A 144,179-nucleotide genomic window follows, 5' to 3' on the forward strand; every position below is an offset into this window, starting at 1 on the left:
GAATTTGCACACCACCAAGGTGAATGTGTCCTGAGAGAAACCAGAGAAGTGTAGAAGTGATGTCTCCAAACATGCAACTTATTTGGGTAGCTCTGAGCACAGAAAAAAAGCTTGCCCTGGCTGTGGGATGCGTATGATTCTGCTTGGTTGCCCTCCGAGTATGCTTCAGTGGGCTTGTGGCTCACCAGCAGTTCCAGAACCTGAAGAAAAAGCCAGTGTTTGCAGCTGGGCCAAGGGGCATCTGGGTAGAGACATTACTTTGTGAAATCCCAGAGGCACCACTGGCATAAGGTGACATTATCGGCTTACTTCAAATTAGATGCTGTTGCGAGTATTTTCAGTCTTCAGGTCTTTACAGGGCTCTTTCAGTCTGAGGAAGTGAAACTTCCAAGCTGCTGTAAGCATCGTGTGGACAGTTTCAGGCTCTCACAGACCAGTGAGTATGCAGAAGGTTTCTGGCAGGAGTGCCAGCTGCTGCCTCTCTGTGCACTCTCATTCACTGTTTGCAGTTAAGGCTATCGTGCAGTGCAGAACGCATCTGCAGCACAGACCTAAATCCTAGCAATCTAGTGATTTTTAAAGCTAGACCAACAGGAATCTATTTTTAAAACTGGAATAAATATGTAAGGGTGCTACTTACACTCACCCAAGCCAGTGTCTTTTTGTGTATAATGCCTATTTCTTCAGACCGAGCTTAGGAAACCGGCTTATACAAGTTTTCAGCCCTATGCGAACGGAAGCATTAACTCTGAATCGCCTGGATTTTGCAAGCTTACAGCAGATCCAAAATTATTTCATGCTGATTTTTAATACGTAATTCCTCCAACCTGCTTGTCTGCTGGGCAGCTGTTAGTGTCTCCTGGGGATTGCTCCAGCTGGAGCTGAATTCAGATATCACTCTGGGGGTTTTCCTCTCTGACATCAACTATTATTCCTTCAAAAGTGCAAATAAATAAAACCATAAATTAAAAGAATCAAGAGGAAACATGTGCAGAGTTTTTTAATCTTTTTTCTTTTTTTCCTAATTCATCAAAGGCAGCTGAGTCCCTCTAGTGCTTCCATGTTGTGCTCTGCACTTGTTCCAGCAGGAGAGTAATGAGGAATGGGCAATATCCACCTTAATTATCTTAGCATATCTCCAAATGTGACTTTTGGTTTGCTGGAAGAGAAGAAGGAGATGGTCACTGCCTTGTATTTAATTCACTTCTAAATCTGCCCCCGGGTCTGGCTGTGAGATCTAATTTTGGAGACATGTTCCAATAGTTTTCACGATTGACAACTCTATGCAATTAGCAAGTCCTTCACTTGTGGACTTCATCTGCTACTAACAGTTCTAGCCGTATGAAAATCTTCTAATCACAGTTTGCCCTCAGGAATTTGGGAAGGTCAACCTCGTCTTCGTGTCCTAGCTCCAACATTCAAATATCCTTATATCTTTTTAGGGTAGTACTTAAATTCACTGTTCTATAAACAAATAAAGAATTCAAGAATACCAAATGTGGTTGCTGGAAATGCTTTTTATTATTATTATTATTATTTCTTTCTTCCTTTTTTTTTTTTCCTTTTTTTTTTTTTTCTTTAAATAAAGAACAGATTTGCTTAAAACATACTTAACAGTACAATTAAGAAATCAAATATTTAAGCTATTGCCAGCTAATGAAGCATTATTTGTCATCCCAAACTATCTAGGTACCAAGCATGCCTAAACAGGAGCCCCTGAGAAATCCCAAACATGAATGCTGTTAAACCAACATGCAATTAAGATCCACATTCAACAAAAGGTTAGCTTTTATTCTGTGTCTCTGAAGTTTACTCAGTGCCATCTTAAATCACAATAGGTGTAAGCATGTGCTTAAACATCCTGCTGAATGACAGCTGCACCCCCAAGGCCATTTTTCTTTTATTAAAGCAGCTACAGACAAGGCCCAGCAGTTTTGTGTCTTGCTCTAAAGAGTACTTCATGTTTTTGCTGCTTAAGTGAATTATTCAAACCTCTTACTCTGCAAAAGTGGACCATATGTGTGAGAAGCATAACAAGTATGGTTTTTAGTAAGCTGTGGTAGGGATCAATGCAACTTTGAAGCCATTTCTAATATAAATAAATGATGTCCTGGTGATCTCAGGTTTAGCCACCCCCCTCTGACAGGAACTGCAGAATGACCCACTTTTATTTCTTGCTATCTGTGCCTTCAGAGCAACTGCAGCAACCAGATTTTTTTTGCCAGAGCATGACTGACAGAAAATTTCAGAAGAGAGAATGAGAAAAGTAGACGTGGATTGTTCTGAAACTTCATAACTGCTGATAACATTTGCTAAGAATTATAGCAGAAAACCTGAAGAGTTTCTCCCTTGTCATATTTTGCTCAACAAATAATTTTTTTATCCAAGCAAAAGAGGTTCAGATCAGTTCTTATCCCTAATGCTATTTGTATTTTTGTAAGTGAAAACCTTATAAGATGGCAGCATATATTTAATTTGTTTGCAAGGAGACAGGCATATTGTCCTAGTTATACTGAAAAATATATTGGTTCACAATTAAAATGGCCACTGCTTTCAGCTTGCCTGATTATAATCTCTACCATATGGCTTCCCTCTCCCCCCTACATTGGAACAGCTAGCTCCTTTTTGTGCTTATAGGAAAATATGTTACATTTGAGTGCAACTAATATTGGATAAAATATTCATTTTCAAATGGAATATCTGGGAAGAATCACGAGCTGATAGAAAGTCAAATTAGTTTTGTAGCTTTCTTACGCAAAAGCCAGGATATAAAGGATGACGGGTTTTGTACCGGTTCAACTCAGATCTGGGATGCGTAATTTAAAGTATTGTCCAGACATCTGGGATCTCATTAACTTATGGTCCTGGGCTGAAATAAGACAAAGGACGATCCTTTAACACACTGAAGCTATCAAGCAGACGTAGCTAGCTTATGGGCAAAGACTCTGTGTGAAACAGTGTTTCTGCTGCCCATGACCAAACCTCTTGCACAAGACCTTCCTGCACTGTCTGGTGCCGTAAAATAGACCTGAGAGGCACAACAGTGCTATTTTCATCTCTTGTAATAATCAGTCTGCCCCAGGCTTTGAGCTCGCAAATGTTTATTGGAATATAATGTTGATATCACTGCTTGTTGTGAACCTGATAGCTATGTTTTGACTTCACTTCTGTGGGCGTAAGTTGTTTTGCGATTTGAGGGTGAGTACCAAGACTGAATGCATAGCTATAACTGTTGTTTAACTTGGAAAATAAAAGGGTTTGGAACTGCTATGGAACAGATATAAGAAAGGGCACTGCTAGGAGAGGTGGCAATACTCAGCTCTGTCCTTTCCCTGGCCCCACACGTTATAACAATGCATGCGGTTTATGCAAAATAAGGCAAAATACTGGATAGGTATTGCTGAACTCTTGTAGTAGCCCAGGCATGTCTGAGGGATTCACCTCTGTTCTGGGGGATTGGGGAAGGGCAATTAATTCACTGTCGCTGTGTGGTCTTGACAAGTGAAAACTGTTCACCTAGTTATGCCCACTTTGCCTTGAGGACTGAGAAGCCCTGACCATATCACATAGGATCTTTGCTCCAGTGGTGGTTTGTTGCAGTTGCACAGGATGAAAAGCTTTCCCAGGTGTGTGTGAGGCCCACAGCAACATCAGCAAAGCTGTGCAAGCAATTTCATAGCCAGCTGATGAGCAGAAAACAGACGTGAATTAGCAGGAGTAAGTAGTAGAAAGCTAAGGAGTCTGGGCTGTTCTTCTGAGGCTGCCATTCTAAATTTCTTTAGGGGCTTTTTCTTCTCCATTCCTTGCCCTCACCAGTGGGTTAGGGCATTACCAAATCACTGATCTGGACATTTACTCTGTGAGCCAATGTCCTATTGCTAAAAGCATAGCTCAAGATACACACAGGCAACAGACAGCTCTAAATCGGAGGTATCAGCTGCTAAAATATATAGCAGCTCCAAACAATTTCAAGATTTTTCCATACTAGAAGCATAGTTATTTCTTTACTATGAGAACTCACATGGAAACATCTTCTATAATAACTTTCTCTGCTCCGAAGCCACATGTATTACCATCAGTGGCAAAATAATTACTTAGGCAACACCAACATCTAACATCTTTACAACAGACTAGAAAGAAGGGAACAGAGAAGCTTAAGAATCCCTTCACATACTGTTTTTGGTGGTTTTTTTCCTATTTAGTGCTAATTTTGTTTTTAGCAGTAAATTGAATAATTTCTCAATTTTAAAGCAGCTACTCCAAATTTTATAGAACCTACTCTTACAGCACTTATTCAGAATGGATGCCAAAATTTCACACACGAATCAGCCTAAAAAGTAGCTTTGAAGCAAAAATGCATTTCTGCTTGAATTCCCAATTATTTTTTAATTTGGATGCCAAAGTCTGAAAATTGCATCCTGGAGATCTAGTACTCAGCTGGACTTTACTTCAAGTTCCAAGCTCTTTAAGGCCATTGCTGGGGGGCAGTGAGGAGTTTTCCTTATGATCATAATGCCTGAAAAGGCAAAGAGCTACCAACAGTGATGTTGCTTTATTTGCCTCTCTCTGCCAACAGAATGTCTTGTGGCCCCACCAAGAACTGAAACTTAGCTCAGCTTTGAAAGCAATAAAACCAAGGGCTATTAAAGAAGACACATTTCATTTATTTATACACCTGCCTCTCCCCGTATCTCTGAAAACATCTGAAAACAGCCATTTTATCTACCAAGCCCACATTACTCAGCTACAACTGTTTACCACTTGTGATCCCAAGAGCATTCCTGATGAAACAGCAGAAGTGTGTTGCAATTCCTTCTGACAAGCCTGTGCACAAAAAACACTTAACTCTCCAGCCCTTTGTAATAGAAGCTATGGGTATCCAGATGCTTGGAGCAAGGAACATGCTTAGTTCATCTGAAGTCTTGAATGCCACACAGCAGCACCAACTTGTACTACTTTAGCTGGATTTCCCTTGCTGGGTCACCACAAGCAGACTGTCTCATAACAAGAAGGCAGTTTAGGAGTGAAGTGGCTGTGATTGTACTGTATGAGAACATAATTTGGAGCATGTCATAGAATCATTAAGGTTTGAAAAGACCTCTAAGTCTAACAGCAGTCTAACCGTTAGCCCACCCCCACCATGCCCACTGCCCAAGTCCCTCAGTGCCACATCCACACGGCTCTTGAACACCTCCAGGGATGGTGACTGCACCACATCCCTGGGCAGTATGTGCCACTGCATCACCGTTCTTGCTGAGAAGAAATTGTTTCTAATAGCCAACCTGAACCTCCCATCTTCTGTAACTCACCTCTGTTAAAAACAGGATATATAAGAACCATATTACTGTCCAACATATGCAACTGTAAAGGATTCATGGACTGATCAAAGAAAAATATGTAGTCAGTAAATTGAGTTGGAAATGCAGTCTTGGTTTCCTGTGCTACAGCTATGGGTCATGAGCCAGCCAGCTGCTGCTGTGTTCATGCTCTCAAGAAATGAGTGCTACTATAGAAATTAGGCTGTCATTATATCATAGTCTTTTATTAGTTCATCGCTGATATTATTATGTAACCTTTTGCAAGAGCATAAAAGGTGCTGCTGTTGCCATTTCTTACTGTAAAGCATCAAGTGTGTTTAATTTCCTCCACAACTTCCAACTCCTCACTTAGATCACTCAGCCCTGTAATTAACTAGAGCTAACTCAGGTAATATGGGCACTTCAGAAAGGCTGAACACTTCAGCACTTTTTTGTTAAAAAAAAAAAAAAAAGGTAAATTGCTGCATTTAATTGGATCCAAATTCCCTTCTGTGTGAAAGGCGTTGCCTGTGAAATACCATTGTTTCCTCCCAAACAGCCCCAAGTGCTACTGCAAGAGAAGAGTATGTCAGCACCCGGGGCTTGCTTTAATTGATATGGGCAGGTCAAGGGGAAGCTGTTTTGTCTGCAGGGCTTTCTTAGCCCTGCCTTGAGTCTAGGTTGATGAGAGCAAAATCGAGCAATGACCCTCAACCAGAAGTCGAGGGACTTGCCAATTTGGTAGATATGGAATATTTTGTAGTTATGGGACACTAGCTCCTAAGGCTCTTAAATGAAGAGTGTTTGAGGTAATGCCAACAGACAGCTTTGTGTTAGGGCACAGAGTCTTGAAGGATTAAGAACAACAGCTGAAAATTAGTTATTTCTCTTGCAAATGTATATATCTATATATTCCTAACTTAAACTTGCTGAAGTATACGCATGCATATATATACAAACAAAGAATCATTTAGGTTGGAAAAGACCCTTAAGATCTCAAAAGTCCACCACTAAACCATGTCCCCAAGCATCACATCCACACATACCTTAAATACCTCCAGGGATGATGATTCTACCGCTTCCAATGCGCAACCACCCTTTCTATATGCAAACATATGCAAAAATATACTATTAAGCATTCATGAAAAAAGAAAGCGGATGCATCCTAAATAACACTACAAGTAAAATGTTCCCTAGTAGTTTTGCATGTCAAAGACAAAGTAATAGTCAATGATTAAGTGTGACATGATGAGAATTTTTCTATGTGCTTTAGAAGGGCCAAGATTTTATCCGTGGAATAAAGTGGGAACAATTTCTGCAAGACAGAGTCCAAACATTGGCAAAGGAAGTTTTAATAGATTTTTACATGACACAAAGCCAAAAGTATTCATAGATGACTGATGTCTCAAATTCCATGGCAAGAGTCCCGCTGAGCTCAACAGACGATTTTCCCTCAACTGGAGTAGTCATGAGATCAGAAATGAGGGAGCGAAAATCAGTTTCTTAACACTTAGTATGTATTTCAACATTATGAAACGTGTTACCAACAGTTAGAACAGTTCATTCATACAGTACTTTTACAAGTAATTAGAAGAGCGCGATCATGAGGCCCTCCAGAATTTTGTGAGGGAAACCTCTGACTGCTAGTTAATGGTTTTAAATTCCAAAAGCATCTTTCCCAGTAGGGTAAGGTTAAGTGGAGCAGGTAAAACTGCTACTTTTTGTACATCCTTTTTTTTTGGCTGTATACACCACTGACAGCAATATTCCCTCTGTAAGCACTTATTAAAATCAGTGGTGTCAGTCTAGCAGCAGTCCATATTTTTGAAGATGGAACAACAGTACTGAGCACCGAGATAGTGGTTAAGCAATAAAATAGATAATTACCCCTTTCAGTGTACGGGTAGAATTTTCCAAACCCCTTAACTAACACAGCTGTGTAGTAGCCTAAGCTACTGATGTGGTTTAACTTTCTTCGTAACATTGCCGAGCAAAATAAGCTTGGATTCTAAGGCAGACTTGTATTACTCCAGTGAAATAAAGACGCTCCACTTTCAAAATTTATAGGGTTCATTTATTACTTCTAGTAACATATTATACTGTATAAATACTCTATCCTTGTTATATGTCCTTTTAAAAAAGCGATAACTTAGAAGATCACATTAGACAAGAAGTATAAAAATAAATATGCTCATTATATGCATTTATTACAAATTATAACCCTTCCCAGAAGGGAAAGAAATATAAAATACTTATAAAGTATATAACATCTATAGTAATATATTTTACTATATACATATGGAAAGCCATATTCTCTCATTGTCTATGGACTGGCACAAACTTTTAATTATGCAAATGCTGGCGTACTGCTGCGGATGGACCTGCTATCCTTCAGCTTTGTCTTCCCGCCTTATCAGTGATTTGAGCACTACAAACCCACCAGAGGCCATTTAGGGGAGGTTCCCATTCATAGCGGGATTTCTTGGATGTCTTTATATCCAAATGCAAATAATTGCTATCAGCTGGGGTAAGGGAAAAAAATAACATGAGAGCAACGACTGAAACGCCCACTGCCACTAGTCTAGTTGACAGGATGGTAGAACCAAGCTCAAATCAAACAAAGCCAGTGGAAGGTATGCAGAAGGCACAAAGAGCAACTACTCATAGACGCTACCTGCTCCATGAAGTAGAGATTTTCTAGCCTCTGGATTAGATGTCACTACAGAGGCATTAGAGTGGGTAAGAGAAATGGACAGGAACATTGGAATGATATAAAGATGCTTTAAAGGAAATAATGAAAGAATGGCATTCTAGTTATCTATGGAATAGTTTTTGCTATTTCTTACTCTTTACAGGTAGAGAATATGGCTTCGTTTTTATATAAAACTGTTCTCTGAAACAATAGCAGCCATGAATGACTTAGTTAAAGCTCCTTTTCTAATCCTGTGTTTTGCCCTTCGTGAGGTAGGTAAGCCCTGACCAATTATTTTAAGCTATCTTTTCCACTCCCCTTTGTCTTCTCTTCTTACATGTGGGGACTTGATGAGTACCACAATATAAATCCAAAAGAAGGGAGAATTAACCAACCCCAAAATGTTTGCTTAAACATGCTTTGGCCACTGCTCATGTTTTAATTTGTAACAGACTTAAGAAAAGAAAGTTATATTACCCTAGGGCCTTCTCTGCTGAAGATGAGTGAGTGACACTGGTCTGCTATCCTATCAAATCTGCAGTTGGCAGGGTAGTTTAGGATGCAATGCCAACTAAGGTTATTTGCACTGTCCCACCTCAATGGATCCTCACCATAAATTTTGTACGCAAGACGTACGCGCTACCTCTAACCCTCTTATTTTCAGTGCATTTTTCTGAAGGAAAAAAAAAAATAATAAAAAATTAGCTTTCCCAACTTATACTATTTAACTGCAGTCCGTAACATTGCAGAAGTCTATCAGGTGCTTCGGTTTCTTGGAAGGCTCACAGCTTTCTTGTGGCAGCACGCCGCCGTCGTAAGAAATACATTTCAACAACCTCTTTTTGAAACCTTTCCCGCATGTCTTAGAGCAAGCCGACCAGTCCCCCAGCTGCCACTGTGGGCAGGGAATATCAGCACAGGGACGGATATCACTGGGCTTCAGCTCCCGGGCACAGTCAGTGGCTGGCCACCCCCGGGGGTCCCGACACTCCACTGCCCGTCGCTGCCAACCCGAGCCACACGACTTGGAGCACTCGCCCCACTCCTCAATGACCCACTCAGAGGAGATGATCTCCTTGATGGCATTGAAGGACTCTTTCTTTTTACTGGGCACCTTCTCTGACGCAGGCTGAGCAGGCTTCTTCACAAAATAGGTGAACTTGATCTTGGGCTGTGGCAGGTCCCCCACTGTGAGGACTTGGATGGTCAGAGGCTCTTTTAGAGGGCTGAAACTGCGGATCCTCTCCAGAGCGGCAGAGGAGCCGCTATATCTCAGCACGCTGCCCTTGTAGGTGATGTCCTGCTCCAAGGTTGACAGGGTGTAATCGCCATTGAGGACATAGGTGCCATCTGCAGCTTTGATGGCCAGGAAGCTGCCGTCATGCCTGGCACCTCTGTGGTTCCTCTGCTTCACCTCGATATTGGTTGCCCCAGCTGGAATGGTGACCACATCATGATAGCCCGGTCTGCCCAAGAGAAAAAAGAAAGGCTGAGTTCTCCACTCATCCCTGGGACAAGGGAGGAGCTGCCTTACACGAGGCTGAATTTCATTTGGAGCCAAAGCATGAAGCTCACAAGTTGCTTATCTAATAGAACTAATGTATTAAGAGATTTGCAAAGTCACATCCCACATTATTGCTATGGCAAAAGCACGTCCCATGTAATGGGTTTCCTTTAACACTAAGATCTGACTGTGAGTCATCATCAATCAACTGTCTTTGACAGAACAAATCTCAGTTCCAAAGATAAACTGAGACAGTATCTCACAGACTTGGAAACCAAAAGCCTACACCCACAAAACATTCCCCAGAAAAAAACAGCAGCTGCGGTCATGCACTCACTTTGCTCTAACAAGTGTGCCTGACACTTTTTTGCAAGTGGATCCATTGCCACCGCAGATCCCGCATTTGTCAAACTTCTTATTGGAGCCTATCATCCGGTCACAGCCAGCCTTCACGCACTGTCCCTGGACGCACACAGAGGTGGAGTCAGGGCTACACGGGGTGCCATCCACAACCTTCAAAGGAAACCAGCAGGAGAGCAATTCCATTAGAAAATGTGCATTTCTTGGAAACAGAATGGAGAATATGAACAGAGAAAAGGCCCACAGCACCCAGATTTTTAAGGCTTTTCAAAATGGAAACCAAAGCAGTCTGTAGGTAGTTGGAGCTACATAATGATTCTTCAACTCACTTGTATAATAAAAATAATGCCATGATGACAAAAGAGAACAACCAGTTCCAGCTTTTATTAACACCCACCCCACTCCAAAAAAAGTCCACAGAACTGTTAGTAATTGTGTATAAAGGACATTTCTCTTCTCATGGTCCTAGAAGTGAGTGTATAAGAAAGTACAGAATTAAAATTGCTTTTAATGGTGTCCAATCAATCCTTTCTTTCTAGGAGTACTCCTCTACGATAAATATCTGTGTCATCACCCTGGCAGTTACTGGCTCTCAACATCTAATGACAGTGAGTTCAAGTAGCTACGCAAGATAAGTTATTTCCCTTTTGTTTATTTTAAGCTGTCAGCGTATTAGTAACTGCTATGACAAAGCACTGATATTTTGGCAAGGAACCATCAGAATTCTCCAAACATATCTCAGTGTAATCAAATTGGTGGAAGGAGAGGGAAGGAAACTAGGGTGGAGTGGGTAGAAGAGGTGGTTCTTGTGAAGTAACTGCAAGCACTGTGCCAGAGTATTTAAAGCATGCTGGCACCAATCAGGCTGTACATGTATGGAGCAGAAGAGGAAGAATACTGCTTAAATACAAGAAAGAAAGACTCAAAGACTCTCAGATTTCTACAGTTCTTGACTCTTAACTTCACAAAGAGTAGGAGAAAATAGAAATGTGCTACTTTAGGAGGATGAGAGAGAACTTTCAAATACCTTTGGCTGTAAAACGAAGAAATATCCTGTTCCTTTTGCTCTGCAGACCAGTTTGCATCTATCCTTTGGAGAGACACCAGCATACTTGGGTGTCCACTCCACTGCAGGTCCGCTTCCAAAGGCAGACTTGGAAAACTCGTTGTGCTTCTCACATTGTTCCTCTCTAAAGGTTTTGCCTGCAGGCAGAGGAAAGACAGGTGCGCATTAGTTCAACTTCTGTCCATTGTCTTCCTCCAGAAGATCCCCTTCCTTCACCTCAAAAATGGGGAAAAGATTACCATTGTTATCTGGACAGTCCTCGATGTTACACGACCTGTACTGCACCCGCTTCCCCTCACAGTACTTCCCCCCATTCCTCGGCACAGGGTTATCACACTCCCTGAAAGAGTACTGCACACCGCCACCGCAGCTCCGGGAGCACTCTCCCCATGCTCCCCAGGACCCCCAGCTGCCATGCACCGGGGTCTGAAAGAACAAACAGATGAAGACCAAAACAGTTAGATAAAACCACAAAGACTTTAAAACCAGCTGCTTGTAGAAGAAAAAAAGACGAAACCAAAAAGACTTCTAAGCCTGTAGAATACTTACATCATAATGCTTCTTCTCAGTTTTATTCACACACTTGCCATTCATGCACCATTTCCCTTCCCCACAACTGGTACCATCCGCCCAAGGGAAGTGTTTGGTTTGGCAGACGAGCAGTCCTCCTGAAGTGCCGGTACACCACAGAGTTGTGCACGTACTGGCTGCATCAGGGCAGTGCTTGGATTCATCTCCAAAAGTGAACTGGCACTGTCTGTTGGCATCATACAGCGTGCCGGGAAGGTCAGAAGGAAGCTGGATCGGTCTGTGGGGCTTGTCCAACAAACACTCACCTGAAAAGGAATAGAAAAGGAAAACAGAGCAGATGGTGCTGTCAGTGAGTTCAGTTTTAGAAGGGAAAAATGTATTTGCTTCACTGAAGCTTCATTTGCATTGCAGCATGAGTTTTCCAGCCAATCTGTGCCACCATTTTTGTACAGCTAAGGGCCTTCCAATGCCATTGACAGCATGCAAAAGGTTAATGCTGTCTTTAACAGAATTAAAAGGAATAGAATCAAAGCAGTAAAATACAAGAGCACGAATGCCACACGAATGGAAAGTTTAATCATCTTACCATGACTGTTATCCAAAAATGTTGTAATCATGTAGGCACTACATGGAGACCAGGGCTGGCTGCGATCCAGGTTGGAAAGCATGGATGCCATCATGTGGAAATCCCGGCTTATTCCATTAATGCCAGCACACTGCTTTGCATCATCATGAGGCATGTTAAACACGTGGCCTTAGGAAAAAAAACCAACACAATAAAAAAGTTTGTGATTTCAGCAAGTCTGTCCTTTGCATTACCAATGCAATTGTAACTCTAGAGCTACTCATAGTCAGGTCTTTAAACACTGAAAGAATAGTGGGATCTGAACAGTGCCAAGTTTTAAGCAGATTACAGAGCATCTTCTCTCTCCTCACTGGCTATTTTCCTGCCATCTCAGTCCAGCACAGCTTTCACAGACAATGCAGAGTGGTCTGGAACCGTTTTCAGCAGTGGAACCCTGCTGCACTGCCAGGCTGTGCTGCTTCCAGCCTTGCCAAGGCAGCACAGGGTGCCCAGTGCCTGCTGGGAGCTTCCAGCCTCACTGCATTGAACTGCCTGCAATTATTCAGCTGAAACTGCATTTTAGAGCTTCAAGTACCTAGCTCGTGGGCTGTTGTGAAGGCAGCCTGCAAGCCGTCGTCCTCTATGATAGAGCAACTGCGGTTTAGATCACAAACGGTTCCCACATCGGCCATCCCAAGAGTATCACATGTCTTGGCACCACAGAGGTCCTGCAAAAAAAGGCAGTTCATTATTAATCAGATCAGAGCCTTCACCTTGGCAAGAACCATCCCACCCTGGCAGCTTGCCTTTACTTATGGAAAGTGCATAAATATTCAGCACTTCAATGGGTACGATGGCAAAAATCTGCCTTTGGAACATACACAGGGCTTACACGTAGAAGCAGGATGCATAATTTCCATACTGACTCTGCTAAAAATATACAGCAGAAACACACTGCATATCACACAATATCCCAAGTTGGAAGGGACCCATAAGAATCACTGCATCCAATTCCTGCACTCTAAGCTTCACCTGAGACAGCACAAAGGATACTGAACCCTAAACAACAGAAATTCATTTCAATTGCAGACCGCTTACTGGAGCCCACAGTGACCCCAAATGCTTTTGGGGGGTTCTCGGGAGGTGGGGAGCTGCGGGCAGCGGAGTAAACTCAGCCTCCTCGTCCCTCACCTGCCTGGTGAAGAGGATGGCAGTGTCATAGTGCTCGGCGTGCCGGTCGCTGGGCGGGTTGTGCTGCTTCTGCCAGCTGCAGAAGTTGCGTAGAGTCAGGGCGGCGTTAGAGGAGATGTCGGGTCCTTTGCGCTCCTCGTAAATGACCATGATCTTCACCACCACCAGGCTGATAGAGTTACGGATGCTGGGGTGCTTGTAGAGCTTGGCCGCCACCGAGAGCAGCGTCAGGAGGTAGTGCTTCAGTCCGCTGCCGTGGAACTCGGCCATCGACTGGTCGGCCACCAGCATGGTCTCCACGTAGCGGGGGCTGGAGACGAATCTTTTTTTCCTTTTGCTTCTCGTTTCTGCATTGAAAAAAAAAAAGAGAGGGAGACCCCGCGCACGTGAGCAACGCACGAGAACTCCGTGGACAACCACAAGGACAAACACAGCCCCCCGCTCCCACCCGCCTTCGGTACCTGCGTGTCCCGAGGGATCCGGCTCCGGCCCCGCCGCCTCGGCCCCCGCCCCCGGCTCGGTCACGGCGCAGCGGGATGCGGCGGGAGCGCGGGGCCCGCGGAGGCGGAGGACGTGGGGGCCGAGGCGGTGCCCCGCGGCTCCGGGAGCGGGTTGAATGAGGTACTCGCGGCCCCGCAACGAGAATGCACCGCGCATCCCCGAGCACAGGCTGAGGGCGGCGGCCGAACCGGGGTCCCGGTTGACGGTGCCGGAGTAGAAGCAACGGGCGAGGTCGTCTCCCGGCGGCGGAGAGGAGGAGGAGGGCGGCGGCGGCCCGCCCAGGTACTGCAGGGTGAAGTCCGGGGCCAGGAAGCTGCTGTCGGGCTCCAGCTCCAGAGTCAGTCGTTCCCCGAAGGCCTCCAGGCGGAAGCGTTCCCGGCCGCCGGCAGCGCCCAGGCGGCGCGGCAGTACCATGGCCTGGCGGGCGGCGGGGCGCTGAGCGCTGCACAGCCCCAACAGCCCCAGCAGCGCGGCCAGCACGGGCGGCGGCGGGCGGGCGCCGGTCCTCATCGCGGCGCGGCGGCTGCGGGCGGTCGCTGAAGCTGAGCGAGCGGTGCGCGGCGGTTCGCTCAGCGTGGGGCTCTCTCCCGGCGGAGGGGTGGCCGCGGGTCCGCGATCACTGCGGGGGCGGCGGAGACTTTCCCATGGCCGGCTTTTCGGGAGGGGTCTGCTGCCGGAGGGTCCCGCTGTGCGGCTCTCCGCTCGCTGCCGTTCCTTTCCCTTCGGCTCTCCGAGCTCCGGTCGTTCGCTCCTGCGAAAGCTCCGGAACGGTCTCGCGTGCACTTCCACGGAGCGGGGCCGAGCAGCCTCCCCTCCTGCGAGCGGCGGCGGGGACGGAACGAAGGCGGCCCGCGAGCCTCCGACCCTCCGCCGCGATCCGGACGCCTCCGCCGAGCGGGGTGAATGCAGCAGCCCGACCGCCGCCGCCGCCCTTTATGGGGTTTGTCCGGGCCGCCCCCATCCCCGGCGCGGCCTCGCCGCCCCCCACCGCGCCGCCCCTCGGCCCGGGCCGTGAGCTCACTGCGTGCGTAAGGCGGCTGCGGGCGGCCCCCGCCCCCGGCTCCCCCACCGCCCTCGACGGGGCGGGACGGAGCGCAGTGCGGTGCGGCGGGAAGGGCAGGGGTACGAGCCCAAACCGCGATGTCGGGAGGGGGGATGCGGCCGGCCTCCGTCCTCCGATCTTCACCCCTCGGGCTGGGCTCGGGGTTCCGTTGCCTCTTGGTTGTGCTTTTCGTTTCAACCTCCTTCCCGCTCCGTTTTTATTTCTTTTTTGCTCTTGAAGGAGTCCTTGTCCGTGCGCAGCCTTAATGGCTACAGTCAGCTGTGCACCTGTAGTTCTGGGAAATGGTTCCTTATAAATCACTTAAATAGAGGCATCTACGGTAGGTGCAGGCAGCGTTTTTCCCCGAGGCAGCCCAGCGGTACAGCCAATTCACATAGTAGTGTGCAGCTCCATCAGCAATGTGACTTCGTGCTTGCTGAGGCCTTATTGAGGATCAGGGCGAAGGAGTGGTGTGCAATTGTGGTAAAAGAAACCGAAGTGCTGTACCTATCGGTGACAGATGCTTCACTGCCAAGCAATGCTGTGCTTTATGCCAAGGCAAAACTCACAGGCTGGAGGCAGAGCAGCATGCATCATCCTGAGGGTAACATCTTTGTAGCGCAGCAAGTGTTTCTGAACCGAAACTGGAGGCTTTTCATCCTCATTTAGACAACTTTGAGACATGTTCCAATGACAGTGGGACAGGCTGATTACCTAACAATACATTTGTCTCTTACAGTACTGTGAACAGATGAACCGGAGTTTCCAGTTTCTTATTCCACAAAAAGTGCTGTTATCCTGCACTGGTGAGCAAAATCAAAGAGAGAACTTCACTTAGTATGAAGCAGCCCAAGTCCTTCTTTAAGAGAGCCTTGCAGCCCAATAGTTGGAGCTGTGTGTCCATCTCTGCCCTTATTTTGGAGATATGGCAATGTGTTCTCTGGTCTGCTTTTCTAGGATAGGAACAACATCAAAGGCGCGGTCCATTTATGCTGTTAGTTTTCTTTTGCATCTGATACATATCTAGCAGTGTTTGTAATTCATTTTGGAACTTAAATGTTCAAAATAGTTAAGCTTGCAAAAAATATTAATTAAAAACACAGAAATATCCTGGCCAGTGCTGATAGAACGTATTGTTCAGGTGGGATGGAGCCTCAGTAACTACCAAGGATGTCCTTGAAGCCACGAGCAGCTTTGTCACCATGTCTGACAATTCCTTTTTGATTTTAAATCGGAGAACGAAATTCTCCTGACCACCTTAAAAACGCTTTTTGCATGATTGAGGTCTTCCCTGTGTTCCACCAGGTGGCAGTCGCCTATCACGGATTATTTTTGGACAATGTTTTGTGATTCCTCTCTCTGTTTCCAGCTCTGCTCTGATGGAATTGCTTTTACATTTTAGTGCTGTTCTCAATGCTTTGGTGACTATGAGAGTTGGTTAAGAGATTTTTCTTTATGTAGTGTCCAACAGCATAGCTTAGTTCAGGGGCACCCACTCTGCAATTTCCTTGTTTTCCAGTTATTGCTTCTTACACTGACGAGAACGTCAGTGATATATTTGCACTGAGCACAAATCAAAGGAATAATTACAATTAGAAGCAAAAAGTTTGGCTCCTGACGAGCATGTAATGATGCTGCATGCTATGCTTCTAGTGTTGTGAGGGTTTATTTCTGCAAATGATTCTAATGCCTCGCTGTATATTCAAAGCTGGAGAGAGTGTATGTGTCTATTTGCAATCCATATCCAATGCATATCTACTGCACATTTTGTATAAATGAAAATCCATGTCATGCACATATCAGAGTGTTTTAAAAAGCTAAACATACTGAACTCTTGCTTAATTTCACTCCGTGGGATGTAAAGTTGTCTTTAAGTTCATTTTTAGTGTTTCTTGGGTAAAGGCAATAACTTTTACTGCAAAGGGAGCCGCCAGATGGAGCTCATTGATCACTGTATTTTAGTTGGTAATGGAAAAGTGGTGCTTTTAATTATGGGTTAGCTCCAGTTATTTTCAGTATCTGAGCAGTGTTAACAATGGCAAAGCTTTAGTTGCTTTCCCAGTCTTTGTGTGAGCAGCGGCTTTAAAGCACAACAGCAAACGCAACAAGATTTCAGCCCGTTTGTTTAAATGCTGCAGGAGAGCATGTTTCAAGGACTATTAAAACAGCAGGTGGCGCATTAGGCCCACTGACAGGATGATGCTGTTAAAAAAATACTCGAAAGAACACTTCCAACCTTCCAGCAACTTTAAAGCCATTTCTCTCTCCCCCCCCCCCCCCCAATTTATCTAATTTTGCATAACTTTTCTCCCTACTGAAAGGTTCAAACATAATCAACAATTCTATTTGCTTACTAGTATTTGAACAGCCTGAGAGGTTTGACTTCATGCAGAAGAAGGGAATCCATTGTCATTCAGGATGACTGATGGTACTGAACAAGGTTACTTATGGATCCTGGTCCACTGTGATATCTTTTGTGATATACACGATTGTGTAGCTTATTGCTCTTGTCCATTTATTCTTGGTTTTGATGTCATTAACACTTGACGATGACAGGATGTTAAACTGGGATACGAGAGTAAAACTCTAGCTTTACTTTTGCGTTTTGATAACTAGCAGTAATGGGATAAGACAAAAACACATCCAGCATCACTTTGACAGTTACCTGGAACTCTTTTTCTTTTGGGAGGAGAATGAATCGTGATTCAGTGTGGTTAAAAGTTTCTCCATAGCTTCTCCTTTTACATAAGCTAATCAAAGTTGCTGGAAAAAAACCCAACAAGCCCCAACCCCCCCAAAAAACAACAACAACAACAACAACAAAAGCACAATGCAGAAACTTTGGCCCAGCCAAATTTTATTACTAAATAGCTTATATAGGCCTGCGTACAGTTAAAATGAAGCACTACCAGTTCTTTCTGCTTTCCATTGGTAAACTTTCATCAGTGGGATCATTGTACCTCTGGCTGCATGAGTCAAACATTTTGTTATTCAGCAAATGTAATGCACCAGACATTTGTGTTCAATACAAAGACTGCAGTTGTGGGTAGTAATGTTCCCTTAGTGATGAGCAACTGTAATACCCATAGCTCTCAATGTCCTCCTTGTGTTACAGCCGTGAATCATAGCTTTCTCCTGACACTACTAGTAGGTCAGGTCTGATGAAGGTATTGAAAGACGTGGAGCTGTTGAGACCTGGTCTTAAAAAGTGGGCCCACATGAACTTAATGATATTCAACAGGACCAAGTGAAAGGTGCTGCACTTGGGTCTGGGCGATCTTGCCTGTGTACAGACTTGGAGAAGAACTCACTGAGAGTGGCCATGGGGAGAAGGACTAAGGGGTCCTGGTGGATTAAAAGCTGAATATGAGACAACAGGAAAGCCAGCTGTATCCTGGGTTGCATCAGAAGAGAGTTGGCCAAAAGGGTGAGGGATGGAACACCTCTGCTGTGAGGACAAACTGAGAGAGTTGGAGCTGTTCAGCCAGGAGAATGGGAGGTTCTGGGGAGATCTGAGAGTGGCCTTTCAGGATCTAAAGGGGGCCTGTAAGAAAGAAGGGGACACTTTAGAAGCGTCTATTGTGGTAGGACTGGGGGAAGTGATTTCAAACAAAAACAGGGGAGATTTAGGTTGGATATAAGGAAGAAACTTTTACTATAAACGTAGTGAAGAACTGGAACAGGTTGCCCAGAGTGGTGGTGGATGCCCTATCCCTGCAGACTTTCAAGGTGAGGTTGGATGTGGCTTTGAGCAACCTGATCTAGCTGTAGGTGTCCCTTTTTGCTGCATGGGGATTAGACCAGATTATCTATAAAGGTCTTTTCAAATTTAAATGATTCTGTGATTCTATAATGTGAGTCATGCTGGGTCTGACACAGAGAATCATTCCTTCTGTAGCTGAATGTGACCAATGGAGGATGGCAGTGTATCACCAGCGGTGTATGCTGGTTGACACACTTCGGCTGAATTGTCTTGGTAGGGAAAAGTGAGCCTGTGTCTTGACCAGCAGCTGCCTGTATTCATAACTACATGTAAAGCTGTCTATTGTTGAATCCCTATCTGATCCAAGACATCAAAGGCTGTTAGCAGCTCCTGGCTGTTTGTTGATTGATGTGCTTGTTTGGACCTGTGAGTTAGAACACTTAAAGAAGTACATTCTAAGGCTAGTGGAGGCAAAGCTGTGCATACATTTAATACCAGTTTTCTGGATAGATCAACACCTAGGGGATGGCCCAGCATCTACTTTTATATTACCCTCCTGGCCTAGCTGTTATCAGCCACATATGTTAGCAAAAATCTCTTACCAAAGCACAAATCTGAAAGACTTGAGACTGTAAATCTGAAGAGGGAGGTTTGTGTAAGAAACTATGATGTGACCATATCATGGAAAATTTGTTCTAAGGACTGTTGAGGTCTGACACTGTATCTCAGTTTCTGATAGTAGAAGTATTCCTACAGAGGAATTAATGTCGCCATCTAAATGGCTTATGAACAGCTGACCTAAATCCAAATTTTCATGGTCAAAACAACTGCCAGTGTCAAGTATGCAAAAATCTCTCTGAAAAGAAGGGATCAAATAAAAAGGATTTAGGTGAAACAAAACGTTGAATTATACTATGTCTGCAAAAGTGTTTCAGAAGTTAAATATAACCATAACGTTGGCTGCTAAGTCCCTCAGCAACTGGCAAAGAAAATGGAGCACATTCGTGCATACCCTGAGTTCCACTGACATTTTGATATTTTTATCACACTGCTATTTCAACAGATACCATGCTTTCTCAGTGTGCTTTGGACAGAGAGTTTCACAAGTGCTGCAAGAAGTGTTAGAGTTTCCATGAACATTCTCATAACGAAAAGTCATCACTATGCCCACTCATATATTTATCTATTTTTTTCCTTCCAGACATTTATGTAGTGTAGGAGACAGTTGTTGTCACTTAGCAGATGTGACATCGATTAGCATGTGACAGCGATTCCAGCGAGTTTCTGTCTTGCTAAACAGTGCCCTCCGTATCGTTGTCCTAGACATGTGCTGGTATTTCTTTGTGACCAAAGAAGCCTATATAATGTTGATAATCCTTATAAAAAGTATCAGGAAATTTGGACCCATTCAAGAAACATTTTCTTTGGAGTCAGATTTCAAGCTGGGCAGCTTCCTCACCCTAATGCTCACACAGCCACACAAACAGTTGTATCGGCTTAGTAGAGGGTGTGATAATGCATTGCAGAGAGTGGTAGGAATGGGCAGCTCAGCCTGTCTGGCAGGAAGATAAGAGCTAAACTGTCAAAAACATAATAATATTGTATGTAGCTTGACTTACATGAGGACTTATGAGGGTTCATTTTACTAACTTTCCTTCCTCACATTCTCCCTCTATGATTTTAGTAGCCTCATTTGCATACTTTATCTTACCCATGCTTTTTTCAACCCTTCTTATCATACTTTTCCTCCCTGTTATGCTGGATAATCAAGAGTTGGCAGTAAGGGTATTTAACAAAGGGCGAAAAATAAAAAAAAAATAAAGGAAAATGCTTTACTACTCTCTACTCCCCAAATAATTTATATACATATTTAGATCTATTTGATCCGTGTCTTGCTGTGTGAAAGGTATGATGTTTCCTTCTTTGGAGACATTCAAATGCTCTTTGGATGCAACCTGTTGTCTATATCCCTGATTGAGCAGACGGTTGAACCATTGACCTCCAGAGGACCCTTCCAATCTCACCCATTCTGAGATTTTGTGAAATCTAAGGCTTCAAATGAACCTGCCGCTGTAGCTATTTGAGAAATAAATGGAGGAGTGACTTCATTACTCAAAGTCCAGAGTGAAACTTTGGTCAAAAAGCAGCAGTGCATTTCTGCTTGTAGCAGTTGAATAAGAGTTCGTAATTCTGAGCTTTTCTCTTTTGAAGTGAGGGATTTTGACATATGTGTCAGTGCTACTTTTATAATGCCAAAGAGTTGTTAGCCCCTAGGTTCTCCAGTGTTTTTAATCTCAGCACTAACTGTAAGCAATTGTAATGGAGATCAGCTGTTAGCTTCCATCTTGCTGCCAAACCAGGCTTGTATCACAAGTGGAAAGGTGCTAGACAGTCAAGCGTGAAATTCTCTTGCCTGCATCTCTTTTATTCAGACCTGATGGAAATAACATGTAAGCGAGTAAAAAATCTCAGCAATACAAACCTCAAGAGAGACAACTTTAAAAGGCAGATTTACATAATGGCAAATTTAGGGATTTGCATCAGCATCTTTAGATACTTTATTCCAGTCATTTATCAATTTATACCATGACTTAAGCAAATATTTCAGAAGTACTGCGAAAGATTGTAATGCAAAGTCGTGGTTTTAAGTACAATTCTATGTGTCTTTCTTTAATATTAATTGTATACAAAAATAGCATGCCTTTTCTTTAACATTCATCGTATACCAACATAGGGTACCTTTGTAACTTCTGGGGGGCCTATTTCTGCTGCAGACTCTTAAGATGAGAAGCAAATCCATAACAAAGCCATAAATATGTAAAAATCAGTTATTAAATCTGGTAGATGGTTCAAATCTGTTTTTTAGAAGTTTGATGGCTTTCAGAAGCCATCAGTAATTGCCTCCTAAACACTATATTTTTGACTCGTTCATTGTGCATGGGCTTCAGAATGAGCAACTTGCAGTCCTTAAGAATTACCTCCACAGCATCTCTCCTCCCCAGGTTGTCCCCAGGCACCCCAGAGTGGCTGCTGGGCCCAGCCCACCTGACTAGAACCAGCTGTATCTTACCTCATGGGGCAGTCCCGGCCTTGCCTTATGCTGCAGCCTTGCAGCCCACCACTGCCAATGCACATACACATTACAAATGGTACAGAAAGGCAATGTGTAAGGATATCCTATACAGCTTTTCTCACTTGCCTCTTTACAGTGTAAAATTTCCCAAGTCCTGCAAAAATGTAATACCTGACACTTTCTCTGATCCTCCATAAAGAGGCTTCTGATCGCCCTCTGCTTTCCTCTATGTATATGCACTTTCTGCTTTCTCTTCCATCTAATAAGTACCACAATTGGTATTTTCACTTGTGAAAAAGTAAATGCCTACCTAAACCAGCACTTGGAGGAGCAAATATTTCAAAGAAAGCCCCCAAACCAAGCAAACAAGTGAGTGAGCAACTAACCTCCCAGTGAAAATAAAAACAGCCAAAGAAAGAGGGGATTCATTTGTCTTAAGAGCTTCCAAAGAATTTTTGGAAACAGCCATCATAACAATAAATTGTAAGACTATAGAAATGGTTAAACCAGTAAAATAATGAGCAGAGTGACCCCCAGAAGATCAGGCTGGAACAGACAAGCAGTCATTAGCAGAAAGAATTTGAGCTCTGGGACAGTGTGAGCTACTCCCTTCAGGTTTTGGAAGATTTAAAATTACTCTCATAGTTCACTGTGCAGTTACACTTGCTATCTCCCCAGCCAATCTGGAGCAGCCCATGTGTGCGTCTCCTCTGGCACATAACATTGTTTGCACAACTCCATATTAAGTCTATTAATACTCTTTGCCCACATGAGGAACCCTTGTTGCAGTGATGCAACACGCAGCTCAATCATATAATGTTAACAAAGAGAACTTGAGCAGACACGTAGACCCCAATCCTGGAAATATTTATAGTTAGGCTTGAGTTCTGGCATCTTATTAACCCCTCGAGTATTTGGAGGATTGAAAACTTAATAAAATGTTCGCCAGAGTATTCTGTTTACAAATGATATCAAGAGGAAGCATGTGCAATGACTTAGATGAGAAACGAAGTTTTTAAAACAAAGTATCCCTCCATCTCTGCTCTGTGTATGTCAGTTTATACCACAGAGATTATAAGAGCACAGCCAGAAATAAACAAATCCTAGTAGACCAGTACTCGGATTTGTGTTTTCACTCATGTTACTAGTAGGTCTTCTGGAAAAACGTCATCTCTTTTTAGCTTCCACTTAGCATTATTAACATCTCATCTTGGTTTTAATATGGACTTTTGTAAGCCTTCACTGTACCCTTATAAACAGGCCATTTAATTTCCCATGGGCATAAATAGAGGCATATGAGCAAATGTTAGCAAGAGATTATTGGGACCTCTGTCTTTGCTTTGCCAACTCCTTTTTTTCACAGTTTGTCACTGGATATGTTATAGTTCAGGGTGATAAAGAACTGAAGGCAGGGAGCATGGGGTATATGTTCATGATGCCTTCCCATTCATTCTATTTCCATGAGTGACATGGTGAAGTCACAGCTTCTCTGACTGAATGGCTTAGATTGCCAGATATGTGCTTTAAAGTTAAAATCTATACTTTCGGCCAAAAATGAAGGTTTGGATACATGACTTAAATTCATTTAGAAAAAAATTCACAAGTTTGAAATGTTTCAAGTCTTCTAGGAATACATGGGCCTGTATCTACCAATTGTTCTCAGTGTTTTGACTCATACTGTTGAGTTCCATCTTTTGTTTATTTAGGGAATTATGACTTTTGTGCATGATTAAAATATCATGGTCATAAAAACACATCATAGTTTCACATGGGATATGTATTTTTAATGTAATAATTAATTTTATGCCTTCATAAATTCAGCTATCATTTCTAATCATAAGCTGGTCCTAGCTGGAAGACAAGCATCACATACCCTCACATGCTGTCAGTCCTCTATTCTGTTGTGAAAGAGGGCTGGGTCTCTTGTCTGGTTTGGCATCTGGCTCCCTAGGATATGGAGGGAGTACAGCTGAGGTAACCCTGCATTCTTTGGATCAGCCACACTGCCAAGATGTGAAAGAAACCTTGGATTACAGCTGCCTCTGCATGGGTCAGCTGTGTGCTGAGGAACATTTGCATGCCCCTTACAAAATGCTAGTGGGTGAAGAGGCAAGAGGGTGACCTCCAGCTGTTTTTGCTTACACCAGACTGTTTCAGTCTTGGAAGAGCTGCTGGCCCATGTCCAAGAGCAGTCTGGGGAAGTCCCGTAGGAATTAATGAGGGACATTGATTGGAAAGACTTTCTGAGCTTCTGAGGCTGACATCCCATGGCCTGAGAGCTGGTTATGTGTCGTGTGTCTTCAAAGGCATTACGAAAGCAGTTAGGGAAGTCCCTTCTCAAAGATCTAAGTCCCACAGGAGGGTTCCCATCTGAGCCTGGACTTTCTTACATATAACAAATAGAACAAAGCAGTTCATGACTATCCAGAAGACAGAAAATCTGTGCCGCTTTTCTTTCTTAAACATACAGAATCTCCATTCTGTTGCTCAATAACATTTATGAAAAGGGAGTAATACAAAAATAATATCTACTGCACAAAAATGCACAGCTGTCATGTGACACACCTTTTAAAACCAAAGCATCATCAGGTATTGTAGCAAAAAGTAGAAAAAATTCCACTTCATAAAAACATATCTTTATATATGTATATATTTATATAATTCTGTTGATGCCAACTGAGCTGTCATTGCTTTATATGGTAAATACATGAGCTAACATAGGTTGTCTAAATAAATAGCTAACGAGACAAAAAGTGAAACCAAAGTTAACTGTGAGGGCCCTGCCTGCATTATTAATGTGCATTTCAAAGCTTAAAAAAAAAAAACCCAGTCTCTTTTTACCTTTTCAAAAGAACTGAAACTCAAACATAGAATGGGAAACAAGCTGAAAAACTGTAAACACTAAAGATATGACGTAAGTCACTGAAAGCTGAGAAATTGTAAGTGGCAGCATTAACTCCCATTGTTTATTTCAGGGAAGGCAGAAAAGAAAAGGTCAATTAAGGCAAGAACACCCACCACTAAAACTGCCAGCATTTACTGCTTTATGTTAATCGCTGTGGCTCTAACACCAAAGTATTTTTTACATATCAGCGGACAGCTGCACTTGAACAGAGGCTCATTGACTTGTCATCTGAGCATCTCTTTTGCATTCAAGGACTTTGATGTGTGTGGCTGGAAGGAGGAAGTCCCAGCTTTAGCCCACAGCAGCATCCCGGTACATACGTGCTGCTTTCTTTGCACACTGCAGTTGTTCTCGACTACTGCAGCTCTGCAAAGAACTGCAAAGAAAAACACACATGCACGTTTGAGCTCCCATGTGGATTGTTTAATTGTATAATTGTGATGTGACTAATACCAAACATTATAGCAGTGAGTAATACAAATGATGGTTGTCCATAAGCCAGGCATTTGATTATTAGTGCCAGTGAAAAGACATCAGGTTGCTGATGTTGGAGACTGCTGTTTCTGTAGCCTGCCAGGACTGTGACAGGTGCAGTTTCATGATAAGATTCTCTAAAGGTGTACATGAGTAGATATGTTTTCCAGGAGGAGGGATGGAGGAAAAGAGCACCATGTTTGAAAAGTGAGCATGATGAATTTCTGGACTGAATTACATGCGTCTACTTCCTATCACAGCAGAGGAAGGAATACACTGTGAAGGAAATTTCTTCCAGACTCATATCCCTAATATGCTATGAAATATACGTGCATAAACTCCCTGCTTGGGCTTATTTCAACATCCAAAAAAGCTTGTGAGCAGTGTTTGATTATTCAAGAGCAGGGGAATGCAAACCTTCTGACACCTCCAAGAAGCTTCCAACAAGCACTTGGACTTGGAATTGGTGCCTAGGGAGCTTTTCCACACAGAGATAAGTTTAATTGCAGACATCAGCATTTTGTTTTGGAGGCTGCTTTGTCCAAAATTTTGCAGTGTGTGCATATGTCATCTCAAGCATAACAGCTAGCAAAAAAGGATCAGCTGGTGCTCTGTACTTCAAGGCCAAGTGCTGTGAATATCTACAATAAATGTTACACACTTGAATAATGCCTTTGGCTCAGTCTGTGCTGTCTCTGGGATAGTGAACCAGAGAGCACGATATGAACCCTGACCTGCTTATTGTGTGCATGCATTGCTGCCAAGGGGATACCCTAAGCCCAGCTATCTCAAGGTCCTGTACTTTCTCTATCATCCACGAAATGGGGCTTTTCTATGGGGTCTAGCCAGCTAGCACATTTATTCTGGGGTACTCTGGAATAAATAGTATAAGGGCATATCTCTTGTCATTAAGGGAAAAAGAAACCCTTTGGAAAGAATTGCATACCTCACCCCGCTGAATTTGTTCTTACTGTGAAATAAGTTGACCACATTGTTGTCTAATCCTATTTTAGACCATGTGGACAAGCCCCCAGAGTTTTATGGCTAGAGTTTGTCATTAGTTATCACATACAAGGGATTCTGAATGTAGTATTTTGTATAGGTATTTAATTTTATGGCATCAGTGTAGGTGTTGAGTTGGGTTTTTGGGTGTTTGTATATGTTTGACACCTATTTTTAGAACTAGTAAGAAATATATAATAGAGTATAAACAATTCAATGAGCTTACAGTTAGTCTGATGCTATGAGTCAGATGGAAGATAGTTGATAATAAAGGGTGTGACTGGGATAAATAGATAATTGTAACGTAAAATAGCACAAACATCAGCCAAAGTTGGAAAAAGGCAGTGTTTCCAAACTGGAAAATATTTTTCAGCTGGGGATTTGTGGGCTAAGAAAGGGTTAGGGGATTTCTCTGTGCAGCTTGCAAACACTCCTATCAATTCATCCTTAAATTGAGGTTGTCGTTTGAGTACTGCCATTTAGCCATGTATGGTATTCACTTAACTGTGGTTATGGAGAGGGCTAGAAGCCTTATGATGCTGGAAGAAGACTCAAATCTCATAATTAAAGGCACATACTTAAGAAACCTCCCTTGAAAAATAAAAAAAAATAAAAATTAGAGCAGAAGACTTCAACTGTTACGTAAGTATCTGCTGTCTATCAAGATAATTTGTGGTTATCATGAACCAAACATTCTAAGCAGATGGTGAAATTTAATTGATTTTGCAAGGATAAGTGAATACTCCTACACCATAGGAGTGGCTTTAAGGGAGCTTGTAGAAACTGTAATAGAAGTCCTGTTTCAAAGAGGTGCTGTGATGGTGGCTTCCCTAGCCCACTTTTCCCTCAATTCGGAAAGTTGGTACAAGACTGATAGAGGTCCTTCCCATCCTCAGCAGCTCCACAACACCCTCATGCCAAGAAAGGCAGGTCTAAATGCCTATTTTCTCATGCAGCAAGTGGGCATCAGTTGACCTCTGTGGGACCTGTAATGACTGGTCATAACTATCGCATTCATTTCATTGATTCTGGTAGGTTGGCCCAATGGTGGCAAATAAGGAACCAGTCTTGTACCCTCAACCAGCACAGAATGAAACTGGTGCAGCTCCCCTCCGTCTCTGCCCTGTATCCATTTGTTCTTTGAACTCTTTATACTCTTTACTCCTTGTACTTTTATACTCTTTATATACTTTAAATACTCATATACATAAGGAAGCAGAATTTTATGGAGACCTGTAATCTAGATAAAAAAAAAAAAAACAACAAAAAACCAAAAAACCAAAAAAAACCCCAACAAAAACCAAGAATAGAAACACGTTGATGAAACTTGTAAAATATGGCTAGGAACTGACAGAAAATGTGTAATTAATTGGAGTAAGCTGTTCTGTAGTATTAGGACCACCCAAAAGATGGCACTAAACAACCTTTGGTCATTCCACCTGATACATGGATATACATCTGCACATGCACACACAGATTTCTAAGAATACTCACTAAGAATATTTTGCTAACTTAATTTTGTAATTTTGGGTGCAAAAGTAGAAATCCTCCCAGGCAATTCTGCATTAGACCAACAGGTAAATTGAGGAGGATAAATTTATATAAGCAGATAAACTTTGCACTGTAAATATTACTTTTCTATACCCACATGAAAGCATTCATATTTTTGCAAACATGACAATGAGACATTTGGTGAACAGCATAATTGCACTAAAATTTACTCAGGAGTGAATGCTTTGCAGTTAAAATATTTGATTATTTCAGTGCTACTGATGCCACCGCTATATACTGACTTTGGTAAATATGTGTTTTTTGGGACAGAAGTGCTCATATTTATGTGAGTGCAATGTGAAGTCATTTCACTAGTGCATACAGAGCCACATGGAATAGCAAGTGTTAGCCAGGGCAAACTCTGGCCTATTATCACTAACTTTTTCAACATATAAGGCCAATGATTTTGATTTTTAAGTCAGTGTAGTAGGTCTGTGGTGAGAAGAACAAGACATGTTTCTACTAGCAACCTAGTTTATGATGGAATAGTTGAAGGAGGAAAAAATCCCTTTCATATTTATCAACCTATGAAAACTCTTATTGTTATCTCATTTACAATAAGCCCTAAAGCTAAGAGTGTTCAGAAGAAGTGCTGGAGGAGGAAACCTGACATCCTGGAGTTGGCTTTTTCTATGATTACAGTTTCATGATCGTAATCAAATACCACATTGTTAATAGTAAACAACAGAACTTCAAGAACACCACCTTTGCTTAAGGCAGAAATAATTTGGGCACCAAAAGGATTAGAGTAACTCGTTGCCTTCCACGTATTTTTGATTCCTGTGTGTTATGAGGCTTCTCTTTTAAATGTGGTTGCCTGTTAACCCACAACTAAAGAAGACGGATAAAAAGAAACATCCCAGGAGCTGGGACAGATGTGGGAATTGAAGGAAGTCTGCCTGGGTACAAAAACCTTCTTTCACCTCATTTTCCAAAGCTTGTCCTTCTGTGAGTCTTTAGTATCTTGTTCACTACTGCATTTCTTACTGCCACAGCCAGAATGGATGCCTCGGAAACACTGAGTTCTCTATACACTCATGAAATTAAAGGCATTTAAATTGACTATATCAGCTCAGAAGTGGAAGTCAAGGTTTTATGTTTGGGGATATATTATTTTTATTCTTCTTTTGACAGCTCGAGAAAGGCATTTGACTCACATAATCATTTGATTATAATAAAAAAAAAACAACAAGTGTGGATGTTGAGGTTTTCATAAGGAAATGAGCTGGAATTTATTCAACAGAACTTAGTAGCACCTGTGGAGAAGCTGTGCACAGACGTGGAAACACTAACTGGCTTGGTTGTGTTTATTCACCATGAGTAAAAACGTAAAAAAAATAATGAAAAAAAAGAAGAGAGAGATAGGAGAAGTACGCAGAATGAATAGGTGAGGAGCTGGATTCTCTTTGCTTTGGTAGCAAAGTGAGGTTTACTCACTGAAAGAATGAGATTTTGCACAACACACTGTTAAAAGCCACCATGGAGATTTCAGGTAGTGTGTGGTTGCGTTTTACCATAGCTTGTTGACATTAAGGGCTTACCAGTATAAAATGTGTAGTAGGAGTACTGTGATAGCATTGGGCTGCAATAGTCAGTGCTAAAATCTATGCATGTATATTAGTAATTAACTTTAAACGGTTTGTAGTAACAGTATTTAAATATAATATACCTAGACTAAATGAAACAGATACATTTGTGTGCCTCAAAATCCTTTATAATTTGATTTTCAACAACGTCGTCTTACTGAAAATTCTGCAAGTAACAGGAAACACATGAGATCACTCCTCAGGAATATATTTTAAAGGAGGCAGGGAGCAAAGCATTTTTCTGACAGCCATTACAATTTGTATAACATGTAAATTCTGAGGAGTTTTGAACTCACTGCAGATATTTTCTGCACCAGAGGATGTATAGTTTCTTACATAAGCTTAGAGATAACTTCGTAGTGAAGTAAGAACTGGAGGAGGTAAGGGGGTGGGATGACAGGGAGGCAGAGAGCCTGAACTGGAACATTATGAATTCTCACAACGGTAGCTCACTGAAAAAAGTGCTTCAGAACAAACCTTCCTTCATCCAGTCAAGTTTTGGAAAGAATTACTGCGTTTGAAACTGAGATTTTATTTGAAAACTCTTTGGAAACAGGATACTGCTTCCAAGCTCTTTCAGTTCTTTTGAGACCTGGAATGAGATTCATCTCAGTCAACTTTGGACATTTCATAGAATCATAGTATCATAGAATGGCCTGGTTTGAAAAGCACCACAATGATCATCTAGTTTCAACCGCCCTTTCATGACCAGGGTCACCAGCCACCAGACGATGCTGCCCACAGCCACATCCAGCCTACATTTGCATTGCAGGTGTCTGCATATGAACCCTACATGCCTTTGTCACTGGAAAGAAGTACACATTTTTAATGTACGAATCATTTCATTTATCATGGACATGTACTGTTGGGTAAAGTGAATAGCAGTTGTGAAGTGCCTGCTTTCTCTCTGTTGAAAAGCCCTTATAAAGACTGTTTCAGATGCAGATAGCAAAGTCCATGAGAGGAACTCTGTCTCTAATGTCAAACGTATTTTTACTTTTGATTTTTGAAAGACTGAGAAAGTTGCTACAGTTGTGTATATTTAAACTCAAAAACTTAAGAAGTGGAACAGTCTGATACACCCTTGGCAGAGAAGTGCCACTGGAATAATTTATGACAGCAGTGTTTGTCTTCATAGAGCAACTTACATAAAAGTCAACCATTGAACCATGAAACAGTCTGTGGAGGAGTTGGAAGCTAGGGATGGATTCACCTGATCAAAGTTGAAAGCCTCCTCCACATCCAATAACCTAGAGACAACTTTCTACTCCCTTTATAGTCAACAGAGAGAAACATGAGTGCAGTTAGTCTCATCCTTATGTCAGTGGCAAAAGCCACAAGTTCTGCACCTTCCAAGCATCTGCTTTACTCCATTAGCTTGTAAAGGTGCCAGGGTTGTCTATTTAAAGACACTTTAAGAGTTGCTTTAGGCAGAACTAGTGCTCCCATCTGCAACAGGAAACTGCTTTTGTGGATGCAGTTGCAAGAGGAGACTTGAATAAAACTATCTGGGAGGGTCAATCTGACACTGAAAGCAGCTGTAAAGAATCCTGATAGGGGAAGAACAGTTGTTTTGTATTGCTGTTTGGGAGTCTAGCAATCCATGGTACATTTCTAGCTGTGCAAGTAGAACTCGCTGCATGGCTTAAAATGGGATAGCTATGAATTTTATGTCTTCCAGTTGCTTCCTCTGGGAAACAATGGTAGTGATATCTTCTTGTGCCTCTTTGTCACTCAACATTTGACCTGTGTAAGCATAGGAGAATTCTGAAATCTCACAGCTCGACTTCACAGTTATGGGAAACTTGGGGATATTTGGTTAAGTTTTGAATGGCATACCTTTCTTTCAGCTAGCTTAGTTCTGGATCAAACCAGCATAACTTCTTTGGGAGAAAATCCAAGCAATGAACTTCACAGTGAAACCTTGGGGATAGGAATGTTATTTTGTTTTGCAGTATGAAGAACTTATATAAGAAAGTAAACTGTAGCATCATACATACATGTTTTACCTTTAATGTTTTCTTTTCTTTCTGCTGCTGTATATTGTTGCCGTGCATTCGTTCTCAAATTTGGGGACTGGAGACAAAAGCAATCAGCAGACATCACTGTTCATGTAAGCCTTCCTCTTGGTGGACTTGCTCAGCACAGCAAACTCATGTAACTCCACCTGTAGCCATCCATCTTCCTGGGAGTCGTAACACCTGTGTATGCTAAGAACCTGTAAGGAAGTCTCTTGTTGACTACTGCTATGAAACTAACCAACAGGAAGAAATTTTTCAATACCCAGAACTGCTGCTGCAACAACAGAATACGGTTATTGTATAAAGGAAGCTAAGATTCCTAACAGAGCTATTTAATGCCTCCCTTTCATGGAGGCAGTGAAAATCTTTTTGAAGACAAAATTCTTAGTAAAGTATGTGGAGAGAAAGTGTCCTAATCAGTCAAAAGAGCATTGACACAGAATAGAAGGTGCCACAGTTCTATTGTTGGTCTTGGAAGGAAAACTGTAGCAATACTGACATCACTAGTTTGGGTTGGACCCCTGTCTCTGAAGTTACTTTATTTTCCCATCTATTTTTTTGTAATTTCAGCTTTGTGTACTGTATGAACTTTTGAGTGACTATGCTGCCTACACTGCGCTTCTGCAATTTGTCTGCAAAATATCTTGAAGGCTGAAACTACTGTGGTGGAACTTATTAATGTCAACGAGTGCAAAGCCTAATTATTACTGAAACTCAAGCCTTATCTTCTCACTCCAAGTTAAAAATCTTGAAGTGGCTTATATCATGCTGATGGCACTATGTTAAACAAACAAAAATAATAACAACCTAAAACTTGCAGATGTAGTGTATAAGAGAACTGTTTATTTGTAATTGCTAATTTCACCATTATCATGATTCTTGATTCATTTCATATTTTGATATTCCTGAATATTTATATTCATTCGCTGTACATGGGCTTGAAAGACTCTCTGCTGGTCTGTTACAATATTTTCTCATAGCAAGAGATGATGCTATCATCCAACTCTTAGCTGGAAAGTGCACTAATTATTTTCTGAGTGGGCAGAAGGTCACAGCCAATGGACAATGGAAAGACAAGTGAGCTACATACAACTGTGCACTGGAATTAAGCTGAGGGAGGAAAAATAATATTTTTAAATATAGTGCATAAGATAATTTCAAAGCTTTTTAAAAGTCTTTGCCATGCTCTCAAATGGGAAAATTAGGTATTATTCAGTGTCAAGACCAGAAAGGCCAGCTCACAGTAGCAGAGATACAGTAGTAGTAAATAATAGAAATACTTTATTTTCAAAGTCACAAAGTAAACTTTGATCATCATACGGAAATTACAGCAGACCTAAAAAATCTTGCCACTGACCTCTAAGGTAGAATAAAACTGAGAGAGAAGGGGAGTTAACTCACCAACTTTTTAATTACTGTTATGCCAAGACTTTGAGAGAGTTTAAATCCCAAACATGTACTCTAGGAAAGGAAAACATTTCCCTTCACTGTACAGCCCTTAGGAGGTGGCGGGCTTTTTTTGCCTTCTCCTACCCCTCCTTGATTTTTTTCTTCCTTATATGTACGTGTAAAAACACAAAGTCATATGTAAGAAGTTCACTTAATTCCTCACTCTCTGCTCACATTTGTTACAGATTTTGTTTGGCTTTCAGTTTGCCAGAAGGGAAAGGAAAAGTGTGTTTCAGCCAGGGAATGCTGCTGTCCACTGAAAAATGTGTTTGGATGGAGGAGCTCTTTTTCATGGCCAGATTGTGGCTTTTGGCAGCAGAGGTGGCAGGAAGCAGTTGCCATAACAACTATACCATTAAAAAAAAACAACAACTTTAGGTAAAGAAATATCTTTGAAATCATGCTATTATTAATGAACCTGGTAGAATCAATCAGTTCGATATTATGGGTGACAGGATATTGAATGTGGTCTCCTGAGTGCACACTAACCATATGCTTTTGGGGCTATATTCAGGCATTGGCTTGTAAGGTACATAGAGGAGAAAAATATGTCAACAGGCAGAGCACTGAACATAATCTGCCTTGTGTGGGATTTCAAGGCTTGGCTAGAATCACAGTATGGTGTTAAATAGCATACTGAAATGTATATATATATGTACATGTTTTGCAAAAAATGTTAAGGATGGGATTTACAAATTCATTGAAGTGATTTAAAGACGTGACTTATGCTTGAAGTCAAGGCTAAGGACTCTGCCTTAAGCGTAGACATAATTTAATATTTATTGGGATTCGTGTAGCAGGTACTACTTAGATAAAAAGCACAGACACAGCCAGTTAATGCCGAATATTACTGCAGTAGACTCAGGGATTTTCTACAGAGGAGGTTTATACTGGGTCAAACCCAGCGGAAGGTTTTTCATCCGCAACATTACACCACACATTATTGTCACTGGCACATTGCTTTGGCACTTCTTCTTCTTTTTCTTTTTTTTTTTTTTTTGCTCTTGGAATCAGAAAATATTTAACACTGCTAAAATAACTTCTGTCTGTTGCCATATGAGTACCAACATAATTTTTGTGGTTCTCTTAACTACTTTCCTGCAGAGCTTTGTGATGCATCACTGATGACTAGGCTACTTATTTACTCATGGCACCTTTCTGAAATAGTCAGGTGAACTGGAATCATCCCCCTGCATTGGTTCCAGGAAGGATTTATCCTTTCATTCTCCTGTGTGTTAGGGATCAGCACCCATGAGACTGTCCATCAGTGAGCCTTTTCTAGTTGTGGTTATATTGTATGTACTGAGGTCTGGCAGAGAGGATGAATGCTCCTACATGCCCTTTCTGTTCAGCCAACACCTTTGTCTTGAGGCACAAAGACCCTTGAGGCATTAGTTAATTAAGATTCAGTCTAAAACCCTTGTCTGTGAGGTATGTTACCTCTATTACATCCTACTGGCACGTGTATCAAAGGAATTTTCTTGCCTGTCTACTAACAGCTTGCTTTTAAGTAAAGTGCTATATTAGAAAGTGCTTCAAGAATGAGTGATTCACTCTCAGCCATTTGTGATCTGTAATGCATATTACTGTTACAATTGCTACAATCCAAGGGTAGGAACTTCCTCACAAGCTAATTAAATTATTTAACTAGGATTTTATTAAAATCTTTAAGGAAATGCTTAAGCTTGTAAATCCATGCTGGCTGCAATATTCATTTTCTTTAATAACAATATCCAGAGTGTCATAAATATTGGATTTATGAATGCATCTACTATTTCTAACTGAAATCTATATGTATTATAGAATTTTTTTTTCTTCTTTTTTTTCCTTACCTTTATCTGGTACATTTAATTTTGTATAACATTATCCAATTCTGAACTATTTTCTTATATGTAAGTTCAAGGTAGAGGAGATTCTGTTTGTAGATACCATTCCTTCTTGGATCTTTTTTCATTCTTTTATTCTCTTTAGCTTTGTAGTTGGAAATAAGAAATAACCGTCTCTTTTACATATTCTTACATATTTCTAGAAATCTGGCTAGCTCTGAAGACAAACCAGGTGATGATTTACATAAACATTATGAGCACAGCCAAAGGAAATGGCTCTTGTGGTAGAACATGCAGGCTCTGGAGCCTCAGACTGGAGTCCCTCTGGGAAGGCCTTCTGCAGGGTAAGCTGGGTAGAATCCTTTTGGAGGAAAAGTTGTTCCATAATAACCTCACAGTTTGCCTTGGGTTCTGGCTGTCTCTGCCTTGCCTTAAGAAATTATTTTAGAGGAAAATATAGCAAAAAATACATAGTGGACTCATCCTAAAATAATAATTACTTTGATGGATAAAGAAGTAAAACATCCTTTGGTTCTTTCTCCTCTTCTCCAAAGTTGAAGTTCTTAGTATAATAATTCAGTTCACTGCCTCTTTTTAACCTGATTAGGGGCTAGTGTTTCACTGATGATTTCCTGTGTACATTAAGAGGCTGAGCTTTACACAGAGAAGTCCTGCCATTTCCCTTCTCCCTTTGAAGAGCTTGTATGGCCAAGACTCTGACTGTGTATTTTGGCATTTGAATGCCAGACTAGTTGGTAATTTCCCCTTAAATCTTTTCATAGCTCAGATTCCTATCAAAAAAGCCTATCTCTTCACAGCCGGTGGTTCACCATACAGAGGTTGTCTCCACTATCGGCATCCTCTCCGTGGCTTGGCTTGCCCCCGCAGAGCCTGCCATTTCACATGCTTTTAGCTGGGAGTTCTCTGCAGCATATATTTAAATGAAATATTGCTTGAAAGCCCTCTGGATGGCTGTTAGATCTTTGCATGCCACATAAATATTAGTGTGAAAACATTCCTCCCAGCCCACACAGAATGCATGTAACACTGTTTTTTCTGGACAAACCATTGGTAAGTACAGTGAAGCCTTCAGAAAGGACCACTTCCACTGGGCAGGGTCCTGTTTTAAATCGACCACTTTAAAGTGCTCAGAAAGTTTCCAGTATAATTTTCGTTACCCTGTAGTTACAGACCACCTTTACTAGGTAGAGCAGCTTGTTTGCCAACCCGTTGGGCAGCTGCCATGTCAGCAATTGCCTCGGTGGATGTTAGCCAGAACTCAACTGTTTCAAGATGTGAGTTACCTGATGCTGCTCTGGACGGTGCTGGGGCGATGTTCACTTCTCGGATACCTTCCCAGTCTATAAGCAGATGCTTCTCTGTGGTGCCTTCACTGCTCTGTGACTGCGTGGGGCACGTTTCCAGCAGGCCTCTGCTGGATTGCCTGAGGAGGGCAATTTTCACATTCTTTGCACAAACTTTCATGGGTCTAACCCATGCGCGTGCCCTTCAGTCATTATCCACACAGCTAGAGCGAGATTTACATCTGCAAATCTCATCAGGGCATAATGACCCTCGATTATTAAATAAGCAAAATTATCAGTCACCATAAATACACCTGGCTCCATCAGCAGAGGGTCCGGGCAGAGCACCTGCTGCCAGGGCACTCGCTTCATGCTGTGCTACATTTCTGTGGAAAACGGAAGTTTCAGCCCTGAGTGTTCTATAAGCAAGCATGAGTGCCTGAGCGATTTTAATCGCAGCTCTGCAAGTGAGCAGCTCTGGGCAAGCAAGCTTCAAAGAAGCAAGAAACTCAGTGCCTCCAGAGCAAGAAGTGTAAAATCCATCTTGACTGCTCTCTGAAAATAACAGAAGGGTGAAAGGGGGAGGGAAAAGGTGGCTAGCAGAGCTGCAGCTACAAAGAGAGTATATTTATGATGCACACCTGCGTGAAGCACTTGGCTATGCTGGAGATAGGCATGTCAGTGCACATATGCAGGATCTTGTGAGTTCAGTTTCACCTGCTGGGACATGGGCCCTCTGGCACCCACCTGCTGCACTCAAGGCTTACTTGAATGTGTTGCTGCTAACAAGGGTCTGGGTAGCAGAACTTGGGCTGCAATCAAAGGTTATGTTTTTAGTTCTGTAGGTGCAGGTCCTCTAGGTAATGTCTTACTGGGAAAGAGGATCAGAAAGGATAAATACCATAAAGAAATATCAATGAACCAAACCACAACACTTGAAGTAGTGAGGCTGTTGCATTAATAGACGCAATGACCATTATAACATTATAACAAACACATTATTTGGTTATATTGCTAAAACAGACCTTTGTCAAGCATCTGCTTAAGGAAATGTATGTGAATTTCCCTTTAAGTGTTTTTTTTTTTTTTTTTTTTTCCCAGAATAATCAAGGAAAAGAAAAGAGATTAGTGCCCTGTTCCTGGAAGCATGGAAAATAATCATTTTCTTTGGATTTTATTAAAATATATTTTCCCACATTTTCTCTTCAGTCCTTTTGTTGAGTCAGCGTAGAATGCTGAGTGGTGTAAGTATGACTGATATATTACTACCAAATTAGCAGAGTATAGCATAAGAAGAGCAAGGTAACAGTTCAAGCAATGTGGAAAAACTCAAACACAGCCTTGTTCTTGTTTAATTATTCCACATATTTTGATGTATCCAAAACTCCTTTTTTTAAAAAAAAAAAAAAGTTTCAGTTTGGCTGGAAGTCTAAAATTGACCAAATGGATCCTGTATTCTAACCTAAAAATGAGATTTTGGTCTACAAATTCAGTCTTGGGAATAGAAATCTCCCTCATTGTACGTCATTCTGTAAAGTTTCTGAAGAGGTGAAATGTCACATTATGAAGAGATGGAAAATGCATTAAGAGAGAATGAGTTCATCTTCCTGATACTGAACAGTCTCTGCACAGTAATGGAATTATGACAGCCTTGGATGTTTGAGGAAATCTATACTGCTGTCTGTGCTGCATTTGATTTGTGGAGGAGTGGATTTCCATTCTCATTAATGGCTTTCTCTGAGCTACTGCAAACTCTAAAATGAGAAATAAAACCATGGTTTTGGGAAGATAAGACCTGTCATAACCACATGGTGACATTGCAGATTGCTTTGCAGAAAGAAAAAAAAAATGCAGAGGAGGTACTGGAGTATTTCTGAGATATGGAGTTCTGTCAATGACAAATAATGCATAAAAGTAGAGGACAAAGATGTGCAGTTTGCATGACTGCTATGTTTACCTGCTTAAGAGCAGAGGGAGTTGAGGAGTGTGTACAGTTTTTGCTTTGCCCCAGGACCCTGGCTGAGGAGAAATGCTGGGAAGGAAGAAAACATGTTAGTCTGTTATTGCTGCGAAGAGTGTGGAGCAGATAAATCATTTCCTGAAGCCCTTTAAGCAGGATAAATGGTAGAACTGCATGCTTGTACAGTGTTTTCACTGCATCCTTCAATGATGTTGAACATTGTATGAACAGTCTTATAAACATGTAGTGTAAATGTATAAATGAGATTTTTGGAAATATTTTTATATACATGCATAATATATGCAAATATCTAACATTTTGGGTGTGCATATGTGTGTATATATATATATATATATATATGTACACACACACATATATATGTACACATATATACTGTGTATCTTTCACCAAGCACTAGCAGGACAGCTGTCTTGTAAGGTGGTTCAAGGACTGGTATGTAGTATCATGGATTATTAAACACATATTTCCAAAGGCCTCGGACCTATTACTATAGGTACTGGCCACTATGCAAAACTTCACTGCCATTGTAAGAACAACCCAAGAAGAAAAGCTATTCCTAGGCATGAAAAAAAAAAACGGTTTCTATAAATAAGAATCAACATCACTTAGTATTTGTAAGGCAAAATAAAAAATAAAAAAAATAAAAAGGGAAAGTCCAAAATTCATCAAAATGTCAACTATCAATAGATCAGGCATACACTTGTAATAAGACTTAGTTTTTGAGTTGAATTTGCATTCTCTTTTGGAAGGAGCACATCATTTTAGGGAACAAGAAAAACTCTGTATTATTGAATTAGAAAGGATATACAAGAAATCAGCATGAAAATTATAATTTAAAATAATCCGGTTCTATTAGAAAGTCATGGTATAATCATAGAAACATTAAGGTTGGAGAAGACCTCCAAGATCATCTAGTCCATCAACTACTTCATCTTAAGAGCCACAATTCAATAGCAGTGTGTATGCAATTATGTGGCACCAGCCATATCCCCTTAGCTATTGCCTTAATCTTCTCTTGGGTACATGTGCTACGATACCATACAGGCATGCATCATACACTTTCGCCACCTGTCCTGGCAGATTTTTACTACTCTTAGATGAGTTTGTATTGCTAATTATTAATCGAATTTGGGCCACCTTAATCCACTGTCTAATTCTGCTGAATGAAGCTTTTGGACATGGATGAAATAAAAATTTCCAGGTTTATAAATACCTGAGGTGTGGGAGCCATAGTGGTGAGTCTGGTCTCTTTTCAGTAGTGCATGGGGATAGGACTAGGGGTAATGGGATGAAAGTACAGCATAGGAAGTTCCGCATGAATGTGCGGAAGAACTTCTTTACAGTGAGGGTGACGGAGCACTGGAACAGGCTGCCCAGGGAGGTGGTGGAGTCTCCTTCTCTGGAGATATTCAAGACCCACCTGGACGCCTACCTGTGTGACATGGTGTAGGGAGCCTGCTTTGGCAGGGGGGTTGGACTCGATGATCTCTAGAGGTCCCTTCCAACCCCTACAATTCTGTGATTCTGTGAAATCACATGGATTTCACTGGGGCTTTGTACAGACTCAGGAGATCATTGGTGTATGCTACTTCTGTTGGATGGCAGCAAACAAATTTTTTCTAGGTCTCTGGAATGGCACTGAATACTGTTTTCTGCACTTTTCTGAAATATTTAATGACTCATACGAACACATCCACAGAACTTCACCCCACCACATACTGCACAAAGTGCAATGTTTAAAAGTAGAAATAATATTTATGCCTTAATTTAGGTGTCAGCTCAGTCTCTTTTAGGTTCTCTCTTTTTAGTGGGAGACAAATGGCAAACAGCAGCCCACAGATATAACATATGAAACCAGTGTTTGGACCTATGATACAGTTTATTACTTCTTTTAACTGAAATCACAGAATCAAATGTTTTAAGATTACAACTGGTAAATTATACATATGTAACAGTTTACAAAACAAAATATTGGCCTTCAATGTGTCATAGTACAGTGTAGACCTTGTACAATTCAGTTCAAAAAAATTAATGTTTCGCATAACATTATTTATGGTGTAAACTGGCTGACATAGTAGTGCTCTAAATCTGTTAATTCTCTTTGATCAGACATATGGAAAAATTAAGAAAAAAAGTCATGTGACACATCCTGGTTTTCACTGGGTATTGGTATTTCAGTCAAGTTATCTGTAATGCACAAAGTGACACCAATGGAGTGTACAAAGAGGCACATGCAATAAATTAAGAAAAAATGAAAGCTGCGCTATCCTGTTCATCCTCCCTAGAACACCTCTCTTGTTTTATCTTATCTGATATTACACAATGACCTGACAATAGAAGTGAAATTTAATCATTGCTACACAGGGCAACACATTGTCACCAACTTATCTGGAGTATACTATCTCCCTTATCTCATGAGTTTTTATCAATGCATATATGCTTGACTGTCAAGGATTACGTTTCATATGATAAAACTACCTGAAAATTTCACAGTTCATACAATAAGTTGTAAACCAGTTCCTATACATTAAAAAGAGAAGTTATGCTGTTACTTAAAAGTGGTATGACTCTGAAGCAGCTCCTGCAAAGGCAAGCGATGTAATAAAGTTACTCTGAATTTATGTAGGTATAGCTGAAACCAGTGTAACTATTCTGCCCTGTGAAAGTGATTACTGGAGACCCAAATACTCATTTGTCTGCATACAAATGTGGATATGGTTATACATACACATGTATACACAAACACAAACAAACTAAATACACATTTCCATGTAGGCATGGTTAAGTTCTGTGTGTACACCTATATGTTTCAGCACAGACTATGTTAGATTTTAGCTGATACATTGGAAAATACTTGAAATATTCTTACAGCTACTGTGAGACTCTACAGACAAATCTCAGGGCAAACAATGCTGAGAGTTTTGGTTTCAATCTATAACTTCAGTGTGCAGAAGAGCTAGACACTATTGAATGTTTGGTACAGGGTATCTGGAAGGAAGTTCTCCAGCCACTCACCAACATTAACAATGTGTTTGGGTCTTTTCAAGTATCACACGCTATCACTGAAAACTGTCACTTGTAATATAATCTTGTAAACCCCAGAGCTACAGCATGAGGTGCCAGTAGAGGACCTGAAAATTTGTCTCAGCTTAAGTCATTAACAGCAAGTGCAATAAGCCAGAAATATTTGCACTGGCAATGCCATTTCAGACAAGAATGTTGAATTAGCTTTATCTTACAAACTAGCATTCCATGTACCCACAGTAAAAAAAAAAAAAAAGACTATTGAAAATGTTACTACTGACAAGTATGGGTGCAACTCTATAAAAACAAATCATTTAATTAAGATAAGGAACAAAGGCCTCAAAATCAGTAATGTTATTATTATTTTTTCCTGAAAATTGCAGCCCAGGCTTGAAGAATCTAACTTTGCTTCTCGCCATGGGCTCCGTCTTCCTCACTGACAAAGAACAGCGCAGCATTAGTGAACACAAGGAGAAACAGTCACCTACCTAAACATTTTTATGAAAACCTACAATTTTCAATGTTTCAGCTGTACAAAGCTTCTTTAAAGCCCTCCCCAAAGACCATCAAAAGCAAAGGCTTATTGTCTTTTCCTGGTGTTTTCGAGTGGGCTTTAATGGAGGCAGCATTGCCCACTGGCCTTCATAACTTCATCTGAAGCCGCATGGTTGGCTCTGGGTGTTCCATAGGGCCATGGCAAACATTGGGTACAGAGGATGAGATGGAATGTACCTTGTGTGAGTATGGTCACATCTTTCCATAGTTTAAAATAGACTTTTTGCTGTCTGTAGTGCTACCCTTACAGTGAAGTGGTTAGAAAAATAATTTGTATTATTAAGTTAATTGATAGTATGGGTTTATCTATACTGTATTTTTATTTTTATTTTTTATTATTCTTATTATTTTTTACCTTGCAGTCCAGTACAGTTTCCCTAAAGCTAAGCAGAATTTGGACTAGACAAAAACTGAAAGTAATCAGATACTGTTATTTTCAAGGAAATACTGGGAATGCATGCTTGGCTGGCTTTTTATTTGCATCTCATTGTCTGACATGGTGCAAAGAGCTAGAGTAAAACAAAGAAAAACACTGCAAAGCCTTACAAATTGTGCTTTTGACATTTTATAGCTATAATAAATAGATCTATAAGTATATAAACAGTGAAAAGATTGAAAAGGTAGCTTTTATAATGGTTCACTTTTCATAAACCAAATTGTACATCATTTAATCTGTAATTGCAGAGAGGCACACAAAACAATTTCTCTGTAGTGATTTCACTTAAATATAAGAAGCTGCATAAGAGAATAGTCACTTGCCACCCTGAAACTTAGAGAAACTTCATTCACATGGAGAGGACTGCCATTTACTGCAAGCCTGAGCTTGCTCCCATTGGTGCAAATGCTAAGACTCTCAATCAACCTGAGTGGTGAACTACAAAGGAGCAGAGCAGAAACTGCACATGCCTTTATGAAGCAAGTCTAATCTTTAGAACCTGGGTGCTTTTCTTTGTTTGTCCACAGACCTCTTTGACTGAGATATTTTAGAGCCGAAGTGTAACAAGGAGCTTTGAGCATAGGGTGTCATGAACTTCTCTAAGAAAGATGGCAGCAGAAAAGGAATATACATCTATACAGTGTGCACACGTATACACATATACTCCTGTTCCATGCAGAAAGCTTTCTAAATGAAAACAAACAAAAAGTAACCAGTGCCATACATTATGTAAACTCACTTTCAACACAAATTTGAAGCATAAATTAAGAGAGCAAGAAAGAGAGAGAGATGATAGCAAACATTTTAAATATAGAATTTGCACAATTGATATTTTTGTTAAATAAGAATAAATAAATTCATTACATCCATTCACATACTAGTTGTAAAAACAAATAAATTACTTTATTTTTTTTTCAGTGCTGTGCTTTTTTTCCTTTTTTTTTTCCTTTTCTTTTTTTTTTTTTTGTAAATACAATTGTAATTATTCCACAAGATTATTCCCTCTCCCCTTGTGATAAAACTGTTTCCACAGGAAGGCAGATAAGCTGAACTTCATGCAATCAAACTGCAGATTATAGGCTTTTTCCTAATTACACCGTCTCATTTGAAACGCAGATAAAAACCCACAGATTCCAAGGGGGTCCAATCTAAGGCACTGGAGATGTGTCCCAAACAGTCCACAGTGAATTTAATGCTGAAGCTTGTTTATTTCTATATTCTGAGCTCCTGAGACAGTACCTCTATCCATTGGAAGTGTTTTATGAATCTTGTTTGGCAAGACTCAGTAGTAATGTAAACAATGATGTAACTGTATGACCAACGAGGAATTTAGTTTGGAGCACAAACTGTAATGACAAATTCACATACCTTGCACCAATTTTTCATTCATCAGCTACATGAAATAGCTATAAGTGAAATAAGCAAAGTTGGGAATTGCAGTTTGGTTACAAAGATCAGCTAAGAAGCAAATGTTGGGTATAGCAGGCTGCTCGACCTCACCTTACACTTTTAGGATGGTTTCCTTGGTCTGTTCCCTTTCCATTAGGCTGGAGGGGGCTTTGAGAAATCTGATCAAGCTGGAGATGTCCCTTTTCATTGCAGGGAAGTTGGACCAGATGAGTCTTAAAGGTCCCTTCCAACTCAAACAATTCTACGATTTTACATAAAAGCAAGTTCTTGCACATTTCCTTCACTACTACACCGGCAAAAATAGAAAAGAATCAGCATAGTGGTTTGCTTTCACATTTGTTTACTTTTTAAAAATAGACTCTTTCTATGAAAAAGATAGTCTTGATCTAAAGAAGATTTAAATTTATACCCGTTTATGGTATTACTCTCCTGGAGTCTGAATAACATCCAAAAGCCTTACTCATTTTGTTGACTACATAATAAATTATTTCTATAATGCAAACACAAATACTTGCACATTCTGTCTCTATTCTGATACAACACAGGAAAAATAAATGCCAATTAATTCAGCAGCTGTAGGCCTAGACAAACATTAAATCTGTTCCTTATCTTTCCACTCATGATGGTTTCTACTTGTTATGATCTTCCTTAAGAGCCCTACAACACGTGTTTATACAAATACAAGTATAAAAATTGGTTTACTTGAAAGGAAAATAAGACACTTCAAACATGATCTTATGTTGTAATGTAGAGAAGACATAAGCAGTTCCAGAAATCTGCAAATATTCAGAGCCTTGATTTAAGTTCTTAGGTTGGCATCAGTTATTAAGCAGCTAATTTTCCTCAAGATCCATGTTTTGCACTTTTATTGGAAGGTCGCACCATTCTCGAAAGCTGAAGATGACTAATAACATTCCTTTGTAGTTCCTTTTTAAAGAGGATGCCCTGTCCCTACTAGTGTTTACTTAGAATAGAGTACAAAAACAGATATTTCTCCAGGTTTCAACTCCTTGATGTAGCAACTCTGTGCTGTTTTAAAATCATCACATGCTTTCTAGAATTCAAACAAACATGCCAGAGTTGCAAAAACATGTTTGTGTCAGCCTGGAGTGAGACCTGCCCTTCTTGCAACACAAACAAGATTTCTTTACTGATTTCATGACTGGGATTTTCTGAATAGCCTGGGGAAGTGTAGTTTTAAGTACCAATGACTCATAGCTGTGTCTGAAAATCTTCCTGCACTCACACTCTCCTGTGTGGACAAACTGAGAAATAAAAGATGGATGGAGTTCTACCACCTTGTACCTGTCATTCTAGGGTTTAATTCAGAGCCTGCTGATAAGAAAGGAAGCAATTCTAACACACGTTGGTGTCAGGACTCCCCACCTGTTACCTGCATTTGGTGAAACGTCCTTCCTCAGTCACTAACTTCCGCCAGATAATAATGGGATTCAGAAGCTGCTGACAAGGGAAATATTACTAGCTTCTGCCTATACTGTGGAAACAGTCTTATTGATGTTGGGTAAGTCCTCCACATCCTGATGTGGTTTGACTTCCTACTGACATCTCTTCCTTCCAAATGTGGTAGATGTACAAAACGTGGAAATCAAACAACCAAAAAAATCAAACAAAAAAGACAAACAGTTACAAACTTTTGCTGGTAAGATGAATACCAGAGTTAGACATGATGGACAAAATGGTGATAAAATATTAACTGCTTGCTGTGTTTTTTTGACCTTTATAGCCTCTTCAAAAGATGAAGGTACATTACACATTGTTATATTCAAGTTGGAAGCTGTAGAGAAAATAACAAAGAAAGCAGTTGAACATAGCCTCAGAATATCTGAGTTAGAAGACACTTGTTTATCATACCTGTAATTTTTGGTTTTCTAACTAGTTTCTACAAAATACAGTATGCCTTTGTTTTTTGGAAAGAAGGAGCTAGCAGCTATTGTTCATCAGCAACAGGGATTCCACACTGTGACAAAGCTGGAACTAGTGGAGTGTTTACCAAGCAAAAGGTACACATATTCTTTCTGGTAGATAAATATTCCTCCTATACGTGTCTGACATACTTATGGTAGGGAGCTGCTGACGGTGTTGGTACATGAGCAGTGTACCTATGGGGATCCCTGGTCTGCAAACTCTTGCAGTGCTCCTCTGAGAATTCCTTGGTGGAAACACAGTATTTGTCATAGAATTATGATCTGCTATCAGGAAATCCCTAGAACAAACATTCATTTCCCTTTGTCTAAATCAAATTACTTTTTAAAACCAGCAGCAAGCCCTTCATTTTCCAGTAAAACATCTGCAGCCATTTCTGAAGACTGGACTAAGTCCAGAAGGGCTGCAGATATACTTTGGTCAATCATTTCGCTTATATAGCTTGTCTTTTGATTTTTTTTTAGTAGAACCAAGTGATATAAAGTGACATACCAAATCAAATATATTTACAAAATAGTATAAAATAAGCTTCCATGGTATCGTGGGTACATGTGATATTTTCTAAGGACATACTGTATTAGAGGTAGGTGAAAAAGGGGAGATGATTCTGTAACCTTCAAAAATCCCAGGATCCTCCATTTCCTAGTTTTTCTTCTTTTTCATTATTTTATATTTTTGCAGACATAGAGGGCTTATAACAACTTTAATGCTTTTTTTTGCTTTTTTTTTTTTTTTTCTTTTTTCTTTTTTTTAAACAGATCAAGATCACCCTACTATTTTTCAAAGCAGTGCACATCTTCATTTGGTCCAAATAGGCAGATTCTGCCCATAATTTGAGACTTTATGCAAATACACCGAAGCCTTTGCTTCTCTCTGTCTGGGCAGACCTAATACCAGTATGTCAACAATGGCTTCATCAAACCTCTTTTAAAGAAGATCACAACCACAGGTTAACACTTTTTCAACAAGCACTGTTTAAATGCTGATGGTCTCTGAGAGAGAAGACATCCTTTTGCTAGTTTTCCATGTCCATCTTTGCACTGGACAGTTCTGGTGTGCCATCCTGTGTCACATGTTCGAGAACAAGAAAGCCATGGCCCTGTCACCCACCGGGGTTGTGTGAGCTGTGGAGTTACTTTGCTGCTGCTGCCACTGCCAGAGACAGAGTTAGTCATTTGCCCTTGCTTCTTTGGCACAAAGAAACTGTAACGGACGTCCACTGGTTGAGTTGGGTCAGTTGCAAGTATCTGCACTATAAGAACCTCCTTTGTGGCAGAGTGTCCCATTGCATGCAAGAAATCATCTTTGTGACTCCAGCCACTATAGTTCATGACAGTCCCATTGATATCGATGATTGTTTCTGAAGTGGAGATCATATATTTTCCATTGACAAGGTACTCACCGTTCTTCTTTTTCAAGGCCAGGTAGGCAGTAAACCTGCTCTGGTCCTTAGTCTTGAATTGCCGAACTTTGATGTGAGTTGCTCCTTCCGGGATTTTCACTATATCTGTGTAGCCCTTACTGCAGAGGGGAACAAAAAGAAGTATTCAGTAGCTGCTGTGAAATAAACCTCAAATCTTAGTGCAAAGCCTAATGAAGTCACTGGTAAGATGCAACTTGCTTCATTTTCATTCAGGCCCCAAATCCATCTGGCTTGAGGCACATTTGAGATTAATTTAATCAGGTTCAATTATTTGTCATTTGTAACGCTATGTTCTTGAAGAAATTTCTACTGTGCTTAATTCAAACTGCTTAATCTTCAGCTTTAGGAATGATTTTTCATGAGTGAAATCCAAGAGGAATGAAAAATAACAGATAGTTTATATACTTCAGCAAAGGGTGGGAGATATGAAATATGATGCAAGTTTTCCGTGCCAAGGAAAGATAATGAGATATGCATTGGTTACAGCTGTTTCTTGCTGTCTTTGCCATAATGATTAAGGAAAGCATGAGCAGAGTAACAGCTGGATAGAGGTACCTTGGGAACATTTAAAAATGATCTTGATCACAGAGAAAAAAATTGTTTACTTTGAAATTCATAAAGCTAAAGATGAATTGTTCAGCGTCTAATAGAAGGTGCACTCAAATGCTTAATTTGAAGCACAAAGTTCTCTTAGTAAGTACTTATGAAAAGCTTTAATGCAAACTTAGGAAGAGATATTTCACTTTTCTACTGAAAGTGACAAGCATTCAAAACCTGCAAGTGTACCAGAGCTTTTACTATCTCAAGTATATAATTTGTTCTAACCATAGTGATACACTCAGAAGGCTGAACACTATATGTAGCTGCAGGCTACCAGCTGGATTTTGGTAACACTTATTTTCATTTCTAAACCAGTGATGAAACCATTCTGCAAGTACCTTGTATCTTAAGTGCCCAGTGCTGAGACGGGTATAGGAAAGGAAATGAGAAAATACACATACAATGCAGGAGAGTGACAGTCCCCTGGAATTGGCCTACCACTTTCACAAACAGTGGTTTCACAAGTAGAGACTACAGAGATTACAGATTAAATGCTTGTTCCATTCCCATGCTATTTCAAGCACTTACAGGACAACTACTAAAACTTCTTTAATTTATCACCGCTATAAACCTGAAGGAATGAATATTGTGCAAATAACAAGTTGGGTGTCTCTGCTCCACAGCACTGAAGAAATGCTTTTACTTAACAGTTGCCAAAACGACTCTGTCAAAACACATTATTAAAGTTACAAAATCATCTGTTCAAAAAAAAAAAAAAAAAAGAAATGCTAGAGAATGCAACATTCCATGCGCAAAAAGAAGCATGTGCAGCCCCTCTTTCCCAATTTCTGACTATTTAACTTTATGGCCCTTTTAAAAAGTTATTAGGAAAGTGTTTTCCAGAACATTGGGCTTTTTTTAAAGAGAAAAAAAGAACAAGCAAATGTTGTGGTGGCAATTGTTTTTGACAGAAAATACTAGTTTTGCTCTTGTGCATTTAATAGTTTCCCTGCACACTTAATGTTCAGGTTGCCATAGTGGGCAGCAAAGTGGGAGCTGCTATGCTGATATTTTTCAGAGGAGGAAGATAATTTTACTGCTTTTTTTTTTTTTTTTTTTTTTTAATTTTTTTATTTTTTTTTTTTTTTTTTTTTTTTAATATGCAAAAGTTATTTATAGACAATTATGATTTTACTATTTTAACGTAGGGTTTCTTTTTAAAATCAATTACTTGCATAAAGGAATTATATCAATCAATTTCCCAATAAAAAAATAAACTCAATCAAAATCAAGTTAGAACACACACATTACTTACAGCTTGATTATTACTAAGTGTGACAACACCCTGAATGCAGCAAGGTCAAATTAGTATTTTACACTCCAACTGGTCTCATTTCAGTTAAAGCCATGATTTGAGGAGTAAGATGGCACCTTCACTGGAATGATTAAAGTAGAATCTCACTGTTACCAATTATATCTACACTACAGTCTTCTTTGTTCAGGCATTTCAGAATTTTCATTCAATATTTACAAATTATAAAAGATTTGGTTTATATAAGTACTAAGTTGGATGGAAAGTCATTCTTTTTAGAAGAGGTATTTCAGGATTCTTGGGTGAATTATCATTGGTTTATCAGGAAGAAGATTGGTTATGGTTATTTTATAGAACAAACTCCCTTTTGAAGTTTTTGACTACTATTACTCAGTGTGTCAAAATGTATAGAAGTAAAAGGTCCTTTCAGGAGTCAGATTTCAAATTCTAGTGGTGTTTTGCGTGTATGCAAGAATTTGTTAGACATAAATTCGATGTACATTTTAAAAGATGTTGTGTGCTGCGTATAAATGTTCGGCTGAAAGTAAGTTTCTAAGAGTGGGTCACTACAGCTGTCCAGTGAGAACTTGCTATCTATACAAACAGTGGTTAAGAAATCCTAACTCTTATATAAACTCTAAGGGGAACAAGAATACAGACAGAAGGCAGACTTACTCGACATTGGTAGTCTTGGTACAAAGTTTGCTTCTGCTTTGCAGAGTCAGGAAAAACCATGGGGGAGTTGCTTTTGTTTTACTTATATTAAGTTGTATCATACTTAAAAGCTGAACTCTGACAGAAAAATGGGTTATGGATGACTGCTATAAATGTTTTAACTTAAAAAAAATATTTGTCCACCTGGAGACCAATATTATCACAGTGAACAGTAAGGGATATAGAAAATGTCACATATAAGCCTGCGTGTACTTCTGACATATTGCCTAGTCAGTTACCTAAGCTCCCTGTATACTCAGCAGTGTGAAAAGGTATTTTAGCGTATAATCACTTTCAGCTACCAAGGATTACTTTTACAGCTGTGCACTAATGCTGCCTGCTTCTCTTTACTAACTATGCAAGGAATCTGTTGCTAAATGATGATAACTACTAGATGATATTAAATACATTCCTAACGTGTGCCCTGTCAACACAGCATCACCTGGGAAACCTTGAGTTTCAGATATATCTAGATATACCGCTGACACCAAAAGCTTTCTGATTAATCACTGTCTTCCCTTCACTCTCTCCTCTAAAAACCACACGCCACCTGGCACAGCAAGACTGGAAAACAGCAGAAGATTTTGTACTTTACTGTAGGCAGACTTCCTGTGACTGGGTGCTCACCTGTATCCTTGGTACTTTATGTCAGAAATGAACTGGGTGCAGTGTTTTCTTAGGTGATTATTTGCCACTTCCAGGGTATTTTAAGAGGCCAGCTGTAAACATCTGAACAGTGCAATAAAGCACTGACAATGTATGCGTTTACTTAATTTTCATATGAAAGTAAATTGCATTTAGAGGAGGGAAGCACACAAATATAGCTACTATTTGCACAAGATACATTTACTAATACTCATGATCAATACCTCTTTTTGGTGAAGGTTCCCATGACTTTTGTGCAGCTTGAATTATCTCCACCACACACTCCGCATTTGTCGTACTGGAGCTTCGAACCAATGATGCCATCACAGCCAGTTCGGATGCATTTTCCCCGGACACAGACTGAATTACTGTACGGCCGACATTCAGTACCATCAGTTACCTAGGTAATCAAATGCCTGTTAGTTAAAACAACCACAGGAAAAAAAAAAACCAAAAACTGCTTTTGTGAATCCGACTGGCAAAAAACCTTATTTATGTCACCCATACAGAACAATTTCCACCCTGACAACCCAGACTGAGTTTCTCTAACATTCCCAGTGCTACAGCAGATGAAATTTAGCAAAGGGCTGAAAGCGGTGTGAAGTAAAGCACTAAAGTGACCCAGACATTTATGACAAGGTCATTAGCAATGTTTTGCTAATAGTAATAGTACTTGTATGCTTTTCACTTGTTAATTTCAGTTCACTTCATTAATGCATATGCAACAGTTAAAGGCAGAAAACTGCCAGCATAAGTGTGGGAGATATTTCAGTTCAAATTGTATCTGTTATGACAAACTGACCACAAGTCACATCTATACTAATTGGCAAATTAGTTTTTATTAATTGGTTTTGTATGAGTTAATCCAGACATCCTTAAAATCATTCAGGAGAAAATTTATACATCAGCTGTGGTTCTCTCTCTCGTCCAGAAGCCCCCAGACTCACAGATGAGTCTCCAGGTAAAAGTCCTTTAAGCACAACTGAAAAGAAACCACTGCAGAGTGCTCTTGCAGGACTGTATTTTTATGGACTCATATACTGAGGTGTGGAAAAACTTGTCTAATTTTAGAGGTCAGTTCTGGTACTAATGTGTAACAACTGGATGTGACCATTGCATCTAATCACACAGTTAAATCTTTAAATCATATGATTAATGCATTCTCCCTTGTTGTAGGGAACTGTTTTTTAAGATACAGGACACTATTTATCTGGAACATGAAATCATGATTGGAGATGCCATTACCTTTTGGGAAAATACCACATAATAGCCCGTTCCTTTGGCTCGGCAGGTGAGCTTGCAAACATCTCCAGGAAGCACTCCAGCATACTTGGGGACCCATTCAACAAACGTTTTGACACCCTTTGCATCAGACTGATAACCATTCCTTGCTTCACACTGCTCTTGTCGAAAAGATTTAGCTGTAGAATGATTAACATTATTAGTGACCATTTCAGACCATGCTGCAGATATCATTATGTACACACAGAAATTTCTTTTTTACACAACTTTTTAAGTTATGATATTTCACCTCTTTATTTAGAATAGCCTTTCAAATCCTTCATTCTTTTAGAGTTTGGAAACCTTCTAATGACACAATAAGCTATGAAAGACTGGATTTAGCTTTATGATTCATCTTCTAGGACTGAAATTTCTTTACTTTTGATGTCCTTTACTGATGAGGTCAGAGTAGGGATAAGAGAATAATTATCACATTGTATTAGTGATGAAAGTCTTCCTTGGTAAGCACAGATCTTGGATGTTTCCTTTCTCAGTAGAAGTTCAACATTTACTATCTATGAACACAGATGCTGCATCAGCTAACATACCATTTGCTGGGCAAGGTGTGACATTGCAAGATCGATAGATGGCCCTCTTGCCAGTGCAGTACCGGCCGTTGTTTCTAGGAGCTGGGTTATTGCAGTGACGATAAGCAAACTGAACACCTCCACCACATGTACGGGAGCACTGTCCCCAGGGTCCCCATGACCCCCAGTTACCATGGCTTGATGCCTGAAATATATGAGAAGTGGAAGGTAAGGACATCATCCAAATGTGATTAGGTGCAAAATCTCAAAGACATTGCTAATGTTTTCCCCAACTGAAGGTGCTTCCTTGGTCGTTTTAGCAGGGATAAAAAGGTGTTAGGAGCCTTCTTTCTACCGGCAAAATTAATTTATATTATCTGCAGAATTATGGCATCTGGTTTGGCACTAATTTGCCACCAACAGGCTTGATAAACCATCTCCTGAGGATCTGGCTCCAGAGCATATTCATAAGACTATCTATGAATAATAAATGCAATTATTATTCTAAGTAGATACTGCTCTGTATTACGAGATCTAATTAACATAAGCAAGCATTCTTAAGGATACCTGAATTCTGACTTTACGTTGATGAGTTTTGTTTTCAGTTACCTACTTCACACATATACTACAAATATGACAAAATATTCATAGTTTCACCATACACCCAAATTACATTAACAGTATTCTAAGTCTAAGATTAGGCAATTGCTTCTGCTTTTCACTTTTTAAATAATTCAGACTGTATTTCAGATTGTTTTTAAGGCAGTAAACGAACACAAAAATCAAAAATTTGGGCAGTGAAAGTAAAGACGAAGCTCCTTCTGAAGCAGCAGCTTAACATTTCAAGAGTACTGGCAAGAGATTGAGCCTTCAGATATATATTGCAGCTCCGCCAGTTTGACTCTATAGCATATTCCAACAATTAACAGATATTGTGCCAAGAAATATACCAGTCCGTAAAAAGAAAAAAAAAAGAGCGTTATAAAGTCTGCTGCTTGATTTGAATGGCTCTTGTATTTTGTAATTATCTTCACAGAGCTCTACATTTCTGTATTCCTCCTATAGGTACAACAGAAGGAGCAGTGCTATTGTCTTCCCAGTTAATTTCAAAGCATCTGAACTGTGCGGCTGACAATTCCAACCTGGTGGACTTTCACAAGCCTCTTTGGGGGTATTTAACTGACAGAGGGAACTCCTTCACTGTAGGTACAAGCTTGGCTGCTCTAGAATTTATATCCAGGATGAACTTCTTCTTCAATTTTTCTCTTCATGAGAGTTAGCTCCCTGGAGACTTTCACGTGCGGGCTGTAAACTAAGTTTTCATATCTAATTTGCCTGAGAGTCCATTGCCAAGAAGTCAGGAAGCTGTGAATCATTCCTTGACAATCTTTCCGTGCATCCTGAGACCTGTCTTATTGAATGGGTGTCCTCTATTCTGAAGTGATGGTCTCAGTTTTCCAGGACTGTAGGCTTCCAAACTTCAAGAAGAAAACATGCTTCCTGAAACTCAGTAGCATTTTTCCTGTATCCTTCACCAGTAACACTCCAATTACGTGCTAAAAATACAGCAGCTTTCAATCTGACTTTCATAATAAAGTGCCTTTCACTCTTACTTTCAGGATTACGCCTTCTAAATTTCCCTAGAATCACAGCTGGTAACTTACCGAGTAGTATTTCTTCTTGGTTTTGTCAACACATTTTCCCTGGAGACAGATCCTCCCTTTTCCACATGGTGTTCCTTCCACAGCAGGCAGCTTCTTAGTCAGACACACCATCTGACCTTGACGAACAACTGCACACCACAAGCGAGAGCACACATCCATCCCAGGACACACTGTATATTCAGGTCCAAATGCCAATTTGCACTGACGAATGGCATCATAGGTTTGTCCCGGAAGCTCCTCAGGGCCCAGGATCTGCTTTCTTGGTTGGTCCAGCAAACAGTTACCTAAAAGAACAATCCAACCTATTATTACTCATTAACTATTTTTTTCTGCAGTGCTGCAAATCTGTCATTCAAATTAGGGAGACCAGTTGTGATAGTGGACCTCATTTGAAGGACACTGATGTCATTGAAAATGGTCTCTAGGGTGTCAACAGGTTTTGTATGAGCTCATCTTAAAGCAACTGTGGTCTCTCCCTGAAGCAAAGCAGGTGTCAAGGTATTTCCAATCCAAGAAAATAAGTGTAAATAAGTTTTATTCAGGTCACTTTGGTCTTCCATTCTACTTTCTTTTATTTCACTTGACTCAGAACACATTCTACTCTATCAATTTGTGTTTTACAAAATGATCAAGAGGAGTCCTGGTAAAGTAAGCAAAGCAGTCGTTTGAATTTTGAGCCAGAACATCACAAATGGTAATGTTTCTAAAGAGAAGTCTGATATTCAAATTACAAAATGCAGACTGTGAGGCACTTAAAGAGAAATAAAAAAATAAATGCCTTCCCCTCCAAAACCACACACACACAAGCAAACAGATCAAAGGAAAAATACAAAATAAATATCAAATCTATTGTTGGCGGTAAATCTAGACTGGGCTTCCCTTGTAAAGAGTGGTAGTTGGGTGTTTCTGGAATCAGTTTGTAGAGGGCTATAAATTTTATATAAAAATGCACAAGAAAGCCACCCCAGAAAGACAAGAAAAAAAAAAAACAGAATAAATATAAATTACAGAACTGAATACGTGTGCTGATATATATTGCAGAAGTTAGAATTTGTCTGGCATGCTCTAAAAATGAGAATTCCCATTTTGCTTCTATAGGATCTACTAACAGATTTTGTTTACTACTGAAAAATTTGGTTGTTGACATACAGAACTATTATATAACCTATTTTACAATAATATTTTATTATACCTTGAAAGGGGTTTGTGGTCTTGTCAAACTTCACTTTTCTTTGGACAAAATAACTTACCACAATTTACATACTTTGCAACCTATACTGGTATTCTTCAGATGAATCATGGGTGAAAAAATGGTCTCTAAGAATTTCACTATTTAAACTAAATGGATTAAAGTCACACCAAATACTCTATGACTCTATGGCTTGTGTCTTCCCTCCAGCTTTGAAGTTTCTCCTTCTTTACTCTTAAGACCAAGACCAATTATTCAAATCAGCTGTATCATCACTGACTACCAAATAACTATCACATTGTTAAACTTGTTGTTGTATTTGTTCTTTGCTGACCACGATTTACCTTAGCCTTACTTTTGATTTGGATTATACTAACATTTTTTACTAAGACAAGATGTGCAAATGCTAACTGATGATCTGGGTACCACTAAATAGAAAATTAACTGTATCCTAGCATTGAAATTATTTTACAGTATAAAACATTCAAGACATGGTGAAGAGTGAGGATGCACAGATGTGTTTTTTCTTTCCCTGGAGTTTCTGAAAACAAAACCACCAGCAGTAGTTGCTCTCAAAAAATATATTAGGTAGAGGCAAAGAACAGCAATTCACTACATTACAGCATACAGAGCACACATGCACTACTACTCCCATTTTTTGTCCTGAGTACCAAAGAACATCTGGGTGTCCTGGACTAATGCAACATTCTTGACTGATGACAAAGTTAATCAAGCCAACTCATTCTCATTCTCTCTCCTTGGTGATATGTGCAATACAGACTTGGAAGGCAGAATAAAATCTGTTCAGGAAGCAGATAACCAGGATATAAATTAATTAAAATAGAAATATTCCTTTTTTCAGGCTACAAAGAACACTAAATTGTCAGACTAAACACAATAAACTATAGGCAGTCATACCACGGTCTAGTGGTTGGCATGACAATAAAGGCAATTAGTACCTTACAAATGGTTGGCTAAAAGCAGATGGTAATAAATGTCACTGTCTTCTGGACACTAATTGAGCATTTTCTTCCTAAATGTCAAATTGCTGTCTGGGGTCATCCTATAAGCATAAAATAAATAGTGATATGATGACAAGGATGATTACAGTTCTCAGAGTGGGTCTCAGGAGACTGGGAATCTGCACCTTGATCATTCCCAGACCTCCTGGTTGACCTTGGATGAGGCATTTCTACTGAAATTTATCTAGCTGATCATAACTGGATGTAATGCTGATGTCTGCAATTCAGTCAGCAGTCAGATGTTTCACTGCTTAGTACAAATACATGTTTGTGGTGTAATTCAAAACCACTAGTACAACTGATGGCATCAGTCAAATCACTGATGTCGTTAATTAGATACCTCCATGCTATGATGAGAATTAAGCACCCACTTTAAGTACAGTTACCTACATAGCAAACTACATATAGTGCACCTTTTATGTGATGAGCCCACATCCCAACATCACTTACCAAATGTACAAAATAGGAACCTCAGCACCTAACAAAAGGCTGCTACAAAATTTGAGTTAAGATTAGGGAGGCTTTCAAGGTCATGTTGAATTAGGCACTGAGCAACTCAAGCCAGCTGGCAGCAGCCCTGCCTACAGCAGGGGAGTTGGAAATAGATGATCTTTAAGGTCTCTTCCTATCTAAGCCACTCTGCAACCCTTTGATTCTTTCTGTTGAAGCAGTACACGTGAATATCTATATCTATGTGGGAAACAGAAAGGTTTGAAAAAATACTGGCTGTTTTATAACAGAATAGTGCTCACAGATCCAGGTTTCTGGACATTCACATTTCATTATGCTTAGCCATAAGGAGCAGCATATGAAGCACTTCATTCATCTGCTTCTCCACACCAATACTGCCATGCCTGGTTTCTCACAAAGCACAGTTCATAAACTCATGCCCATTCAAACCAAAGGCACTGTGCAGACTGCTTATGCTTTGTATGAAAGAAGCAGCCTCCTGTGACTGCACAAAATTCAGTGAAAACATCTTAAAATAAAGGCTAGTATATGAAGGTCTGTATTCTTTCACTCTTCTGTTGTATTTGCTATTTTGTGTGTTTGCCTACATTTTGTCTATGGCACCACTCAGAATTACACCTGAATGGTTAAACTTATTTTTCTCTGGTAGCAGCACTTGAAAGATATATGACTTTCCTCTTTCAATGGGAAGATGGCAACAGAGCACCTTCTCAAAATGAAAAAGAGAGGGAAGGCACTGTAACTACATGGTAATACATCATTCACAGCTAAGGGAAAAAAAAAATGAACAACTCAAAAAGCAGACACATGCTCATTCTGAAAGAAACATGGAAATATGGCACGTTTGCACTGTCTTATTATCAGTCCAAAGCAGCCTGAAAAGTGTCGTCATGCTCTACCAGGGTTCTTTGGGCTTTGGTACACTTGGTGTACATTACAAATGGAAATTACAGCTATGGATTCATTCCCTGGCTTGAAAATAATACCAGAAGGAGTTCCATTCCTAAAATAAAACACGTAGTTTCAGCAGAATAATTCAAACAAACTGCAGTTTAAATCATTGGCCTGAGTCCTTATTTCATAGATAGTGTTTGTATTCTGTCGGGACAAATCTTTGACTTAAAATTAACACCTAAATATTGATAAACTTCAACAGAAGAGGAACACTGTGATTTAGACAAGGTCTACGAGGGCCTAATCTATCAAGAAAAAACACTTCCTAAACACCGTATTTGTGAAAGCATATCAATAGCATAACTAATAAAACAGATAAGAGCAGAGGCTCACATTTTCTGTGAATTATTTCATCCCATTAATAAATCTTTGGGACTACATGCTTGAGTGGTAACTACTCATGAGTATCAGAAATGGCAATATACCCTAACCCATTTGTTAGTAAGCTGACAGATCCTAAGCACCTCTTGTGCAGCAAAGAATACATGACTTTTTGAAAAGCATCAGAAATGGAGGACTGCTAAAGTTCTTGTATAAGATGTCAGCACAGGCTGAACAAGGAGACCACAATGCAGCTCTGAAGGATTTGAAGCTGCTACACTATTCTACTGGGAAAAAAAAAAAAAAAAAAAAAAAAAAAAAGTACAGAATGACATTCTTACACTTGCAGGACAGATTCTACTCTATATAGGGTCAGTGAATACACACTGTGAAACTCCCAGGTGAGATAAAAGGGAGTTAATGCAACTGAACTCAAAAAGGAAAGGGCTCTTCAGATGTGGAAACTCTCTCAGTAATATTAAGACAATTCCAGAGCATTATGGGCATTAAAATAGGACAGTATAGATTAATGAATCTAATAAAATTGAGAGAAAAAAAAAATGAAGTCATTCTCCAGATAGGAGAAAACAGGACAAAATATTTAAGAGAGCACTGAAATTAGCCAACAAAATACTTAAAAGCAAAAAACTTTACATTCAGCAGGCATATCATACTTTTTATCCATAAGTATTTCAGTTACCATAACAACTTGATCCATTCACTTAATTATGTCATTTTTATCTCAGCATTTTGGAATTTGAAAGGCTTAAGAACTGCAGTTGCTTTGGAAGCACAACGAAAACTTTAAAATTCATTTAAGAGTTCAGACTATAATTTATATTACTACTTGTTGGAAAAAATGAAAATTCTGTACTTATTCTCCAAAGGGTAAACGACATATTTAATACATATTAGTTACATGGCTTGGAGGGTAAGCTCCTGGAGCAGAAGCAGTCTTCTGTCATAGACCACACAGAGGGGTCTTAATACTTGTTTACAGCCCCTCTACACAAACAAAATGAATATAATGTCTTTATAAACAGAACAAATGCTGTTAATGGTAAGAGCACATACCCTCTGCTCATATCTGCAGCGCAATGCTAAGTAGACCATATTAACCATTTTAGTTTCTGTGAGGAAATCTCCTTTTGTCCCCTATTAAAAGTATTATCTGTAGCATTTGGGAAGACAAGACTAATTTTTTACTTAAAAAAACCCCAAACTCTCTGTCTGAAACCAACATACTACCAACATGCACTCCATCAACTTTTTATTTGCACTTGAACCAAACAATGTGGGCATGAAACTGTGCCAGACTATTAGATCTTCACCTTGTTTTGCAAGCACTTTCAAGATAGTCTCAAGACAAGAAAGCAATGAAAAAGCTTGTATAAATTATTTGAAAAACATATCACAGAAAAAAGTAACGTAATTGATGAGAGGTGTCATAATACATACCGTGACCATCATCAAAAAATTCTGTTATAGTTGCTGATGTGCATTTGGACCAAGGCTTGGAAGCATCAATGCTAGTCAAGATGGAGGACATGAGACGTTTATCTTCCATGGAGCCAAAGTTCTCCTCACAAAATTTGGAGTCATCATGGGAAAGCCCAAGCAAGTGCCCTATTGAAACCAAACGAATACATTAAATGAAACAATGACTCATAATCGAGTTTAATAGCAGGAGCCCACAGTCAAAGTAAAAAGAAATGCATTATTTGCTCTCAAATTTCCAACAGCATCCCACAGCATGCCACTTGAAATGTGGTATCTCTGCTTGAGGATAAAAGAGTTTACGTCACTGCATACAGCAAGGATGTAGTGCCATCAGATGATGTGTCACCAAACTGAGCTGATTTATACCTGATGAAGACAAAAGTGAACTGTACTTACTTTTGTGTCATGAATTTAGTTCTCAATGTTTTCCAAACAATCTGCAGTAATAAAAATTAATACTTAACAAAGATTTTCTGCTATTGTTTAGAAAGACTTTACAGTATCTCTCTAAATGAATGCAAAAGTCCTTGTTGATGTGCAAGTACCCTCTACAGTACATCAAACAATCTGAATAATGTTTTCCAGTAGACTGTACAATGTACAATGTCTTATTTTGTGGGATTTTTTTTTTTTTTTTGGTTAGGGTTTTTCTGCTTTTTATTTTTAAATGTATGTGTTATTGGATATTTATACTACAGAACACAAAACAATGTGAACACAAAGCAGGACACAATGTAACTCGCAAAAATCCTGGATATTCAGGGGAGCTCATTCCACTGCTAGATTAGGCCCTATATAACAGAAATCTTTACTGTAATTCATTGATTCCTGCTGTCTCTAGCCTCTGGGCAGGCAACATACTCCTCTCTCTGTAAACATCAGGTTTAACGTCAATTTCCACATGTGTACCGGTTTACCTCACAACCAATTTACTGTCCAAGAGATGTAAGACTAAATGGGTACCAAAGCTGCAGGGAGCTCAAGCCTGAACTTAATTTTCACAACCTTCAAGGTCACCCTTGAGGTGGTTAGTCAGACATCCAGAATTAGAGAGCTCTAATAAGGGCAAAGACCACCCTTCAGAGCCACTGCAGAGAAATAAATCTGATGCACTCAAATAGCTTGTGGGGTTGAAGAGACACATTTTATTATTCTGCAATAACTAAAAGTCTTCTACATACTATAGGTTTTATGTTTTGGTATAACTGCTGAATACTATTTGAAAGATGACAAAAGAAGGAATACGGATGGCAGAATACCATGTTCTGATATCCATAGTAATAGCCATGACAACAGTAAAAACAATAACAATGACTACAATACAGGCTGGAAAAAAAGTAGAAAATAAGTTAAAATCTATTTGCCATATATAAAATTTATGATATGTTGTTTTCATCTGTTTTGGAACAGAGGTCAAGGGGAAGAAGATAAAGGCAGCACTCACTGTCTAGCTGCATCTGAAACTGTGAAAGTAGCTATCTGACTAGAAGTATGCAATAAGGCTGGAGAAAACCAGCTCCCAGTGACGCTGTGTTCCTGATTTAAGAACGGACCTCCAGGACATGTGAAAAGAGAACCCTGATCTGTCAACTCATTTGAACCAATGATGACTAAGAGCAGCCAGTCGTACTGCTCTGAAAGCAATGCCTGCAATTTACTTCCACAGAAACTCGAACAGATACAAAGAGCACAACAACACTATTTGATGGAGCAAATGCTCAGCTACAAAAATCTATTTCTTAACACAGTAATCACCATTAGCTATGCATTTCTGTCAGAGACAAATAAGATTTTAAGTGTCATGCTTGTAAAAATCTGTGCTAATGGAGGTGACCCACTATGTCAACACTGCTCTGATGGCATTGTTGGGAGGAAAATGATGCCCACACAGACTGTCTTTCATTGGCCCAAACAAATGAAAGTCAGAAGGCACCAAATGTAGACTATTCGGTGAGTATAATAAGATGGCACAGTCAAGATCAGCAAAGTACTCTGAGGTTTACAAACTGGCATCAAGCCTGGAGTTATGATGTTGCACAAGAAAGGTTGTCTTCTTCTCTGACCTGACTCTTGTAATTTGAGCCTTCAGCTTAGTGACACAGTGTCATGATCAGAATTGATGGTTTGTCTGGTTACCAGGAAATCCAGAAGGTCCAACCTATTTCCTATACCAAAAGACAGTGCATATCACTTTACCCACACAGAGCTGCATCTTGAGCTTTGTCTTTGATGAGTAATTCACATGTTGTAACTCCATGGACTGCCGTTTTGACTTTGGCTCATACTGGTGACACTTCATCTTGTCACTTGTAATGTTGTGATCCAGGAAACCGTCATCACCTTTAGCCTTGTATTGGTTCAACAGGTCCTGGAAAATTTCTATGCAGAGGTCTTTCTGCTCCTGTGTGAGCATCAGTAGGATGTGGCACAAACTCTGCAATATTCTAACATTGCCACCATCTTTTTCAATGCACTGAAGCTCATACTCCACTCCATATGCAGTTCTGTGGTTGTAATCCACCAATTCACGTGAATGAGCTTATCAAGATGCTCTTCATTCTGTGGTGGGACATCTATGCATAGCTGTCTGGAACACAGCTTGTCTTTCATACCACTGCTGTCACTGTTGAAATGCCCCACACACTGCCTCCCTGTACTCACATCCACTTTTCTGTCTCCAAAAATGTTCAGGAAGTGTCAAGGAATGCCAATTGGTGTAATTTTTTCTGCATGGAGGAATTCAGTTCCACACCTTTGCTTCATTTGCATTTCCATTCCGTCAGACTGCCCCTCTGCTATCTTATGTCACATGGCAGCAAAATGTAATGGAATACTGGTGGGAAGGTTCAGTTCCTCCTGCCATACCATCAACATCCACCTCTGACATTGTGGGTCAACATAATAAAATAGGAGGCACTACTTCCAGAGAAGCCTTTTCCTTGTTGGTATTTACTACTGCTGTGTGGCACCGTTAAACTCTTGCAAGAACAGAATTCAGATTTTCATACAGAAGGCAAGTCTTATTACTGATGTATTTTATGTGCACAATTTGAGCCTATTTTTTTTCTTGTAGGTAATAACATTTTCCTTTGGTGATACACTATGAACCAGATAATGCTGCTTTTATTCTGTACTGACATGCAGTAGCTACATGTCAAGTTTCAATCTGACATAGTGTTAGATGAATACATGCTCTGAAGAGATGGCATGCTTTTTTTTAAGCCAAATGCTGATGCAGAGAAAAATAATTATTATTTCAGACACATGTGTTTCTCTGGCAGAGTAACCAAAACAAACAGAGCATCACTTCTAACCTACTGAACAACTTATGTGGAAGTGTCATAAGCTAAATGTTTAATGAATGTTCAGCTACTGTGCCAGTGACGAATACTGCCTCTGACTTTGCCAAAATCTAAATACACTGATGATGAGAGTTTTCAGGAAATATGAAGATGATGTTGGTTTTGGCTGCCTTTATACAGAATGTTAGCATTATGCTTGCACTGTAATGCAGTGAATGGCACCAGGTCATATCTGAGAAGCATAGCCAACGTGTTAATGAACCTCAACACGCGGCTAGTAGTAAAATAACTAGAACTGTTCTCTGATGACATTAAATAATTATTTGTAGCAAATTTTATGCTAACTTAAGCAAAAAGAAGTATCACTTTAAGCCACTGGGATTGGTGCTAAACAGTTGTGTGAGAATAACAAAAGCTAGAAGACTTCTAATAGGCAGAATCATAGACTCATAAAGGTTGGAAGAGACATTTCAGATTATCCAATCCAATCATCAACACATCACCACCATGCTCACTAAACCAGGTACATCTGAGTAACTTTATGGCATGGAATCTGTGTTTGGTGTAGAATATGAGTAGTATCTGGGCATGAATCAGCAGTCTGAGAGCTTACACTTCAGAGTGCTCAACATTTTGTAGCACCACCCAAAACAATCCAAAACTCAGTGATACAAAGTATTTAGTATCACAATGCAATAATATTCCTATTGAAAGTACTTCACTCTCTATATACATTCTTCTCCTGCATAATCATTCTGACAGAAATCCCACATCAACTTAAAATCAATGACATAATAACAGGCAATGTCAATAAATAAGTATGCTTCTGTTTGCTCAGCTTCATCATCTATGAGACTCTCTGCTACTTATAATGTTCACTTTACCCACTTTCTGTGTGTGTGGCATCTTCCTTGCAACAACATCAGTCCCTGAGTCAGAAAGAACTCTTTTTCTTTCCTACACGTGTTTTTCAGCTCCTGCAGCAGTCCATGCAGTGAGCTTCAACTGCCTAATGTCAGGGCAATGTGGTCACAGTACATTAAACTACAGAAATCCTACATCTGCCAAAGTGAATGCCCTGGAGTGGGCCAGGGATTTTGTTGTGCTTCAGGCGGTGCCTGGCTTCCATGCCTCAACATGATATAGTCTCTGTCCTTCTCTTTCGTCTCCTGCCCACCATCCTTTCTCATGTCCCATGAATTGAGCACAAGGCAGGAATCGGCACAGCTGGAGGTGAAGCATTGTGGATCTGTCTATTAATGAGCAGCCTGCTGAGGCAACAACACTCCAAAAAGACCTGAGTAGCATCACCTCTGAGATGTACTGACTGTGCAGAATTTAAGTCCTGCACTGCATACTGAAATTGGTCTTCCTTTTTTCCTCCTTCACATAGACAAAAGAGTATCATTCATAAACTATGAATCTTGCAGCTGAATTTCAAGCCCATCACTTTGAACAGAGAAGCTCTGAGTTTCTGTATAAAATGTTTGCAAATTGATCTCCCCCCTCAGAAACAGTTGGACAGTCTCTGTAGTTCAGAATCAATCAATAAAATGAAACACTTCTCAGGCAACTATTCTACACAGAACATTTCAACCCAAATACTTTGGCAAGAATACAAGAAACTGAAACAGGGTCATCTTTTGGAAAGTGTCCAGCTACTGGCTTCACCTTTAATTAGAGTTCACTGTAACTCTTATCTTCACAGTGATAAATGGGGTGAACCGAGGACATACCTCATTAACAGTTGCCTACTTTGGGTTATTAAACTGGGCCTTTGTTCTACAGTATGATGAGAATTAATCACTTACCTGGCATACTTATGCTTTTTGAGAGGTTCCCAAGGTAGTGAATAACCAAAAACTAGAACTCTGACAGTATTTGAGCTTTTAAATAAGCCACCACTTATATTAGTGAGGGTAACAACTGTTCAAAGCATTTAATGTAGGAATTCTATCATCTGTACATATTGATTTGCTAGTTAACTTTGAGTGCATGTTTACAACTTTCAAATAAGTCTGTAGAACTAAAATTCTTAATTAATTCTTATCACAACCTAAATCTCTCTCTATCCTAACTTCTGGTTTTAAAACATTATGCTCAGACTTAGATTAAGACCTACAAGAAGCTTCTGATGACTCTCAAAACTGTTTTGGCTTTTTATTAGAAATAATCAAAATTCAAAATACCGCAACAATCTGTAATCTCCAGGGTATGCTCTTTTTAGAACAGAGGTAGGAGAAACAAAGTGTTTCTACACCTGTGCCTTTCATCCTTTTGCATCTAAGAACAAGACAATGAGCATTTCTCTTTCTATTTGAAAAGTCCCCTCCCCACCATCACTCATGAACACACTGGTATTATGAAATATTGACTAGGACAGTAATGTGTTATTGGTAGGGTGCTTCCCGTTATAAGAACCAAAGTGAGAAGGTTATGGGTGATCCTTCATGTGATCCTACATGTAAGCAAAATTCCAGTGAAAGCTTTGGGCAAAGGCTATGAGATATAAGAAATACAAATCTTAAAATGAAAGCTTTTAAGAAGGATGCCAAATTTAGTACCTCACATTGCCGTACTACTATGAACTTCATACCAGGCTACTGAAAAAAAGGAAGAAAAAGGGCTCCTGGCAGCTGTGTAAAATGATGACTGATTGAGAAAGGGCTAGTAGATCATCTGATGTTTTCTACTTAATGAAGCATCTTACTGGTGTTGACAGTTCCCACTGAGTGAAAATGACATAATATATATTTATCAGCAGGATGGTGTTTAGTTAAGTTATCCTGTAGGAATGCACAAAACGGTAAAAGAAACAGATGGAGAGGAGGCAGGGGTTTGCCCTCATGCAAGTGAAGAAGAGCTAGCCTTGTAGTTTCCTTCTCATAACGCAAAAAGACCAACCAGCTAAAAGGACTGTCAGTCTTCCTGAACAGCCTTTCTTCCTCTTATTTGAGAGCAAGTGTGGCTGCATGAGTGAATTAAGTAAAACAGTATGAAAGCAACTTGAAGGATCCGGGCCCTAATATAATCTGGAGTGCAGTCCTCAAGGGAATCTCAGTGCACTCTGTTCAGATGCTCAAGTAAGAAATAAAGAGTCAACAGCAGTCATCAACCCCTGGACCTTTACTTTCTGCGTTCCTGACAGTGGACCTCGCACTGTACAAGGTCCCAATACCAACTACTGAAGGCCAGTACCTACTGCAGACCAACAGGAAATAAGTCCAGTGGGATTAGAAAGAATTTCTGCACTTTGAGGAGTAGGGTATGTATTTCTGAAATTAAGTGGGAATACTCCAAAACATTTCTAACAAGTCATCTAAAACTTCTATCTTTGCTAAATATCAGAATACAAAACACTCTGCAGGTACATCATGAGCACATCAGAGCTATGTTGGATGTGTTGTAAGGCACATTATATTGCAGCTATTTTCTTCCCAGGAGTACTGGGAAGCAAAACAACAATGTGAATATTTCCGAATTTTCTTAAAATGTGTTGTGAGACTGTCTGTAAAGGATCACTGAGTCAGTAGTGTGCAGAAGTCATATAACCTCATTTTCCATGGATATCTCAAGTATAGGAATACAAAAAGCAAAAGGAGTATCAATGTACAGCAAGTAAAGCTCAGATTTTGCTAGATTATAAATCATAGTTGTTCAGTCTTCTGGAAAAAAATCACCCTTGTTTACGATAATATGGAGACCTCCAGTACTTAGACTCAAGAGCATATCAAAGTATAGCTCTTGCACCACATGCAAAGCAACACACTATGCTAAAAAATCCTGCAGGCACTGTAATTTGTTTTCTTTGAAAAGCTCAGTGCCAATTAAGCATGTATTTTTCAGTCAGATCAAGCCTTTCACCTAATTTTCAGTGAAGATGACTGAGGTACAAAAGAAGGTCAAGTGATTTACCCAAGGTTACCCAGTGAGTCACAGCATCTCCTGGAATCACGATTCAGGAACCTTCTGGCTCAACATTCTTTGGTTTAATCACCCAGCCATGAATTCTGCACAATTCTTTTGCTCTCTCCTTTTCTAACAACAGATTACCATTTCTTTGTGCATAGACTGTTTTTCCAACTTGTGCAAGTACTTGGCTTGTAATTAAGAACCACATACTGATGTCAGTCATAGATGGAAATCCTTATGAAGCAATGAGAATTTTGCGTAACAAATGATGAACCTAAGCAATAATGATTGATGAAATTGTGCTTTTTTTTTTACAAAACAGCAGTGTTTTGAATTACATAAGCTTACAAAAAGCATGCACAGAATGTAAAACTGGCTCTTCCCCTTTCTTCATACTTGAACTTTCTTTCCAATGTTCTTTTCCTTGACTGTTATCCATTATTTACAAAAGAAAAAAAAAATCACTCTCTCTTTTAAATCTACAGCACAAAAGCAGTTTTTAATATTTCTGGCTTAAAAGAATTCCTCAGGCTGAAAGAAACAATAGTCTGAAGTGCAGTTCCTCTTCAGGAGCATACATAAAAAAAGCCACAATCAGACATTCATACACCAGTCCTGCAGACTTTACACAAAACAAACGTCTACTGAAATGGCTTGTTATAACAGACTTCTGTGGGAGATCACAGATGCACAAGCCCAGAAAGACAATTTGCAGACAAAATTCTGTCCAGGCAAAGCAGATTAGGCAATTTGAAACTACTGTGTCCACATCTACTCAAATGATCATTAAAAGATGTCATCTTGTAGGTCCATTCTGCATCTGCTATTCTGTGTGCCATGTACAAGAGAAGTGAAAATTCTAATGAAGAAGTGGGATATAGTGATTCTAATTTCACGCCTGTCCAACTCAGGGTAACTCACAAGGAGTATAATTTGCTGTAGCTCATAGGAAATGAATGAACCCTAGGATAGTGCAAGACTGAATACATTACATTGCCTACTGTCTATTTCTGGCATAATTCTGCTTGAAGTATTGTCTGCTCAAAAACTACATGATCATATCAGTAGTGTTTATCTGACAAGGAGGAAAGCAATCCCTACTTTAATCTGCTATATGGAAGACAGGGGGATTCAGGCACTACACACAGCCAAAGTGAACTTTTATTGATAAGTGTTCTGAAACAGTAGGCAAAACCCAATTATGCTATATGGAGGACTGGGGGGTTCAGGCACTGTGCACAGCCAAACTGAACTTTTGTTGATACCAAGTGTTCTGAAACACTAGGCAAAACCCAGTTTCGTTCTCAATTCCCTTATGGATGCAGAGACAATAATATATAATTATACCTACTTCTCCTCACGTCATGATGTTTCATGACCCACAGCAACTTTTCAAAACACAGTGTTGTTTAATCCGATTCTTCATGAGGTCACACCTACACAAAGATCAGTGCAGCTCCTGAGAACCTCTGAAAACTGCTGCTGCTGTGTTTAAGTTGCTTCCTGAAGTCCTTGATTGAGAGTTCTGTTGTCAACCCTCTCTCTTCTCTGTCTGGACTGCTTCACATTTGCTAAGTAGGCAAAGATCCCTAATCTAGTCAGAAGTACAGGATACATAAAGAAAAGCTCAAGCATATTTAGAAAACAAGGATTTAATTTTTCTACATCACATAACTTTCCCCCTTCTATGTCTCCATTTTTCCACACAAAGGCCAATATAAAATGGCTCAGCTTCACTAAAAAATGTTAGTTTTAAGCATCATGTGTGTTGCAATTGGAAAATATATGTATTGCATGCACCTTTATAAACTTATCACAATACTGTTGGGTAAGCCAAGAGATTTTAGTCAAAATTTTAAGCAGTAAACTTTTGTACAGCTGATTTTTGCATTTTGAAACATCATGTAAAGCTTCTGCCCTGCTCTTCAGATCGTTCATCTTTTTTCTTAACTGAAGGGAAGGGCTTAAATCAAGTTCATAAGGGCTTAATACAAGTGCTCTTGATAGCAGATGTTTAAATAAAAACTTGAAAAAGGTTCAAAGAGAAGGAATCAAATAATATTCTTGATGTATGTCATCAGAATAGATTTGGATTACTCTCTCTAACTCCTTTTTTTTTTTTTTTTTTTTTTGTTTTAAGAATGTAACTCTGCCTAATTATGATTACCTGGATGTTTGCCTAAACTTTGTCTGTCATGAAAAAACTTAATATTAAAGTCAAATATCCTTCACCATTTTTTCATGTTCCTATGATATTCCATGCCTTTGGCAATCTATCCCCCTTGAAATGAAAGTCTAAAAAAGATTTGCATTTGACAAATCTGAAGCTTGCTGTTATCTGCTTTATCTTGACAGCCTTGAAATCAAAGGGCTACATATTCAGCAATGGCAAAGAAAAGATGACTGTGTATTTAATTACTTTGAGAGTACACAAAATGAACACGTGGTAAAACATGAGATTTTTTTTTTTTTTTTTTGTTCTCCTACATACATCAAAGGCAAAACTACTACTTAAATATCATACACACTGTTCTTGGTTTCAGTTTATCCTGGAGATAGGTCAGAGTCATGACGATCTTTATAAGGGTTACACAGGTTAGGTATGGTAGGCATGCCTCTCCTTCTATGGAGGCCTACAACCCTAATGCAAGCTACGGTTCTGAAAAAATATCTGAACCCATACAGAATTCAGTCTGATTGTATTCTGATGTCTTTCAGTGAACTGCTTTAATAGGACTCCAGGAGTCACATCTCACTTTTGAAATGTTCTCTTTGCATAAAATAACGCTCTTCAATAAAGCACTACACTTTGTTGACAGCATCCATGTTATTTTCATTCTCTAGTGATCGTAGATGCCACAGGATGATGGCAAGCTTAAAAAGATTTTCCTTTAAACATATTCTCCGGTTTTAGTTTCTGTACTGTTCCTTGATTTTAGGTGTTCAGCTGTGTAATGCAGATGGAGAAGTAGTTGGAAAAACATAACACAGCCATAAGAAATGAGGCTGAGAAGAGGGCTTGAAAAGTCATCTTGTCCATCCCTCTGCCATAAGGTAGGATCAGCATCCCCTAAGCCATGGCTGTTTGGCCAGCTGACTCCTGCGAGCCTCCAGTGATGGAAACTTCATAGCCTCCCCAGGCAATTCATTCCTGAGCTGAACTGTCTTTATGGTTAAATGACTTTGGCTAATGCTTAAAGGAAAGCTCCCTTGCTGCAGTGCAAAGGCTGTTACCCCTTGTGCTGTCCCAAGTAGACAAGGAGAATGATTTATTACATACATTTTCACAACAATTATTGAATATATTTGGAGACTGCTTTTATGACTCCCCTTCAGTCTTTCTGGTTCTAAAGTCACATGTAAAAGATAAAGAAAATTAATGACCAGAGGTTTAATTAGTTCCATATAGCAATTTTAAGCTACAATCTAAAAATAAAATACTTGGAAAGAACATCAGTAAACCATATTACTCAGGAGGATACAAGGAGTAATAGCATGCCAGAGTGATTACAAAACAGAGAAATAGGAACTTCGCAAAAAGGTCAAATGAACGTTACCACTGAACAAAAAGGCAGGGTATTCTCTATATCTGCTCCTAAAAAAGATCTTCAAGATTGATGGAAAGAATAAAGATACATATAAATTATTATATTCGTGTAATGTTCACTGAGCTAAATTGGAGCCTTGGCTGCTTATAGACTACAGGAAGGATGCTTTTGTATTTAAGGACTAGACTGAAACCCAAGAGGCAAGTTTAATCCTTGTCATTCCTTAAGACTTCCTTTTGATTCTGGGAAAGTCACCAAATCTCTGCATCGCAATTGCCTACTGATAAAATGATCAGTAGCTCTACTTCTTTTCTCCTGAAATCTTATTTCCTTTTATATATGATCCTTTAGGCTGGTGGTTTTTTTTTGCACTGAAACTTGCAGAACTCCAGTACGAGAGGGACTGAAGTCAAGAGAAACTTTTGGAGGGTACTGCACAACAAAATACAAAACTGGGATACTAAATGAAGCATTTCAACATATTGCATATATGGGATCACCACAAGAGATGTTAAACATGACTTGAAATTGATTGACTGTGTATTTCCATTATGTTATACCAGACATCTTCAGGGAATGCACAGGCTGGCTTACAATTTAACATTGTAAAAGTAACAAAATCTCTAACCAGACATGATATAGTATTAGAGTGAGAAATAAATCTAGTCATTTTTGTTTCCTGATAGTTATTTTAATAAGAAATCATAGAATAGTTTGGGTTGGAAGGGACCTTCAGCATCACTTAATTTCTACCCCATTGCTAAAGGCAGAGATGTCTCCCATCAGACCAGGAGTAGCAGTACACCAGCCCTGACCTATGAAAACTATTAAGTTAATGTTGAGATTATGAGCAATTGTGAGTTATCTAACACTTTTCTCCAGGTGATGCAGAGAAATCCATGAAATAACAAAGCATCCTTTTGTTATAGTCCATAGGCTGATGATAACAAATACTTGGAGAATATCTGTATGCTTTGCCTAACCTATTTCTGGTACATCTGCAGTGCTATGGAGGTGTACCATGAAGCAGTTGCCTAATATCACAAAAGACACCTCTATGCCACAACATGGAGCTGAACTCATGATCTGAGGCAACGGTACAGAGGCTACTTTTTGGCAGCAAAGCTACTTCTGTCTAAATTGACAATAACACATCCCCTCTGAAAAAAAAACAAACAGTATTTGGATTTACCATTTGTGGTTGAATGCTTTGACAAGATCCGTTTTTAAAATTACACTTGTACTGTTAATATTATCTCCCTTTATTCTGAGGGCGTATTAATGCTTTCAAAGCTAAAAGATATCCACACCAGTATTGTTTTTTGCTGTATTATTTTCTGCACTTGACACTAGACAAACAGTTCCTGATTTTACTACACAAAACTAGGACCTGATTCCAGTTCTATCCCATTGCTCTTCATATACAGGTCCCCACAACTTGTCATCCAACTAGTGTGCTATGAATTTGGCTGTATCTATATCTTTCTCTGCTTTTGTTTTCTCTTCTTTAGAGATCTTGCTTGTTGTTGCTGCTCATTCATATTCTCCCCCTCAAAAACTACTGGTCAAAATCCATCTACTTTATTTAAAAGGAATAAAATAAACATCTAATACATGATGCGGTAGAAACCAATTGAAGCAGCAGCCTTTATTCAGCAGCAGAGTGCTTTTTGGCTTCCTGTTAATGTATTCAATATGAGCCCTTGGGTTGTGCATTGTCCTGCTTGGTTGAGCTGCAGCTCCACTTACTTTGGTTACCTTCCAGAGAACGAACATGATCCTCAAGAAAGCTCTTGGCACACTCAAAGTGGAAACAGGAGCATTCAGATCACCTTGAAATCAAAGCAGGGACACAGTCTTCCTTCAGATCAAGTCCATACTAATGATGCTGCATCAACTACAGATGCACACATGGTAGAGTATATTCCGCAGACAGACAGTAACTATGTATGCTTAGTGACTCACCTCATTCTTCCCATTGTCAGAAAGGAGCAGCTTAGGCTGAGCTGCAAGAATTCTTTCTGTCTTTCAGGACATCCCCTACCCTGCAAAATGAACTCCACTGAATAACTAAGCTGCCGTAAAATTAAAGCTACACCCTGCCCACAGGACAGGGGGAACTTTAAGATTCCTGGATTGAAGTAAGAAATCTGGTCTCCAAATAAAATAAAGCCAAGTTTTCCCCAAAGTGCTTAACTAAAGGGTATCCATGCCACACTTTTATTTTTCATCCTTTTTTGACCTTTAATTTAACCTAAGTACACACTCAATTTTAGCTGTGTTTTCTTCCCAACTTCTCCCACTTTAGGCCACACACACCAAGGTCATTCTGTGATTTGACACCCTTCCTTTCTCAAAATCTTATGGCGAGAAGGAAAAGAGATGTTATTTGAAACAACCTCAAACTAAAGTTATTTGGTCCATTAGGGTACTTATTTAACCAACTGCTTCAAACCATGCCTTTTTTACATTGAAAATTATAGCTTTTATGGATTCCTGTAAACTTCTAGGTATGAAAATGGCTCTTTTTCAAAAAAAGTGCTTCTAGATCACTAAAAATAGTTCACTTGTGTTTACATTTCCTTTGAGTGGAATTCAAGGTAATAATATGTACTCCTCACCCCTATCTTAACTGATCTATGTTCTTTCATTTGTAATCTGTTGGCAAATGTATCTACTGTTGATAGAACTGCAGTCAAGACACCTTGCCCACTGCTTCGCACAACAGATATATACCAAGACTGGCATCCCAAGGAGGTCCGTCACTCAAGATTCCAACCTCACCAATGCCCACAAACTATCAGCAGCAGGCATCTCTTTGGTCTATCAGATGATAGAAGAGTATCTCCAGCAGACTGGCCTTTGAGTGGTAGATTAACTTTGTCCATCTTTTTGTTCCACTTGTGATGGGTTATTAGCTTTATAGCATCCAGGGATGATACCACTACACACATCTGTTTTTAAACTGTATTTGATATGTTGCCATATGTTCCTCCAAATGCTCTAACACAGTAATTCAGATCACTTTTTCTCTTATTAACATACCACCCTGTTTATTAAAATAAAATTTCTGGTTTGGGAACTCATTCTACCATAACATCATATGCTTTCATTCAACACATGAACCCCATCCATCCACAGCTGATCTCATTCCTTTGTGGCACTGTAAAAGCTGTAGGCTTAAGCTCACTAATGGTTGAATGATCTGGACATTAACATGCCAGCTGATTTTTCATACTTGGTGACCTCCGGTTGCTGAGCCAGGTATATATCCGGCACAGAACTCTTCGGCTCTACCTGCTAGTTACTTGAAAATTGAACTACTGCAATGATACTCCCAAAGCAAACTTTACTTTGGTTTGGCAAGAGGTACAAGGCAATTCAGAAATTGGCTCCCTCTGAAAGTTCTCCTTTCCTTGTTATTTCCTTCCAAGAGTGTTGAAAAAAAAAAAAAAGAAAAAAGAAAAAAGAAAAGAAAAAAAAAAGAAAAAAAAAAAGAATGTTCTTCCCTTTTAAATTGCTGTTCACTCACCAAAGCGAATAGCCTTCATTCTGAATATATTTCTAGTGAACACAGGTCATGAAATATTAGAAAGTTAAAAATAGCCAAGATGGCAGCAGTCTCCTTCAAGGAATATATCATGCCAGATGTAATGTCCCAGAATACAAACTTTCTACTGTCACAAATTCTATCATTTTAGATCGTTCTTAAGTGTGTGAGTAGAACTCCTACATGAAACTGCTGTCCACTAACACAGAGATTGAAACTGAGTTAAACTGAAACTGAACAAATTGTTAACACCTAAATATTATTTCACTTATCTTACGATTCACATTAATACTACATTTTACCATAAAAGTAGCATTTCAGTATTCTTAGAAAAAGATTTTGCTCTTTTCCACAAAAGCCTTCTCTGCAGGCAATACATTGTCCCATGTAAAGTTTCATAACAATACAACATGCAAGTAGTTCAAAACAGTGAGTTATTTTCCACTGCATATACACTAAATGCATGCAAAATATAATAGATAAGCCAACCACCTTCTCAGGAGGGACATGTATTGACATTTTTGGACAGTAGCAGCAGCCTTTGAATTTTCACTTCAACTGCTGCTTAAAAACGACACTGTCAGAAAGGAAACACCTACTGTGCGCCTTCACTTGCCTTCTGATCCCTTATTAGTTAACCCTGAAGTGCATATGTATACAGCCTTAATCCCCAAGTGAGTAACTGGACCAAGGGAAATCTGGAATTAATTGCAAAGTATTTTGGTTACTAATGCAGCTGTTACAAGTGTTTGATTTGGCAAGCGAACAGAAAAGGCACTGCATACCAATTTCGTGAGCCACTGTAAAAGCTGCATGGAGGCCGTCATCTTCAATCACTGCACAGCTGCGCTCAGGAGAGCATATGGTCCCAACGTCTGCCATTCCCAGAGTATCACATGAATGATGCCCACATAAATCCTGTCCAGGAAGAAAAAAAAAATCATTAAAATAAATTTTTACACCCATAAGTAACAACAGGCTAAAGCCACCAGCCCTCTGCAAACAGCGGCACCTGGATAAAACAGTCATATAAGCTCACATCTAAAGGTCTCAATGCAGTTTAAAAGTATGATTATCCAATCCAATCCCTGCTACAGTCACTGGGATAAATTTCACTGAATTTAATGGATTAATTAATCTATAATTCATTGTTATTTAAATTTGTATTTCTGCAATGCATGCAGATACTCAAAGTTGCATTGAACTAGTGTATAAAACACATGCCATAGAAACATTTCTGAAGAAATAAAAGCAGAAGAGACAATATATTTATTTACTAAAGGTGAAAAAAAGTGCATAGATTAAGCATCACATTCCTAATCAATTATTGAACTACAGATTGCCGTTCTTTTCAAAAGGCAAATCTCCTACTTGTACCTAATGAAATGAGATTGTTATATGTTAAACCTCATGTCACACCCATCAAGTAGTATGATGATTAATAACGCATATTACCCAATATGCCAAGTATGTAAGCAATTCTCAGAGGTTGCTTAAGGAGTTAAGGACAGAAGAGTGTAAAAACCCCTTGATACTTAGTTCAAATAGTGCAACTAGGTCACATGCTTTCTACTTGTAGATATGGAGTGTCTCCAGAAACCATGCAGCTAGCACAAGGTTTTTTTTTTTTTTTCCGTTCCAGGATGCTACTACTACCACCACCACTACTACCACTATTAGAAAATGAAGCTTTGGTCAGACATATTATTTTTTTAGGTTGAGAAGTAAAGTTGGGACCATGCCAGTTGGAGCACTCTTAAGATTATTGATAGTTGTTGAGTGAAAACATCAATTTCAAGGCAGTACTATCAATTCTTATTATCAAAATGATCAGAGTTCCATTTTTTTCCCTTCACTTTTTTAAGACTCTCTTCTTCCTTCCAGGTCTACTTTGTAAGAACTTAAACGTTTCATAATTAATCCATACTGTAGTGCTCCTGATCTAGGGCACATTCAGAAAGAAAGATGCAATACTTAAATTCCTATTACTTTTCTTGGCTTCATTTCTATTTATCCCTTTATGCACCGCTTCTGAGCATGGCCCTTTCAATCTATGAGTACATTTTACATAGGGTAGTTTAAAGTGGTTTACCCACAACAGCATAATTCAGGAAACAAAACTCAGAAAAATGCATGGGATTGTACCAGTATAAATACCTTTCAGTGGTGACATAATTGGTCTAAATAAATGACTGTAAGCTGTACAGGAAGTAAGGTACCTTTATACTAGCTCAATTTTAACTGGATCCACACAGGGAGCTGAACTGAAATTCTTATACAGGTACAGAAAAGCACATAAATGAGACAGAAAGTTGCTTAGTAAAGGAGGTCTGAACTGCTTCCATGTTGATAGTGCCAAGAATAGTATAAAAGACACTAATTGAGACCTCGTCTCCACATGCAGATTTTGTGCCATTTGGTCCTCTCTTATGCCTGTGGTGTTTTCATCACTTAGATGCTTACATAAGTACTCCTCTCAGTATGGTACAATTATATCAGCACCCATATGCCTCATGCATAAATTGCAAGACTTGTTTTCATTTGCATATAAGAAGAAGCTAAGTCAGTGATATGGCCATGGAGCTGTAACAACATACACAATCAGAGCTCAAAATGATAATTCAGATTTGACAACAGAAGTGTAATTAAAATAATACAGTCTTTCCAGACAGGCAATCTCATAAGTTTCCTTAGAGCTGCTTCTGATGGGATCTCTGGATTTTGAAAAATTATAACCAGGATGTTGACAATAAGTATCCGTTCTGACTTTTGGCTGGTTAGTAATACCATCCTAAAAATTTCCTAAGCTATGCATTATGCCACCTTCATTAAACATCAGAAAATAGCTATGCACATACGCAGGCACGAAAGGAAATAGCAGTGTTTGGTTACTTTTCATATATTATGTGTAACTGACATTACACCATATTACATGTCCAAGTTTTCCTGCGAATTCCAGTCACTTCATCAGGTTGTTGTTCCTCCATTACCATAATTTCCCAGAGTATGACACATATCCAAACATTTCAACATCTTACTAGTAGCCTTCAAGCTTATTTGCATAACAGCTATCTAGGCATAACAAAGCAGGCTCTATGCTTTCTTTAGGAATAATTGAACTTCGGGTCAGATAAATTTCTCAATGGACTTTACTACTTAATGGTCACCCCTAGAATACCCTGCTTACTAGCTAGCTCCATCAAAACCGCACAGGAAGTTGGTAAACAGTTGCCCCCAGATTGAAGTAAGGTGGTAGTGTGGGATCAGAGATCCCCATAAGGGAAAAGAGAGGAGAAGAGAGCATACACACTGTGGACAGAAAGCAGTGGGTTGATACAGCACAACTGCATTTCCAGCAGTCGACTAAGTCACCACATCTGGAGGGCCTCCCCAGCAGACTGAGCATGATGCTTTGAGGAGTCCTGCTGCCAGTTACTGAATTCCAGCTGGGCAGTAGCAGAGCAGGGTTGTAAATGGTCTTAGGACAGGAAATATTTTCTGGTATTAGCTTGTTTGTGTGAAGTTGTTATTCATAGAATCACAGAGGGATGTTAACAGTCATTGGAGAGATGTCTACAGATTGCCCATCTGCTACTAGAGCAGTGTGTGCATTGACCAAGCTCTGAACAAAGAACACGCACAGAGCCTTCTGCAGAGCTGAGTCCTCAGTGACTGCGTGAGGATGACTTTTTAAGCTAATTTGTCCATAACCAAGCAGATTACCCAGGATGTGGCTCCACTATGTCCTCAACAATCTCTTAATTTCTTTGTCCATGCATGATTTACAATATTTCTACTCACAGCATCCCATATTAGTTAACACAGATGCAACTGAAGTGGCATCTCTGAGATGAATAGTCTGAAAATTTTGCCATTGGATGTTTTCCTACTTAACTCATCATTTCCAAGTTAATGGTCTTTCCCCACAGCACAACTTTCATTGATGTAACAAAGAATACACCTGTTTGCACTTTCAATCGTTTACATCTTTATGGCAAATTTTCCTTCGACTTAGAGTTTCTCTAGCCATGTTGGCCACAAATGATCTGTTAATAGCATTGATATCTATATTTTTAGTTTTCTCAAGCAGTTTTGGAAGGCAGTCACAGACTTTTCCAAACTGATAATCTGGGAGTACATTAAAAGTTCTTATTTCTCTAGAAAGCAGCATTTTCTTAAATAAATAAATAAAATAAAAGAAAGAAAAAGAAAAAAAAAAGGCCTTGATATAATGATGCAACTTTAAAAAAATCTGCTTGGGACCCCTCAATTCTTCAAACTCCTAGTTTGAAAAACTTTACGAAGTGTCATGATACTTAAGATCAGCTTCTAAGAACTATTTTGCTGTGGTGTATAACTTTCATTTAAAAAGTCAGACTCTTATTCAGATCTGTACACTTGTTTAATTGCCTCCAAGCTGCAGCAGAAACTTCTAAGAATATGTGTTTCTTGATATTTCTGAAGAAAGAATGCATCATCTAGCCTTTCATCTACATTACAGTAGTTTCAAAATGGAAGAATGAATAGAAAATGCGTTTGCTACACAGGAGACAATAGATGTTAAGCCTTAAGCTTTGGCAAAGGAACAACAGGAAAAATGAGCTGTACATCATAAGACCAGTAGTTAATTAGACAGCTTATTAAAGGCCAAGATTTCCTGGCATTCATAAGTATATCAAGAGCAGTTGGATGTTTGCCAGATATACATAGCACATAGTAGTAAATGAAGATAACTGTAGTGGCTTCCTGCTGAAGTAGTTAATTTATTTTACCTGAAAATCTTTGATTTGTGCGGTAAGGTTAAAAATGAGAATAAACTGTTAAGTGAAACCTGATAGCAGACCAGAGCCTATGGACTAGATCCAAGACAGTATTTAAACACCAATGTGCACTGTTTGGTGGAATGTAAATGCAGAAGAACAAAACTGACCTGTGTTCCCCCGTCTTTGAGTTATCTATCCTGCACAGGACTTGTAGTTTGTGACCTTATGGACCCCCTAATGGACAAGTACAACAGTTTTACAGCCTTGAGCAGCTTAGTATTTAGCTTACACTAAAGCAGAGACATTTAGTGTTTCTCAGTCTTTTCCCCTGTAGGAACCCAAGCCTACACATGTTCTCAGATCAGATCTAAGAGACACCAACAGGACTGGACATTCTATTGGACATAGTTGCACATCACCATATTTTAAATCACAGCTAACAGCTTTTACATCACCACGTCCGTTTGCTTGCTTTTCTGGTTTTAATTACAATGGTCCAGCAAAGCCTCTGCCCAGAAGTTTCAACTTCAAATTCCTTTGAAGAAAGTCCCATAAGCATCAGACTATAGCCTACAATGAAGGTACGCATGTGGCTATGTGTGCGGGGAGCTGGGGCTCCTCCTGTTGCAGCCCATGTGCCAAAGGTTTCCATAGCCCAGAGTGCAGTTAGTGCTTACAGCACCTGGTGAAGGGACTTCATTTTTGGTTGCTGTTCCTCAGTCTGCTTCTGTTATTTTACATTTAACAGCCTTTCAGTAAATTACGGAAACACTCTTCTGTATGCTTTGGGAGCACAGGCTCTCTTGCTCTAAGCAGCACACACCAGTCAGCAGCTTCAGGTCATGATTTCTCTCCTTCTCACCACATGTATCTTGAATTACTTGCTAAATAGTGACATAGCTTTGGTCAGAGAGGTGGAAAGTTTCCTTAACACCTGGAACAGCTTACAACCTACTGGTTAAGGGCCTCTCCTGGGAGGTGGGTGATGTAGGCCTAAAATCCCTCAAGCAGAGGAAGGAATTAAACACAGCTTTCCAACTTCCCGCACAAGTGTTCTCACTCTAGGTCTGTAAAAGGAGGGTGGGGTTGCAACATACTCAGGACCCACAAATCCATCCTTTCGCACTCAACCTTGGAAAGTGGGTGGAAGTTTATTAATGTCACGGCAACACAGAACAGAACACTTGGATACAAACATTAATAAAAAGGAGATAGAAAGACTAATGCTCATCCAAACAGAAAAGATTACCAGTATCACCCAAGGAGTGTGTAAAGTCCAGAAGGCAAAAGGAGTGCAAGAGTGGAATTGACGTACTTCAAAATGTGTACTGGAAACAAGGGCCAACTGGTGAAAAAAATAACGAGGGAATGGTTTATTTTACACTTCAGCTGATACTATGACAGTTAAAAAGAGAGACTGTACATTCCAAAAATGGTGCAACGCTGCTCTGGAGAGAGCCTGCTGTGAAAAGTCCTGCTCCTGAAAAAGTCCTGCTAGGACTTGTTGGTGTGGATGTACAAGGTAGGGGCACCAGTACAAGGCCTAGCCATCAACATCAAGGAAAGAAAGACTCTAACTATGCCCACTGAGATACTGCTTCACCCTCCCCACCGCATTTTGAGAGGAAAAATGAAGTCTGGTTAACTTTTGGGAGAAAATGGAGTGGCGATACCTGCCTTTATTACCAAACCAAAGTAGTTCAACCTATAAACAGAGGTCAGCTTTCTTTCAGATTACTACATTAAAACAAGAAATAAGTCAGGGGTATTTGAATCTCAAAAACAGTGAATTGTCTTTCTGAATTCCAGGTAATGAGAAATTCCAGAAGATTCAATGGTTTGGTGATGTCCTGTTGGGACCTCCTCACACGAAGTGCTTACTTAGACATGCTCTTACTCTTCCCTTGTATGACACAGGGACCCTAAGCATCTGTCATCGCAGGACACTCTGCAGTGAACCACTAGAAACAGAGTCCAAATTAGACTTAAGCTTTTGTGACAAAGTAACAAAACTTCTTTTCCTCCTAAAATATACAAAAATAAATAAATAAATAAATAAAAATGCAGTGGCAGTATGTAAAACAGAGAGTATTAAAAGCAACAACAACAACAAAATGCACCAAAATCTTTTGGACTCTGCATGGAGAGAGGAAGGGCAAACAAATTTTGGTTGTGATAAAGATGACTGGTGAGCAGGGAATGATGTTTGATTTAACTTGCCTGCCCCATAGATCTTTTGCATGGAAACTCCACATAGCTTCTGTAGATTAGCATGAATCATACATACTACTCCTCCCACTCAAATAATGCCCCACTTTATTTTCCCTTGGGGCATCAACTAAAATGTATCGGATTTGTAGCAAAAAATGGTTAAAAACCTACAGAGCTGGTGAACATATCACATCAAAATTTCTTCAAAGTAATAGTAATAAACATTAATGAAATATATTTTATTGACAATTGTTATGGTTACAGATTAAGAATTGTGAGGAGATTATTTTATATATGTATATATATGGGGAGAGAGAGAGAGAGAGAGAGAAGTAGAGCCAAATAAAGCATGTGCTCCACTCAATGAAATAACCATCTATTGAGTCGAGGTAATCCAAAGCTCACTGTTAAATTTCAACAGTACTGTCAGATTGACAGTTAAACTAAATCACACACATAAGATCCATGTAATTACTGTGTGGAAAAAGGCAGGACAGTGGCCTTTGGCTCCAGTGTGAAGTTCTTGGAATCAGTTTTGCTGGTACTAGAGTGGATGACGCTAGCAAGCACTTCGGAATGCATTTGTTCTTGTTTTTGGTACCTACATCTACTGTGAGAAACATTTTTTTGTTTTGTTTTGTTTTAATTTTCACATGATTCAGGGTATGAGGAAAGGGAAAGGAAGAGAACTGGATTTTGTCCAAATGCACTGAATAGTTCACTCGAAATTTAACTAAGGGTCACTAATGAAATAGATTGGATGAAATCTCAAGGATAATTACAGAGCAGACAAAATCTCAGAAAAGAGCAGTCTGAGTTCAAGTACAGTTTGCAAGTCACAACTAATACGTTTTTATGCTGTGACAAATAATCTGGCACGTATTTATTGCACTGATAAAAACCTGAAGACTGAAGATAACCTGCTTCCAACTTCAGAGAACTGTTAATGAGAAGAACGTTTGAAGCAGATGAAATTTGCTGTTGACTTTGCATACTTGGAGAACAAAGTGAGCTAATATCTGAGGGTACAGGGCTTATGAGCTCTTCTTCCTTCCCACCACACAGCCACACCTGTACCACTAAGCAGAGTGGGGTCTCACCTGGCCACCAGATGATCAAGTCCTAGCATCTCCACACTGAGGATGATGCTCTGAAGATGCATATGACCTAAGGATTTACAGCTGCTGTCAGGGACTCTACCACAAAGTAGTCCAGCAGCAGGGGATCCATGTACTCTCTTGGTTGTCAAGGCCAAACCACTTTAACAAGAACTTTCATGTTATTTATTGTGGTTTAACCCAGCAGGTGGGTCAGCACCACACAGCTGTCCATTCACTCCCACATTCTCAATGGGATGAGGTAGAAAGTCAGGAAAAAAAATAAATAAAAAATAAAAAAATTTATGGGTTGAGATAGAACTGCTTCCTTAGCTGGAAAAATGGAAAATAGTAATGACTGTACATATATATAAGAATGTGTATAACACGCAGAGCGCAAGCAGCCATTTACCACACTCTGACTGATTGCCAGCTAGCTTCTCAAGCCGCAAAGAACATGAACTCCCACTCCCTTCAAAACTCCTTATGCATGATGTCATAAAAGTATGGAATATCCCTTTGGCCAGTTGAAGTCAGTTGTCCTAATTCTGTTCCCTCCCAGCTCCTTGGACCCTTTACTGAGAATGGCCTTTGTTCTGCACAGCATTGCTGAACAGCAACTATATGAATCAGAGTTTTATCAACATTGTTTTTCTACTAGAATCAAAAAATTGCATCATACCAGATACTCTGAAGAAAGCTATTCCATCCCAACTGAAACTAAGATACCTTTCTATTACATCTTAATACCGATAAGTCAGACCCCTTTCATATTTGATACAGGCTGAGCAACAGATCGGCATTACAAGGAAAATTAGATTTGGGGAATTCAAAATAATCACTGTGGAACCCAATTGAGTTTCTGCAATATTTAGTGACAGATAATTCCCGCGTTCATTGATGGTTATAGGTGTAACAGTAACCAGATCTGTTATGGTAGCTTTTCTGGTAGCTGCAGCTGTGATTCACTGACACTAAGGGATAGATAGGGTTATGCTGCCCTTGCCCCTGCTGATTGATAGCAGTACAGAGCATCAAGACAGTTTTTACACCATCATCTGTATCACGCCAAATGGAACTCAGGTACATATTCATTTACTATTTGTTATGCTCGGCAGCACAATTGCTTTGAAACACTTGCCAAATTAGATACATATTATGACCCAGAATTGGTGAACCTCCTTCAAAAGATTTTCTTGCATGGGAAATATTTCCAGCATGAATGATGATTATAGTAATTTAGACCTCTCATACTAATTTTACCATACAAGAGAGCTTCCAGCATCCTTGGTCTATCAGTGGTTATTAATTTATCTTGAAACAATTAATGATGATAGAAGAGGAAGAAGTGGTGGTGCTGAACTGTGAGCAAACATTTCATGTCAAAATAAGATCTGAGTCAGTGTCACTACAGAATAGAGATAATTATTACTTTGGAGCCTTGTATGGCAACAGGCACACATAACTGAGATTCTAGCTTCACGTCAACAGTTACATACAGCTGAGGACGCGGGCTCAGCTGACAAACTATGTGCAAATATTATCCTGTTGACGCAGAGACACAGAGTTTGAGGTGGCCTCAGTTAGTAAACAAAGACGGAAAATGTACCTCACACATTCACTCCATGCCTCAAAAACAAGCCATTTAGCGGAAGACATCTGGATGTTCAAAAATTAGCATGACGGTATTCAGAGCCCATCAAAACAGGCAGCCATGGCTCGGCGTCTCGTAGCTAAGCAACGCGCTTCATACATTCAAAACATAGTTGTAAAAGTGGGATCCTCCTGCCAACTGCTGCCACTCTCATTGAAAAGCTAAACTGGAAAAAATCTTGCTCGAGCTCAAAGTGGGGCAGTTTTCTGCAGGAAATATCCCTGCTCCTTTTTCATTCTTTAACCCTTTTTTGTGTTTACATTCTAAGATGAGCAAATAGATTCATGTTGACATTCTGACTGTAAGCATATAAAGATCGTGTGGATTCCCTGCAAAGAACATCATAAACACATGTAGCAAGAAACTACAATCCTGTCCTTCCTGAGCCAAATACTGATGTGCAATGCCAAACAACGAGCCTGTGCATGCAGCCAGTCATCAGAACAGACTGTGTTAGCCTGAATTGCTCTGTTGCATGCAGTACATGTAAACCAGGAAAACTGAGGCATGTACCTTTCTTTTCCAGAGTACTTACGTCCCTAAGCAACAACACAAGCAATATTTGCATCTTAAGAGTGGGAGGAGACCAGGGGAATGATGACACTTAGTTGATGTACTGCATGCATCTGAAAGCAGCAACTCTGCCCATGGAAGATGTGTTGCTCAGGAGTAATTCAAAGCCAGTTACTGATCAGCACTCTTGTTCTGGAGTGAGGGCATCCATGCAAAAATCATGGATAAGCATCTGCAAAGCAAGTGCACTTTAAAGCCACATCCTACCCTAATCTAAAGAAGTCAAATCATTAAGCTAGAACTCACAGCCTACCACCGTAGGAGTTTCTGAACCACAATAAATCCCAAGGAAATAAATGGGAATTCTGGCAGAGACACGCATCCTTTAGTGAAAGAGTGATGGATTCTGGCCCAAGCTTAACCAATAAGCCATTGGAAGGGATGTTTATAGCAAAAAGAGAGAACACTATGACCCACCCTAGGTAGCCTGCTTTCATTCAGATTGTAATGATAAAAAAAATGAAAGCTTGCAAATTGGAATGATGGGTTTTAAACTGCTAAAAAAGGCTCCAGTTGCACAAGGAACGCCTGACCGACACAGAACCTAATGTTTCAACTATTTACAGCTATAAAAGCAAGCCAGGCACTTTTTTCTCCCCCCCCCCCCCTTCTGGAGCAACTCCTTCCACAAACCATCTAAAGCATCCTTTTTGGCAGGCTCTGGCAATGTAGAAAAGCAGGAGTACTCGAACCAACGGAAAGTCATGCCGTTATTTTTTTCATACTTGAGGAAGAAAAAAAAAAATTAAAAAAAACACCAAACCCAGACCGCTGAGGGCAGAGTCTTACAGAAGGACTTCATTGCATAAACTCTACCACATGTCTACTACAGCAATGTCCCGTAATGACCTCTGGCGATGCAATTAATCAGTGAGTGGGTAGGGAACAAGGCACAGATCCGTGTGGCTCAGGCTGGTGGGTTCTGACCTACGGCTGGTTGGGACACTCATGTCTCACAGCGGAGCAGGATGCTGCATCCCCTCACCACCAGCCTAGCTCACTCCACTTCTGTAGCTCTGTTTGCCTGTGGTTTCCATTCGCGCCCTACCCTTCAACCACAGAGCAGCAGCCAGCTTCCAGAGCAGCAGAGCTGGCCTGTCGTGATGGAAATAGCCTGTCAATCCCCTCAGTGAGGAAGTCTCATGTGCTTTTATAGTGCCCTGCATGGGTTTGCTAACAGCTAAGCAGGTTCACTGGGGGACCAATATGGGTTGGGGAGTGGTCCCCTTGCAGAGCAGATCTTTTCCTGAGAGGGGCTGTGTGTGACAAGCTCAATGGGAAAGGACACAGTGTCACCTCCCAGGGAGAACAAGGAAGATGGCTTTAGATCTGGCAAACCACTGCCTCTCTGCCCTGGCAGTGGTCCCAGTGCCATGCTGAAATGAATGGCCTTGCAGGGAAGGGGAGACACACCAACACATACACGACATGTTGGTTTTCCAGCCCCACTTCCATTCCAGTAGATGCACATCTGGGTGCCGACCCCCGGGCCGCAGCACTCCCCAACCACAGGTACAAGGACGTGGGCAGGCAGCAGCCGCCAGACCAAGCATGTGCTGGACAGCGGCCGCACCGCCACAGCCCCATGAAGTGCCATGCACGGATGCCGGGCCCTAGCTGATGCCTACCTCGCGGGTGAAGAGGATGGCCGCGTCGTAGTGCTCGTCGTGGTCGTCATCGAGGCGGTTGTGCTGGTGCTGCCACTTGCAGAAGTTCTTGAGGGTGGTGGCGGCGTTGCGGTTGACCTCCAGCCCTTTCTCCTTCTCGCCCAGGACAACCACCTTCACTACGGCCAGCCGCACGTGGTTCTCCAGGCTGGCGTGCGCGTAGAGCCGCGAGGCGATGGAGGCCAAGGTGAGCAGGTAGTGCTGCAGCCCCTTCCCGTACTTGCGCGCCATGGACGCGTCGGCCACCAACAGCAGCTCCACCTGCCGGGCCCGCGACACCGAGCGACGCCGCCTCCGCTTCCGTCGCCCGCTCTCAGGAGCCGTCGCCGCGCCGGCCGGACCGCGGGTCTCGCAGCTGGGGCGGGCGGGCAGCGTCTCGAAGCTGAAGCGCTCCCTGCGGAAGAAGTGCGGGGCGCGGGCCGGGCCCTCGCCGTAGATCCGCGTACCGCCCTCCTCTTCCTCATCCTTCTCCTCCCCGCCGCGCCGCGCCGGCTTCACGGTGTAGCGGGCGCGCCCGACGGCGAAAAAGCCGTCGAGGCCGCCGCAGAGGTTGAAGACGGCCAAGGAACGCGGGTTGCCGTCCACCGTGCCGCGATAGTAGCAGCGAGGCGGCCCGCCGTTCCGCGGCGCCCCCGGCGCCTCGTCGCGTTCCAGGTCGAGGAGGAAGCGGCGGCCGCCGGCGTAGAGCACGAAGCCCGCCCTGCCGCCCCCCGCGTAGGTCGGGTCGAGGCGCCGCACGACGCCGCTGGCCCCGCGGGGCGGCCCCGGGGGAGGGCCGGGCCGGGGCGGCGGCGTCGTTGGGGCGGCCCCGGGGGGCGGCGGCGGCGGAGCTCCGGCGGCGGCAGGTGGCGGCGGATGGGCCGGGGCGAAGGGCAGGAGGGCGACCAGCAGCAGGGAGAGCGGCGCGGGGAGCATGCCCCCGGCAGCAGGGATGAGCGGCGGTGGTGGTCGCAGAGGACGGGGAGCGGGGGGGAAGGAGTCGGGCTGCGGAGTGCGGAGGGCGAGGAGAGAAGGGAGAAGGAGGCGGGGGGGGAAAAACGAAGGAGAAGAAAGTTCTGCCTCCTGAGCGTGAGTCAAGTGTGAGCGGGAGAGGGAAGGATGTCAACAAAAGCCGCTCGCGTGTGAACTTTGTGTTTCTCTGCAGGGAAGAGCCAGGAGCACATGGAAGGAGAGAGAGAGGCGAAAATCGCAAATCCCCGCTGCTGGGGAGGCGGAGGGGGGAGAGAGGGAAAGGAGGAGAGAGGCTCGGAGCCGGCGTGCAGAGAAGTTTGAGCGCTTCCCGCTCCTCTTGCACTTCTCTGCTGGAGTCAGCGGCTCATCCCCATCAGCGGCAGCAGCGGGACGAGGGCAGCTCTGCTGCGGCTCCGCGCTCCCCGGCTCCGGCGGCTCCTTCCTTCCTCTGCCCCCTTCGGTTTGGAAGAGAAGGAGAAGAAGGGGAGAGGAGAAATTCAGGCACCAAACACCGCTTCGATCGTCTCCGGTGAGATGATGGTTAAAAAGGGAAAGAAAAAAAAAAAAAAAAGAAAAAAGAAAAAAAAAGAAAGAAAAAAAAAGCCGAAGAAGCGGAAAACGTCCCGGATTTTGGTACGAGCCCCCTCCTCCCCTTCTCCTTTCTGTTGTTGTTGTTGTTATCCCCAGTCTGCCGATGTGAACAAGAGGAGAAGGGAGAGAAATGTGAAGATGAGAGGAGGTGGAACAATGAATTTATAGCGGAATGCCATCCTGCAATGGCAATTTCAACAATTCGTCACTGCAGGCTGCCTCTTAAAGGGAGAGCTTCAAAACCACCACTCCCACACTTCCTTCTCATTTAATCAGACAGAGAAACTTGAGGGGCGGGGGGGAGGAGAAAGGAGAGAGAGGGAGCGAGGGAGAGGGAGGCAGGAGGGAGGAAGCCGGGGAGGGGAGAGACCGGCAGAAAATGTTTGTGTCTGAAAAACACCGCGTTTCCTTTGGATCACTTAAAGCCGCAGAACTGCACGGTGTGCGATACTTCGCGAGGGATCACCTCGAGTCCTGCCAAGTTTCCCCTCCGCTGCAGCCCAGGCTGGGAGCTGCGGGGCTCGGAGGGGAGGGAGCGTCCCGCAGCGCTCCGGGAGAGCCCCTGCCCCACGCTGCCCCGCTCTGCCCGTGGGTTCTGCCCCTGCCCCAGGGCTAGCGGAGGCGGCACTGGACTTCCTCCCTTTGTCCCCGCGGCCCGCAGAGCCCAGCCTGTCATTATGGGTCGGCAAGCTGTCATTTCACTGCGGCGAGCTGCCATTACCCCGAGCCCCCGAGGAGGAGAAGGAGGGAGGGCGGGGAAGAGTTAATGCTCTCTGTGACCTTACGAGTGACTTCAGATGCTCGGCTCACCCCCCCCTCCCCACCCCCGCTGACCGACACGCGCTCGGTCCCCTCTCCTTCCTTCCCTATCCCCGCGCCAGACGGGGACACCGCAAAGGGCAGATGTCCGGGTGCACTTTGTCATCGGCTCTTTCCGCGCTGACACTGCCTGCAGGCAGAGGGGACAGCACAGAAATCCCCGCTGTTTCCTCTTCCTTGTGCCTTTGAGTCCCGTGGAGACGGGTGCCCGGAGCAGGTGCTCTCTGGCTTGCAGGACGCACGGAAGGATGCGGCTTCCCCGTCTCCTCCCAGCCTCTATCGGCTCCGCAGCCCTCCGCGGGACGCACGGAGTGATGCGCGCACCGGCACCGCGCTGAGCGGGACGGCGGTGCTGCGCTGTGCAGAGAGCAGCTCAGAGGGAGGAGCGTTGGAGGCTGCTCTCGGAGTCCAACGCGCTATTGTAAAGAACGGGTTAACTCACACCACGAGCACTTCGCAAATTAATATTCCCGGGTAAATTACGCATTAACATATGCCCGATCTGTAATTAGATCGCCCTGAGGTTATGCTTATGAAATATTTAACGCACCGAGGGTTTGCAGGTGTTCTTTATTCTTTTTTTTTTTTTTTTCTTTCCCATTTTTTTCTCTTTCTTCTGGAAACAAGGAGACATGCAAACAAAAGTTCCTTGCTCAGACACCCGGTGCTTGTTTTTCTGCACTTCAGCAATTTGTCATCACCAAAAATTCTTCACCAGAGTCGGTAAATTCCATAGTTCAGTCCTATATCTGGGAGGTCACTTGACGTTTTTGGGGCATCCATCCAGAACTCTTCAATTTTTTTTTCAAATTTAAATATTTTCTTGGTTATTTTAAAGTAGCTCTAAAGTTAAAAGAGATTATTCTTTTTCTGTTTTAAAAGGGGGAGAAAGAGAGAGAAGTGTAAGGTGTGTTTTGATGAAAAGAAGAACCTATAATTCACCTTTTGCTTTTTCTTGGATGGCTCTTACTTTTCCTTTGAGCCTCATGGATATCTCTTCAGCAACGATGTTTTTATTGACTTCAATGAGACCAGATCAAGCCCTGGATTCACATATATGTCCGCGTCCAAACTCCCAAATGCCTTTGGGAGTTATGCTAAGGATGAGATCTGGGATAAGGAATGTAGTTTGGATAGCAACCTCAGAAACTCTCATTAAAAAAGCGTTAGTTTGTCCATGAATAGTCATATAGCTCACAAGAGGCCAGTGTAATGTTCTCCTCTGCTACAGCATAATTCCAAATGTCCATCTAGATAGCCTAGGAAAAAGAGAAATGCTTAGAATGGTCAGAAGTAATTGAATGGTGCATCTCGGTGCTTGCCTGTTGTCTTGTCCTTGATTTCCCAAAGGAGACAAAAAGGCTGGCTAAATGTCCACAATGCTGCATTTCACTAATCAAGGATCCAGGCTTTCCAGGAAGATGCAGATTAACCTGTTCAGATTACTCCATGGATTATGAAGTCTTTCCTGTATAGATTTCAAAACTGTAGTAACTCATTAGTGCAAGAGTGGAAAGTTAGGTCAATTCAATCATGCCTCATCTAACAGGGGGAAACCTCTTCTAGCTTGAGAATCTTGAAGGATAAATCATTTAAACAAGTTGTCTTCTTTTTCCTCCCAAGTTTGCCCTCTTAGACCCTTTTTACAGCTACAGCATTCCCTTTAAACAAGAAAGCCTGTTAGCATGTCCTGAGTTGTGGATGGCACTAAATCCTTGTCAAACAGTTCTGACCTGGAAATCAGAAATCTGACCTTTCCCAACTGAGAGATAGAGAGCCACAAATCCTCAATTATCTTTAAGACACAACACGAGTTTTGTGCACTTTGGACCAAATTCAATCCTGATGTAAAAAGATGCAGTCTCCTTGAGTCTCCAGATCTGCAAGCTGCTTACATTAAGGCTGTACATCAGTCCTTGGTTTTGTCCATGAGACTTAACTCTTAATTAAGCTTAACTAACTCCTTTAGAATTAATTTCTCTTCAGGATTTGTTCTTTGAGTGTTAGGAATGCCTGATGTTTCTATCTAATTGCACAGTGAGATGAATTGCTATGGGACATACTTATTTTTTTCTATCAAGTTGTAGGAAGATTGAATGAAACCCAAGAAATCCATCATCTAAATATATTCTAAATTAGCATAAAGAACACAGTCAAAGGGTGGGAACTGGACGCGGATTTTGGGAAATTCCTGTCCTTGAATCTACCTGTTGCAACATGCTTCCTAACATGGGGCTACTTGGTCTCTCCTGAGAACAGAGAGTCTTTGTTTGCTTTATGGGACATTTTCAGTCCCATTCAGCAGGATCAAGCTCACTTGCAACAGGAAGCTGTTCAAATCTTTATCTCCCACAAATCTATCAGTGATATTTCACCTCCTTTCAAATCTGCCACATTTTCTTGGCCTTGACAGGATTTTTAGCAACCCAGACATGATTATAATATTAAGTCTATTATTTTTAGATATTTCCTATGGTGATGCATTAAAACCACTGAATACGCTTATTTCTCAACTGCTCATTATTAAATTAAGTACTCATTATAAATCATTTTTGCAAGGAACATTTACAAATGAATATTTTTGGTTAGTTTTCTGAAAAAGTCTAGATAAGCCAGTGTTTGGACTAAGCTGTATAGTCTTTGACTCCCCCTCTAGAAAAACAGCATAGTCAACACCGTCCCTTACTTTGAACTGTGTGTATTTCTGTGGCTTTAATGCTCTTGGAAACCCATTTAGAATGGAGACCTCCCGGTAGCTGTTTTGACTGAGTCTATCTCTTGCTTTCTGACACTGATGTAGGTTTGTGGTTGATAAGTGAGCCAACATCACCATTACTGGTGTATCCTTCCTGCCAGCCTTACCAAATGAGTCGGGAACTGAGTGGTTCTGCACATTGAGCTAACCTATCATTCTCATACTGGATGTGACAATGGCAAATGCAGTAGCAAGAAATTTTCTCTTGGCTGCACATTCTCTCATTTTCAGGGCTGTCATTTCCTCTAAACAGATTATCTTTTCTATGGAGCTCAGGTCCAAGTTTTTGTAGACCCTAAATTATTTATCTAAGCATCAAATAACACATACCTCAGAAAACCCAAAGAATTAAAAAGTATATTCATAATGAAATGCATAGTGAAAGCAGACTGGGAGGAGTAAGGCTGCTGACTGAGAGCAGCCCTGTGGAGAAGGATTTGGGGGTTCTAGTGGATGAAAAGCATGACACAAGCCAGCAGTGTGCTCTTACAGCCTGGAAGGCCAACTGCATCCTGGGCTGCATCACAAGAGCGGTGGCCAGTAGAGCAAGGGAGAAAATTGTCCACCCTCTGTTCTACTCTCATGAGACTCCACCTGGACCACTGTGTTTAGCTCTGGGGCCTCCAGCACAGGAAAGATGTGGAGATGTTGGAACGGCTCTGGAGGAGGGCACAAAGATGATAAGAGGGCTGGAGCACCTCTCCTCTGAAGACAAGCTGAAGGAGCTGGGCTTGTTTAGCCTGAATATCCAACTTTATACATGGATAGATAGTGATAGCACAATGGGGAATGGCTTGAAACTAAAAGAGAGGAAATCTAGGTTAGATGCTAGGAGGAAATTCTTTCTTCAGAGGGCTGCCAGGCGCTGGCACAGCTACCCAGAGAAGCTGTGGTGCCTCATCCTTGGAGGTGCTCAAGGCCTGGTTGGATGGGACCCTGGGCAGCCTGAGCTGGTGGGGGGCAGCCCTGCCCACACAGGGGTTGGGGTGACGTGGGCTTTGAGCTCCCTTCCAACCCAAACCATTCTGCAGTTCTATAATTCCATAACTCTATGAAAAGACACAGACTGGTGTTCCCAGGTATGTGAGCTCCTGAGTGGCATTATCCAGATCATACCTTCATGTCCCTGACAAGCTATGACTGCTTATGACCACCAACCTTTGTTGCTTTAACTGTTTAGTATTACAATAAAAATGTCTTCCATTACAATAAAATCACGAACTTAAAGTAGTTCTATTTAGCAAGAAATGCTTTTTGCACAGCCACAGCTTTAAGGCAAAATGGTTTACTTGCTTCTTTATGGTCAATGACATCTTCAACTACAGCCATGTGGGAATGAAGGAGACGCCTTTGGCTTGGGGTTTATGTTTTTATAAGTGGCATGTGTAAGTAATGTATCAAGTGCATAACAGTTCCAGCAAGCTAAAAACTTTACATATGACATCAACTTCATTCTTCTATAAGGACTAAGGAGGCAGCCTTAAAGGGTGTTAAAACTGGGTTGGGCACACTTTAGATGGTGATATTGTTTCAGTGTAACAACACAAGAATATTGTGGATTCATGGGTACAGTATCAACTCAAAAAAGGAAACTGTCTGGGGCCTGGCTAGAAATCAAATTGTTAGGTTATCCACTTAATGAGGAAGGAAAAAAGGGGAGCTAGTGAGATTTCTGTAAGATTAATCATATATAAAAATGTATCACATAACAAAAGGGTACCTCTTGCCCTGACAGCAGGATCCAGGGGAGAAACATGTTTGCTGATCAAAAGGAGCTGTGACAATGTCCAGTCAAGGAGGAAAAGAAGACACAAATGACAAATTATATTTCCTAGGTGGAATGGGGCCCTTCACCTTCCTACAACTGATGCAGTGAGTGAACTCGCGTAAACCATAACATGAATGAATGATCGTGACCATTGAACCTACCTTGAATTTTGTTTTAAAACACAGGTTGGGTGGAGGTAGCATTCTGCAGGAAGTATCAGATGTTAGCATAGTATCAGACTATCCTTTTTTTTCTTTTTCTTTTTCTTTTTCTTTTTCTTTTTCTTTTTCTTTTTCTTTTTCTTTTTCTTTTTCTTTTTCTTTTTCTTTTTCTTTNTTCTTTTTCTTTTTCTTTTTCTTTTTCTTTTTCTTTTTCTTTTTCTTTTTCTTTTTCTTTTTCTTTTTCTTTTTCTTTTTCTTTTTTTCCTGAACAGGAGCAAAATAGTCAGAAGGGTAAGATGTTAAACTTTCCTTATAAAAAAGTGACACTTGCTACAAAAACACACACACAAGAGTGCAAGATATGCACATGATGCATTCTACAGCTGTTCCTTCAGAAGACTAGAAGGCCTGAAAAAGTCTGGAGTCTAGTTCATATGAAGAGCAGCAGACATTTAATTAATGTCAGATCTAGAATTTTACAGCCAATATGTGGTCTCTGAACATCTCTGCTCTAGTTAGCAGAACATCTGTAGTAGAAAAACAGAACTTAAATAAATCTGAGTATACTCATACTCCTCTAAAACTTACCCCCTTTCTATCATTATTCCTTTAAATATTTTTCCACAGATTCATATGTTCAGTTTCTCCCTGCCCTCTCTGCTTCAATGAGCTGTGTCTAAACAAAACTCAATTCAGTATCAGTTTATCAGGCAAATAACCATCCCTTCCCCTCTACCCAAATCTTGTTCATTCTTTTTTTTGTGCATAGGCTGTGTATATACTCTTGCACGTGTCCTGAAATAGGTGGGTCTGAAATACTGTGGCAGTTATTATAATAAAATAAATGTCTGAAATAAGTTTTTAATTCATATATATATATATATATATTAATTTTAAATACACATATTATATAATCAAATTCTCAGTTAATGCAAATTGGGATAGTTCCATGTGGGCAAACTGTTAGAGGCACAGCTTTATGAATTCACACACCTATAAATGATATTCCAGTACTGTAGGTGGAATATCTTTTTCCATGTCATCTGAGGCATAAACCAGAAAATGTACTTACCTAGACTTCAAAGTTAAAACTGAAAGGGAGATTAAAGAGAAATTTAAAACAAACATTCAATTGCCAGATCTCACCTGGCATTAATACACACACAGTACCACTTAAGATATCAAGTTCTGGTTGCCGTGTGCACAGATTTTTCCATCTAAATCCTGGTTGCCCTGAACATGGGGAGAGAGAATTTTAGCAGGTTCTCAGAAGCAGGAATTGTTGGAAGTGCTGTCAGGTGGCACCGCTGCCTGGTGCAGATCTTCCTGTTACTTGTCCTCATTCAAAATACAACCTCTGGCACAACAGGGAAGAGTCTGCTTCTGCCCCCACAGACATGTTTTTAACAGCAACCCACATGTATGAGCATTCTGTGAGCTTTGTTTTGCCCTTTGTCTGAGAAGGCACAAGAAGGTGCACGTGGTGCATCTGCGGTAGGGTGGTGAATATGCTTTGGAGTTATTCTCCCACTCATTTCCACTTACTATGCTCTGATGCTTACTAAGTAGAGCATATGAATGGGATCTCTTAGGGATAAAACTAAACCAGAAGATATGCTTTGCTTGGTGTGCAAGGTCTATCCTGTTTTGCACTGCTCTTCCTCCAAATGCACTCCTTGCAAAAGCAAACAGTCATACTGCTACTGTTGAGAAACACCAGGACACAAACAAGCTGCAGTGTCAGCCAAATGCTACACAATATCCCTTCTCTGATCAAATATCTTAGACACTTCTGCAGGCTTGGATGATTTACAAAGAAATTATAAGGGAACACATTTGTAAGAGAGGGAGGTAGCTTTTTGAATACACTTTGCAGTCCTTAATGGTGAAAAGTGCACATTTTAATGATCTGCACATATCCTGTAATGCATATATTTCCGCCAAAAGGGCAAGGAGGTCCACGTAACATTTAAATGCGTTGTTCAGCTTATTTTGGGGGCTTAGATGGGTCTCAAGAGGTGCATAAGGCTTATACTGGCCTTGGGCATAAGGGCACAATTCACCCTGAAAGAAGAGATCTAACATAAGTCTCATCACAGCTGCAATATTCATTTCTGGAATGCACCCAGCAGGTCTTATCCAAGCCACTACAGACAGGCAGTTTGAGTTTTTCCAGTTCCTAATGATTACACAGTATCCTGGAGTCAGTTGGACAATTTCCACCAAGAGTGAAACTCTTTGTATTTAATATCCCTCTAAAATACAAGTGGTATAAGAGAAGGGCCTCAATCTTTTCTTCTTTTATTACTTGTGTTGAAAAGGGTTAGCCCACAGGGGTTGGAGCACTGGGCAAAACTACAAAATATGCAGTACATCCTGTCACACCAAAGTGGGCAGATCCCCTCCAGTAGCAACTGGACTGGTACAATGGAAGACTTTGTCTAGTTTTCCTGCCCGTACAGTACTATAAGTGTGCGTGGTATTTCATTATGGTTTCCATTTCAGGAAGTGAAATGGTGGAAATCCCTAAGTATCATGACTCCATTTTCACCATTGCTCCAGGGGGATCGGGGGTGGGGTGTAAAAGGAGTGGGCAAATCTCATTGGAGCTGTTATACATGATACTGTAATGTACAGCAGGAAATTATATCCCACTCTGCTGGACACCCAGAATACCATCAAGTATGAGTCCTGACAACCTTCAGTTGCTATGCTGCAAAGAAATTTTCAGATAAATAAAAAAATGGTGTGCCCAGAAGATATCTCATATAGGCAAAGCAAAGAATAACTTAATCTTAAGTTGGTTTGAGTAGCAAGTACCATCAAAATCCATGTGTCAGAAACTCCAGAAAGACAAAAATCAAAGCAGCTCTGCTAGACAACAATCATACCTTCACTATGCATCATTCTACAAAATGTCATTCCTACCTCAACTGACCTGGAATAGATTTACAAAGCAGTGCACAAAAGACATGCACCCATGGAGGCAGCTTATCTTTAAACACAGTATAAAAACCAGGGTGTTAGAGTAAGGGCAACCCAAATCTCTGCTCTTCTATTTAATCCAAGTTACAGAAAGCTTCAAGACTGTTTCCCAAATTACCTGCCCTCTCTCAGAACCCTTCTGCATCTCTGTTCCCCTGTCTGTTATTTTCAGATTTTTATTTTTTTTTCTCCCAAGAGAACATTTTGAAACATGCATGTCATGGTCCAGATCATAACCACACCAGGCAGCCTTCTTTCCTCCTTGACATTTGTTAGGTTTTATATTCTCCAATATGAACTGAAAAATGTGTGTAATCAAGCCCTTGCCAATGAACAGCATGACTTTCTATGGTTCATAAAACTCACCTTTCCCCTGTGTAGGAAAACTGTTCTCTCACAGATCAGGAGGTCTTTACTTCAAAACACAGAAACCATATGTTGACGTGCTTAAAAAAAAACAACAAAAAAACAAACATAACTAAACAAAATAAGGAACAAAACAAACCTTCTTCTCCTACCCATTACCCTTCTCAACAAAACCCCACCTTTTTCATCCAGGAAAACTGACGAGTGTGATCACCATACAGCTTTGGTTGCTGCTGCACAAGGAAGGCTGACTGTAAGCACCATGTTTGTCTTTGGCACCTGTATGTCATCTTGTCATCAGCTTTGCCAACTACTAATGTGGTCAGTCTGCTATGTTCCAGGCAGTGAGAGGGCAGAAGGACATTAAGGGGTACTTTGTACTTGAACATCTTCCCCTGATTTGACTGGGAAGGTCTTAAAACTGAGACTCCAGGTATATGTATGCAGGAGTGTGCAGACATTGTTTGGAATCAGCGTATGTTTGGGCTTGAGAGTGGCCACATTCTCACACCCAGAGTAGTCAACTTGATCCACAGTGTAATGATGACAATGGACTTTTCTGATCTTGTCCCTAGTTGGAACAGATTTTTTCTAAGAAGGTTTAGAATCAGGACTTTAATATTTCTAGGGAAGAAATGACAGCCTTTGGTAATAAGTTTAATAAGTAACCTTAATTGTTTAAAAGGTTCAGGTTTCAGTCTGAATTCATTTAGCTTCTGTGCCCAGTAATTACACTTCATTAATCTTTTGCCTGTTAGTCTGAATAATCTGCTACCTTTTCTCTTAGTAAAACTACAGATAGCAGACATGACTAACCTTTTTTTGGGGGGAGGCTAAAAGGCAATAAAAACCTTGAGCCTACATAAACATTGATTTATCAAAGCTGCAGTCATCCTCAAGGTCCCTCTCTTAGCCTCCTTCATTTCAGCAAAATCCCCTCTGAGTTGTGGCTATTGTATTTGGGTATGGCAATACATTTCACACCAGTGTAAAACATACGTACAACTTAGCTTGCTGTAATTGTGTTGGGCAGAGCATCACACTGGGAACTCACATGGGCTATTAACTGCTGCAACTTCTTCCTCTCTTTAGAGCTTCTTCAGGATCTCTGCTTCTCTGGAGAGCATGTTTCTCTTCCAAGTCCAGGGCTCACCTTCTTTGTGTCCAGATGTATTGCTTTGTTCAGTACTTATTCTTCAGGATCCTAAATTCATGTCAACAACTAGCCTGTTCTAAAGTTTATACTGCCTCCTGAACTTATTTTATGATTCAATGTGTATTTCTAGGTCAATGATGATAAATATACCATACTGTATTGTGTCAAGAACAATTGTCTTTCGTAAGCAGAAACAAAGTCTTGCTTGATAATGAGCACTTCTTTACAATCACATGTTGAGGTCTATCAGTTTTCAACAGTCAAAATTTGCTGCATATTTTCTATGCATAGGCATATCCACATGAACCACACTAAGTAACTACACTGTTATAAGGCTGATTAATAGGTTTCTGTCTTATAGTGACTTTCTTCTTCTATTCATCTCTCTGCTAGAACGTTAGTGACTGTTTTGAATATTGCTGCTGGGGTCCCACTGAGCATAATCAGGCTTCCTGAGTAGCACTGATAGAGACATGACCTCATCCCATCTCTGTTTTGTCTGCTCCTACTTACATGTTTCTACTGATAGGGTTCAAACAGAACCTCTCTCCTTCCTGTACCCCTCAGAGACACCAGAATAACCCATCCTTACCTTTCTGCATCTTCTGAAGTACTCCTGGTAATTTCTCATAGCAGGTTTTGCTTCTCTTGGAAGGTCTGTCTACACTGTTGTGCGAGCTTCAGTTCATCACTCCACTCATCTACTGAACTTAGACCTATTTCTAGTGAAGAGCAATATAGCCGTCTCACTTCCTGACATGTTTTAAGAATTAAGGGGAAAAATATTCAGTGGTAGAAGAAAAATTTGCATATTCTGAATAAAAAGCCTTATTACATATCATTGCCTACACAGTATTCTCCATTTCTACTTCCCTTGGGGAGTCAAGGCTGAGTGTCTATATCCATTTTTTTAGATCTGTATATTTATTAACGTTGATATAGTTTGCATTACAACAGGACAGGGAATTATGATGCAACAGAGTCTTGCTCCCAGTTTGCACATGACTGCATTAATGACTGCATAAAAAGGCAAGGCAGTGACATATCAGACTGTTCTCTGTTGTATAGCCTTTATAGGCCTCTCTTCTCTCTCATTTGACCAAACCTGTTTTAACAAGTACTCAGAACAACTAAGCTCAGTTGTTCTTGCTGTTCTGTCCCTGTAAACCCAAAGTGACTCCTTCACATATTTCTCCCAAAGCAGTGACACGCACGCGGCAGAGGCAAAATTCCAAAACAAAGTAAGTAGACACTGTTGATCCATGAAAGCCGCATGAAGTTGGAGCTCTGATGGCTTTCATTATGTTGTGGTATGAGCACTCTCTATTCACATGGCCCAATGAATTTTAGTAAGCTCAGCCATTATTTTGTGTTTCAGACTATCTGCAGACTTAAGGGCAGAGTGTGTGTGTATTTATGCATCTGTACATGGGGTAAATAATTTCATTCTTCAGAGCTGTAAAGCAAATGTCTCTCATTTTCAAGCCTCCATAGTTATACTTTGCTGGGATAGCAGGGAAACACTAGAAGAGTTATTGGTCAATAGCTCTTATAGTAAAAGTTAGTAATGTTTCCCAGTAGTAAATGTTGTGGGAAAGACATGAATTCCTTTCAAGTTCTGCATCAGATTTCTTTTTTTTCCTCCAATCCTTCCCTCAGATCTGGGGAATTCCAAAAAGAAGGGTTTTCATACTAAAACCAAAGCTATCTATATTGTAAATGGAACTGTCAAACTGCTGTTTTTACAATGTGTGATTCAGAGAACTCAGCCACCCACATGCGAGCTGTAACCATGAGAGGCAACACTTCAGAGCATCCTATCTGAGAATCCATCTACACGGACATTTCAGACAGACCCGAGGCTCCTTTTCTTCTTCTCTAAGCTTCTTGGACACAAGCCAGCTCTAATTTAGAAGTTCTGCAGACATGTTAGCTCAGTTTTGTGCTTGAGCTAATATCAAAGCTCTTGCAGTCATCTGGATTGAGAAGATGCCTTGTAGGTAAACCTCAGTCCTCAGGTGATACAGAGGCATGTTGCCTCCATGAATGTCAGAGGATTTTTACCTCAGAAGAAAAACAACCAAGGGAGTATGTGTTTCTCTAGTTTCTGCTATGCATGTAGAATAACCCTCTTGCCCAAGTTTTTTTCTACTGAACTGATGCTTATTCTACACTCAGCTTCATAGTGGCTCCTTGCACCCTGCAGACTCCCTTGGGTAGCTCAAACAGCTCCCTTACCACCCCCACTCCTAGCCCATCTTTCATTTCTTTGTACCCACTCATATCTGGACAAAATCCAGTCCTCAACTGAAGCTTCTAGGGCTCCTTTCCTAATAATGAGCACTTTTACAGATAAGAAAAGTAAGTCCTGCATCACAAGAGAAAACAACTTAATAAAATTTATAATTCAATAAGATGCTAACCTCTTGCCCCCTTGCCTGAAATCATGTGTCACACCCAGAAGAAGCAGTGTCGAAGACTCTTGTCTCTTGGTCTCTGCAGACAACAAGTTTGCACCTGAATTGGAAGTGAAATCTTTTCAGGAAAGAGACACCAGCTCCAAAATATGGTAACAAATCCTTTGTTTAGTTTTGTTGAATCCCATGGTCTTGTATTTTCATCCCTCAATCCTCCTTACCAGAGGAACAAATCTCCAATAATTTGAATACATGTATGCTCTTCGCTAACTCCCAACAATGGTAACTCGTTCCATATTCTCAGTACCATTTGCATTAAATAGTTCTGCCATGTTCCCTCCTTAGTCTCAGTGCAGAGAAACAGATGGGTAAACAAAGTAAAGAACAGCCATGTCTCACTGCACTTGGCTTTGTTTTTCTGTTTGTTTGCTGTTTGTTGTCTGTTTTTTGTTTTTTAAATTTATCCAAACCGTGAGACTAATTAGGTCACTTTAAAATAAGGGAAATTCCTGTAAAACCTTTTTTACTTCTTCAAACAAAACAAAGTATGGAAGCCTTCTGAATTACAGCATGTAAACTGATGGGAAGATAAGATAGCCTTTGTTTTGTTTGAGGCTTAGAAAGATACCCCAGGTAAAGTTCCTTGTTGTTGGCAGCCTACTTACCTTACCAAGATGGAATTTGAAGCTATCATTAAGCCTTTTCTTTTTTTTTTTTTTTTTTTCAACACACTTTTACAGGAGCAGGATGAAAATGCTGGTGGGAAGTCATTCTGCATGAAGTTTACTGAACGATTATGAAAATTCTTTTTATTTTATTTTATTTTATTTTTGTTTGCTTAAATAACTGCATATTATAACTCCTCTGATTTATTTATTTATTTACTTTCTAACAAGCCAGACCTATGGATATCTATATCTGTTACATTATGTTGATACAGCCTTAACCTTTGGAAAAACTCACCCAAAACCAAACGTTCTGTAAATAGGGAGGACTCCAAAAGACTGCTAGGTAGCGTTTTAATCAGTGGCTGAGACAGCTGGTATTTTCCTGACTCAGGTGACTGCTTAATGATTATTAACAGTATCTAGTGACTGTGAATGTTCAACCTGTATTTGCTTTCCCTCCTCTTTTGCTTCTGACTGCCTCCACTGAAGAAAGGAAAGAAACTGTTCAAAAGTCTGGGAGACCTCTGTGACCTTTCAAGTGCATTTGATACACTATCCAGAATTGTTAAAATGCCACTAACAGGTGCTGCCTCTAGGTTCCCAATTGTCTCTGTCGCAGATACAGCGCTTTCTGCTTGGGAGACATCAGTGATGTGACCTTCTGCTGCCCTGGCCAGGAGGCTTGGTTGCTTCTTTTCACCTTCTTCCAATGTCTTTGAGGCTGTTTGCCTTCAGACATGTCCTGCAGGGAAGCACTGATGGTTGCTGCCAGCTTAACTCCAAGGGACTGGGGAGGGAGCAGAAGTCAAGTCAGTGGGAATGGACAGCAATAGAACAAGGAGCAATGAGACAGAAACTGGAACACAGGAAGTTCCATACTAACACAAGGAAGAACTTCTTTACTGTCAGAGTGATGGAGCACTGGAACAGGCTGCCCAGAGAGACTGTGGGGTTTCCTTCTCTGGAGATATTCAAGACATGCCTGGATGCTGAAACGTGCAGTCTGCTGCAGGGAACAACTTTGGTAGTGGGGTTGGACCAGATGATCTATAGAGGTCCCCCCCAACCTATGCAAGTCTGTGGTTCTGTGAAGACAGGACCTACTTCTTGCTGGGATTGAAACTAATTGTAATAAAAACAGACAAACAGAAAGCTTTCACAATATGGTGAAATTGCTGATGGTTGTCTTCTATTTTTATTTTTATTTTTTTAATTTTTATATTTTAAGAGTGGGGATTTTTCCTGTTTAGCATTAAACCAGCAGAAATTCCTCAGTGAAAAATAAATACAGATTTGGTACCTGGCAAGGCAAATTTCTGCTTCTATAGGCTTAATAGACTGCAGCTTTTGGTCTGGAAACCAGAAAGCTCTCCAAGCTGAATGCCCGCAGCACTGCATTCTTGAAATATGCATTGCCTCTGGAGTATACACAAAAACCCATAGACATTATGGCTTTGGTACCAGGCTTGGTAAACATGCATTTTCAAAAGCTAGCTTTTTATATCCCACCACTGCTATGCTTTTTTATTGCTAGTTTCTCTACTCCTCTAGCCATCAAATCATCACAGCAGGAAGCTAGACAGATTTAGTAGATAAATATGAAATCAGGCTAATAGCAGGTGAAATTATTCATGAAAGGACTGGCACTAGGCACAGCATCTTTGTCACAGCATCTGGGACTCTCACAGTCACTTGTGGTGTGGCATTGCACCACAGGAACATTTACAGTACTCTGCTTTTCAAGCTAGGCAGATGAAAAAGTCTGGCATTTTAACATCAGGCATTGTGGCCAGACGCACATGGGAAGTCTAGCCTAGAGGCAAGGTGAGGCCAACTGTGAAGCTGCTTTCATTTTAATAGGGGTAGAAAGTTGCCTCAGGAAGTAGTCAAGTATGGATACATCAGGCTGACCTGGGAACACTGTAACTTCCATTACTGTAAGTTCATTTCCTCCCAAACCACTGGCAGGCCTATGGAACCAGAACAGGATGGGCTGCAGTCATGGCCACAGCAGGTGCTGCACAGGTCCTGCTGCACCACAGGTACAGGTGCAGGGCAGCTCCAGTGAGCAGTAACAGAAGGCAATACTAATGCATCTAATGATCACCTGGCCTCACTGTTTATCTATGATAGATCCCCCAGGTACCTCATGCTGTTCTGAGCCTTGTCTTCTGATTTTTTGCTGTGTGCGGAGTCAGAATTTTGCCCTTCTGTCCTGTAGATTCACAGACAAAGAAATGAGCAGGCAGGCCAGCAGAATTTCAGCTAGACATCTTGGCTGGACATCCTGGGCTTCAAAGCTGGGAGAAACGAGGAATCTTGCAGAACTCCAATTGTCTTTTCTTTTGTTTTAGTTCTTGGATTTATTGAGGATTTGCTGATTGTGACAGAAGATGATCCAAACTCCAGAAGTGTCCAAGCTTGAAATAAGTGGGAGTTGGAGTGCCTGCAAATTATGCATATGACAGCTTTTGGGAAATTGCAACAAAACCTTTTTCACAGGTTTCCATGCTCACATTCCAAATAAGTGCCTGAGGCCTTTCTGAAAATTCTAAATGCCATTGAAAGTCATTGAGAAATGGCTGTGGTGTTTTCTAAAATCCCAAATAATTTAGGAATACGTCCAGCAATACTTTGGATTGGTATACTTTGGAAAATTCCAGCGATGTGGATTTATTGTTCCAAATCAGAGATGACTTTGGAAAACCTATGAAAAAGACAGACTTTTTAGATCTTTTGGAAGACCTCAGATAGAGTATTTTATCTTTTCATGCCTCCTACTATTCTTTGTTTGCGTCTTGGAACAAAAGAACTCTTTGGTACCCAAGAAACTTCAAGCACAGGTTTTCTTAGTTATGCAGGTACTCATCTAAAAACATGTGCCTATTGAATCTATTGATATTATTGTATGCTATTGAAAAAAGTTATATTGTTTTGTGCATTTGATATTAGGACTTTGCAGACAAATATACAGCTTTGCCTAATAACAGTAACTGAAAAAGTAAGATTTCACTAAGCATTAATTTTATGTGACACAATTTTATTTTTATCATTCTGTTTGCCCAAACAAAAGCAAACTTGCCCTGCATAATTTTTCCTTTGCTGATGTTAGTCTTACAAATATTTACTGACTCACCTAACCTGGAGTTTCAGCTAAAACAGTTTTTATCCAGCTAAATAGGGTAATTTAAATGGCCATATAATATTAAAAAGAAGAATTTTCACATACCTCAAAATATAAGTTTTACTTTTAGTAAAAGGGAGAGCAATTTGTCACATTCCATCTTGAACCATGTTTTATTTTATAATGCAGTAAATAAATCTATCTCACTAGCTATCAACTCAAACCCAACTACACTGACTTTGGTATATGGTCAGCCTGTCCAGAACCTTATTCTGTTTTTTTTTTTGTTTTGGTAGAGAAATTGGAGGAGATCCATCCCACAGGACAAGGGAGGCACCCACTGTGCTAGCTGTCTGAGAGACCATGAGCACGTGAGTGCTACTTGTAAGGATCTTTTCTCCCTGTTCTCTCATTTTAGTTTTGCTTTAAAAAAATGAAATATAAAGATATAATACCATTATTCACAGTAAGAAGGAAGCTAGCACTATATCCTTCTTCATCTTAGGCCCTGCTTTACATTTTGATGAAATGAAAAATGAGATAGATAGAATCATAGACTCATAGGACAATTTTGGCTGGAAGGGACCTTTTAAGATCATGTACTTCCAATCCCCCATGCTATAGGCAGGGATTCCTCCCTCTAGATCAGGTTGCTCAAAGCCCCATCCAGCCTGGCCTTGAATGCTTCCAGGGAGGGGGCATCCAGAGTCTCACTGGGCAACCTGTTCCCGTGTCTCATCACATTCAAAGTAAAGAATGTCTTCCTAATCTATGGCCTAAAACTAGCCTCTTCCCCTTGAAAGCCATTTCCCTGTTTCCCGTCTCTAGTTGCCTGTTTAAGAAGTCCCTCTCCAGCTTTCCTGTAGGGTCCCTTCCCTATAGCAACTGGAAGGCTGCTATAAAGTTCCTCCAGAGCCTTCTGTTCTCCAGGTTGAAAAATTTCAGATCTCTCAGTCTGTCCCTGTAGGGAGGCGCTTCAGCCCTCTGATCATCTTTGTGGCCCTCCTCTGGTCCTGCTCTGACAACTCCATGTCCTTCTTGTGTTGGGGGCCCCAGAACTAGACATAGTATTTCAGGTGGAGTCTCACTGGAGCAGAGTAGAGAGGCAGAATCATCGCCCTTGACATGATGGTCACACTTCTCTTAATGCAATCCAGGATATGGCATGTCTTCTGGGCTGCAAGCAGACATTGCCAGTTCATGTTCAGTCTTTCGTTAGCTGACAGCCCTCTTCCTCAAGGCTGCTCTCAAGCCATTTTCCACCCAACTTGTATCTGTGCTTGGGACTGGCCTAACCCATCTGCAGGACCTTGCACTTAGCCTTGTTGAACTTCATAAGTTTGTCTTGGGCCTACCTCTCAAGCCTGTTCAGGTCCTTCTGGATGGTATCCCCTTCCTCTAGCATGTCAACTGCACCCCTCAGCTTGGTGTTGTTGTCAAACTTGCTGAGTGTGCACTTGAGGGTGCCTACAAGGATGTTAAATAACACTGGTCCCAACACTGATCCCTGAAGATCACCAGTTGTCAATGGTCTCCACTTGGACACTGAATCATTGACTACAACTCTGTGAGTGTGACCACCCAGCCAATTCCTCATCCAGCAAGTGGTCTATTCATCAAATCAATTTTTCTCCAATTTGGTGACCAGGATGTCATGTGGGACAGAATCAAATACTTTGCACAAATTCAGGTAGATGATGTCAGTTGCTTTTCCTTCATCCACTGATGCTGTAACTCCATCATAAAAGGCCGCCAAGTTTGTCAAGTGTGACTTTCCTTTGGTGCAGCCATGTTGATTACCACCAATTACCTCATCTTTATTTTCCATGTGCCTTAGTAGGGCTTTCAGGAGGATCTGCTCCATGATCTTGTCAGGCACAGAGTTGACACTGACTGGCCCGTAGTCCTGGATCTCCTTTTTTTCCCCCCTTTAAAATGGAACTTATGTATCCCATTGTCCAATTGGTTGGAAAGTGAATTCAAAAGGACCCACTGTTTGTTCTATCCCTCTTTTCCAGTTTTCTTGAAATTTTTAATTTAAATGTAGCTTCTCTCTTCTGTTTCTGAGGCCATGATTAATGAGAGTAACCCACGTCCTTAAAAAACTGGGAATGCCTCCTTGACATTTCCAAGTCTGCACCAGATACAATATTCCCTCAGCTCCAGAGGAGTCATCCAGCTGACCTTGGTGGTTTTGAGCTCAAGCTCAAGGTGTGTGGTGGAATGTGCCAAAGAGAGGATCTGGATCACATTCCCCTTTAGTTTCTACTTTATAAAGAAAGGAACTCGTTAGTGGGCCTTCCTGCTTCAGGTCTCAGTGCTCAACAATTTCATCATCCAGGAAAAGGAGAGAACTATGAAGAGTCTCTAACTGCTGCTTTCAAAATGCCTTTCTAATGCTTCTGCATTAGAAGCATCTGTTCTTACTTATGAACTTTTCCATATACAAGAGGATATCACACATTTTTGTTTTGGATAGCTTATTCTTCATTGAAAAACAAAAAATGAACACGAAAGGTAAAAAAGCCTCATACTGTGAAAATCTCATCAAAGCAAGTGAGACTGAGTGCATGGCTTCTAGGGTAGTGTCACCCATGCTTGCCCTGGTTCAGCAAAGCACTCACGCACATCCATGAACTCCATTTACTCCAATGGGCTGCTAAGTCTGGGCTCACGCTGGACTTTCTGTTACAGCTGTTGAAAAAACTTACAGTACTGCCTCCCACACCATGATGCAGGGAGAAACCTGATTAAAGCTGATGTAAGAGGCTACCAGTGAAAGCCAAGTGCTCTGTACAACAACAAGTTTTATTGATCTCATAAAACTCAGGAACTCTTCTGTTAGCCAGCCACTTACTTTTGAGTCTCATATACAGACAACTAATTTACTGTTCACATACATAGAGACATAGCACAGTCTTGCAATAAGTCCCAGCATTTAAAACACACCATAAAAGAAACATCAGCATTCTCCCCACTTGTGCAGCTACATAAACCTTGACTCTTGTTTGGATACGTCTAAGAGCATCTGGGCTGCCAAAGGTTGCTCTGCTTGTTGACTGCCCAGTGCTATTGCAGCAGTGGCAGTGAGGTCAGAAGACAAATGTTACAAATGTTTGCAGTGCTCAGTGCAGTCCCAAATTGCCAGAAGAAACACTCTTCTCTTTATTGTCACTGACCACTTTTTCACAGCTCCCTAGTATTTGAGCAGGGAATGAACCACTGTGAGTTTTAAAATTGTGCTGCTTTTGGATAGCATTTGGGTATGTGAAATTTCCAAGTTGTCAGTGTGGAGAAAAATGAGGCTGTAGAAGAAAGTGACCCACAATGGTGGAGCAAAAGAGGAGTAAGTAGGACAGTTTCTCTCTGATATTTCAAATATTTAAGCCTCTATTATTATCTGTATAATTATAGTTACTCATTTACAGAGTAACTCAAATCTGCTTCACTTCTCTTGGCCTGGTTGTACAGAGGGCTAGCTAGTTCCTTGACAGGTTTTAAGCTCAGTTGAAATCAGGTACTAGAGGAAATGAACTGGATTTACGCATATGTAGAAGGATTGGTCAGTCAGGATCTATGTTTATTGAAACACTGTCTGTAAGTTCTCATAGGGTGTCTTTATACCTTGTAAACTTATAGCACAAAAGGAGATTAAAAATGAAGGCAATAATGCAACAAGGTTTACTGGTTCATGCATTTATCCATCTCCAGTCCTACAGGTGACCTGAAAGATTCTGGCCTGATTCGACAACCCTGTTCATGTGGAAAGACATATGCTCATATGAATAACTGTTTAAAATCAATGCTGTTTTATTATAGGGTTTATGAATTTCAGAGTCAGACCCTCTAACAAAAAGACAGTATTTTTTGTGGTTAAAATAAGCAAGACAGAAAAATCAAATAACTAAGTAGAAGATTACGCATGAATTTCTTTCATACGGAGAAAATAGTGGAAATATAATGTTTCTAAGGTGAGAGGAGAATACTTAAAAAAAAAAAAAGTTCAATTTTATAGTAGTTTTACACAGTTTTATACAGTTTTAGTTTTATACAGTTTTATTACTTGGTGATTAGCTCTTGCATTCTTAGGAAAAAAAAAGGATTCTGTTACCGTATAGCCAGTAAGCAACCATCTTAAGAATGATTTCTTCAAATATTTTGCATTTTTCAATGTATAAAGTGCTTTTCCATTTCTGATCCAAAGATAAATTTTGTTGAATGGTTATTCTAATATGGAAAACTTAAAGTGGGCCAGCAATTATATTTTCATTTGCTTTCAATTGCTGCTATTTATCCTATTAAAATATATATTTGAATACATTAATCTCTCCTGCTCAGTAACATTATCAGTTATTCAGAACAGATAAATTAGAAGCAAACATGGACTACATTTTTGGTGAAATATCTATAAATCTGTAGCTTCTAATTTCATGGTTTTGTTGAAGAAAATGTATTATGGAAGTAGTTACCTGAAATACAAATTTGGGTGTGATACCAACCAAACCTTTTCCATAAGAAGAGCTTACTCTGTAGCAATCAGCTTCTTTTCTGAAACGGAAAAGAAGAACAATTTCTTACTCCCACTAAACTGAATAACAAAATGCTGAATTTTCTCTTTCCCGCCATTCCTGGTCCAGTCTGGAATAAATTAAACCATGGAAGCTTAACTAGGGAGGGCTCACAGTGTCTGAGCCTTCTTAGTGAATTGCTTGAAACAACAGATTCTTGGCACCAAAAATTATTCGAGATGCTCTTTCCATAGTAAAATGGATTAATAATAACCAAATATTGCTATTTAATCTCTCCAGAGTCTGTAAAGAGTGGAAACAGTGCATAGATGAGATAGATCCCTTCTCTACTCTTGGTATTCAAAACCCTGGTTAGTACCCAGAGTATTGGAAATGTCTGCTTTTAATTATGCACATTGCCTTTCTGCCAGATAGCAGGTGGAATAGATTTCAATTCAAGTGGGAGCTAATACAAACTCCTCTCAGCAAATTCTCTTTAAGAGGATTCTCTTTCAAGGCTGCTTGTTTCAAGCTGAGATTGTAGGTGTGCTCAAGAGAGTATTCTTCACTCAGTTAATTGCACAAGGAACAATCTTCTCCTATGTACTGATAAAAGTCAGGAAATCTTGAACTTCCCCTGTTCCTCTGTTATCTGCCTATTAACCAGATACATGGCTGTGCTCTGCTTTGGTGATATAATACTCTCTCTTTGTATTCAGCTTGGCATAAGTAATGTAGACTTGCTGCTAGTTCTCATTCATTCTCACCTTCAAAGGAGTATGTCAGAGATTTTTTTTTCCTTTTATTAGCATTTTTTCCCCTCAGAATTTCCCTGCATTGTCTATGGGCAGAAAGAACACAGCTGCATACACAGGCATGACTGAAATTCAGGCATTCAGGCTCCCTATTTTGTTCCGAGTTTGCATGTGCCAAGGGGCTTTTGTGCACAGGCTACTTGTTGACAGACATCAGGAGGTAGAGGTTTGAAAATTCCTGCAGATATTATTACACTGTACCAAGAATATCTGTCAAGAATCAGGATGAAATCCCACATAACCAGTGTCTGATCTTTTGGAAGGACTCAGAGCACTTGGGTAAAGTTTACTCAGAAAAGATGTATCTGACTAAAAGAACATTCATTCTTAAATCCCTAATTCAAGAAAACACAGGCCCTATTGCTTTACTGAGCAAGTGTCAATTGAATTTAAAACCCAACAAAATGAAAATAACCAAATATCTCCAATCTCCCGTAAGCCTCTCATATCCTTGGTTTTATGCACAACAGGTTTTTCTGATATGGATGAAAGAGGAGACTTTGTGAGAAGACAGGATGTGCATAGAATAGGTACAACTTCTGAGAACATTTATCCTGAAAAGTAAATGAAAAATATAGGGTACAACCATTCAGCAACTGGATTTTACTGTGAGAACTCAAATAATTAATCCTTCTGAATTCATGTTAACCTCCTAGTGCTGGAGTATGGCAGAGTAGCTTTGCCAGTTCAAGGTCTTGGTTTTGCTAGCAAGGCAGCAACAACACACAAGGATAGGTCTATGAAAGCAGCAGATACTCTACACCACATTTTTATTAGGGAAGAAGGTTTCCCCAGAAAAGATGAGTCTTTTGGTGCTATGAGACAGTAATTAAATAGAATCCAGTTGGGAGCTTATTACCTCTGTAAGAATCCTGTAATGTAAGTGGGTAAATAGCAATTGTTGGAAGAGAGTGGGATAGCAAAAGTAAGGTGGGAGAGGACCATCTGAATTTTACTCAGCTTTGAAAATAAATGATAATATTAAAAACAGTGTCCCAGGGGTTATTATATTTAAATCCCAAACTTTAAAAAAATCAGTTTCTTATACAGGCATTAAAGTTTCTCAGATCAAGTAATCATCTCCCCAGCTGCAGTAAGAGATGTTCCTGTCAGTTTTCACTAGTTGGAGATGTAGCTAGAAAAATAAAAGGAGGGATTAGGTATCGTTTAAGATGGATATAAGCTCTTTGCAAAGCCTATGGAACAGCTGGTATGCAATATAAATGCCGTTCAACCAGCATATGGCAATCCTATGTCTGCTCCCCTTATATGAACATCTTCCCGAATAACCTCTTAATCCCCATTGTGACACTGAACACCGTAAACAGTATGAGGCCCAGGCTAACTGAATCAAAACTAAAGCTATGAAAATACTTACATGTAGATTGGTATCGAGACCTAGCAAATTAAACAAACAAACAAAACACCATGCAAAACATGTGAAGTAGAATAGCATAAATGATTCTGAGGGCTATTAAAGGCTCAGACATCAACATGGTAATGAAATACTGTATAACTGTAAGAGTCCTCAAGAGGTAGTACTCTGACATTTTCTACATGAGATTACATAGTCATAGAATCATAGAAATGCTTGGGTTGTAAGGCACTTTAAAGATCACCTAGTTCCAATCTCCTCCTCTGTGAGCAGGGTTGCCACCAACTAGATCATAGCAGCTGTGATCATTTAGGCAGTTATTAAAAGCTATGTATAATTGTTGAAGAAAAAGATCAATTAAAGGTATGAAATTTGTCAAAATGGCAGGCAGAATTTCTTAAGCACTGTTTATCACCATTTCATCAGTTATCTATTAATTACAGAACCTGAGCTCTTAGCATAGGATGCTGATGTAACCAGTCAAGGAAGAGTCCTACATGTCCAGATTGTTTTAAGCATGTTCCAACATGGAGGACTTTTCTTTGTGTCTATTTTATGCTTCCAATATTAAGAGGAAATGGGTTCTTGGAAGTATAAAAATAGGGCTGAAAGTAACTCACAAATTTCAAAGAATTATTTGGACTTGGAACTACCTTCAACCCAACTCCATGAAATTGCTTCCATCTCTCACTTTATTGTGCTGAAATGGTGGTGTGTTAAGAGCCATCCAGGGGTCTAAAAAAAGTCAGGCCCCATGCACTGTCAGAAAATATCTGCTGCATTCCTTGAATACTGTAATACTATTCTAATCCTACAAAAGTGAAGGAGAGATAAAATTTTAAGGTAATAAACTCAACCAGCTTTTTAAAATTATTTATCTATTTATTTATTTATTTATTTTCCCTTCCATCCTGGTTTAAGTAAAAACTTCAGTGGAATTTGAGCTTTTCATTCCTTCTTTCTTCCTTTCTTCCTTTCTTTCTTTTAAAGACATGTAATTGCCCAGATGATAAAGCTGGATGCTGTGGCAAAAGGCATAATGGAAGGAATGTGACTCAGTTCTCACCTGTCTTTCCCAAAGTGTGCTGGCAGCCAAGTATGACATTTGAGACAGTTTCAAAAGACTGTTTCTCTTTTCAAATAAAATGAAGCTTTATTCAAATACTCTTTTTAATTCAGAAGTCTGAAAGAGGCCATGTACTTAACATCCTCAGAAGCTGGGCTGGACTGGAATGGAAATGGAAATGTTGGAGCTAGCACATGTGTTGCTACATCTTTTGGCTCTATTATTAAAAAGAAGAATAAAAAAGAATTAAAAAAATGGAGGCAGTTGTTAAATCAGCTGAAGTTTTCGATTTTGCATGGTGCTAAGTGACCTGAAACTCTGGAAAGGCAATAAAAGTTGAGAAGTCGAGAGTCCTCTGCTTCTGGGAGTCTCCATATGGTGCCTGACAAGCATACAGCTTCCTGGCATCTGCTGAAGCAGCAACACCTGCAAAGCAGTGACTCTGCTTGAAGAACTGGGGGAGAACTGGAATCCAACTCTTTAAAGATAAACATCACAAATATCCCAATATATCAAATAACTCCTGACATTTGTAGACAGGAGAACCACTTAGCGTTGCAGTACTGTGTAAGAATAAGCATAGAAATGTATATTCACATTTAAATGGAAACAGACATAAGCAAATATCTTGCTCAAATTTGCCCTCCAAATTTCCAGTATGTGCAGTGGATTGCAAACAAATCTGTTGCCCTTGCAAGGGGTTGTTCAAGAATAAGTCCTAATATTAAGTAGGACTTGGAAATTATTTCCTCAAGATCTGGGGGAAAAAAAAACACAGCAAAAGCATCTGATGTAGTCACAAAATTGTATAAGACAACATTATTATTATTATTATTTTTAGTTTCCCACACTTCCATCCTTTTAGAAAGCTGGGAGTTTTCACAGAACAAAACCAGACTGTGAACATGTGATTTCCTTTTAAAACAATAACAAAAAAATTCTTTGAGAAAACAAATTCTTTCTGCTGAGAACTAATTTTTGTACGGTTTTCACAGATTTGGGGTGTTTAAATTTTCTCTGTGTCTGCCAGAATGTTGTTTTTATTCCTTTTTTTCAGAAGCTAAGTTTGATTGTACAATGAAAAGCTAATACTGTTCAGAGAAAATTTTATTGTGCACATCAGTAGCTTTCATCAGAGGGGGAATATATTTCTCCTGCCCTGCCTGTATCTCTTACATATTTATTGTTCTCTCAGAGAGAAAAGAGAAATGGGAAAGAAATGTTAAATGAATGAGTACCAGAATCAGTCCAGCAAGAATGATGGTGTCCCGTGCCAGCTTCTCATCCAGACCTTCTAACAAAGCATCTGTCACCTCATGGCTGTCCCTTCTGTCAGTGTACTGTCACACCTTTATTTGCACAGACAGGCAGACCAGCCTGTAACCAGTAGAAGACCAGAGCTCCAAGTGGTCCTGCCCATCCCACAAGGCAACGAAACACAATTTTTACCCTGAGTAGATTGTGCTACTGCGCTCTCAACTATTGCAAATGGACATCATTCTGCACTTCTCATTCCCCAGATCAGTTGCAACCTAAAGTGGATTGTACCCAGAGTTTAAGGGAGCAAATGGCTGCAACTGTGCTCTCATGCAGAGCAGCAGAGTGGCTTTGAAACATAATTATTTGCTTGCCTCTGGTTCCTAAACTTTGAATCAGTTCTCAGGGGAATTTCAGTACCCATGAATGAGATTCATTTCAGATGTACCTAAGCCAAATGCTCTGCTCCAGCAGGACATCAAATGTATTTCAGTTTCTAAAAAATACAACTCAAAACAACAACGAACCGTTTTGGCAGATTCAGATGTAATGGGGGATGATGTTCTGTTTAATGGCACAGACTAAATCTTCTGTAAGGTAAAACCACTGTGCTGCACATAACACGTAGGGGTTTGAGTACCACCTGCACTTAGTGTCAAATTCCTTTCTAATGTATAAGTAGACAGAGTTAAACATGTATTTGCAGAACTGGACGACTAATTTGTTCTCTGCCAGAGAGTTTAAGCTTTCAATTTAAAACATGCTAAAACCTTTATTAACAATGACATGATTACTATTATTAAACTTCCATTATTTTAAAGTTTGCTTCTGAAAAGTTATTACCCTATAAAGCACTTTCATAGGCATAAGTACAGTACTTGTCAACAGGTGCATTTTACTGTGCATGAACCATGTCTGTTTTCTCTGCACTCAATTCATTAGAGCATTTTCTAGACACAGTGGTATGGCAATGAGCTAAGAGGGAAGCTCGCTCTGCTTTAAGCATTGTAGAGCAGCCTGAAGATTGAGTAATTTCTCTGGCTTTACCTCTCTATTGTTTGGAAACCTTTTCTCCTTTCTCACCCGTTCTAGCTCCAAATGTTCTTGTCTTGCTACTTCTTGTCGTCTTCTTTTTCTCCTGTGGTTTTCTATGCAGTCACACCCTCCACTGGTGTAGTTAAAAGTCTGTAATGTCATTTCAGACCTCCTTGCACTGGAGAGTGGCCCACATCAGCCACTGGCTCAGTTAAACAAAGACATATAGAACACCACCTTCCAAGATTTATTTTCTCATAGAAGTAGTTGCTCCCCAGAAGAACAATTTAAAATGGAGGAATGAAACATCTGGAAGATATACTGCTGCACATTTATACACCAATTAATGACACATAAAATCAAAGAAAACATTAGGAGTACCTGCCTCAGATCCTATGTACATTTGTTTGCAAAATTTACATTTCTGTGCTTTCCTAGAAAAGTTTATGAAAAGCTTTCAAAACTGACAATAAAATGGAGCTGTTGTTCTCTTTTAACACAGATCAGCTGTGTTTGTCCAACTTTTAGTTAAGGGTGGGAAGTTGTCTCTTAAACAGCTTCTTTCCTTGATGACAAACTATGTATTTCTTTCTCATAGTGGCCTTCAAAAATAATGATGAACAAAGCATCCCATTTCTGTGGACTCACACTTTTCTTCAATTTAAAGACTAATTCTTTTTATCTCTGAAAGCCACTGACACCCTTCCTCTTGCAGCTGAAGAGGAAGATGATTTGCATAAAGAAAATCTCAAGACTGGAAAAGTAGAAAAGCCAAAAGCAGCCTCACACTAACTTGCTGATTACAAGAGCAAATCAGAAAACTTGGTGATGTTCAGGAGCACTTCAGTGCCAGGATTCAGTTGCCTAAACAGAGGCAAGCTGTGTCATTGGAGATATCTTGCAGTAGCTGTGACATCCATGCAGGGTTGGCAGTACTAGCAAAGTTCCTGTGGGAAACTTTTGTCCTTCAGGATCAGCAGTGAGAGACCAGGTGGGATCCCTGGGGCATTTCAAATGTCCCTAAACACCTGTGTTTAAGCAACTAAATCAGTACAGAAATTCAGCACTCACATTACAGGAGGTATGATTCTGATTCTAATCTGTGTGGAGCAGTTGACACGTTGGAGGGGGTGTCATCCAGAGACCTAGACAGGCTTGAGAAATAGGACTGTGCAAACCTTATGAAGTTCAACACTGTCAAGATGATGAAGGTTCAAAATCTGGGTTGGAACAATTCCAAACAAAAATACAGGCTGAGCTATGAGAGGATTGAGAGCAGTCCTGAGGAGTAAGACTTGGGAGTATCAGTAGATGAAAACAAAACATGAGTTAGAAATGTGCCCCTTGCTGCCCAGAAAGCCAGCAGTATCCTGAGCTGCATCAAAACAAGCATGGCCAGCAGGTCAAGGGAGATGACTGTTTCCTACTCTACTCTCATGAGATCTGGAGTACTACACTGAGCTCTGGGGCTCCCAGCACAGGAAGGACACAGACCTGTTGGATCAGATGTAGAGGAAACCATAAGGATTATCAGAGGGCTGGAGCACCTCTCCCGTGAAGACAGGCTGAAAGAGTGCCTGAGCTTAAGTCAGCAGGCAGGTAAGCACCACACAGCTGTTCGCTCATTCTCTCCTAGTTGGATGCAGATGAAAATTATAAAAAAGTGTAAAACTCATTAGTTGAGATAAAGACAATCTAACAGGACAGAAAAGGAAGGAAAAATAATATTAGTTTTGTTATTAATAAAAAGAATATACAAAACAAGTGGTGCACAATGCAATTGCTTACTCCCTGACTGATGCTCAGCCAATACTTGAGTAGTAGTAGCCCTGCCATCTGTTACCTTCCCCCAGTTTCATTGCTGGGCATGACACTATATGGTATGGAACATTCTCTTGATCATTTTGTGTCAGCTCTCCTGTTTCTTTCTTCTCCCAGACATCTTGATGGCAGGGGAGTAAGAACAGATGAAAAGTCTTTCAGTTGGTGTGAGCACTGTTCAGCAACAAATAAAACATTAGTGTGTTATCAGCAGTGTTGTTATCCTAAATACAAAGCACATCACCATAACAGCTACTGGGAATAAAGTTCATTTTTTTCCTGCCAAAACCAGGACAGAGAGTTGGGGTTGCTCAGCTTGGATAAGAAAAGTCTCTGGGGGGACATTACAGTGCTGCTTTCAATACATAAAGGAGTCTTCTAAGAAGCCTGGAGGGAGACTATCAGAGAGCGTAGCAACAGAACAATGTGCAATAGCTTTAAACTGAGGGGGTAGACTTAGATTAGATTTAGATTAGGTATTAGGAAGAAATAAATATTTAGATGGGCAGTGAGGCACTGGTACAACTGCCCAGAGAAGCTGTGGTGCCCCATCCCTAGGGGCACTCAAAGCCAGGCTGAATGGGGCCTCGAGCAGACTGAACTGGTGGGGGGCAGTCCTGCCCATACAGTTCTATGATTCTGTGATTAAACTTACACTGATGACACTTACTAAAGTTAATGAGATAAGGATCAGTTTTTAGATTCTGCAGTCTGAAAAGAATTACATAGAGAAGAATTACTGAAATGTGAATGCTGATGTCTCATTTCATTTTAAACATATAATTCTACACATTTTCTCATTTGAAATTATTATACTTTGCAAAAAAAACCCACCAAAAACATTCACATATTTTTTCTTTATTTTTTTTTTTTTTAATGTATTAAGACAACCTCTTACTGTATCTTTCAGTTTCTCCATAATTATGAAGGCTTGGAAATCTTTTTTTTTTTTTTTTCAAAGTAATGTTCCAAAACATACATGGTTTTAGGCGATAAAAGTCTAAATTAAAAAAAAATGAAAAATTGAAAATATCAAACAGTAAAAAACTCTCACAAGTCTTTATAATACTATAACTATTAGAGTTATTCTGAAGAAACATGACTTTGTATAGATCCAAATTTAGAACTGGATGCATTAGTATACAGGTTCCTAAAACACTTGCTTGTTATGTGGGAAGTTTAACTGATACTTTATGCTCCATATACATTCCAGGACCAATTGTGTTTTAGTGAAATTTAAACAGGTAACTCCAGTGGAGTTAATTACTGTCTAATTAAGCATTACTTCTGATTGTGATTTAATTTTTTCATGAAGGTGCAGAATAATATGCAGAAGCCTTGGATTTGTAGCATTTACTTTCCACTTTGAACAGACTGTGACAAAAGTAGATAGAATATTTACGAGGCTGGTGATGCAGAAAAACATAAACTTTCATTCTGAAAGTGCTGAAGCAGAAAATTTGTTTTTCACTGAGAAGAAAACAAAAAAAGAAAAGGTTAATATTGACCACTGGTTACTAAAACCTTCAAAGTTAATTCCCCTTATTGTCTAATTTTTTATTCATTGAAAGAAAAGGATAAATGAACAGGCATTAACTTGTGTACCTCTGCAGCAATAAAACAGTATTTCTAGATGTAACTAATGTAGCTTTAAAAATGAGTTGCTTTGTGTTTTAAGTCTGAGGACTCCTGCTGTTTGGTTAGATCTTGGATTACTGTCTTCTGGAGGACAGAGAGAGCAATCAGTAACACTGAAAACCTGGATGATTTACAGGCTTTATGGAAACTGCAGAGGGTTATGCAGTGGGGTCCAGTAACTCTTGCTTTATAACTTCAGCTTGGTACCAGTGCTTGCAGCAAGAAAAAGTTTTATCAGGCAGGTGGCCCTGACAAAGAAGGTTCACTTGGTTGTAATCTGATCTCTCAAAGAGAGAGTGTTTTCAGTTGCAGAAAAGATGAGAATGATTCAAAAAGCCTCTCACTGAGAAAACCAAATAGCGACCAAAAAACCTATTAAAAATAATCTTAAGGCATGCTAAACAATGGGTAGAATTTTTCTTTTGTTTAAATGCTGTGTGAAACAGAGCTGGAAACATTGATAGCAGCTAAAGAAAGTAATTTCACTATAAATAATTTCTCAAGTTGCCAACCTGCCTAACTCCAAAAAGAGATAAAGCTATCACAGCAGCCTTTCTCTTCAGTGAACAGCTGTAAGCTTTTCTGCTGCAGAAAGTGTTTTTTTCTTTTGACTGTGCTGCTTTACACGGCAGGCTTAGGAACACTGGGGAAGAGAAATCTTGCATGGTATATGGCATGGAATTATCAGAAACACAGAGTCAGGAAGGCTAGCATCATTTCCATATTATTGCTGCCCTTGAATCACATTCTGGTGGCTATAAAATGTTTTATCATCATATCTGCTTGGTCTTAACTCATATGTTCTTCATGCATGGTTCACTTGCTTACAATATAGAAAGAGATTTGGGCCTAAAGACAATATCTGAGAACCTTTTATATGTAGGAGAGACCCTACTTAGCATGCTGTTTTAAAGCTCCATTACTCACATTTACAGGGTATTAGGCTGCCCTGCTATTATATCTCTTAAGTTGCTTTACACACACTTATGTAAAACAGTGCAGCACAGTTAAAAGAGAAGAAAAATATGACCATCTACAAACTGGCTATAGCAGACAACCATAACTCTGTTCCCACATTAATTGTGAAAACAGTTGCTCTGCTGGCTAGGGGTATGTTCAGCACTGATGTGTGCTTTTTCCCTGATTTTCATTTAGTCCTGCTCAAAATAGACATTTTGTTTCAGTCAGGTACAAACATCATCTGTTTCTCCAAGCAGAAGTTTTATATTTTCCAAAATTAATTAATAATAACGGCTTGTAATACTGATTAAGACACATACTCAAAATAGAAATTTCAGAGCTGGTATAGTACTTAAACAAGGAAGCCTAGAAATATCTGGAAGCCTGTTTTCATTCTCTTGATTTTCTTGCCTTCATTTTTTTCACATTTTCTTTCATTGATGAGTCTAGGAGCTGCACAGACCTGGAAGTGGTGGCCAGGCCCAATCAAAAGTCCACTCTGTAAGGCAATGAAGAGATGATGAGAAAAATCTGTGACAAGCCAGGAAGTTGATCTGCAGGTCTGAGCCAGGATTAGACCCTGTGGTTGCTGGGTATGGCTATAAAGCTGGGCCAAGGCATGTCCAGGATATGATCTTGCAGCTGAGCCCAGCTGGGAGGGTGTCATAACTGAGCAGGACAGTGCTGTGGGGAGATGGAGACCAGTTCTGTTGTGGGTTTGCTGGGCCTGATGTGAGTTCCTGGGCCCTCGCCAGAATGGGGAGCCTGGACAGTAATATGCACACACGGTTAAAGTATCCTATAATAATAATTGACCTGAATTGAAGGGTCATTCATTACTATATATTCCTTTGTGTATCTTTTATCTGTAATTCAATAGTTGAAAAATGGAAAAGAGGGACGTCATCTGGATCGTATAGTGTTTGTGCAACAGTGGAAAGGGAGGAATAACATCAACAGGAGAATCTCGTACAACAAAACTTGTAAACATGGACTAGAGAAAAGTATATTCCTTTTTTATCTATTGTTTCTGTTTTCAGAACATTCAGGGTAAACAAAGATAATTTTTATGGACACTGAGATATATCCAAAGCCTTTCAAGGAAATTAAAAGAAAAAAAAATGCATGGCAATTGTGTGGGATTTAATGTGTTTGTATTGTTTTCAATTACATCTTATAGTTAAAAGTTTAGATTTTTTTTTTTTAAAGTGAAAATAATATAAAACAAATAATAAGAGTAATATTGCTGGATTGAGCAGCAGAGTTTCATAAAGTTCATTGGACTTTCACTTATAAAAATTCATCTGACCTGAAGCCTTTCTGCCAGTTTTGCAGTGTATGGAATTCAGTATTTCCATTTTCATTTAAAGTACCAGAGAAACAAAATAGGCAAACTTCATAATTGCAGTTCTATTCAGTTTTACTCTTAAATGATAGTAGAACAAAACAGAGAACTCTCTCCAACCCAATATTAAAGTAGTAGCAGAAGAAACGGACATTTTATTTAAGAAAATTACAAAGAATCAAATGAAAGATATCCGAATTTTCTTTTCCTCCTGTCTTTCAATTAAATCAACCTTGTAACTCTCAAGAGTTTATCCTTTGTTTTTAAAATAATGCCTTTTCTTTAAGTAAAATGGCCCTATAGTATCTTCAGAAAATTCAAGATCATTTACATCCTGTTTTACATCACCTTTAAATGCCGTAAGATGAGAAGAAAATAGTGTCTGGCATCACTGCTACACAGAGCTCCATCTAAATGCCTTTGTGATTGTTCTCATACAATACTCACTGTAAAATGATATTTCTGCCCATGGCTGGGAAGTTTGAAAAGATTAAGCAATGTTCATCTAGCAGAATGCAAAGGCCGTATTTCCTCCTTTTCAAGGCCTCCTGTGCTGTACACTTATGACACAATCCAACTTGCAACGATGTTGCTTTGTAAAAATGTAATGAAAGGATTTGGAATAGCCCTTTTAAGTCAATTGCTTTGCATGATTTACTGAAGTTTGTTGGAAGGCACTTGTCATTATCTTGGCAATTAACATTATCAGTCGGTACTTGATATAAAGATTATTCTTGTATAATGAGCACGATGAAAGACCTGTTTGTGTTTCTCATATCAAGCACACTGAAGATCTCTTGCACATTAATTACCTTTATGAGCACTTGAAAATGCAAAGCATTCTAAAAACTGGAGCTCATGTTGCTTTGTATGGAAATAAACCCAAACCTTATCTTTAAAAGAGCTACATTTTAATTTACAGCTAAAAAGACAAAAATAACTTATTCAGCTCCATTGCAACTTTGCATAAATCCATGAGTCTTCCCAAACAGATTTAATTAAAAGTTTAAGACTTTATTTAATTCAGCAACACCAGCATGGTAGTGAGTCTTCTGGGGACTATTATAGATGTAAAATTACACAGAAGCAAAGCTACTGTTGTTCCTCAACCTGATCCTATACTAGTATGATCTGATGGACTCTGGCTTAAAAGAAAAGCAACTTTAGACCAGAGATGTCATTATGGTACTTAAAGAAAACTCTTATTATGTAAGGCAAAATGTACAGTGACATTAATTGTTCTCTAAGACCAAAGCGATTTAACACAGGTGTGTTAAATTCACAAGTGTGAATCATGTAACATTACTGCCTAGCTTAAATATCCTTATATGAAGTCAAAGTTTACACTCAGGGTTTTTGAATTTACAAAATAAATGGCAAAGGAAATAAATCCATATCTGACTTGAAGTTGGTTAATCAGTAGTAAGTTTCCTCTCGGTTCTGCTTACTCTGGGGTCGTGTTTTTCTCTCTCAAGAATCCTTCCTTCTCCTCTTTCTTGTCGTGAGCTACCTGTAACAGATGCTGCACAGCAATAATTACAAGTACTTAATAAAAGGAAAAGGTTTTCAAGATCATGATGCCAAACACATAACAGCAGCATAAAAAACAACTGGTTCTATTATTGCAGTAGTGGTGTTATGTGAATTTACGGGCTCTCTCTCTGAATTATGTGATGGAGTTAACTTAAAAATTACCTCAAATTAATAGAAAATTATTTAATTAATAGAAGAGGCAATGACAGTATTTATCCAGCTATTATTTGGTTCCTTTAGAGGAGGACAGTAAAATTATTTTTCATGGTAGAATACAAAAATTGTTTTATATAAGCATAGTTTTATTTTCAACAGGTATATCAGTGGGAGAGAGACTGAAAAGAGTGTGTGGCTGGCAGAGACGAACTAGTAGCAGGTAAGAGCTCAAGTGAATTAAGTAGTGCAGTGGAAAGAAATTAAGGGGAGGAGGAGACAGGTTTGACAGGCAGGATGAGCAGCTATGAAGATGATTTTGACAGGAAGTGAGGATGCAGTCCTGCATTCAAGAATAAAAGGGAAGACTTTAGTGGAGAAAGAAGTAAGGAAGACAGAAAAACTGTTTGGGCAGTGGAACAATGTCTTGTATAGAGCTTGAGAGGAGAACAGAGAAAGGCTAGTAGTGTGAAGTGATGGAAAAAGTAGTGACATCTTTTCTCACATTCAGTAGGGTAGGACAGTAATATTTCTACCAGTGATAGAAATGTAGGAATGCAGAGTGGGCTAGGACCCAGGCCATTATATATTTTGTCAAACTTTTCAGGAGAAAGTGTGAGGAAGACAGTGATGTAAGAAATAGGTAAAGGAAGGCAGCCTGAGTTAAATAAAAGAAACAAAAATAAAACAACAAAAACCAAGAATGAGGCTGACCTTTTGTATTCCTTCATTTCCAAGCAAGTAAGAGAGTAATGTATTTTTCCACATTAGAACATAAAATCACTATCTTCCCCCTCAGTGACTTCAGGAAGGAGGAGAAAGACACAGAATGAGAAGTTTTATGACAAAAGGGTTCACACTGCTGACCTTTAATCAACAGAGTTACTGTGCCTGTCCAGTGTTATCCTGTACCATGCATTTCTGTGATTTCTGTTCAGACAGGCAGGATTTTATTCTGTTTTTCACATTTTGGACCATGCTTCAGGTCTGCACAGACACATAACGTACTCCAGCATAAGAATTTCCTTTTTACCGTCAACTAGCAGCACACATGGCAGTTCGCATAGCTTGTGTCAAAGCAAGTCAGAACTCATTACAAATTAAAGGGTGACCATATAGTGTTTTCGTTAGGCACTCAATTAAAGTCAGGTGTCTGGCCCCTCATCAGTTGTAGGTGGTCTTTTCCTCTTGGGTTGTTTTTCTTTTTGTGGTGGTGACTCAAGATCTTTCTTCACTTTTGAAATCTATAAAGCAAGCCATGATCATTTTGCAATATTCTCTCTAGTTACATGTGCAAAAGTTTCCAAGGAACAGTCAGGACTTAGTAAGTCATTTTTCTTGCTTCTTCTCATAGGTACACATTTATTCCAGATTCCTGTTGGTGGCTAGTGATCTCAAAAGAAACGGAATAACAGATGCACAAGTGTAGATGGCAGAGATGCCAGTTTTCCATTGATGAGTCTAGAGGACACTGTAAATTATGCCTGCTGCCAGAAGACCCCCAAAATGGAACAGTCAATCAGGTGCTTTTCGTATTGTTTATCCTACAAATCTGGGAATTGAAATTTAACCCTTCTCTTTGTTCCTTTCTCTCAATAGAAAAGCTGAGAAGGCAGCACATGTTTGGATTTTGCTTCTCTTGAATGTAATTGCACAAAATTCACATTGTCTCTGGGATCTTCACCAAGGTACATGCTGACAGAACGGAGCAAAGACCTTGGTTTGATAATGAACCTTTCTTTAAATATCAATATTTCACATAAAATAATATAATTGTAGGGTAACAATTTTAATATGAGTGTGAAGAATTGCAAGCATCCAAGCTTGGCCTTTGCTTAGCACAAAAAGATCAGAAAATACTCATGATCAGAAAAGACTGAAAGACTAAGGTCATTTGCTGTAAGGAATATTTCATTTAATTTAATTTTAATAATTTAATTTATTGGCTGTTTACCAGCACCACGTTACTAGAGATGAGCTCTCTCCTTTGGAAAAATAAATAAATAAATAAATAAAATTGTTCTTCAGGAAACATTCACTTGAAATTGAGGCACATCATGCTTACCTCAAATAAAAAATGTGAACACCTGCTGTAGCATTACATTGCTTATTTTAGGCAGTGGTGCAGAAGTAAGCTTAACCTAATCTTTGTACAGCTGTGCCTTGCAGGAAATGGTGCATGGAGCTGCTTCCCTCACCTTGCCCAGCTCCCACCTGCACAAAAATCATGGGGTGTTTGTGCTGTGGAACTGAAGGGTTTGCTCTCCAAAAATTTCTTGGCACAGAGCTAGCTGAAAGAGGGCGGACAGGGAAGGAAGGAGTAGAGGGGTAGGATGAAGAGGGAAGAGAGGAAAAAGAGCCTGGCTGTGCATCAGGGGCTTCCAGATGGCAAGCAGGCCAGCTGGGGCAAGAGCTGAACCAGGCTGCCTGACACCCAGAAGTCCAGGACAAATGGCTGCTGCATGTGCACAATTTGCCCCGAATACATTAGATTTGTCATGCATGTGCAGGCCATCTGTGAAACAAATGCTCGAAAGGCCCCGTGAGTTGAAATGGAAACACGAGGGCCCCTGCAGAGCACAACTGTCACTAGAAAGCAGCTCCCTCCAAAACTGAGTGAGGAGGGACGCTGTCCCTCTGTGGTAGCCATGCAGTTTTTCAACAGCAGACTGCCAGCATTAAAGGTCTTTTCATGACCATGAAAATATTATATGGAGCCGTTGAGTAAGAGGGATGTTAAATTATGCCCACAAAATGCACTTGCTTTCAGTATTGGGTAATTGCATACAGCAACAGCTAATTTAGTCAAACTTAGTAACCATTCACTTTCACTGTTTTCCACACAATGCCAGCTGTTGCCAGTGAATTATTAACCTTTCGTGCCCTCACTTCATTACACAGCACTGTTGGAGTGTAAGGAAAGCACGCCCAGTAGTATGTTTGTAATTTAACCTGTAACTACTGCTATTTTGAATTCTTCAGGAGCTGATTATAATGAGATACTCCAGAATCACAAAACCATAGCAAAAGTTGGTTGGGAGTGGACCTCTGGAGGCCAGGCTGTCCAAACTCCAAGGAAAGGAATGTAACTGCAGACTTACACAGGGCTTTGTCCAGATGAATTCTGAAAATCTCTAAAGATGGAAATGCTACAGCCTCCCTGGGCACCTGTGCCAGTGCTCAGCATGCTCACAGTGAAGCAATTTTTTCTTATATCCAGATAGGGCTTCCATCAAGCCGAGTCATGATTGGTGCCTCTTATCCTTTGCTGATAAACCTTAATGAGATCTTATCTGTAATACATTCTCTATAACTATTTTTTAAATAGGAAGGGGTGAATTCTGAATAACATTTCTACCTTGCTCATTTTTTCTTTGCTTTAACTCTTTTTGCTTATTATTTCAGAATTAGCAGTAGGTTGGTCCTGGTTGCACTTAGCAATTCATACATAGGCTCATTTTCTCACTGCAGAGGAGTAAGCTCATTACTGGAAAAAATGATTAAAAAAATCACAGCTAACTATTGGAGAAAAAAAAAAAACCTAAAAAATTTGAAGTGATAACTTTATTTTATTTATTATTATTATGATGATGATTATTATTAAATATTTGTGCAAAGCACAGAAAAAGCCACTACGCTACCATGTCTTTTTTGTTTTTTTTTGAGTGGCATTGATCAGATGCATTATCACTCTATTTTGCATTGAATTTATAGACTGGGAAATGGAACATTTTTAGGTAGAATTTTTCCTACCTCACAGGGATAAATGAATATTAATGCAAAATTTGCTGTATACCTGAGAGAAAAATGAGCTTTACCAAAAGAATTTTTGCATTCTTTTAGAATCATTATGTCTTTTCTAAATCCATTTAGGAGAACATTCAAAGGGACAAAAATTACACAGCAAACCATCAGTGGAAATGCACAGGGAATTACACAATAACTCACCAAGTGTTGTTTTGAAAATATTCTTTCTCTAGTTAAGATCTTCCTTGAATTGGTCTGAATCCATAGCCAGAAGAGTGGAATATGAGCATTTCTAGAATTCTCCTTACAAAATTACTATATCTTAATTCAAAATTGATTCTTCAGGTTGTTGGCATGACAATGCTGCATCGTGATGCAAAGACACAGAGTAAAAATCTCTTGTCCTTTCTACTTTGTTTCTTATGTCAATACAATATGATATTAGGTGGACACCAGAAATGAAAAGATGGAAATGGTGCCTTGTCTTAAGCAAACACTTAGTTTTCTTCCCATATATACAAATTAAACACATATATTATGTATATGGAAAATGCAGATTCCACATAGATCTTCACAGCTGTCCTCTGCTACAAAATTCCTGTGGTTTCTCTCTGCTGCTCAAAGTAACCCACTACCACTTAATATTTTCATGAATATCCGCAATTTAAATTATTTTATCATGTAGTATGATTTTTTTTTTATTATTTTCTTTTCCGAAAAATAGCTCCAAGCATATTACCGATTGACTTGCTAAATGTAAAGATATGTGCTACAGCCTATCTTTAACAGATTACCAAAGAAAAATGTATCAGGGTACTTTTTCTCTCTGCATAATCCCCCAAAAATATGTATTTTCTTAGATAGTAATGAGGTGCTTGCTCACAGATCCACACCACAAGATGAGACAAAAGTGACTCTTTGTGGTCTTCATTAGTCATCTTTGTAACATAGGTATAATACTCACAATGAGATGCAGACATCTTTCAGGTTACAGCAAACATTTTAAGTAGGAGCAAGAGCACAAACTAGGTAAATAAAAATATTTATACTCTACTGAAAACAAGTAATAAGGCTGTAATGGAGAGCTATAGACAGGCAATGACATAGTGACTAAGGAAAAGAAACGGGAAAAAGCAACTGGAAAATTTTCTTCCTTAGCCCTTCTACAAAAAAATAGTAGGAAAAAAAACTCATGCTAACTGGAAAAAACACATATCTCAAAAGTGTCTGATATCCTTCCTGTTATGTTAAGAGAAATGAGGACCTGGAAGCAAGCAAGAGGGAAAAATACCCAAAACAAACAATCAACTTGTTTGTGAGGAAGATCACGGCAGCTGCATGAGCAGTAGGAATGGAATGGCACAGGATGGTCTGGCCCAAGCCTGTGCTTCCAATATGCAAGGCCCCCTTTAAAGGAGTGACAGCACCCTCAGCCAATGACCTCTTTGACAAAAATATAACTTCAGCACTCCTCCCACAGACTGATGAGTAATACTTAGCACGGGGTATGCAGCTTCTGAGGCTGGATTAGCTGTCTTGTGGGTTTCCTTTTTTGCTTTCCCAGTTTTCCTACTTATGATCATATGGTTAGGTCCTTCCCATGTGCTCCTGTACTTGCTGATTTCTAAATCAGTTGCTGAGCCAGATGTCCCAGCTCAAGGGCACATCTGACCCGTCACCAAGGGAATGTAACTCCTGGCAATGCACCCAAGCCTGTGGGGATGCTGCTGGCAGTGTTGGAATAGCCTTTTAGCAGCCTGAAAACTGTTCAGGCCTTTTGCCTGCTCCAAAGAAAAATGCAGGGTGATTTACTTCTCTTGCTGAGTATCTATTTCCCTTTCATTTTTTTTTTTTTTTTTCTTCTCTTCTTATGCAGTCTCTTCTTCCTTTTCTCAGTGCCTCCTTTATTGTCCCATACTCAAAGTAATGCTGCTCTCTATCCCTTATATTCTGTTTTTCCTCCTCGTCATTGTACTCTTTATCACTTTCTCACTTAACCTAAGTTTCACTGTATCTACCTTTGCTGCAATTCCTCCTGTTCCCAGCTTTTAGTTATCCTCACCCCAGTCTTGTCAGATACTTCTCTTTGATGAAGGTACCATGTAATTACTCAATTTCTTTTCAAGTTCTCCTTTCATGGCTACACACAGAAAAACTGCTCACATACTGCAAAAAGACTCAGAGAACATAAAAAACTGAATCTCTGGTATTGACAAGGCCCTGACTTACATCAGTCCTGCGATGACTACTGATGAGATGAGCCTGATGGGACAGTTAGGCACAGTGGCCTCTATCACTGCAGTCCCTTCTGCCCTCACAGACGTTATCCCTCTCTCTTGCTGGCTGTGCTGAGATGCTCAAGTGGTCAAAGCACATAAGTGTTGAATTTGGCTGACAGTGAATGTAGCAGAGCCACAAATGGCGCCAGAGTAGCTCAGTTCTCAGACATTCAGCAGCTGAGTCAGGGAGGGAAAGGTTCACAGAAGGGCACCATCCACAATCAGAAACATGTTTTGGGCCTGAGGACTAGAAAAGTTAAAAATAGCAACATGTGGGCCTAATTGCAGAACAAAGGAAATGGGGCTAGAAAATGGAACAATTTGGGGAAATTAGGAACAGTTGATCACCCAAAGTTTTGCAAACAACATCAGATAGTGCCGCTGCTTTCCTTGCAGAAGAGATGTGCATTATGTAACAGATGAACCACACTCTTTGCAGGGGCATAAAATGTTCAGGGGACTGAGAATATGGGATGTGCCCTTGACAAAATGGTCTTTACATGGCAAAAGTGCTCAAAAGATTTGTCCTTTGTAGAAAATCCAGAAACAGGAAAGTTGTACTAGCCTCCAAATCCTACAAAATACAAAACCTGCTTGTGCATATCTGCCTGACCTGTTGCAGAAAAGTCAATTCCCATCTTCTTTTTCTGGCCCTCATCACCTTGCTTCCACTTAAGCTATAGACTGTAGAACTGGATGTATGAGGTCTGCTCTGAAAGCAATGCCTCCTATTTTAATACGTTGGCCCACAATGGTGTGGGCAGTTGTTGGTGGTATGACAGTAGAGGCTGAACCTTGTCATCAGTGTTCAGTTATGTTTTGTTGCTGTGTGACAGATGGCAGCAGAGGGGCATTCTGACAAAATGGCATCTGACATGGAAGTGAGCATGAAGCAAATGTATGGAACATAAATCCTCCATGAGGAAAAATGGCACCACTGACATTCATTAGCACTTGCTGAACTTTTCTAGAGACCTAACAGTGGATATGAGCACAGTGAGGTTCTGGTTGGTGCACTGCAGCAATGGCGACAGTGACAGCAGGTCAGATCCACTGGTGCAGATTTTCTGAGCACAGCATGCAGGTTCTCGTTGTGGAAATAAATAGCTGATGGTGGTGGTGATGATGCTGAAAAACAGTGTTTTGTAGCTGAGAAATTGCTTCATCAAATAATGTGATTGTACTCTTTGTAGTTTCCATGGAAATAAATATGAGGCAGTACTTTCTATGCAACCTACGTATTTTCCTTAGATTACTTCAATTTTTTTTTTTAAATTTATTTATTTTATTTTATTTTATTTTTTGGTTCAATGAAATATGTATTTCTGCAGCACTAAGAGTTTGAAGATTGTCAGGTTCAGCTATATTGTCTCTTTTGTAATAAAGTGTTTCATGCATTACATCTGTATGCACTGAACTTTTTCTAGACATCAATACAGTCAAAAATCACAACAGTATGAAAATGCGTGGCCTCATGGTGGCAGACTGCAGTTGAACTGCCCTTTGATTAGAGGCTGAGTCTTGCCTTAGGGCTTTGATATCCTGACCCAATTATATTTGCCTGTTTTGAATGGCCTCCATTCTTGTACAGATGATAGAAGATTGTCTCAGCCAGGAGGCAAAGAAAAACCTATCATAGTAAAACAGTGGCCAAGCTAAACGTGGAAATTACTGAATCAGTGTATTATACAGCTACTTTTCTCTTTTCCTGATTTCAGCAAGGCACATTTAAACTTCTGTCTGGCTCTCTGTACTGCTCCAATGCTCCAGCTGGACTTTTGATTTCACATTTGCCAGTACCACTTAAGGGTAAGCACAGTGAGTCCCTTGTAATGTCTCAAAACACTATTATAAAATGTTATCTTTCTGTTCCAGCATTTCTAACACAAAATTTAGTATTCTGAGTCCAGATTAAGATGAAGATCTTAGATAGTTACATAACTAATTCTTTCCATTAAAATCGTATCAGAACCAGAGAAATACCACAGTAGTAACATGGTAAAATCTGAATCATTGTCAGCACAGGAAGCCTTTATTACAGAAATATCATCTCACTGATGCTGAAGCACTAACAATTTGGGAGATCAGTTTTGATAATCAGTTCTGGTGGTTTCAAAGGAAAAAGGTAACTTAATTTCCTCTTGTAGCCCATTTTCTTACTGTAAGTACTGCCCCCTCAGAAAATAAAGAAATCTCTGCTAGCCATGAGATATCACACTTTTAACCAAACTCTATCCAATATAGAAGTACAGAAACTAATATAGCATGTCTCATGTCATTTTGTTCCTTGCGAGTGTTCTTGGATACACTGATGCTCTAACTAAATGCTCATAGGTCAAGTCATTTTTATCACTGAAATCCACTGCTGTGCTACTGCTGTATGTTGCTTGTGCTGCTCAGATATAGAAAAGTACTTCAAAGTAAGCTGAAGAGATTTATTTTGATTACTCTTCCCTGGAAGATAGCAAAGGAAAAATAGCAACTAATTTTTAGAAAGCACTTTGACTCAGGAATCACAGAAATTATTTCAGTGCCACTGGAAGGTAATGTAGAAAAGAATTTTTTTTTTTCCTAATTGATTAATATCATTACATTTTACTTTATGTCTGGCCAATTTGGCTTGGACAGTGTAACGTGATATCTGATTCTATTTGTTTAAAAATCTGTGTGTTACTACTGGATAGGAATGCCCTCAGATTCACTCTATTTTCTATACATGGCTATCTGGTACTCAAGAGTTTTCTTCACGGCATCCAGTTGTGTTAGAGAACAAGGGTCCACTGCAAATTTTGTGCATCATCTATCATACGTTTACTGCCCAGGACTCATGGGTGCTGCAAAGCATTTCAAAAGGCATGAGGTATCAAAATCAGGCCTCTGAAATAAATACCCAAGGTAGATAAAGGTACAGCTCTCATCAAATAGGTGCTATACATATGCTTGTACCAATTCTCCAAATATCAGTATGCTTACTATCTGAGTTTTACATGAACCTTACTATATGGAAATGTAAAATGTAAATCTGAAAGCATTTTTTTGAGGAAAAAAACCACCCACCCCAAACCAACACCACCACTCTTCAAGAAGTGGAATGCAATACAATTTCCATTGTTTTTATTTTGCTGATTAGTTCTCTCAACATAGAAAACTTAAGATAAATACCAGGACAATGTTAAGAATTTAGAGTTTAAGCCCATCCATCATTTTTTCTGAGAGTTTATATTTTAACTGAATTACTTTATGTCACCATGCCACCTGCATGTTTTTTTTGACATCTAGAAATGGTGGAATATATATATATATATATATGAACAAATTTCACTGTGGGTAATATTTTAAAGCTTTTCTCTAAACCCAAATGTTCCTTACTTGCACCAAATAATAAAGAAGGATACGAAGAAACTTTTTTGGTCTAAAGGATTTCCATGGCCAATCTGACTTACATAAATTTTGTGTGGACACAGACACCTATGCCCTTATGAAATTGCTCATCTCCATTAGGATGTCTCCATTGATAAATCTAACATCTTTACATAATGTAGATCATTTCTTGTCAAGAAAAAATATCAGTTTTAGAGAAGAGCATGGAAAGTGACTCCTATGTGTACTAGTCAATGGTGAGAAACAGTGTGAAAATAGCATTTTCTAACTTCCAAAGGAATACTTGAAACAAACTTTCCTCCCTGAGGTGTTACTGAAATGACAATTTTTTTCCATTTCCAAGCAAAGAAATTTTCCAGAAATGTTTTCATGTTTAATGCTGCTATACTACTACGAAAAAGTTTTAATACTTAGTTTCCGAAGCTCCCAGAGTTTTACTTCTCCTTTATGTGCGGCTGTTTGGGAAAACTTGATCTCCAGTGCCTAAATGTGGAAAGGCTGATAACTTACTCTAGAATTGGCACTTGGGAAATCTGTATGTTCTGAGACCTGGTTTGAAAAAAGATTGTGAAAATGAACTAAAAAGAAAACTTAACTGTCAACATTAGACAGCCATGCTTAAAGATTTCAAACACCATGGGTACTGCATAATGAACTGATTAGCTACACTTAACTGAAAAATATCATAGCTAACTCTGGCCTTCCTCAAAATTATGCAAAGATAAAAAGTGCAGCCAACAATTTAATGCAAAGACATAAGCTTCAGGGTATTCCTTTAAAATATATTTTGTGTTCAGTATTGTGAAGTACTGGGCATGTTCAGACAGCACTCTACTAGGGGGGTGGCTGAATATTCTCTTCAGTTTGTCTTCAGGGCAGTGTTTTTGGTTCAAGCTTACCTTTTTCCCCAGTGTCTGTGGAGTTCATCTTTGCTTCAATGGCAAAGTATTCACTAGCAAGCTGGGAGTTTTATTTCCCTGTTCCTGTAACTAAATTCTGAATCTACGTTCAGTGGTGATAACAAAGTTTCTGAATACCATGAAAACATTTGTTATCCAAATATTTCATCCATTATACTACTGCAACTACTGCCTTGGAAATATGTGTGGGAGCATAATGTGAGGCATTGCAAGCTCAGGAACTCAACCTAAATTCTTCAGTGCAAAAAGCTGTAGATGGTTACAGCCTCTGCTTTCCCAGATATCGACACATCACCTTTAGCTGAAAACCTCCTTACTGCTGCCAAAAATAACATCCTAGCTTGTGAACTGGGCATGGGTAGATATGTGCAGATAGGAGTACAGTCATTATTTTATTTCTGCTGATTCCACAACAATAAAAGATTCATGGGATGAGTCCATGGACGCCTGAGGTCACAGTGACTTACAGCAGGACAGCAAGGTTTGCCTGGGTCTTGCAGTGAGGATCCCAAGCTTCTTCTCAGATGGTTTCCACACTGTCAGCTCTGACAGTGAAATTCATTTTGGTGACATCATTTAACTGTTTGATTTTGCCAAAAGCAAGAAATTCAAATTATAGGATGCAAAAACAGCATCAAGAATGAAGCAGGTTGCAGAGATCTCAGATTTTGAAAGGGTATCACACATGGATGCTCACTCAGATTATGTAGATTCTTTTTCTTGAGATTTGTATTTGTAACCAAAACATTTTTAGTTAATGAAGCTAAACCTTGAAAAGCACTTAGAAAATGAAAATACATACCAGAAATTAAAGAAAGGCCGTATTAAAATAAGCTTGTTGTTGTTGTTGTTGTTAAAGCATAAAGAGAATTAAGAAAGTTTCGTGTGGATTCCATAGTAAGAAGACATGCCAGATAAAATGAAGTACCTAACAATATTAACTCTCTAGAAAACAAAAGGAAAAACACAGTAACACATTTTGTGCGTGTCCACATAGAGAAACCTTGCAACTCCATGGAACACATGCTGGAGCCTGTAAGTTTCTGGGATACACTTTCTACCATTGCATTCTGTTTTACTATTGGAGATTTTGACATGTAAAACCTAAGTAAAAACCATTGAAATGCAATGAATCAAAAACAAAAATGCAGGTAATTCATCTAAGTAGGTCTTAGAAATGGCTGCAACTGTGTCCATAAAATTTAGAACAGTTGAGCTAAGCAAGGAATTAAATGAAGGGGATACCAACAGAAATGAATTCATTCAAGTTTCAGGTTTCATCTGTGGCTGCTGTAAATGGAAGAGATTAGGTAGGTTGGAGCATGAGAATTTTTTTTTTTTTACTTACCAGCACCTTCTATTCTACTTTGATATTACAGTTTTCTCTGATTGTGTCACTTACTGTTTCATATCCCATTGTGCTCAATGGCACCCACTTAGCTTACTAATGGACATTTTACAGCAATTACAGCAAGTGAACTGAGCAGAGTGAAAAAGGAAATGGTCAGAATGGCAGATGGCACAGTTCTGTTTGATGCAACTATTCCTGAAAAGCTCCTTTAAATACCAACTGAGAAACAAAGAGTTACGTATGATTTTCCCTGATTGATTGTCTCTAAAAAGTTTTTACTATTTATTTATTTATTTATTATTACTTTAAAGGAGCTGTGTTTGAAAAATGAATATTATCAGTTGAAATTAGCCATTTACAAAATGAAGTAGAGGATGGAAAAGAAGAAGGAAGTCAGTTTGTTTATTTGACACGTTTTCCTTTCATGCAACGTTTCACCATTTGGTGAATTTCTCTTACCTAATGATAACCTTCCTAGATGATATCAAAGCTTAGTGCAAAATTCTTTTATTCTGACCAATGTGTAGGACATACATAAGAATGTGAGTGATATTTTCCCCCCAAGACGCTTTTGCAGCTGACAGCAGTTTGTAGATGAGAGATTCCCTAACTCTGTGCTAATGTTCTTATACTTAATAGTCTTTAGCGGGCTTTTTATTCTATGGCTTTACTTTCTTTCTGAAGCCAAATCAGTTCTCAGGATGCACAGAATATTCCACAGATCAGCTAAATAATGGAAAAAAATACCATATCTTCTTCTTCTTCTTCTTTTTTTTTTTTTTTAAATCCTTTCTTCCTTTCTTTCTTCCTGTGTTTTTCCTCTGTTTTTCTTTGTTTTGTTGCACCTTGTTTTGTATGTGCTTGAATCTGCTGCCTTTTAGCTTAGATGAGCTCTGCTGATCCAACAGGTCCCTAATCTTAAATGAGCAGAATAATTCACTGAAGACCCTCAAAAGCATCTCATTTGATGTTATAATGAGCTTGAGTCAGAACAGCTGTTTTGCTTCATGCCTAAAACTGAGATGCAAGCTAGATGGTTGTGTCAGTGAGGCAATAAAGCAGCCCAAATAATTTAACCCTTGTATGCAATGGACCCTGTTAGTGCTAAGAGAGTGGTTCCCATGTGCTATACATTTCTGTAGGTAACAGAGGGAAAATAAATGCCTGTATTAGTGATTTACAATGGGTAAGCAGTCAAGGTAGGATAAAAAATGACAGTTTACTGAATAATGTGTATGCTGAATGCATAGTGCTGTTCTCAAGGAAAGTGAGAATTAATGTAGCTGAAGCATCAGGATTGTTTTTTTGAGACAACACAAGTATTGTAAATCTGAAGAGTCAAAGTCGCTGTTAAACTTAATCTCCCTTTCCATCTTTAGTTTACTCAAAACTGTCAGGAGATGAGACTTTCTCAGAGCATGCACCTCTTCACACTCAAGTCAACAGAGAATGTGTACGAGCTAAGGCTTATAAGATGATACTTTAATAGGATTAATAACCAGTAACAGAATACATGGCAGTTACAGCTAGAGATATTTAGGGAAAGACTTAAGAAAGACATATGTTTCTTTTGTCAGTTTGGCAGAGAGAGAGAGAGAGAGAGGGACAGAAGGAAGAGCACAGAAGGGTCGTGTCTGTTCCTTACCTCTCCTTTTTGTAGTTCTTTGAATTTTTGGCAAGCATTTCTGAGTCTGGGCTCTGCACAGGGGGAAGGAGCCTTTGCAATACTGAGAAAAATGTCGAAGGGAAAATTGGTATAGTTTTTCAGCAATGATGGGAAAGTGAACATCAAGAATTATGTTAAATAATAATATGGACTTAGTAGAGAATGGATGGAAAATACTAGGAGTGTAGCCGGACTTTAATGAAGAACAACATTTTCCATTACAGGAAATATAAAGCACTGGAAAACATTTTGAAGAACTATCATTTAAAGTTTTGGGTTTAGTGAGAAATATCCCTGCCCTAATTTTGTTCATGATACAATCTCAAAACTTTGAGAACATAAGTCCTCTATAAAAATATGGCCTTTCCTCAGCATATATTTTTTCCTTTTTATATTGCAATAACTTTTTGTTTGCTTTGAGGAGAAAAACACTCTCTATGTTTCCGCTCCCCTCCCGTTTCTCTTCCTTTTAATGAGTTCTTGACTGAAATATCATCCTCCATGTTACCGTCCTAACTTTTTCTGCTCTCTCTATTCTTGTCTCTGGAAACATCATTCTGCTTTCTTCACTTCTTGTAGCCAAACATGTTGGACCCAACAATTCTCAAATCAGCACCCAAACCATAATCTCTGTTTCCTGTAGACCATATATTCTTTTTCATTTCTATAAACTTCTTTTCATTATTTATTTCCTGTTTGTCCAGTTTATCTCACTTTCAATCTGTGGAGTAAATATTATAATGACCGAATACCAGTAAGCTGTTTATATTATCAGCTTACTAGCATTCATAGAATAATTATTTCATTCTCTCATGACCAGGCTTTCATGTAGACCATTTTTCTGAGATACTTCAAGCTATATTCTGTCTTATTTTTGCAATTACCTAAGCAGACAATTCAAATGTTTTTTGCATTGGATATATACAAAACTTAGGTACTTAAATATGGACAAATGACATTTCAAGCTATTTCTGCAGACAATGGCATTATCACCTCCTTTTTCTACTTTAATTTTGATTGCTTGATTATAGCTCTAGTTGTTCCTTCAATATACACACCCATATCTCCCTTTCTTCCATTTTAATTGATTTTTTCTGATTTATTTTTTGGCAACTGGGATGATTTAGCAAACTGTGAGTCACTTCTTATGTAATCCTGTTTTCTTTTCCTGAAGTTAATTTATATCTGCAGTCTTAAAACTACTTTCAGCTATGCAGATCTGTTTATTTGGACTTCTCATATTGGATAGATACTGCCTTCTCTATATATCATCTGCTAAGAAATGAGCCAATTGTTAAGCCATTAAGCAAATACAGCATTCCTGTTAGAGCTACAGCCCTGTGATAGGAAAACTCAATTTTTGAAGAAATCTGCTTTCTCGGGAAATGTTCTTATTATTATCTTTTGTAAAAATGGATATATATGGCTCAGATATTCTGATTTAATTCCAATTCAGCTACCAAATACAGGCCTTTATTTATGAATATTCACAGTCAAATGACACTCTTTGCGTTAGAATTAAACTTCTCTCATAGATAGCTTCTCAAATCAAAAGGGAGATTTTGTATAATGTTGAAGATTGATTTTGAGCTGAACATTAACTAGGAAGAGAAACAGGAACCACCCAAATTACAACACAGAAATCTGGCAGCAGTAGCTTCCAATTCAAATTCCTTGGTTTCCTGTCAGAGTCAAACCTATTCTATGAAGATGAGGCAAGTATCAATAAAACAAAGTACCAAAGCAGTTCCAATTCCTGTCTTTATTTTTTATTTTTTTTTTCTTTTCTTTTTTTTCTTTTTTTTTTTTTTTTTGAGATTAATTGTTCAGACCTCTAGCAAAAGGACTTCTAAATTTCTTTAAAGAAGTTGTAATCTCTTACATTACTTAGAAACATGAAAGAAGAGGTGCTGGTAATGTAATATGAGGGTCACACAACTCACTCCATGTTCTAGTTGTGAAAAATAAGGAGAACTTAGTTCTGTTTTCTACAGTTCCATCATCTGAACTGTATGGAAAATATGTATTGTCTTACCACAAAACTTAGATTTATCTATACAGAACTGCAGACAACTTTGCAAATATCCTTGAGCTATTGGAAATCTGAGCCACTCATTCTGTGTGATATACTGAATAGCTCTGTGCGACTGGGAGCATTCTAACAGCTGTTCCTTGACAACGCCAGAGGCTGGATCTGGACCCCTATCAATAGTAATGATTTATTTAGATTGAGCCTTTTGGTTATGTCTCCCAACACTGCACTGACCCCTGATACATATGATGTGCAAGCCCAACTCTGAAGGTCTGAAGTAAATTTGGTCTCGATCTATTACAGGCAAGCTCCAAGCTTATACAAGACGATGGATATAGGTAGATCTGTATGTATGAAAAATAAAAAACAACAGCGTAATTAAACATCTCATCTGAAGCTTCTTCATGAAAGACAATTTATATAACCTCAATGGGATGAAGTTTACACAACCAATTTGTATTCCTCCTGGACTGCACAGGTGTAATCTGCGAAACCTGCACAAAACTTACATGGGTTTCACAAGATGAAAAACAAATGTGCAGTTGCCTGTCATGTTAAAATTCTGATTATTCAGATAAGAATACAAATTTCATGAAATTTGCACACTAAAAGAAAGGTTTTGTCACTCCAATGTGAACAAAATTCTGTTTAAAATCATTGGTAAAAGCTTAGTGGTTACTGCATATTATCAGCAAGAAAAGCAGTTTTTGCACAAGCACAAACTCAGTGAGACTTTGAAATTCATGTTAAAGGAGAAATATAATTTCAAAGTGACTAAATAAAATGCTGTAGAGAGTACTTGCTTCTTTTTCTTAGCAGTCACAAAAGAGCAGAAGTATTTCAGGCAGCTTGACATCTGTATTACATAAGCAGAGAGCAATTCAGCTGCTTGGAGAGTATAAAAACAACTTTGACCTTACACTGGATACATGCTTCAAAAGATTAATTATTCATATGATCAAAATTGTTCGAAAACAACTGCTTGAAAATGTTCTCAGAAAAAAAACAACAAACAAAACACAGATAGATTGTTCTGAGGCAATAACATAATTTTGATACAGCAAACCTGACTGCTCCTTTTTTAAAGAATTCCTGAGGCTTTTTCTTTTTTCTACTGTAAGTATTTCATCTGGTACTATCTGAAATATTTTATCTTTGAAATTGTTGTTTCTCTTGTTTATTCAGTGTATTTTTTATGTTGCTTGAGTGTAGTTCTTCAGGAAGTTTTATAACTGCAAACCATTGCTCTGTGGATGCTAATTAAAGAGTTTCAACGAATGTCACCTCTTGGTATGAAAAGAAAAATCAATCCAGCTGTAGGTTTAGAAAGCTTTTTGTCAGTAGGAAACTGCAAAGCTGTCCATAAGAAAAAGATGTGCATGAATTAATTTTCATGATATTCTTGACATAATTCTGAACAGCATGAAATTCTGGATTTATTTTAAAGTGACATTTTCTATCTGAAGGAAACTGTCATCTGGTGGAGGGGTAGAGTGGAAATTCAGGAAATCTGGGTTCAATTCACCAGACTGCTACTGATTTCCTCTGTGATACTGGGTAGATATCTCAGGATCCTTTCCTGAGAATAGTTATGCAAATCCCTAACTTCACCCCAGTCAGCAATGGGGTCCCACCCTTCCTCTATGCTGTCTTTAACTTGTCAATGCACTTGAAGCACCACTTCTCCCATAGTGAATTTGATTGTTACAGTACACATGAAAGAAGTTGGCTTCAATTTTCCTTCCATTCTCTCAAACTATGATGAAAAAGTCATATAATCTTAATCACATGTTTCAAAATAGATCTTCTGGTGAATTTCATCAAGCATTTGAGGAGCTCCCAGCATTGCAGTATATAGTTTGTCAGTGGAGTCTCTATATGTTAACAGAAATAAATGCTTTTATCATTTTTTTTTAAGCTCTAGTTAGTACATTAATAGAAAAGAATTTATTTTTTATATCGCCTGATACAAATACTTCTATAACAATGTAAGTATGGAAGAAAACAGTCAGTTATTACTTTTTACTTCTAAGCCAGCAGAGGTTCTGTGACAATTGACAGGTATGTACTGATTGTCTTGCATCTGTTTAGATCTGAATTATTTTATGCAAGTGTGTTTCTTATATAAAAAATGTTACAGTCCCTGTTTATTCACAGTGTTAGTTCAGTAGCAGAATCTAGTTCTGTCATTAGAAAGCTGCAAGGTGTAAGGACATGTACGGAAGATCCAAAAATGGGTGGACTACTTGATTCAGGGAATGAATGAACAATAGTGCTACTTCACTGTTCAGGACTTCAACATTGAATTCCTACAAATCAGCTCAAAATGATTAGTCGGATATTTTCTGAGAAAAAAACAAAAAAACAAAACAATAAAACATGTGTATCACTTTGCTTAACAAAGTGCCTGCTGAGGTCCTGGAATACAGAGAAGACCATCTTGATCATTTAGAGAACTGTTCCCAAGAAGCTGCATTATCAAGCTAAGCTTCAGTGTGTTAGCAACATGGGTTATAGTGCCTAGTTCATACTCAAGTATCTGAGTTAATTTTTCCTTCAAGCCCTCCTGCATGATACTATACTGTGGTCATACTTCCTTCATAACAGTATTGTTTTTACATAGTTTATTAAATATTAACTAAGTAAAACAATCATAGAGTCACAGAACTGTAGAACAGTTTAGGTTGAAAAGGACCTCAGAGCCCACGTAGACCCACCCCACTACTGTGGTCAGAGCTGCCCCCCACCAGCTCAGGCTGCCCAGGGCCCCATCCAACCAGGCCTTGAGTGCCTCCAGGAATGGAGCACCACAGCTTCTCTGGGCAGCTGTGCCAGAGCCTCACTGCCCTCTGAGGAGAGAACTTCCTCCTAATATCTAATCTAAATCTCTTTTCTTTTAGTTTAAGACCATTCCCTGTGTAAAAAGTCAAATCTCCTATTGTATAAGCTCTTCTTGAGTACTAGGAGGAGCCACAAAGAGGTCTTCCAGAAGCCTTCTCCAGGCTGAACAAGAAGAAAGCTGCTCTGTATTGAATAAAGATTTCTGAAGCTTTTACTGAACCATGTCAAGTCAGAGATTTCAAATGAACCAGAATTAAAAAAAAGTCTAATCAGATGAAGCAAAAATTGCAAGAGAGATTTTTCTCCAGGTTGTAGTTCACCTGACTGAAAGCATTTCAGACAAGAGTTTTCCTTCAGGCTCTATTGGTCTAGTTTTGTAGCTCTGAACTAGAACACACCATTCTGGTTAAACACATACTAAACTGTTTTTTAACAATCACTTGGTTCTTTAGATGTGTATCCTAATTTTATCAGTACAGAATCAGAGTAGAATGAGTTTCTCCAGTGACAGCATCTAAGCTTGAACTGTTCTTTCTCTGCTTTACATTTTTCAAATACTTCTCAAACCCAGGCAAGGAATTCTGTACTCCCAATCAAAACAAGTCAGTCAGCAGAACTGTTTAAATTTCCAGCTCCTAATAAATCACATGGAGTTAAGTCAGATTCTTGAATTCCAGAGTAATTATGCATTTATGTCCTCAATTTCCATAACAGAAGTTGCAACCCAATGGGAAAATTTGAACCTTCTAATAGTCACCTGCTGAATTTCTTTTCAGGCTGAACTCATTCGTTTATGCTTGCTAGTCATTCAGTGGGGAAAAGTTAACCTTAAAGTTAACATTTCTTTCTGTATCATTCATTTCTCTTTGGCTTCAGCTAAAATAGAGAAATATTAATACCTCTTCCCTCTTCTTTTAACTATTCAGTAATTACTACACAGCATATCTTCCCATAAGTGTAGGTCAAGGAAGGACAGCAATAAAGGTCATTTGCGCTAAATGGTTTGCAAGACCACATAATAGGAATGTAGATCTTGAAAATATTTCTCCATTAAGAGACACACAGTGTTACTTTCTTTGTAAGACGTGTAGAATGGCCACTTGCTCATGCCAGCAAGCATCTCTTCATTCTGAATTAGCCCTGCTTCACCTTAAATTGATTATTTAACTTTACATTTTGTTGAGTTCTGCTCCTCATCTATAAAGGCAGACACTGCCAGTGTCTTTTCCCCAGAGCCAAGATGAAGTCTGCTGCAGACACTCTTTGCCAGGGATGCTGAAAGTGAAGCAATGGGTTCCCACCCTTCCTCTGTGCTGAGTAGGGGGCTGAGGAATCCAGATTGATTCATTCCACAGTGAAAGTCTCCAAGTTCACAGAATAATGTTCTGCAGTCATGTCCCTAAACTGGCTTCTTATCAGACTTCAAAAATGAAAAATTATGCTTTCTCTCTTCAGTACTAACTTTGCCAGAAAGGTGTTTTCAATTTAGAAAACAAAAGTTTATGTTTGTGAATGCTTATGATATAAAACTGGAAAAAAATAACATCTGTGACCTGATACATGTGAGCTAGGAACTATTAGTGTCACTGAGAGTGCATAAACAAATGCACCAATGAATTCAGCTCCTTCACAGTAAGGAACACCACATTTATAGAATCATGGAATCATTTAGTTTGTCTTCTGTTGATTACAAATGTTATATGATTACTTTTAATCTAGAAGCAACACATTTGTACTGACTGCTTAGCCTTATCTGTAAACTCAGCTTTCTGTTTTCATCAGTCACCAATTTTCTACGTTTGAGAGATAACAGCCAATGTTTGATGCTGCTTTGTTTTAATATACTACATCTTTTTTTGGTTTGTATTATTTCTACGTTTCAGTTTACTTGAATTTATTCTGCATACAAATTGAAATCTGTAGTTATCATCCTTGAAGTTTTGAATGTGTTTCTTAAAAAAAATTCTCTCTAGGTTTTCCATCTGGGCCATAGACACAGTACCATGAACCAAAGATATTTCAGATCACACATCTTTAGTCAAAGCCTCTGAATGTGTGTAAACTTCTTTGTGCAGCAGTTAGGATAGCCAATTTCAACACTGCACCCTGCCAGAAAATGCCAGGTGTTAACAGAGAATAATTTTAGGTACTTTCTTAACTGTACACCAGATGATGATAACACAATTGATACTATCAAGCAAGTGTTAACTTGCCTCTAACCCAGCATGCACAGACAGTAGATGCAAAAGGCCATTCATCCTAAGTGCCTGCTGTGTATTTTGCAGTGTAGAATAGATATTCCAGCAAAAATTTGTCCCTAGGTTATCCAGAAAGCACTCTGGTTGAAATTCCCCAATACCTATAGGAAAAGCAATGGAGAAAGCCCATTTATTTATTTATTTATTTGGTTGTGGTTTAAAGGGAAATATGCTAAGAAAACCGAAGTTTTCTTTTACTCAGTAACCTTAACAAAACATTTTTGTTCTATTGTAGTTCATATTCTTACTTAACTCCTGCAGTAAATCCTGTAGTAAATCACAGTGACCGTATTAGATTGTGATATCAGGAAGTCCCCCCCACTTGGCTGATTTGCTGGAGTTTGCTATAGTCAAATTGGTCCAGTATCTCCCTTTACATACCTACATACATATATCTTCTGTCTAATCCTCAGCTTCTATGAAGGAGATTGAAATGATGAGTGAACTTTAAACAGACTGTGCATTGCTCTTTCAAATGAATGTTTTATATAACAGTGCTTCAATTAAAGACTTTATTGAAGAAATAAACTCATTAAATCAATTATTTAAAAATAAAGAAAAAAAAATTCCTCTCCCCTTCATTCCCACAATTAAAGGAGCGGTTGAAGCTTTCTATTTCCTGTAACGATAGATACAACATAGTTGTCTTCTGTCTAAACTTCTCCTTCACATTTCCGGATCCTGAGATTTTCTTTCCCTCAGCAAAATGAAACCTGATTTTATGGCTTCTCCATTCTGCATTACATCTTTTAAGAAAGAACACTGGGGTATTTCAGAAACTATACTGGAATAAAGTCATACAAATCGCAGTATCAAAGTACTTTGCTTATAGGTTTAATATGAGATTGATTCATTCCAAATGCTCTGGAGAAATATATCATTGTTTAGCCCTCCCTTCCTTCCCCCTCAGCTCCTTCTCCAGGTTTCCTTAGGTTATTTCCATTTTGCACTTAATGGAAATTTCTTCTGACCCTAATCTGATTCTTGAATTCAAACACTCACATGAAACAATCATACTGTTCTTTAATCCAATTTATAGGAAGCAAAGGAGAACAGAAAGAAACAAAATAATAAAAATCAGCAGAACCATGACATCTTGATCAAAATCCATTCCCAAATGGGAGTGATTAAGCAGCATTTAACTCTGTTAACTGAAATGCTTTTATGTACTTTGCTTAATATTTATTTATTTATTTATTTTTCTTTTTAATATTTTACCTGAGTTTGAGCCAATGATCAGGATCTTCTTGATGCATCCAATTATGGGCTACAGTTATGATTCCAAAGTCTTCTTGGCAGTATCTCTGCAGTACTCATGTAGCAAGGTCTCATAGGTATTGCAGGCCTCTGGCTGATCTCTTATTGAGCATGCATAGTTTGCATGCCTGACTACATAAGAAGTCCTCATGTCTGGTATCTGTCAAAGCCAAAAAACATGACCAGTCAGCCAGCCATCAGCACCATCTTGTGTTTGTAATCTTTTAGTGTTGCCATGGCACAAAAGCTGCAAGATTGGTCCCTGAAAAATCAAACAGCCAGTACCTAAAACTCATACTGTGAATTCAAAGCTCACTCGGACCCTCAGCCTTCTTAATACTATGCCCCATAATTTCTTCATATAAAAATTCTGATATATAAAATAGTAATAAATATATAAAAAGAATAAAAATAAATGAAAAGATAACTATACCAATAAAAATACAGTTAGCACTTTCCCTTGCAATCAACTTCCTCTTCAATTTATTTCTGCAGTCATGCATTCTTTTATTTTTTCTATAAAAATGGCATAAAAATGACTATGAAGCCAACAGTCTACATAGTTCAGAGGATATATGTTGCAATTATTTTGCATTTAGAACTCAAGAATGCTGGTCTCAGATCAGACTAAATTTTGGATTTGTGAAGTCCACAGTGCTATCAAGAGTTCTACAGTATACATGTCCTCTAAGCTTAACATTTTTGTTTGTAAAATTATCATGCTTTTTACAAGGTTTACTCTGACCTCTAGGTTGAGTCTCATGGCATGGGATGGTGAAAAAGAAGAGAATTATGTTACACCAATGCTTGTAAGAGATTCTATGATACACCTTCCACAGTTTTGTCTTGATAGCTGCTTTCAGGTGGAGTGGAAAACACATACTACCAACAAAATCAGACAAAGATTTCAGGAGAGAGGTTTTATGAAGAGTGTGACAAAAAATCCCTACTGGGTTTATAATTTAAGCTTTTACATAGAAGTTCCACTATTTTCTTAAAACTGTGCAGAGAGAGAGAGAGACAGAAGATTGAGAAGAAAAAAATAAAAGAGAGAAGAAAAGTCTTAAGGAAGATTCTTCCAGGACATTGGTTTCTCACAACAAGGTTCCTAAAAAGTATGATCCACGTAAGACATGTTTTTCATTCATGTGTTACAGATGCAAGGGAGGAAACAAGAACTCTCTCGGCCCAATCCTCTAGTGAGATGATATGTGCCATCTACATACAAGCTGAAGGAGTTGGGCTTGTTCAGTCTGCAGAAGAGAAGGCTGAGGGAAGACCTCATTATGAGCTTACCACTATTTAAAGTGAGATTATAAACAGGAGGAAAATCAACTGTCTATATAGCTAGATAGTGACAGGACAAGGGGGAATGGTTTTAAACTAAAATAAGGAAGATTTAGGTTAGATGTAGGGGGAAAGTGTTTCGCTGAGAGAGTGATGAGGTGCTGGAATAGATGGTCTGGAGAGGTTGTGGATGCTTTGCCCATGGAGGTGTTCAAGGCCAGATTGGATAGGGTCCTGTGCAGCCTGACCTAATATTTGATCTAGTGGTTGGAAACTGCCTGCAGCAGGTTTGCAACGTGATGATTGATCACAAGTAGCTATTTCAAGTTCAAACATCTAATGTGATTTCTGTTAATGTTTTATCTATGTGATATGATCTGATGAATGTCTATAAGTATCTAAGGTGCAGGAAACAAAGGCAGAAGGACAGAGCCTTTTCAGTGGCATGTGGCGATAGCAGGAGGAAAAATGGCCACAAAGTTGTACCAGAAATGGTACAAGTTGTACCTGAAGAGGTTTAGATTAGACATAAGAACTTTTTCTTTCAGAGAGTGGTCAGGTGCTGGAATGGCCTGCCCAGGGAGGTGGTGCAGTCTCTGTCCCTGGCAGTGTTCAAGAGGCGTCTGGATGAGGAGCTATGAGATATGGTTTAGTGGCCTGTGGTAGCAATGCTTATGGGAGGACAGTTGGACTAGATGATCTTGTAGGTCCTTTCCAACCTTGTGATTCTATGAAAGAGAAGCATAAGGTGTTCCACACAAATGTGCATAAGAACTTCCTCATGTTGACAATGATAAAGCACTGGAACAGGCTGCCCAGAGAGGTTGTGGAGTCTCCTTCTCTGGAGATTTTTAAGATCTGCTAGAACACCTGCCTGTGCAACCAGGTCAAGGGAATATGCTTTGCCAGGGGGGTTGGACTCGATGATTTCTAGAGGTCCCTTCCAACACCCACAGTTCTGTGATTCTGTGATCTTTGAGGTCTCGTCCAACCCTAGCCATTCTATGATTCTATGAACTTGCAACTAAACATTAAATCAGTATAAACTACATTGCATTTC

General features: G+C 39.7%; 2 protein-coding genes and 1 long non-coding RNA gene across 4 annotated transcripts; 1 reads left to right on the forward strand and 2 right to left on the reverse strand.

Moving 5' to 3' along the window:
• Window positions 1-6,631: 6,631 nt before the first annotated feature.
• ADAMTS1 (ADAM metallopeptidase with thrombospondin type 1 motif 1) lies at window positions 6,632-14,241 on the reverse strand. The gene is made up of 9 exons (XM_015880877.2): window positions 13,668-14,241; window positions 13,207-13,553; window positions 12,611-12,743; window positions 12,037-12,204; window positions 11,469-11,755; window positions 11,159-11,345; window positions 10,881-11,056; window positions 9,831-10,006; window positions 6,632-9,455 (listed from the first exon to the last, which is right to left on the reverse strand). The coding sequence occupies exons 1-9, from the start codon at window positions 14,215-14,217 to the stop codon at window positions 8,714-8,716; spliced, it is 2,766 nt and encodes a 921-aa protein (XP_015736363.1). The 5' UTR covers window positions 14,218-14,241; the 3' UTR covers window positions 6,632-8,713.
• On the forward strand, window positions 13,882-38,887 carry LOC107322644. 2 transcript variants are annotated; one of them, XR_001559008.2, is made up of 3 exons: window positions 13,882-13,989; window positions 34,543-34,683; window positions 36,745-38,887. It is a non-coding gene; the product is annotated as an uncharacterized LOC107322644 (long non-coding RNA). The 2 variants fall into 2 exon arrangements; XR_004309399.1 differs by lacking the exon at window positions 13,882-13,989 and adding an exon at window positions 17,060-32,891.
• A 597-nt stretch (window positions 38,888-39,484) lies between these two features.
• Window positions 39,485-86,479, reverse strand: ADAMTS5 (ADAM metallopeptidase with thrombospondin type 1 motif 5). The gene is made up of 8 exons (XM_015881917.2): window positions 84,795-86,479; window positions 73,654-73,786; window positions 58,515-58,682; window positions 53,100-53,383; window positions 51,457-51,640; window positions 50,873-51,048; window positions 49,852-50,027; window positions 39,485-46,514 (listed from the first exon to the last, which is right to left on the reverse strand). Exons 1-8 carry the CDS (start codon window positions 85,746-85,748, stop codon window positions 45,944-45,946), a joined length of 2,646 nt encoding a protein of 881 aa, XP_015737403.1. The 5' UTR covers window positions 85,749-86,479; the 3' UTR covers window positions 39,485-45,943.
• Window positions 86,480-144,179: the final 57,700 nt, after the last annotated feature.

This window comes from Coturnix japonica, chromosome 1 (genome assembly GCF_001577835.2).
Source record: "Coturnix japonica isolate 7356 chromosome 1, Coturnix japonica 2.1, whole genome shotgun sequence".
Classification (NCBI taxonomy): domain Eukaryota; kingdom Metazoa; phylum Chordata; class Aves; order Galliformes; family Phasianidae; genus Coturnix; species Coturnix japonica.

What these genes read in the sequence shown, in the direction of transcription:
- ADAMTS1 (XM_015880877.2), bottom strand. Translation starts at nt 14,217, where the DNA reads ATGAGGACCGGCGCCCGCCCGCCGCCGCCCGTGCTGGCCGCGCTGCTG. An exon ending in CACAACAGCCCACGAGCTAG is followed by an intron (nt 12,205 to 12,610) that starts GTACTTGAAGCT and finishes TTTTTTCCTAAG; the next exon opens with GCCACGTGTTTAACATGCCT. An exon ending in TCTTCGTTTTACAGCCAAAG is followed by an intron (nt 10,007 to 10,880) that starts GTATTTGAAAGT and finishes TTTCCTTTGAAG; the next exon opens with GTTGTGGATGGCACCCCGTG.
- ADAMTS5 (XM_015881917.2), bottom strand. Translation starts at nt 85,748, where the DNA reads ATGCTCCCCGCGCCGCTCTCCCTGCTGCTGGTCGCCCTCCTGCCCTTC. An exon ending in ATGTGGTATTTTCCCAAAAG is followed by an intron (nt 50,028 to 50,872) that starts GTAATGGCATCT and finishes TTGATTACCTAG; the next exon opens with GTAACTGATGGTACTGAATG. An exon ending in GGAACCTTCACCAAAAAGAG is followed by an intron (nt 46,515 to 49,851) that starts GTATTGATCATG and finishes TCCCCTCTGCAG; the next exon opens with TAAGGGCTACACAGATATAG.